The 121,896-nt window shown below is 40.3% G+C and overlaps 9 protein-coding genes across 26 annotated transcripts in view; 5 read left to right on the plus strand and 4 right to left on the minus strand.

Moving 5' to 3' along the window:
• Positions 1-6,150, minus strand: part of LOC5516057 (bromodomain adjacent to zinc finger domain protein 1A) — a 17,974-nt gene extending 11,824 nt beyond the window's left edge. For all 4 annotated transcript variants that reach the window (XM_048729985.1, XM_032385815.2, XM_048729984.1 and 1 more), the window contains exons 1-7: positions 5,584-6,150; positions 5,185-5,460; positions 2,881-3,402; positions 2,157-2,259; positions 1,369-1,722; positions 1,057-1,152; positions 798-936 (exon numbers count right to left, since the gene is read on the minus strand). In XM_048729985.1, the coding sequence (XP_048585942.1) occupies positions 798-936; positions 1,057-1,152; positions 1,369-1,722; positions 2,157-2,259; positions 2,881-3,402; positions 5,185-5,460; positions 5,584-5,696 (1,603 nt within the window). In that variant the 5' untranslated portion in view covers positions 5,697-6,150. The remainder of the gene's footprint in view (positions 1-797; positions 937-1,056; positions 1,153-1,368; positions 1,723-2,156; positions 2,260-2,880; positions 3,403-5,184; positions 5,461-5,583) is intronic.
• A 104-nt stretch (positions 6,151-6,254) lies between these two features.
• LOC5516056 (ribosomal RNA large subunit methyltransferase E) lies at positions 6,255-10,669 on the plus strand. 4 transcript variants are annotated; one of them, XM_032385845.2, is made up of 10 exons: positions 6,255-6,410; positions 7,104-7,194; positions 7,313-7,426; positions 7,541-7,562; positions 7,948-7,992; positions 8,084-8,122; positions 8,521-8,635; positions 8,765-8,819; positions 9,168-9,261; positions 9,561-10,669. In XM_032385845.2, the coding sequence occupies exons 1-10, from the start codon at positions 6,337-6,339 to the stop codon at positions 9,671-9,673; spliced, it is 762 nt and encodes a 253-aa protein (XP_032241736.2). In that variant the 5' UTR covers positions 6,255-6,336; the 3' UTR covers positions 9,674-10,669. The 4 variants fall into 4 exon arrangements, with proteins under 4 accessions (XP_032241736.2, XP_001636165.3, XP_032241737.2 ...); XM_001636115.3 differs by having other exon boundaries at positions 7,313-7,420; XM_032385846.2 differs by lacking the exon at positions 7,948-7,992.
• Positions 10,670-11,528: 859 nt separating this feature from the next.
• On the plus strand, positions 11,529-23,568 carry LOC5516055 (ubiquitin thioesterase OTUB1). The gene is made up of 8 exons (XM_048730307.1): positions 11,529-11,612; positions 13,206-13,255; positions 13,960-14,058; positions 20,164-20,282; positions 21,228-21,312; positions 21,653-21,709; positions 22,231-22,368; positions 22,679-23,568. Exons 1-8 carry the CDS (start codon positions 11,576-11,578, stop codon positions 22,883-22,885), a joined length of 792 nt encoding a protein of 263 aa, XP_048586264.1. The 5' UTR covers positions 11,529-11,575; the 3' UTR covers positions 22,886-23,568.
• Positions 23,569-26,458: 2,890 nt separating this feature from the next.
• LOC116620180 (ubiquitin thioesterase OTUB1-like) lies at positions 26,459-33,043 on the plus strand (the record flags this gene model as incomplete). Its single annotated transcript, XM_048730677.1, has 7 exons — positions 26,459-26,509; positions 26,759-26,797; positions 29,525-29,643; positions 30,589-30,673; positions 31,014-31,070; positions 31,592-31,729; positions 32,040-33,043. Coding segments are annotated over 7 exons (696 nt in total), but the record flags the coding sequence as incomplete, so codon positions are not given.
• A 4,596-nt stretch (positions 33,044-37,639) lies between these two features.
• Positions 37,640-54,681, minus strand: LOC5516018 (DDB1- and CUL4-associated factor 4). 2 transcript variants are annotated; one of them, XM_048730581.1, is made up of 13 exons: positions 54,183-54,681; positions 53,659-53,796; positions 53,265-53,344; positions 52,215-52,323; positions 51,847-51,908; positions 51,371-51,449; positions 50,843-50,895; positions 50,469-50,500; positions 50,132-50,221; positions 39,837-39,937; positions 39,263-39,436; positions 38,704-38,821; positions 37,640-38,124 (listed from the first exon to the last, which is right to left on the minus strand). In XM_048730581.1, the coding sequence occupies exons 1-13, from the start codon at positions 54,408-54,410 to the stop codon at positions 37,928-37,930; spliced, it is 1,461 nt and encodes a 486-aa protein (XP_048586538.1). In that variant the 5' UTR covers positions 54,411-54,681; the 3' UTR covers positions 37,640-37,927. The 2 variants fall into 2 exon arrangements, with proteins under 2 accessions (XP_048586538.1, XP_032241732.1); XM_032385841.2 differs by having other exon boundaries at positions 50,430-50,500.
• Positions 54,682-56,232: 1,551 nt separating this feature from the next.
• LOC5516054 (XK-related protein 8) lies at positions 56,233-58,035 on the plus strand. The gene has a single exon (XM_001636112.3). The coding sequence runs from the start codon at positions 56,495-56,497 to the stop codon at positions 57,794-57,796; it is 1,302 nt and encodes a 433-aa protein (XP_001636162.1). The 5' UTR covers positions 56,233-56,494; the 3' UTR covers positions 57,797-58,035.
• LOC5516017 lies at positions 57,798-112,989 on the minus strand. Of its 11 annotated transcripts, XM_048730574.1 has the most exons (77): positions 112,859-112,989; positions 111,829-111,986; positions 111,428-111,486; positions 110,369-110,456; positions 109,540-109,665; positions 106,888-106,968; positions 106,245-106,363; positions 105,425-105,485; positions 104,817-104,870; positions 104,454-104,534; positions 103,884-103,949; positions 102,948-103,128; positions 102,485-102,582; positions 102,176-102,289; positions 101,865-101,921; positions 101,757-101,790; positions 101,397-101,476; positions 101,185-101,253; positions 100,649-100,750; positions 98,913-98,988; positions 98,269-98,375; positions 97,992-98,115; positions 93,883-93,905; positions 93,541-93,790; positions 93,161-93,261; positions 92,886-92,999; positions 92,400-92,456; positions 92,245-92,278; positions 92,074-92,153; positions 91,761-91,829; positions 91,153-91,254; positions 90,834-90,909; positions 90,505-90,611; positions 89,981-90,095; positions 89,191-89,213; positions 88,947-89,103; positions 88,018-88,118; positions 87,424-87,537; positions 87,272-87,328; positions 87,158-87,191; positions 86,864-86,943; positions 86,696-86,764; positions 86,215-86,316; positions 84,868-85,050; positions 84,214-84,331; positions 74,517-74,560; positions 74,181-74,289; positions 73,818-73,918; positions 73,376-73,489; positions 73,197-73,253; positions 72,827-72,860; positions 72,659-72,738; positions 72,370-72,588; positions 71,432-71,569; positions 71,041-71,158; positions 70,729-70,772; positions 70,404-70,533; positions 70,142-70,242; positions 69,635-69,748; positions 69,231-69,287; positions 69,049-69,082; positions 68,595-68,674; positions 68,002-68,220; positions 66,483-66,617; positions 66,272-66,389; positions 65,699-65,868; positions 65,328-65,415; positions 62,678-62,772; positions 62,083-62,196; positions 61,856-61,912; positions 61,751-61,784; positions 61,516-61,595; positions 60,416-60,487; positions 60,106-60,207; positions 59,533-59,608; positions 59,128-59,240; positions 57,798-58,863 (listed from the first exon to the last, which is right to left on the minus strand). In XM_048730574.1, exons 5-77 carry the CDS (start codon positions 109,642-109,644, stop codon positions 58,741-58,743), a joined length of 6,945 nt encoding a protein of 2,314 aa, XP_048586531.1. In that variant the 5' UTR covers positions 109,645-109,665; positions 110,369-110,456; positions 111,428-111,486; positions 111,829-111,986; positions 112,859-112,989; the 3' UTR covers positions 57,798-58,740. The 11 variants fall into 11 exon arrangements, with proteins under 11 accessions (XP_048586531.1, XP_048586533.1, XP_048586532.1 ...); XM_048730576.1 differs by lacking the exon at positions 111,428-111,486 and having other exon boundaries at positions 110,369-110,440; XM_048730575.1 differs by lacking the exon at positions 111,428-111,486.
• On the minus strand, positions 77,163-80,691 carry LOC125568387. The gene is made up of 2 exons (XM_048730582.1): positions 79,773-80,691; positions 77,163-79,119 (listed from the first exon to the last, which is right to left on the minus strand). The coding sequence occupies exons 1-2, from the start codon at positions 80,689-80,691 to the stop codon at positions 79,085-79,087; spliced, it is 954 nt and encodes a 317-aa protein (XP_048586539.1). The 3' UTR covers positions 77,163-79,084.
• A 108-nt stretch (positions 112,990-113,097) lies between the features above and the next one.
• On the plus strand, positions 113,098-119,346 carry LOC116620179 (uncharacterized protein CFAP97D2). The gene is made up of 4 exons (XM_032385848.2): positions 113,098-113,230; positions 115,685-115,777; positions 117,096-117,224; positions 118,654-119,346. The coding sequence occupies exons 1-4, from the start codon at positions 113,135-113,137 to the stop codon at positions 118,759-118,761; spliced, it is 426 nt and encodes a 141-aa protein (XP_032241739.1). The 5' UTR covers positions 113,098-113,134; the 3' UTR covers positions 118,762-119,346.
• Positions 119,347-121,896: the final 2,550 nt, after the last annotated feature.

Below are 121,896 nucleotides of genomic sequence, written 5' to 3' on the forward strand. Positions count from 1 at the left end.
ATGAATTTGAATTTTTACCCGAAACAACAGAAAATTCTGCGAGTTATCGACAGAAGGCAAAATGTTTTATTTTTAATGGAGAAGTGAAGAAGGGGGATAGAGCAAATCAAATTATTATCTGGTCATCGGATGCCATTTAACTTTTCGGATGAGGAAATGCAACGGTCTGTAGAAACATTTTTAAAAATAAACCCCGATCCTTGCACTTGTCGCATGCCCGGGCGTGTGTCGGCGGGGCGACAAGTTCAAAGAGAAAGTGAGCTGCCACTCATCAATCATGTCTCATACCAACATCACAACATTGGCCGTAACTAGGCAGGTTTTCGAACAATGGAATCGAGTGTTGTTTCACTCCCTTCCTATTTTATATAGAACCTAAATACGAAGTTAGGTTCGGAGAGCATTCAGGCTAGTCACGAACACTCAAGAGGCTATGGTTACTCAGCACTGTTCAAATGTTTCGAGAGTTGAAAACAATGATCGCGTGGGTTTTTAGAAAAGAGAAATAGAAATATAACGAGAAGGGATTTCGCCGAATCGGGAGGCAGGAGATATTTTGCACAAAGGTTAGAGATATTTTATTCACTGAATACAATATTCAATACAAGTTGGGGATGCATTTTCGGTTATTTTATTAGGAAATCGCTGACAAAGTATCCTAATTCCCGTGGTTACCATATATATTACATTGCACACATACAGTACTTTTAATGGTAAAAGGAGGTGAATGAACAGACAGACAATTGTCCAGCCAGACAGACAGATACAGATCCAGACAGAAAGGGTGTGCAACTTACCAAATGTAAGGCCTGAGGGGAAGTCATCTTTTATGTCAAACTGAGACCCAAAGACATTCAGGAACTCCAGAACCATGACAACATCACCAAACAGATGTGAAGGGAACTTCACCCTCACAGGAATAGGGTTGGGTAGGTCCTGAAAGTCAAACAGGTCAGTCAACAGAACTCCATCACATAAACAATAGGCACGAAATTCAAAAATCTGTGACAAAATGCCTAGGTGGGGTAAAGCTACAATATCATTACACATGTGTACCTTTAAGTCATCAAGCTGCAAATCCTCTCTAGGGCGACTCCACTCTCTGTACCAGAGGGCTTCTTTCCTCTTTTGCTCTCTCTGCCGCTCTCTTTCCTGCGGAAGGGTCAACCAAACTTTCCCTTACATTTTCATTCTTATTTCACTTTTTTTCATCTTGATTAAACCAAAGTAGAGAAAAAATAAATGTTGTTGGAAAATTGGGAGTACTGCAACAAAATTGGGATTGGAGGGCACTTTTAACCTTATAGTTACCATATTATATGATTCGTTTATAAAAAAATCCACATTTCCTGTGATAACAACCCTAACCTTGTCTTTTTCAAGCTTCTTCTGGACTCGCTCCTTTTCCCTCTTCTCTCGTTCTACAGCTCGATCTTTCTCTTTCTGCAACTTCTTCTTTTCCTTGTCTTCTTGGATCTGCTGCTTTTTTTTCTCTTTCTCTTCCTCTGCCAATTTTAGCTTCTCTTCATGTGTGAGTTTTTTCTTGGACTTCTTTGGTGCGTCTCCATCATTGTGTTTCTGTTTTTTCTTTGCAGGGGCTTCCTTACCCTCACCTCCAGTTGCTGACTTCTTTCTTTTCTTGGATTTAGATTCCTTGTTCTTTGAAGGGGAATCAGAAAATACTGGCGGATCGCCAAGGTCATACTTGTTTCGGTACTTTTCCTGTAACAACAACAAATGAATTTTGAAGAGGACATGGAAAAACTAAAAAAAATTGCATGTGCCAATGTCCTGGGTTAAAGTTTACCTTTGAATAGAAAGCTACATGATTGGTCAAATCCACTGCAAAACTACATGTTACTGGTTAAAAAGGTGAACACAACACAAATACTACTGTACTTATCATATATGTTATATCATGATAAGCTTTGAATTACTGTACCCTTTATTTATATATAAAATTAAACAGGGGGATAGGCTTGAAAAAGAGACAGCAGGAGTGAAGGGCTCAAAATTGGGAGGGGTGGAGTAGTTAGTACTATAAGCACATCAAAATGCTGACATACAGTATGTCAATATGAAGTTCTGTATTTCCTCATTTTCTTAAATATTTTTTTCATGTACAAAGACAGTAGGGCGACTCAAGTTTGGCTGACCTCAACAATGTAGTAGCCATCATCTGAGGATATTGTGCTGCGCATACAGGAAATTCGCAGAAAATTCTTGAGTTTGTCTCTTGTGAAAGATCCCCTCTTGCGACTAAAATAACAATAAATTTTTTTGTATAATTCATACAAAGATGGTTAAGAACAAACAAATTACAGGCATGCTGTACCCCCATAATACTGAGGATACATACAGCAAATGTTTAAACCGAATACAATTAATGACAAACCTCAATTCCATTTTCCCAAAAATGCCAAACCAGAGCCCATACATTGGTATCAAATTCATCTATAGCTATTTTCACTTATCCTGAGATGAAGAGCGGGCAGATACTGTATTCATGTTGTGATGTCACAGAGAACATCAAAGTTGGTCCACAAGCAATGATACGAGCATTTGAAAACAGTTTTCTGCATAGCCCATAGCTCCCCCCCCCCCAAAAAAAAAAATCCCCTTTCTGTAGCACAAAGTCTACGGTATCTATCAACCTAAATGTAAATATCAAATACTCTTTGAATCATACACACACACATCAAGTTGAAACCAATTTTTGTTTACTTTTAGCTAGCTCATGGATTTGGGATAATCTACCTTATGGAAAATAACGATTGTCAAACTAAAAACTGCTTTTATCTGAAATCCTTCAAGGCCAGCCCTGATGTTGTTATCCTAATAGTACTATCATGAAAAACCTCACCACCACATACACCTTACCTTAGACAGCTTCCACTGACAATTACAATTTCGTCTTTTGCCTTCTTGACATCCTTCTTTTTAGAAACCGTTTCAGGATTAAGTTTCACAGCATATTTATAGTCTTGTGCACTCGGCCAATTATATGCAGCCTTCTTTTTGGGTGAGCCAGCAGTCCCTACTCCTTTACTTTTTTTGCTTCCTTTTCCATCATCGTCATCATCCTCAATTATGATAACATCATCATTTGTGCTACTTTTTAAGGCCCTGGGTGATTTGGGAGTTTTGTTAGGTGTTTTATCACCTGTGCTTCCTTTATGTTTTTTATCACTCTCAGAGCTAGAGCGACCCTTCCCTGGAGATTTTCTGCTTTCTTGACTATCTTTACGTTTCTTGGAAGGAGTACTTTCCTTACACGACTTTGATGGTGTCCCAGAAGATGACTCATTTTCAGTTTTGCTTTGCTTAGGGGAATCGAATGGGTCTGCTGTGCCATTTACCATTTCACCTGGTTCTATGACTCTTTGAATAACTCCAGTCCTCCTATGGGAGAAATGGTAATGGAATCAGTATTTACAGCAACATTTTAACCATGAGTAAATAAGAAAAAACAATGAGATAATGTGATGGTCTTTTGCATTTAAAGTATTTGTATCCCAAAAACAATTGGAGAAGTTCTTTTGACAAACTACCTGACAATGCATGTATGACTACAATATTGTAATGGCTCATATAAGTGCCTCCCTTGCACCTATGCATACAAGTACCTTGCCTAAGAGGGCAAAAAGGAATAAGCGCCTGCCCAGAAAGTCTTGCAATTATAACAGACTTTGATGAAGAGGGAGACTTCAGTACATTAGAAGAGAAGTAACAAAAACAAACAGTACTACTCAGCAAAAAAATTTCATTATTAAAAGCTTATTTTGCAATGGTTCTGAAAATTTTTGTTTCATCATTGAATGTTGTAAAGAAGCATTTTTTATCTTGAAATAAAAACCACCCCTATATTCATAAGTGTCTCACCTAGGACATGAAAAAAATTATTAATATGTCGCTTATTCAAGCAATTATGGTAACTATATGTTATATACAGTTTGTGTACAAAATTGTATAAGTAATTAACAAATACTGCTGGTTTAATATAACAGAAAAAATAGTTGCTCAACTGCCCTTCTTTATGATATAAACACAATACAAGAATAAATGATAAATTGCTATATAATATGAAGTAATGGAAATATTTAATGAAGAATATGAAAAAATAATTTGTTACGTAATAAAATATTCAAATCAAACTTATACAATAAATAAGAATTATGAATATTTTTTATTAAAACTGCTAAAACTATTTTTTATTGCTACTTTTTAATTTCTTGTGGCTTTTGCTTAGTTCAAGGGGTGTAAAAGGAAAATAACAATGCTAGTTTACAGTTAAAAAACATAAAACATATGAAAAATAGAAGTGCATGAAATGGTGAAAAATTGGAATAGTGCAAAAAAATCACTGTGAAAGCGCAACTTAACTCAATTACTGTTTTCATCAGGCAAATTAACTGGCAATAATGACTATTACTAAAACATTTGTTTTTATAATCCATAAAAAATAACGATAACAACGTAAGTTATAAATTCATCATGAAACAAACCTGATGCCTATCAAAACTCAAAATCCTAAAAAAAAGACAGACATTATTTCTCTTGAATTTCATTACACTTTTCAAAATGGTGACTAGTCCTAAAGAATTGAAATCACAAAAAATGAAACAAAAGCAAATTTTGAGTGATGAAACAACATTATATAGTGTATGTTATAGTGTGATAAAACAACATCATCAAATTGTGTAGTATGTAATAATAAGAGTATTGAAAAACTATGAAAATGTTGTTGTTTCCATGGAAACATGATTGACATGATGGTACCACGTGCCATACCAAGACAGACCTGGAAATGCTAATCTACCTTACTTTTGATGCTTCATCCAAAATGGCTGCCTAAATATCCCCAGGGAACCCAATACATCCATCACACCTCAAACTTTGAGATTCAAAAATGAGGGCAAATCTACCCCTAGACCACTCCCAAATGACCCTATACCCTATCCTGGTACATAAGCAACAAAAATAGATTATTTCCAAGGGAAAGAAGATATTTTTAATGACGCAAAAGCGGAGCAAAGATGGTTTGATTTTGGTTCTCCTCGCCATAGCATGTATAGTGGACCCTATCATCCACCCGGTTCTACGAAAGGGGGTAGCGGGTCGAAGAAAACTCTATTTCTCCTCTCACGTCAAAACACTACCAAAACTAGACAGCTAAATGCTTACTTTGTATCATTGTGCTGAAGTTCGACTTCTTCTCCCTCCTGGAATCGGTCTTTTAAGTAGAAGAAAACTTCATCGCATAAATTAGCGAGCTTGCCACGATGTGTGTGATGTACCAAAGTCAAGACCGCTTGACGGAGCGGAGCAGACAAACTTTCGCCAATAGCAATTATATCCTCCTCGGATTCCTCGGCTTCTTCGTATGTTAAGCCAGACTTCCCAGTAAATCGGCAGCTCCATACTAAACTATTACAAAGAATAGTTCTCTTGAAGAATGCCCTAGGAGATTAGACGAGAAAGAAGTGTGTTAATGTAAGAAAACATAGAAAATACGGTCTCATGAAATGAATGAGACTTTTTCCCGGATATCGATGTGTAAGCTCGACTTATTCCCACACTTACTCGTACTCTCTGAAGACTTCATTTGTGTGAGTGCACACGAATACTTCTTCGTTAGGTTTTAGATCCTTTGGAGGTTTTTCCGGGGTAAACGGCTTTCTGTTCAATAGAGGCATGGATGACAATTGAAATACCCGGCATACACCAACTCGAAACTCTGAGAAACTGGCGGTAAAACGGGACAAAGCTACTCTAAGTTCAACTACTGTCTTTCTCGGAAAGACCACCAGACTGTGGAATCAGCCGTTGTTAAAGAAAGAGAAAATTGTTCCAGTATTTGGCTGCAGAACGAAGAGATCTCTCGGTTATTCTGTACACCCGTGCTTCTATAGGGTCACAAAAGCCGTACGATTCAATAGAGGGCCATGCACCACACTAAAGATCCGATGTGCGGGCTTTGGCCGGCGATAATTCCACAGGAAAACCCTCAATTTCCATTAAACTCAATATATACACACTGCATATGTTACAAAATAGGAATTCACGGGTAGATCGAGCACAAGTCCTTTTAAAACGGTACTTTTTCCGGTTCTAACTTTATAAAGTCAGCAAAAGTGGCCATACCACATTTTTGAGTTTTGCGGGTCCGGTGGGAGGGCCTAACATCGCAAATACGCGTTCTGATTGGTCAAAAGGGTTTGATTGACAATAAAGTCTGAAACATGCGCCAGCGGTATTACCCATGAGATTTCGAATGTTGTGAAAACTGTGTGGTGAAGTTTGACGCGAAAATGTAACAAATATTATACAGTCTTAATGCTTTGGTCGGCGTTTTGGCGTTGTTTTAAAGGGACTAATCTCTTGTCAATAGTCCAATTGCAGAAACTCAGGTAAATATAGCTGGAAATTAATGACAGAAAATGACAATCAGCTAGAGAACATTGATCTTACAGAACTTTGACAGCGAAGTTTTCCATGGTTATGATTGTTCTTAAAATAACATTAAAGACTACACTACCATTTTCAAATTTGATATTTTATTATAAAAATGTTTAGATAGATTTTATGTTTGCTTTTACATTGTTGTTGTGTGAGGATATTTACCTGAGGTGCACTGTCACTGGGGGGTGGTCACTGCCAGAGGGTTTATTGCGTCCCCAGTGGTTCTTTTACGTCCCTTCGGTTCAGGTTAATGTCGTGCAGCTTGAAGAAACGGGACCTCCGGTTTAGTGTCCTTATCCGAGAAGACTGGAAACACAAGAGAATTACTTCAACTAACTTGTGACACAAATTCGAATCAAGGCAGGAAACCAGAAAAAATCCCCAGTTTGAGCCAGTATTCGAACCTGGGACACAGTGGCGGTGAGAGGCCGACGCACACAATAGGCCACCCGTGCTTCCACTGAGCGCAATTTTATTCTGCATCAGGACTAAAAAAAAGAGAAAAAAAATCTGCTATCTGAGCCTCTGCAAGTTCTTAGCATGTTCTTAAAATTTGGTGAAATCCCAGGCTAAGACATTCTTATAAAAAGGTGCTATTTCTTTACACTCTATTTCTTATGATGCTGGTTGTTGTGTTGTAGGTTTATAAGCGGCAGCCCAAGGCTGTGCCAACCACAGAAAGTGACTGGTCGAAATGACAGCTCAACTCGCTGGCTGCGAAGACACCTCGCTGTAAGAATTTGAGCTATATTGACCCATAAAAATATATTAAATACATTGCAAAAGGTTCTTATTTTATGTCTTATGTGGAATGCTCATGCAAAAGTCTCATGCATTTCTTCTACTGTAGGATCCTTATGTCAAGAAAGCATCAGAGGACAATTATCGATGCCGTAGTGCCTACAAACTAATCCAATTGGATGACAAGTATCACTTTTTGCTGCCAGGACATGTTGTAGTTAGTGTATATAACCACTGTAATTTATATACTTTATATAGCACACGTCATTCAATTTATTTGTGATTTTACTTGATAATGAAACTTGCTGAAATTGAAATTTGCTTTGTTTCTTTTCAGATCGACTGTGGGGCAAGCCCAGGTTAGTCTATACATAGGGACCCCATTTTAAGCCATCCTTTTTAAAGTGTGGTCTTGATTCCTTGATCTTCAACATCTACAATATTCCATATCACTCTGTTTCAATCCTGCTAGTATTCATTTGTTTGTATTTACATAATATTAAGTTAAATTTGATAGGACTGTCAGGGCATATGCAAATCACTTTAGGTACAATCTCAAACATTCTAGATGCTACTAAATGGCTTTTTCTCTTGTAATACACACAAGGTTCATGCATGAACAACAAGCATTTAGAAAGACTAGAAAGCATTATAGGATAAACAAATTGTCTACATTCATGACACCAAAATAACTCGAACTGACTTCAAGTTTTTTTGAGACATATTTGATTTGATGATTTCAAGGTTCCTGGACACAAGTTGCAGTTGAGAGGGTAATCCCGAACATAGGTATAAATTTGTAGCGGTGTTTTGAATTAATTTGCACCTGGACAAGAGATTAAGAAACATCCTTATTAATACACTTATTAATTTGTGTCAGGAGGAGAGCAGGGGCTTGTTGTCGCTATTGATTTACTTGGTAAGGTCTTTCTCATCAATGGCATAACTGTTTTTAAATCAACCATGGTATTTAGATTGTATTGATCCCACTTTATATACATCATATACTTATAAATAAGGGGCACATGCACCACCCTCAAGCTACATACAAAAGGTTTTCTATTTGAAAAATATTTTTCTGCATCCAGCACTCCCTATGAAATTGTGACCGATGCATAAATTGGTCAATAATAAATATATATATATATATATATATATATACATATATATATATAGTAGTGTGGTTGTTGGCTGACAGGAATTTTCACACAAGTATATATATATTTATATATTTCTTTACTGGCAGAAAGGGTTTTACAGTTTCAGGGAAATATCATTTGATCATCTTAATAAGCTTATTTCTGTCTTCTGTTTCAGACATCAAGGCTATTCCAGGGGCTGTTATTATGGGTAGATGTGACTTTACCCACAAAGCTACTCAAACGAAAATATTATCCTTACTTCCTTCTTTTGGTGTAAATGTGATTCTAAGGTAAACAAACAGTCAGTACATTAAACATTAAGCATTAAACACACATTAAACAGCTTCCAACAAAAACTCATGGATGTTAAGCTCAAAGTGCCCACTTGCTTATAAAATGTTTCTGGTAATTTCTTTCAGTGACATGGCTCCAAATTCAAGTGGTAACCATTCCCTTGATCATGAAGCTATTCTTGTAAGTCTAATTAGCACATATTTTGTCAGTATTCAACTTAACACCTAACATCACATAGTCCAGCAGCTATAAGGGCATTGGATTATTGTGCAGCCGTGCGTCCTCTCTCACAAATACAAGCAGAGATTAGAACAAGGGAGAAGAAGCAAAATGTTGTCAGATACAGGGCAATGGGTGCAAATACTTTTGTTTTGCCAGGCCTAGATTGATCCTTATTGACCAGAAGTCAGAAGAACATAATATTATACAATACATACTGTACATGTCCTGATTTAAAATGCAATGGTCTCCCCTCTCCTTTGTATGAAGCTAGTCACATCCTTTGACTTTGTCTGTTTTTGTGTTTAGGACCTTTGTGATTCAGCATTTGAATTTGGTCAGAAGACCTTAAAGCCTGGCGGAGTGTTCCTGTGCAAGCTCTGGGATGGGCGTGGAACAGTAGGTCAGTCACTGTCACTATTAAACTGGTTAAAACTTAGCAGTGAGTTCAAGGTGTATGTAGGAAACCTCTGTTGATTACATAATAGGAACTGCAACATCAGATTGCAGTGATTGCCTTTACATTGTCTCAAGTGCCCTGATAATTACATATATGTTTCCCCCTTTTCATATTGAAATAAGATATAATTATAAACCTTATCCTTTTCCTTTTGGTTTACAGTTTTTATAACTGTGGAGTAAACTATTTTTAACAGTAAAATTGGCTAATATTATAAAGAAGGCTATTATTTATGTTTTCAGATTTTATGCAGATGCTCAAAAGAAGTTTCAAATTGGTCAAGAAGTGTAAACCACAAGCCAGCAGAAAAGATTCTCCAGAAATATATATTTATGCTGCTGGGTTTATCAAATGACCATCATAGAATCTAAACTAAAAAGTAATTTATAGTTCTAAAAATTAATTTGTAGAAAATCATATCTTGGTTTATTTTGTATTTATATATAAAGATATTTTTAGAACTGTCTTTTGAACAATATGAAGACTCTGTCATCTCTATGTGCCAGCAAACCTTCCTCCATGGAAGACCATGGATCAGCATAATACAGGCTTCTAACAGAGGTATAAAACACTGAATGGAACGGGGGAGAGTGGCTGCTATAGCGGACAACCCCGGGGGACTCTCCAGAAAGGTAGACAGGGGTGATCACATCTTTTACTGTCAAATCCATTGTATTGCGACGCCACATTTTCAAAACATCAATTTGTTTCTGTCTTTTGGGATTTTCTGTTCCGCCAGTCAAATTATTCTAAGCCAATCAGATTCTTGCCATCTCTCCCCTTGTGTAGTTGCCTAGCTTTCTGTCGCGACACTGGTTTTCGTCCAGAGGATAGCCAGAGAAGTGCACAAAGTGAGACTCTGATTTGACCAATTGCTCTTCCTAAGGGGATGTTTAACGTTTATCTGTTTAAGGGTTTAAAATTCCTTCGACCTCACCCAATTTGCAATCTCTTTGGGGTAAGAAGTTCTGTTGACCACGCCTAAAGTTTCCTTAGGGTAAAATCGATTTTGCCAATGATCACCCCCTTTTGTTTGTATTGGAGTTCCCCCTCCCCGGGACAACACTGGAGGGGCTGAAGATTAAAAAGAATTAAATAAAGGCAGCATGAAAGAGATTATTTCCACCCCCCCCCCCCTTTCAAATGAGTGAATACTCATTTGAGCTCCCTGGGGGAGCGAGAGTGATTATTTGAAGTGAAACATCTTAACATTTCTGAGGAGCTGTATGTTTATCCCGGGGGGACTTCAAGAAAAACAGACGGGGATGCTCAACAGCAAAATCAATTTATATTTGGCTGACTGATCCTGTATTGTTAGGTTATCGACAATAAAGCTGGAAGTATCAAAAGATCAGTTGACTTTGTGGTTTATTGTAAAATACGTTTCGAGCGATTGGGCCAACATTTAGCATGAGACACCCTACAAGATAGCCGAATCGAAAAAATCCTACCCCCAGTCAAGAAAACCCCTAAAACATAGCAGAATCGGAAAATTCCTAAAACACCCCTTAAGAGATAGCAGTTGGTAAGAATTTTATACCCTAAAAGAAAGGTCGAGAACCCCCTTTATAGGAGAGTTCCCCGGGGGAACAGGGGTAAATGCTTCTTTAAAGAGGGGGGCTTGTTAAATTGAGGCCGTGTGCTACCTCACTGGCGGCCAAAAGCAGCCTTTTTTGTAGAATAGTGCACCCCCACTCTCTCTCTCTCTCTCCCCCCCCCCCCCCCAAAAGGACTTCACATGCACATAAGCTCCAGATTTTTTTTCACTTTTTTTATTGCAAAGAAATTGCAAGCTTACAGGTAATCACCCAGCCACCCCTCTCAAAAACGTAGGAAGAACACCGGACAGCCTCTATCTGCTAGTGTGCGTCGGACCTTGTGGTCTGCGTCGCCAGTTGATTAATTATTAAAACTTTAAAAGAAAAAGTCGAAAAGAAAGAAGATTTATGTTTTATTTTTTTAAAACAACTCGTTTATAACCTGAAGAAAGCAGGTATTGGCGGCCTGCCGAAATATCGTTTAAAAAATAATTAAATCTGCGTTGTTGTCGACTTTTTCTTTTAAACACCCTTCTCAACCAGATTGAAATTAAAATTTAGGAAATATTAAACATACTTGATGTCCCTGTTATTGCGAAGAAGTAAATGAGAACCTGTGATATTAAAAAAGTGAAATAGAAAAATGAACGCATTATCTCAAAATGGGATATCTTTGTTATTTCTCGTGAAGGACTAGGACTAGCTGCGCCAATTCCAAGATGGCGGCGGCCGGTGGTAGCCATTACAGTTCGGAAGGTGAGAGAAAAATCAAGGATCGTTATACATAACGACAGTATTGTACTTTTTAGCACCATTTAACATAATAGAAACGCTGTAGAAACATGTCTTGGTTAATATCAGCCAGATTTTTTTAGCAGAAATGAGATTTTGTGGCCGTCTGTTCCGAGAAGTGAATAAGAAATGAATGAGTGAACGCATATTTTTACACGGACAAGTACTTAGTTTCTTTCTGCTTTTGAATTCTTCTTCATAATTAAAAGGAATATATTATAATTATATTCTTTAAATTATTTGCTTGAATTGTTTTTGGAGGGCAATGTTAACCTAGACTGAGACATGAGGCGCCACAAAAATATTAATTTCACTTTAAATTAAGGTAGTGGTACCTATTATCGGACAGTGCCCTATTATAGGACACTCGTAGAAAAGGTCGTAAATATCTCGAACAATAGGAAAACACAGCCAAAAATGACCCATCAAGTCTTAGAAACAACATTCAGAAAACATGTATTCTGAAGGTTTTTACGAGTGTTTATTGTTCAACAAAACTAGAAATTATTTACTCTCATGCACTGCAAAATGGCGATTGAAATCCTCTCTTTGACTTGAATACAAGAAGATTTACCGATCGTGATGGAAGTCGCTCAGCAAATCCGCCATTTTGTTGTTGATCTCCCAGGGTGCTGGCCTCTGTTTCTGTAGACGCTCAAATTGTTTGTACCTATCTTCGGTGCCCTATTATCGGACAGCTGTGCAAATGCCAAGAAATTCAATGTAAATTTAAGCGATCGCCAAGCGAAAGCACATTTCACCGTGCAGTTTGTCACGCGTGTGATGCATTTTTTTTAATCGCTTGCTACAGCAGAGAAAGAGTCTCTATCGTGACTTTTGCAAAGTACATTAGTCAACAATTACTGCCTGCTGCATTTTATTGAAAATGAAGCATGATTTTCCCGTGACTTTTTTATGTAAAACCTGCTGTACCATAATAGGTAAGATCATCCGATAATAGGGCTTCACAACACTTCTTGCTAACGATTGTTTTCTAACGAATTCATCCAACCAATTTTCGTTATCTAGATCAAATTATAATGTTTAATAGTCAATTATTTCTAGCTGTAAAACCTATGATTCAATTGTGTTTAGTACGCGAGATATTTTAGTGTCCAATAGTGTCCAATAGGTACCATTACCTTATCAGAGAGAAAAATCGCAAGGCTTCTTTAGAGACTATGGCTACAGACTCATGAAAAATAGATGCTGCCCCTCTTTAGTTTGCGCAATAATGAAGGTTGGACATCACCTATTCTTTAAAATAAAAATAATCGCTTTATTTTTGCCTCATTTAGAGAACACACCTCTACTTTTCCCATCTTCGCCTCTCCCCTGCTAACACTTAATTACCACAGCTGTAAAAAACTGAGAGCTGTAAAAACCTGGAGATGACACACATATTTGATAACATTGCTGTTATAAACAAGAACAACTTTATTTTCATTCAAATAGAAATAAATTGATCTTTAGACATCAAGGCATCCAATGAATCAGGCTAGTAATACAATCACAACTTATCTTATGTTTTGTCTTATTGTATGATTGTATGTATAGTTAATTATGATGAAGCAATCATGGCACAAGTTGATGGAATCCAAAAAGAGGTAGGAGATTGTCAGCAAAATCAATTTTAACCCTAAGCGATAGCACTTTAAATGTGGTCAACAACAATTCATTCTCCTACGAAATAGCATATTTGGCGGGGTCGAAGCAGTTTCTAACCTAAGAGTTACCAACTTAAACAAACATAATTTTCCCTGAAATTTATTGAACCTTTCAATCACATTTCTTTTCTGACAAGGTCCATGTCCAGCTTATGCATACAGGAGGGTGCTCCTCTAGCATGTGCCCCCCTATAGGAATAACAGTAAAAGGAATAATTTTTAAGCACCCCCTAAGGGATAGTAGTTAGTAGAATTTTATACCCTAGAAGATAGGAAAATCACCCTGTCTACTTATATGGAAACTCCTCCTGTCGCAGACTTTGATCTTACGCCTTCACTCCTAAGTTCAACCCACATCTATTCCCTGATGGCTGCATTTGTTAATGCACTTCTTAGATCTCTGCATCCCCCAAGGAAATTGTACTTTTGCCAGCACTTTGTATCAACCTTGTCTTTCTCATTTCAACCCGGTGCCTGTAGTCAGGATTCAATGAATAAAATTGACATCTAGACATAAGCTGGCGGCTCTTTCTGATGTTAATATAATGGAGCACACAGCTAAGATTCCTTTCCATATTTTTCATTTGACACTCAAATAAGATAAATACAAAATTGTTTTAATTTTCTTGTTGGGTTCCTATCAGATTGCAGATGCCCAAACGCTAGTGAGTGAAAGAGAAGACTTGCAAAGCCTGTTAAATGAGTACTCCCAGGATGATCATGTCTACCAAGCCAAGATCCTGGTGAGTACTGGAAGATTGTCCGTCAGCCACTTGCATATTTGCAAGGAGACTTGAAAATAACCATACCCTAATAAACTTGTATATCAAAAGATCCCAGCTATTGCTCTCCGTACATGATGCCTACATACATGATGCCTACATACATGATGCCTACATAGTCTGATGTCTACATACATGATGCTTACATACATAATGCCTACATACATGATGCCTACATACATGATGCCTACATAGTCTGATGTCTACATACATGATGCCTACATACATGATGCCTACATACACGATGCCTACATACATGATGCCTACATACATGATGCCTACATAGTCTGATGCCTACATACAAGATGCCTACATACATGATGCCTACATACATGATGCCTACATAGTCTGATGCCTACATACATGATGCCTACATAGTCTGATGTCTACATACATGATGCCTACATACATGATGCCTACAAACATGATGCCTACATACATGATGCCTACATACATGATGCCTACATACATGATGCCTACATACATGATGCCTACATAATCTGATGTCTACATACATGATGCCTACATACATGATGCCTACATACATGATGCCTACATAGTCTGATGTCTACATACATGATGCCTACATAGTCTGATGTCTACATACATGATGCCTACATACATGATGCCTACATAGTCTGATGCCTACATACATGATGCCTACATACATGATGCCTACATACATGATGCCTACATACGTCATGATGCCTACATACGTCATGATGCCTACATACGTCATGATGCCTACATACGTCATGATGCCTACATACATGATGCCTACATACATGATGCCTACATACATGATGCCTACATACATGATGCCTACATACATGATGTCTACATACATGATGCCTACATACATGATGCCTACATAGTCTGATGTCTACATGCATGATGCCTACATACATGATGCCTACATAGTCTGATGTCTACATACATGATGTCTACATACATGATGCTTACATAGTCTGATGCCTACATACATGATGCCTACATACATGATGCCTACATACATGATGCCTACATAGTCTGATGTCTACATACATGATGCCTACATACATGATGCCTACATACATGATGCCTACATAGTCTGATGCCTACATACATGATGCCTACATACATGATGCCTACATACATGATGCCTACATACATGATGCCTACATACATGATGCCTACATACATGATGCCTACATACATGATGCCTACATACATGATGCCTACATACATGATGCCTACATACATGATGCCTGCATACATGATGCCTACATACATGATGCCTACATACATGATGCCTACATACATGATGCCTACATACATGATGCCTACATACATGATGCCTACAAACGTCATGATGCCTACAAACGTCATGATGCCTACATACATGATGCCTACATACATGATGCCTACATACATGATGCCTACATAGTCTGATGCCTACATACATGATGCCTACATACATGATGCCTACATACATGATGCCTACATACATGATGCCTACATACATGATGCCTACATACATGATGCCTACATAGTCTGATGTCTACATACATGATGCCTACATACATGATGCCTACATACATGATGCCTACATACATGATGCCTACATAGTCTGATGTCTACATACATGATGCCTACATACATGATGCCTACATACATGATGCCTACATAGTCTGATGCCTACATACATGATGCCTACATAGTCTGATGTCTACATGCATGATGCCTACATAGTCTGATGTCTACATACATGATGTCTACATACATGATGCCTACATACATGATGCCTACATACATGATGCCTACATAGTCTGATGTCTACATACATGATGCCTACATACATGATGCCTACATAGTCTGATGCCTACATACATGATGCCTACATACATGATGCCTACATACATGATGCCTACATAGTCTGATGCCTACATACATGATGCCTACATACATGATGCCTACATAGTCTGATGTCTACATACATGATGCCTACATACATGATGCCTGCATACATGATGCCTACATACATGATGCCTACATACATGATGCCTACATAGTCTGATGTCTACATACATGATGCCTACATACATGATGCCTACATACATGATGCCTACATAGTCTGATGTCTACATACATGATGCCTACATACATGATGCCTACATGCATGATGCCTACATACATGATGCCTACATAGTCTGATGTCTACATACATGATGCCTACATACATGATGCCTACATACATGATGCCTACATACATGATGCCTACATACATGATGCCTACATACATGATGCCTACATACATGATGCCTACATACATGATGCCTACATACATGATGCCTACATACATGATGTCTACATACATGATGCCTACATACATGATGCCTACATACATGATGCCTACATACATGATGCCTACATACATGATGCCTACATACATGATGTCTACATACATGATGCCTACATACATGATGCCTACATAGTCTGATGTCTACATACATGATGCCTACATACATGATGCCTACATACATGATACCTACATAGTCTGATGTCTACATACATGATGTCTACATACATGATGCTTACATAGTCTGATGCCTACATACATGATGCCTACATACATGATGCCTACATACATGATGCCTACATACATGATGCCTACATACATGATGCCTACATAGTCTGATGTCTACATACATGATGTCTACATACATGATGCCTACATACATGATGCCTACATACGTCATGATGCCTACATAGTCTGATGCCTACATAGTCTGATGTCTACATACATGATGCCTACATACATGATGCCTACATACATGATGCCTACATACATGATGCCTACATAGTCTGATGTCTACATAGTCCGATGCCTACATACATGATGCCTACATACATGATGCCTACATACGTCATGATGCCTACATAGTCTGATGCCTACATAGTCTGATGTCTACATACATGATGCCTACATACATGATGCCTACATACATGATGCCTACATACATGATGCCTACATAGTCTGATGTCTACATACATGATGCCTACATACATGATGCCTACATACATGATGCCTACATACATGATGCCTACATACATGATGCCTACATACATGATGCCTACATACATGATGCCTACATACATGATGCCTACATACATGATGCCTACATACATGATGCCTACATACATGATGCCTACATACATGATGCCTACATACATGATGCCTGCATACATGATGCCTGCATACATGATGCCTGCATACATGATGCCTGCATACATGATGCCTACATACATGATGCCTACATAGTCTGATGCCTACATACATGATGCCTACATACATGATGCCTACATACATGGTTTCTACATAGTCTGATGTCTACATACATGATGCCTACATACATGATGCCTACATAGTCTGATGCCTACATACATGATGCCTACATAGTCTGATGCCTACATACATGATGCCTACATACATGATGCCTACATACATGATGCCTACATACATGATGCCTACATACGTCATGATGCCTACATACGTCATGATGCCTACATACATGATGCCTACATACGTCATGATGCCTACATACGTCATGATGCCTACATACGTCATGATGCCTACATACATGATGCCTACATACATGATGCCTACATACATGATGCCTACATGCATGATGCCTACATACGTCATGATGCCTACATTCGTCATGATGCCTACATACGTCATGATGCCTACATACGTCATGATGCCTACATACATCATGATGCCTACATACGTCATGATGCCTACATACGTCATGATGCCTACATACGTCATGATGCCTACATACATGATGCCTACATACATGATGCCTACATACGTCATGATGCCTACATACGTCATGATGCCTACATACGTCATGATGCCTACATACGTCATGATGCCTACATACGTCATGATGCCTACATACGTCATGATGCCTACATACGTCATGATGCCTACATACGTCATGATGCCTACATACGTCATGATGCCTACATACGTCATGATGCCTACATACGTCATGATGCCTACATACGTCATGATGCCTACATACGTCATGATGCCTACATACGTCATGATGCCCACATACATGATGCCCACATACATGATGCCCACATACATGATGCCCACATACATGATGCCCACATACATGATGCCCACATACATGATGCCTACATACATGATGCCTACATACATGATGCCTACATACATGATGCCTACATAGTCTGATGTCTACATACATGATGCCTACATACATGATGCCTACATACATGATGCCTACATACATGATGCCTACATACATGATGCCTACATAGTCTGATGTCTACATACATGATGCCTACATAGTCTGATGTCTACATAGTCTGATGTCTACATACATGATGCCTACATACATGATGCCTACATACGTCATGATGCCTACATACGTCATGATGCCTACATACGTCATGATGCCTACATACGTCATGATGCCTACATACGTCATGATGCCTACATACGTCATGATGCCTACATACGTCATGATGCCTACATACGTCATGATGCCTACGTACATGATGCCTACATACGTGATGCCTACATACGTCATGATGCCTACATACATGATGCCTACATAGTCTGATGTCTACATACATGATGCCTACATACATGATGCCTACATACATGATGCCTACATACATGATGCCTACATAGTCTGATGCCTACATAGTCTGATGCCTACATAGTCTGATGCCTACATACATGATGCCTACATACATGATGTCTACATACATGATGCCTACATAGTCTGATGTCTACATAGTCTGATGCCTACATACATGATGCCTAAATACATGATGCCTACATACATGATGCCTACATACATGATGCCTACATACACGATGCCTACATACATGATGCCTACATACATGATGCCTACATAGTCTGATGTCTACATACATGATGCCTACATACATGATGCCTACATAGTCTGATGTCTACATAGTCTGATGCCTACATAGTCTGATGCCTACATAGTCTGATGCCTACATAGTCTGATGTCTACATACATGATGCCTACATACATGATGCCTACATAGTCTGATGCCTACATACATGATGCCTACATAGTCTGATGTCTACATACATGATGCCTACATACACGATGTCTACATACATGGTGCCTACATAGTCTGATGCCTACATACATGATGCCTACATAGTCTGATGCCTACATACATGATGCCTACATAGTCTGATGTCTACATAGTCTGATGCCTACATACATGATGCCTAAATACATGATGCCTACATACATGATGCCTACATACATGATGCCTACATACATGATGCCTACATACATGATGCCTACATAGTCTGATGCCTACAAACTATGACTAAAAATCCTACACACTCTAAATGAAACTTGCAGTAACAGTCTATGTATTCTTAGTGAACAGCAGTATAAGATGATCCTGTTTTTTAGCAGGGTATCCACACTATTGACATGTATGTTTCTCTCTTTTGACTGCCTTAAAAATACTTGAACCTTATCTTGAATAAGCTCTACTCCCGAAACAGGAAAAATCATGAGCTGGATGACATACTCAGTAGTAATAATTCTATAGTAGTAATAATTCAATTGTTATTGAAATGGGCAGCATACTCAGCTTTTTCAAGTATAATACAATACTGAAATGATGATCATCATATACATGTATAACATACACCTATTTCAATTAACGTTGTCGGTGCAAATGGCGAGTGGCAAATGCCAAGTGGCAGTTTTACGACCGAAAGGTGCTATTGGGTATTGATTATTTGTGAAAATTATGTGGTAAATAAACTCTAGAGATGTCAGAACCATAAATTAATTACATTTAATGGGAAGTCATATGTTTTACAGTATCTATATGTTTTTGAATTTAGTAAATAAATTGGGATTCATGGGTCCTTTCAGTCATAGAACTGACATTTTTCAATTGCAATTTGCAATTTGCACTAACAACCTTCTTTGAAAAAGGTTTATATAAGTAATAAGAGGAGTTCAAAGTAAACTTTTAATCTGACAGAGCTTGTCCGCCCAGTATTCCCATGTGAGGAGGACAAGGGGAGATGGGAACTGCTTCTTCCGTGCCTTTGGATTCAGCTATTTTGAAAAACTATTAACAGATGAAAAAGAATATCAAAGGTAGGCCTCCTCTCCCTCCCCTCTCCCGAGAAAAGGTAGGCCTCCTCTCCCTCCCCTCTCCCGAGAAAAGGTAGGCCTCCTCTCCCTCCTCTCTCTCCCCTCTCCCGAGAAAAAAAGCCAAGGGCACCCCTCCTTGTCGAGTAAAAAATAAAACTAATAGCGAACTATCGAGTAAAAAATAAAACTAGTGGCAAACTATGATAAAACTATGATAATATAATTGAAATAGAGCTATGAATAAAATATAAGAAAAAATAAATTAGTTATAAATTAAATGCTTCTTTAAATCAAAATGTCTTAAGTGCCTTTTTAAAACTATATAGAATTTGTGCATCTTACTTCACACGGGAGACTATTCCACAGACGGGGCGCAGCGACTGGAAATGCACGATCTTCCTAAGAATTTGTTGACTTGATGGTGCATCTAAGGGTCATGTTGTTATTTGATCTAAAACTAGAAGTTCTATTGTTTGAAACGTTAATAAAAGCAGCGGCACTAGCCATGTTGAACAACTTTGAGCAATCAGATTAGGCTTGAACACCGTGCACATTTTGAAAAAAAGTTCAGCCAATGAGAAATGCCATACGTTTCTTGTACGTGTAGTCGACCGTGGGAAAGCAGCCTGATTACTCGTAAAAAACAACTGATAAACAACATCCGGCGTTGCTTATTGGTTGAACTTTTCTTTTAAAAATTGTTACGGTGTTTAAGCCGAATCTGATTGGTCAAAGTTGTTCAGCATAGCCCTCTTTCTGTGTCCTTATTGTAATCACCTTATTGTTTTTGCTATCATTCACCTAAAACGTGATCCAGCTTTACTCTAGATGAAACTCTATAATAATATATACAGAAATTGTGGAATGAAGCTTAAAAAAGTCTTTTTAGAACAATCCCCAAGCTTTAGATGGAATCTTACCCAATATCTTCAATAAACTGTTTTACAGATTTAAAGATCTAGCTGCTAGGAGTAAAGATGAGCTTGTGGAGCTTAACTTCCCTGCTTTTACAATCGAAGACTTCCATGAAGTGGTATGTTAGATAACCTAAATTAAAACTCATCAATGAGTGGGTGGGTGGGTGCCCAGTTGGAGATTCCGCACTTGTTAACCATGGCAACCATATCATTGCCCCACCCTTGGAACCACCTGTCACAATGTTGTTCAGTGGAATACTATATACGTAACTTGATACCCATCTGGGGTAGGATGGGAGGAGGGAAACTTAGACTTAGCCATTAGATCCCCCAAGCGCACCATGTTGTTAGTCTAACCTTGCCTAAATAGTAGCATTAAGCCTCATGTAATTCATGTTAGATCTGAATGGCATCACAGGTGGTGCTACCTTTTTATAATGAAACATGTTCTTTCAGTTTATGGAGGTCCTGGATATGATGGGAAACAACGCAACTGAGGACCAGCTTATCCAGGTAAACAAAACGATATGATAGGAAACAATGCAACCGAGGACCAGCTTATCCAGGTAAACATATAACGATGATTAGCCTATCTTATCTAGGTAAACATAACAATATTTAGCCTATTTTATCCAGGTACTGTAAACATAGCGATAATTAGCCTATCTATCTAGGTAAACATAACGATGATTAGCCCATCTTATACAGGTAAACATAACGATAATTAGCCCATCTCATACAGGTGAATATAACAATGATAAGCCTATCTTATACAGGTAAACATAATGATAACAAGCCTATATTTATAGTGCATTCACACTCCTTCATTGTAGGTCTGAATTCTGAATTTCAGTGCTTTGCTTGCCTTGTTTCCTTGCCATTTAATTCTGTTTTTGTAAAATTTTGCGAAAAAAGGGTGGCTTGATGTAGTCATTCGAATAATTTTTTTTTATCAGCTTAGTGTCAACTAAAATATTTTTAGGCAACACTGCCTCATTTTTTTTTTTTGTGATAAGTCACTTTTTTTTCAACAGAAATTTCAAGATGAGGGAATCTCAAACTATCTTGTGGTGTATCTCCGTCTGCTAACCTCAGCTCAGCTACAAAGGAATGCTGTGTTCTTTGAAAACTTTATTGAGGGAGAAAGAACGGTCAAGGAATTCTGCAACCAGGTACTGTAAAACCCTATGATTATGTGATGTTAAGTAATCTTTAATCTTAGATTATGGTTATTGCTTGTATAGTAATAGGATACTAATAGTCCAATGGATGGGTAGCGGTGTCTCCCATAAGTAGTATAGAGTGGGACAGGTCTTTGATAAATTTTAGCTGAACAATCCATTTTGTTGGAAAATAGCAATTATATCTTCACCCTCCCTTTCTACTTACCTAAGTCCATTTGTAAATGAAAGCATGGTAAACATTTGGCCAGAAAGCAGAAAGGGACACTAAGTTCACTTATTGTCTTTCTTTTGTTTCCAGGAAGTAGAACCAATGGGTAAAGAGAGTGACCACATCCACATCATTGGACTCACTGAAGCACTGGGTGTGTGTATTCGGGTGGAGTATGTAGACAGAACAGGTGATGATGTCAATCACCACGACTTCCCTGAGGATGGCAGTACCCCTATTGTACACCTTTTGTACAGACCAGGACATTATGATGTTCTGTACCTGGCTAACCAATGACATTACAGAAACAGCTGTCAATCATCATGATTGCTCTGAAAAAGGCAGTACCCCTATTGGTCTCCTTTTGTACAGACCAGGACATTGCAATGTTTTGTATCTGGCTACCCAATGACATTACAGAACAGCTGTCAATCACCATGACATTCCTGAGGATGGCAGTACCCCTATTGGCCCCCTTTTGTACAGACCAGGACATTATGATGTTCTGTACCTGGCTAACCAATGGCATTACAGAAACAGCTGTCAATCATCATGATTGCTCTAAAAAAGGCAGTACCCCTATTGGCCCCCTTTTGTACAGACCATGACATTACGATGTTCTGTACCAGGCCACCCAATGACATTACAGAAGCAGCTGTCAATCATCATGACTTCTCTGACAGTAGTATTGCTATTGCCCACCTCTTGTACATCTGTCTAAGCCAATAGGATTACAGAAAAGCTGTCAATCACCATTCCTTATATCGTATGCATTCAAGAAAATTGTGATGTTCCTATCATGTTTATAATCTAGCCAGTGAGATTACAAAAGCAGCATGTACAGGAAAGGACATTATGTACATGAGTAGCCAATCAGAACAAGCTGTGTTGCACCATGGCCTCCTAGAGGATGTTAATCACCACTTCTGAACAGAATGGGGATTCATTTGATGGGTTCATTATAAGTATCGTCATTTCTACATTTTTGCGTGTGTTAACCTGGGCGCAGCAGCAATTTTTTATTGAATGTGGGACAGGGGGGGGGGGGGGGGGTGGATGTCTTTGAAACCTTGAAATACCACTGTGTGTGTTGCCTATTGGTTTGCAAAGCTAGCCTCGAGAATTTGCAGTCATTCCTTCAAATGCCATTATTTTGCTTAGTGGGGGGGGGTTATGGGTGTGGCCCCATAATGTAGTATTAACCTGCGTAGCAAGGAGTTCCTCTGGAGTTTCAACGAAAAGAAATAACAAAACCGCGAGGCTAGTTTGGTATTGGTGCGCACACCCTGCTCTAGTGCCTAGTTTAGTATTGGTGCGCACACCCTGCTCCAGTTCCTAGTTTAGTATTGGTGTGCACACCCTGCTCTAGTGTCTAGTTTAGTATTGGTGCGCACACCCTGCTCCAGTGTCTAGTTTAGTATTGGTGCGCACACCCTGCTCCAGTGTCCAGTTTAGTATTGGTGCGCACACCCTGCTCTAAGGTCTAGTTTAGTATTGGTGCGCACACCCTGCTCTAGTGCCTAGTTTAGTATTGGTGCCCACACCCTGCTCTAGTGTCTAGTTTAGTATTGGTGCGCACACCCTGCTCTAGTGCCTAGTTTGGTATTGGTGTGACACCCTATCCAGTGCCTAGTTTAGTATTGGTGCGCACACCCTGCTCCAGTGTCTAGTTTAGTATTGGTGCCCACACCCTGCTCCAGTGTCTAGTTTAGTATTGGTGCGCACACCCTGCTCCAGTGTCTAGTTTAGTATTGGTGCACACACCCTGCTCCAGTGTCTAGTTTAGTATTGGTGTGCACACCCTGCTCTAGTGCCTAGTTTAGTATTGGTGTGCACACACTGCTCTAGTGTCTAGTTTAGTATTGGTGCGCACACCCCGCTCCAGTGCCTAGTTTAGTATTGGTGCGCACACCCTGCTCCAGTTCCTAGTTTAGTATTGGTGCGCACACCCTGCTCTAGTGCCTAGTTTAGTATTGGTGCGCACACCCTGCTCTAGTGCCTAGTTTGGTATTGGTGCGCACACCCTGCTCCAGTTCCTAGTTTAGTATTGGTGCGCACACCCTGCTCCAGTTCCTAGTTTAGTATTGGTGCGCACACCCTGCTCCAGTGTCTAGTTTAGTATTGGTGCGCACACCCTGCTCCAGTGTCTAGTTTAGTATTGGTGCGACACCCTGCTCCAGTTCCTAGTTTAGTATTGGTGCGCACACCCTGCTCCAGTGCCTAGTTTAGTATTGGTGCGCACACCCTGCTCCAGTTCCTAGTTTAGTATTGGTGCGCACACCCTGCTCCAGTTCCTAGTTTAGTATTGGTGCGCACACCCTGCTCGTGTCTAGTTTAGTATTGGTGCGCACACCCTGCTCGTGTCCAGTTTAGTATTGGTGCGCACACCCTGCTCTAGTGCCTAGTTTAGTATTGGTGCGTACACCACACCCTGCTCTAGTGCCTAGTTTAGTATTGGTGTGCACACCCTGCTCCAGTTCCTAGTTTAGTATTGGTGCGCACACCCTGCTCCAGTTCCTAGTTTAGTATTGGTGCGCACACCCTGCTCTAGTGTCTAGTTTAGTATTGGTGCGCACACCCTGCTCCAGTGTCTAGTTTAGTATTGGTGCGCACACCCTGCTCGTGTCTAGTTTAGTATTGGTGCGCACACCCTGCTCGTGTCTAGTTTAGTATTGGTGCGCACACCCTGCTCTAGTGCCTAGTTTAGTATTGGTGCGCACACCCTGCTCCAGTTCCTAGTTTAGTATTGGTGCGCACACCCTGCTCCAGTGTCTAGTTTAGTATTGGTGCGCACACCCTGCTCCAGTGTCTAGTTTAGTATTGGTGCGACACCCTGCTCCAGTTCCTAGTTTAGTATTGGTGTGCACACCCTGCTCTAGTGCCTAGTTTAGTATTGGTGTGCACACCCTGCTCCAGTGCCTAGTTTAGTATTGGTGCGCACACCCTGCTCCAGTGCCTAGTTTAGTATTGGTGCGCACACCCTGCTCCAGTGCCTAGTTTAGTATTGGTGCGCACACCCTGCTCCAGTTCCTAGTTTAGTATTGGTGCGCACACCCTCCTCCAGTGTCTAGTTTAGTATTGGTGCGCACACCCTGCTCCAGTTCCTAGTTTAGTATTGGTGCGCACACCCTGCTCCAGTTCCTAGTTTAGTATTGGTGCGCACACCCTGCTCCAGTTCCTAGTTTAGTATTGGTGCGCACACCCTGCTCGTGTCTAGTTTAGTATTGGTGTGCACACCCTGCTCCAGTGCCTAGTTTAGTATTGGTGCGCACACCCTGCTCCAGTTCCTAGTTTAGTATTGGTGCGCACACCCTGCTCTAAGGTCTAGTTTAGTATTGGTGCGCACACCCTGCTCTAGTGCCTAGTTTAGTATTGGTGCGCACACCCTGCTCCAGTTCCTAGTTTAGTATTGGTGCGCACACCCTGCTCCAGTGTCTAGTTTAGTATTGGTGCGCACACCCTGCTCCAGTGTCTAGTTTAGTATTGGTGCGCACACCCTGCTCTAAGGTCTAGTTTAGTATTGGTGCGCACACCCTGCTCCAGTGCCTAGTTTAGTATTGGTGCGCACACCCTGCTCCAGTGCCTAGTTTAGTATTGGTGCGCACACCCTGCTCTAGTGCCTAGTTTAGTATTGGTGTGCACACCCTGCTCTAGTGTCTAGTTTAGAATTGGTGCGCACACCCTGCTCCAGTGCCTAGTTTAGTATTGGTGCGCACACCCTGCTCGTGTCTAGTTTAGTATTGGTGCGCAACGTAGTTAATAAATACCCGGATGTACAATAACCGGAAACGGAAACAGCAATATCTATTTTCATCTAATACTCGTATAACCACGAGCGCAATCCCCTCATAACCCCTCGCTTCGCTGCATACGGAATACCTACAAGACACGCAATCTAAGCTCCGCCAATACACATCTCAGGTATGTACACCCTCCTTTCCACACATCCTATATACTACCCACCTAATCATGACACCCGTATTCTCTTCCCTTCCTGCTACATGCATAAGTCCCCATACTTATTTATCATTTAGTCCACCACATACAGCCGCTAGCCAGGACCATCACATGGACCATTTTGTCCACTACACACTTCCCCCTCCTATCTCAGCCTCTATCCACTTTTTTCTCTTTACCTCATTCCCCGGCGCGCTATCTTTTACTTTTCAGACCAAGCCATGCACTCAGCTGGAGCCAGTCGCTACACAGGTTTGGACATTTCATGCACCACGCTTCACTACAGGCATTACTAACGAGCGTGTAGGGGCGGGTGATGAGGGCCTTATCATTCGAAACACGCTTCATATACGAATCATCTCCCTAGTTTTTTCCCTTTTTACTCCCACCATCATCGCCGGTTTTCCCCTAGCTTTCCCCTAAGTCCCCCGGCTTTCATCTCCAGGTTCGTATATGACCAACCAATAGACCTCGCCCCCTGATGAGAAGTCTTGGTTGGCGTTATATGCTTTTAGTTCTACATTTCGCAGAGCTCTTTGAAATGACCTACACACTTTTGTCTTATTGGTTTATTTTGTTATGTCCATTTTGCATATACATGCCGGTTGTTTTCTTCGTGCCTTTGCCTTTTCCCCTTATCTCTTACCACCGATTATCGCTTCATCTGGGGAAAACTATCCTTCCTGTCTTGTTAACGTTTCAGCGTCATCCCCACTCTCACCGCGCTCCCTTTGTCGCCTCCCGCGCCCCTACTTCATCTTCTTCTCGCCGTTTTACTAGCATCAATTTCCATTGTCCGCAATACACCTTTTCACCGCTACAGTATTTTTTATCTTTTCTCGGCGTTTTCGCAACACTCATTCGGTCTCTGTTGTTGTTTAATTTCGCCTGTCAGTCATACCATTTACACACTTCATTAGATACATACCTCCACACATACCTCACCCTCCCCATTACCGCTCACCATTTCCTCCCTACAATCCAAACACTTTTCTTTCTCTTATCCTACACATTACTTTCCCACCCTACACACAACACACTTTCCCATAAACACTACACAGTCTTTTCACAATACCCCTGCTTATCATTCTGTTCACACTCACATTATCCCCCTTTATCAGATTTTATTAATGCCGACATCACCTCTTCACATCCGCTACACAACACTAGCAACAAGCTTCCGATTTTAACTGTTTTAATCTCCACATAATACCATATTTACTAACCACCTTCTCCACTAAACAAAAAAAACCCTTTATTCATAACTCTCATGTCGTTTTATTATTAACCCCATCTCTTATAACAACCTTAACCCGTAGTCTCATAACCCATAATCTCAACCACCCGAACATAACCTTACACAATAACTTCTCCGTTTATTACAATCATTTAAGATTTGTTTTACATTCTTTTCTGTAGAGTGATTTTGTTCCGATACACAACTTTAAGCTAGTTTCCGCTTTGTTAATTGCTTCACTAACAATTTATTCATCGAATCAGGCACGAGGCCACTCGAGTTTTAGCAAACAATTATCTCCGTTCCTATAACACATACGACCTCATTATGAATGGGGAAGATCTGTTAGATCTGTTTTACATTCTTTTCTGGACAATGATTTTGTTCTTGTGCACAACTCCAAGCTGGTTTCTGCTTTGTGAATTGCTTTACTAACAGTTCACTCATCGGGTCAGGCACGAGGTCACTCGAGTTTAAACAAGCAATTATCTCCGTACCTATAAGACGTACGACCTCATTTAACACTCTAACCTTTTGCCATCGCTGTTAGAATCCTTTGTCTTTCATGTTACTCCATCAATACACATATTTTCCGAGCAAATTCGCATCATTTACGTGAACTTATCTATTTCATGGTAACGCATCGGCTTGTGTCAAAGCGTTCGTTCGTTCTAAAATTGGTCGCACAATTAAGTTACCGGATATGCATAAGTGCTACGTCACTTCCGTTCTATTCTTAACCCATAAAAGTTAGTTTTCTTTGTTTTCTTTAGTCTTATAATATTATTTCTTATAATATTTCTGCGCTACAATTTATTTTACAATTACTTTCGCTGTAATAGAAACTATTCTATTATTTTTGTTTTTTTTGTACACTTTTTGGACATATTTCCTATTCATTTTTTACATCATTTAGGCATTAGATTCATACTCTATATTGTCATAGTAATGGTCATGATATACTATTTCATACCTAGTAGTTCCCACAAATACATCTACTCCACATCTCCCTCACCACCACTCTTTCCTATACACCGTACCAATTTTCCCCCACCAACACAGCCATTAGCTATCTCCATACCACACCATATTATTATTATTATTTTTTTGCTTTTTAACCTACCCACCACACACTACCACAACCTATTCTAAAGTCCCACTTTATCTTTCAACCACCCTCCACCACCTACTAGTCTAACCTACCCACCTCCCCACCGTAATTACATTACTACCATCTCCACTCCACATTACTTCACTAGCCATCCCTCACCATCCCACATCACCATACCATACGATTACACCCACCTCACTACCACACCACTTTAGGCCCCTACGTCTTGGTACGAATACCCGATCCAAACCAAAAAATGATGATCATCATATACATGTATAACATACACCTATTTCAATTAACGTTGTCGGTGCAAATGGCGAGTGGCAAATGCCAAGTGGCAGTTTTACGACCGAAAGGTGCTATTGGGTATTGATTATTTGTGAAAATTATGTGGTAAATAAACTCTAGAGATGTCAGAACCATAAATTAATTACATTTAATGGGAAGTCATATGTTTTACAGTATCTATATGTTTTTGAATTTAGTAAATAAATTGGGATTCATGGGTCCTTTCAGTCATAGAACTGACATTTTTCAATTGCAATTTGCAATTTGCACTAACAACCTTCTTTGAAAAAGGTTTATATAAGTAATAAGGGGAGTTCAAAGTAAACTTTTAATCTGACAGAGCTTGTCCGCCCAGTATTCCCATGTGAGGAGGACAAGGGGAGATGGGAACTGCTTCTTCCGTGCCTTTGGATTCAGCTATTTTGAAAAACTATTAACAGATGAAAAAGAATATCAAAGGTAGGCCTCCTCTCCCTCCCCTCTCCCGAGAAAAGGTAGGCCTCCTCTCCCTCCCCTCTCCCGAGAAAAGGTAGGCCTCCTCTCCCTCCTCTCTCTCCCCTCTCCCGAGAAAAAAAGCCAAGGGCACCCCTCCTTGTCGAGTAAAAAATAAAACTAATAGCGAACTATCGAGTAAAAAATAAAACTAGTGGCAAACTATGATAAAACTATGATAATATAATTGAAATAGAGCTATGAATAAAATATAAGAAAAAATAAATTAGTTATAAATTAAATGCTTCTTTAAATCAAAATGTCTTAAGTGCCTTTTTAAAACTATATAGAATTTGTGCATCTTACTTCACACGGGAGACTATTCCACAGACGGGGCGCAGCGACTGGAAATGCACGATCTTCCTAAGAATTTGTTGACTTGATGGTGCATCTAAGGGTCATGTTGTTATTTGATCTAAAACTAGAAGTTCTATTGTTTGAAACGTTAATAAAAGCAGCGGCACTAGCCATGTTGAACAACTTTGAGCAATCAGATTAGGCTTGAACACCGTGCACATTTTGAAAAAAAGTTCAGCCAATGAGAAATGCCATACGTTTCTTGTACGTGTAGTCGACCGTGGGAAAGCAGCCTGATTACTCGTAAAAAACAACTGATAAACAACATCCGGCGTTGCTTATTGGTTGAACTTTTCTTTTAAAAATTGTTACGGTGTTTAAGCCGAATCTGATTGGTCAAAGTTGTTCAGCATAGCCCTCTTTCTGTGTCCTTATTGTAATCACCTTATTGTTTTTGCTATCATTCACCTAAAACGTGATCCAGCTTTACTCTAGATGAAACTCTATAATAATATATACAGAAATTGTGGAATGAAGCTTAAAAAAGTCTTTTTAGAACAATCCCCAAGCTTTAGATGGAATCTTACCCAATATCTTCAATAAACTGTTTTACAGATTTAAAGATCTAGCTGCTAGGAGTAAAGATGAGCTTGTGGAGCTTAACTTCCCTGCTTTTACAATCGAAGACTTCCATGAAGTGGTATGTTAGATAACCTAAATTAAAACTCATCAATGAGTGGGTGGGTGGGTGCCCAGTTGGAGATTCCGCACTTGTTAACCATGGCAACCATATCATTGCCCCACCCTTGGAACCACCTGTCACAATGTTGTTCAGTGGAATACTATATACGTAACTTGATACCCATCTGGGGTAGGATGGGAGGAGGGAAACTTAGACTTAGCCATTAGATCCCCCAAGCGCACCATGTTGTTAGTCTAACCTTGCCTAAATAGTAGCATTAAGCCTCATGTAATTCATGTTAGATCTGAATGGCATCACAGGTGGTGCTACCTTTTTATAATGAAACATGTTCTTTCAGTTTATGGAGGTCCTGGATATGATGGGAAACAACGCAACTGAGGACCAGCTTATCCAGGTAAACAAAACGATATGATAGGAAACAATGCAACCGAGGACCAGCTTATCCAGGTAAACATATAACGATGATTAGCCTATCTTATCTAGGTAAACATAACAATATTTAGCCTATTTTATCCAGGTACTGTAAACATAGCGATAATTAGCCTATCTATCTAGGTAAACATAACGATGATTAGCCCATCTTATACAGGTAAACATAACGATAATTAGCCCATCTCATACAGGTGAATATAACAATGATAAGCCTATCTTATACAGGTAAACATAATGATAACAAGCCTATATTTATAGTGCATTCACACTCCTTCATTGTAGGTCTGAATTCTGAATTTCAGTGCTTTGCTTGCCTTGTTTCCTTGCCATTTAATTCTGTTTTTGTAAAATTTTGCGAAAAAAGGGTGGCTTGATGTAGTCATTCGAATAATTTTTTTTTATCAGCTTAGTGTCAACTAAAATATTTTTAGGCAACACTGCCTCATTTTTTTTTTTTGTGATAAGTCACTTTTTTTTCAACAGAAATTTCAAGATGAGGGAATCTCAAACTATCTTGTGGTGTATCTCCGTCTGCTAACCTCAGCTCAGCTACAAAGGAATGCTGTGTTCTTTGAAAACTTTATTGAGGGAGAAAGAACGGTCAAGGAATTCTGCAACCAGGTACTGTAAAACCCTATGATTATGTGATGTTAAGTAATCTTTAATCTTAGATTATGGTTATTGCTTGTATAGTAATAGGATACTAATAGTCCAATGGATGGGTAGCGGTGTCTCCCATAAGTAGTATAGTGTGGGACAGGTCTTTGATAAATTTTAGCTGAACAATCCATTTTGTTGGAAAATAGCAATTATATCTTCACCCTCCCTTTCTACTTCCCTAAGTCCATTTGTAAATGAAAGCATGGTAAACATTTGGCCAGAAAGCAGAAAGGGACACTAAGTTCACTTATTGTCTTTCTTTTGTTTCCAGGAAGTAGAACCAATGGGTAAAGAGAGTGACCACATCCACATCATTGGACTCACTGAAGCACTGGGTGTGTGTATTCGGGTGGAGTATGTAGACAGAACAGGTGATGATGTCAATCACCACGACTTCCCTGAGGATGGCAGTACCCCTATTGTACACCTTTTGTACAGACCAGGACATTATGATGTTCTGTACCTGGCTAACCAATGACATTACAGAAACAGCTGTCAATCATCATGATTGCTCTGAAAAAGGCAGTACCCCTATTGGTCCCCTTTTGTACAGACCAGGACATTGCAATGTTTTGTATCTGGCTACCCAATGACATTACAGAACAGCTGTCAATCACCATGACATTCCTGAGGATGGCAGTACCCCTATTGGCCCCCTTTTGTACAGACCAGGACATTATGATGTTCTGTACCTGGCTAACCAATGGCATTACAGAAACAGCTGTCAATCATCATGATTGCTCTAAAAAAGGCAGTACCCCTATTGGTCCCCTTTTGTACAGACCAGGACATTGCGATGTTTTGTATCTGGCTACCCAATGACATTACAGAACAGCTGTCAATCACCATGACATTCCTGAGGATGGCAGTACCCCTATTGGCCCCCTTTTGTACAGACCATGACATTACGATGTTCTGTACCAGGCTACCCAATGACATTACAGAAGCAGCTGTCAATCATCATGACTTCTCTGACAGTCGTATTGCTATTGCCCACCTCTTGTACATCTGTCTAAGCCAATAGGATTACAGAAAAGCTGTCAATCACCATTCCTTATATCGTATGCATTCAAGAAAATTGTGATGTTCCTATCATGTTTATAATCTAGCCAGTGAGATTACAAAAGCAGCATGTACAGGAAAGGACATTATGTACATGAGTAGCCAATCAGAACAAGCTGTGTTGCACCATGGCCTCCTAGAGGATGTTAATCACCACTTCTGAACAGAATGGGGATTCATTTGATGGGTTCATTATAAGTATCGTCATTTCTACATTTTTGCGTGTGTTAACCTGGGCGCAGCAGCAATTTTTTATTGAATGTGGGACAGGGGGGGGGGGGGGGGGTGGATGTCTTTGAAACCTTGAAATACCACTGTGTGTGTTGCCTATTGGTTTGCAAAGCTAGCCTCGAGAATTTGCAGTCATTCCTTCAAATGCCATTATTTTGCTTAGTGGGGGGGGGGTTATGGGTGTGGCCCCATAATGTAGTATTAACCTGCGTAGCAAGGAGTTCCTCTGGAGTTTCAACGAAAATAAATAACAAAACCGCGAGGCTAGTTTGGTATTGGTGCGCACACCCTGCTCTAGTGTCTAGTTTAGTATTGGTGCGCACACCCTGCTCCAGTGCCTAGTTTAGTATTGGTGCGCACACCCTGCTCTAGTGTCTAGTTTAGTATTGGTGCGCACACCCTGCTCCAGTGTCTAGTTTAGTATTGGTGCGCACACCCTGCTCCAGTGCCTAGTTTAGTATTGGTGCGTACACCACACCCTGCTCTAGTGCCTAGTTTAGTATTGGTGCGCACACCCTGCTCCAGTGCCTAGTTTAGTATTGGTGCGTACACCACACCCTGCTCTAGTGCCTAGTTTAGTATTTGTGTGCACACCCTGCTCCAGTGCCTAGTTTAGTATTGGTGTGCACACCCTGCTCCAGTTCCTAGTTTAGTATTGGTGTGCACACCCTGCTCCAGTGTCTAGTTTAGTATTGGTGCGCACACCCTGCTCCAGTTCCTAGTTTAGTATTGGTGCGCACACCCTGCTCCAGTTCCTAGTTTAGTATTGGTGTGCACACCCTGCTCTAGTGTCTAGTTTAGTATTGGTGTGCACACCCTGCTCCAGTTCCTAGTTTAGTATTGGTGTGCACACCCTGCTCTAGTGTCTAGTTTAGTATTGGTGCGCACACCCTGCTCCAGTTCCTAGTTTAGTATTGGTGTGCACACCCTACTCCAGTGTCTAGTTTAGTATTGGTGCGCACACCCTGCTCCAGTGTCTAGTTTAGTATTGGTGTGCACACCCTGCTCCAGTGTCTAGTTTAGTATTGGTGTGACACCCTGCTCTAGTGCCTAGTTTAGTATTGGTGTGCACACCCTGCTCTAGTGTCTAGTTTAGTATTGGTGTGCACACCCTGCTCCAGTGCCTAGTTTAGTATTGGTGCGTACACCACACCCTGCTCCAGTGCCTAGTTTAGTATTGGTGCGTACACCACACCCTGCTCTAGTGCCTAGTTTAGTATTGGTGTGCACACCCTGCTCCAGTGCCTAGTTTAGTATTGGTGTGCACACCCTGCTCCAGTTCCTAGTTTAGTATTGGTGTGCACACCCTGCTCCAGTGTCTAGTTTAGTATTGGTGCGCACACCCTGCTCCAGTGCCTAGTTTAGTATTGGTGTGACACCCTGCTCCAGTGTCTAGTTTAGTATTGGTGCGCACACCCTGCTCTAAGGTCTAGTTTAGTATTGGTGCGCACACCCTGTCCAGTTCCTAGTTTAGTATTGGTGCGCACACCCTGCTCCAGTGTCTAGTTTAGTATTGGTGTGCACACCCTGCTCCAGTTCCTAGTTTAGTATTGGTGTGCACACCCTGCTCCAGTTCCTAGTTTAGTATTGGTGTGCACACCCTGCTCCAGTGCCTAGTTTAGTATTGGTGTGCACACCCTGCTCCAGTTCCTAGTTTAGTATTGGTGTGCACACCCTGCTCCAGTGCCTAGTTTAGTATTGGTGTGCACACCCTGCTCCAGTTCCTAGTTTAGTATTGGTGTGCACACCCTGCTCCAGTGCCTAGTTTAGTATTGGTGTGCACACCCTGCTCCAGTTCCTAGTTTGGTATTGGTGCGCACACCCTGCTCCAGTGCCTAGTTTAGTATTGGTGTGCACACCCTGCTCCAGTGCCTAGTTTAGTATTGGTGTGCACACCCTGCTCCAGTGTCTAGTTTAGTATTGGTGTGCACACCCTGCTCCAGTTCCTAGTTTAGTATTGGTGTGCACACCCTGCTCCAGTTCCTAGTTTGGTATTGGTGCGCACACCCTGCTCCAGTTCCTAGTTTAGTATTGGTGTGCACACCCTGCTCCAGTGCCTAGTTTAGTATTGGTGTGCACACCCTGCTCCAGTTCCTAGTTTAGTATTGGTGTGCACACCCTGCTCCAGTGCCTAGTTTAGTATTGGTGTGACACGCTATCCAGTACCTAGTTTAGTATTGGTGTGCACACACTGCTCCAGTGCCTAGTTTAGTATTGGTGTGCACACCCTGCTCTAGTGCCTAGTTTAGTATTGGTGTGACACGCTATCCAGTACCTAGTTTAGTATTGGTGTGCACACCCTGCTCTAGTGCCTAGTTTAGTATTGGTGTGCACACACTGCTCCAGTTCCTAGTTTAGTATTGGTGTGCACACCCTGCTCTAGTGTCTAGTTTAGTATTGGTGCGCACACCCTGCTCTAGTGTCTAGTTTAGTATTGGTGCCCACACCCTGCTCTAGTGCCTAGTTTAGTATTGGTGCGCACACCCTGCTCCAGTTCCTAGTTTAGTATTGGTGCGCACACCCTGCTCCAGTTCCTAGTTTAGTATTGGTGTGCACACCCTGCTCCAGTGCCTAGTTTAGTATTGGTGTGCACACCCTGCTCCAGTGCCTAGTTTAGTATTGGTGTGACACGCTATCCAGTACCTAGTTTAGTATTGGTGTGCACACCCTGCTCTAGTGCCTAGTTTAGTATTGGTGTGCACACACTGCTCCAGTGCCTAGTTTAGTATTGGTGTGACACGCTATCCAGTACCTAGTTTAGTATTGGTGTGCACACCCTGCTCTAGTGTCTAGTTTAGTATTGGTGTGCACACCCTGCTCCAGTGCCTAGTTTAGTATTGGTGTGCACACCCTGCTCTAGTGCCTAGTTTAGTATTGGTGTGCACACCCTGCTCTAGTTCCTAGTTTAGTATTGGTGCGGCACCCTGCTCCAGTTCCTAGTTTAGTATTGGTGCGCACACCCTGCTCTAAGGTCTAGTTTAGTATTGGTGCGCACACCCTGCTCTAGTGCCTAGTTTAGTATTGGTGCGCACACCCTGCTCCAGTGTCTAGTTTAGTATTGGTGTGCACACCCTGCTCCAGTGTCTAGTTTAGTATTGGTGTGCACACCCTGCTCCAGTGCCTAGTTTAGTATTGGTGTGCACACCCTGCTCTAGTGCCTAGTTTAGTATTGGTGTGCACACCCTGCTCCAGTGTCTAGTTTAGTATTGGTGCGTACACCACACCCTGCTCTAGTGCCTAGTTTAGTATTGGTGTGCACACCCTGCTCCAGTGCCTAGTTTAGTATTGGTGCGTACACCACACCCTGCTCTAGTGCCTAGTTTAGTATTGGTGTGCACACCCTGCTCCAGTGCCTAGTTTAGTATTGGTGCGCACAGCCTGCTCTAGTGCCTAGTTTAGTATTGGTGCGCACACCCTGCTCCAGTGTCTAGTTTAGTATTGGTGCGCACACCCTGCTCTAGTGTCTAGTTTAGTATTGGTGCGCACACCCTGCTCCAGTGTCTAGTTTAGTATTGGTGTGACACCCTGCTCTAGTGCCTAGTTTAGTATTGGTGCGCACACCCTGCTCTAGTGCCTAGTTTAGTATTGGTGCGCACACCCTGCTCCAGTGTCTAGTTTAGTATTGGTGCGCACACCCTGCTCCAGTGCCTAGTTTAGTATTGGTGCGCACACCCTGCTCTAGTGCCTAGTTTAGTATTGGTGCGCACACCCTGCTCTAGTGCCTAGTTTAAAATTGGTGCGCACACCCTGCTCTAGTGCCTAGTTTAGTATTGGTGCGCACACCCTGCTCTAGTGCCTAGTTTAGTATTGGTGCGCACACCCTGCTCTAGTGCCTAGTTTAGTATTGGTGCGCACACCCTGCTCCAGTGTCTAGTTTAGTATTGGTGCGCACACCCTGCTCTAGTGCCTAGTTTAGAATTGGTGCGCACACCCTGCTCTAGTGTCTAGTTTAGTATTGGTGTGACACCCTGCTCTAGTGCCTAGTTTAGTATTGGTGCGCACACCCTGCTCTAGTGCCTAGTTTAGTATTGGTGCGCACACCCTGCTCTAGTGTCTAGTTTAGAATTGGTGCGCACACCCTGCTCTAGTGCCTAGTTTAGTATTGGTGCGCACACCCTGCTCTAGTGCCTAGTTTAGTATTGGTGCGCACACCCTGCTCTAGTGCCTAGTTTAGTATTGGTGCGCACACCCTGCTCCAGTGTCTAGTTTAGTATTGGTGCGCACACCCTGCTCTAGTGCCTAGTTTAGAATTGGTGCGCACACCCTGCTCTAGTGTCTAGTTTAGTATTGGTGTGACACCCTGCTCCAGTGCCTAGTTTAGTATTGGTGTGACACCCTGCTCCAGTGTCTAGTTTAGTATTGGTGCCTAACACCCTTGTCTTCGCTGTCATTGTTGGTATTGTAAAAAGAGAATTAAAACTCGCGCAAAAAGGCTTTTAGGAAGGGTAACAATAAGGGTTCTGCGCGCAGCATGGTAACGATTGGGTACGAGTCTCACAGAATGGCATACAGAGAGTGGACGCTTATCTTCCATGATGAAAAAATGGGAACAGTGCAAAAAAAATGCAACAAAAAAAATGAGAGAATGGAAATATGTTCTATATCAATTCTATATCACTAATTTCTTCACGCGTATTTACGCGTTGTTACGTCGCTAGTTTCAAATAAGGCCTTTGCTATACCTAAAGATAAACTTTGGTCCTTCGTATACGTATTCTAGGACTGCCATTGACTACAAGCAGCACAAATGGTCATTAAAGTACATCTTGTATTGCATGCTTTAACAAGTAATCAATAATGCTTTTTGGCCTTGTGTGATCTTCAGGGTAGTCCACGTCGTTACAATAGGAGAGCCATTTCTTCTCTTTATAAACTGTAGAATTGAATGGTACGATTGGTTCCATACATGAGCCCTGGTCTTCCTCCCGGACCACCCCATTCATCAGCATAGCACAGGGCTGGGATAGCACTAAGCTCGCGACTGGTGTCTGATGGGAATGGGATGCTTCGGAGCAGTTCTCCACTACGCACGCTCCAAATCCGGGTCACAGAGTCTTGACCGGCTAATTAAAAAGTAAGAGAAATTTCATTAGTACAAACAAGTATATTTCTATATAAAAACGTGAATTTTCTTAGCAATATATCTTTTAAAACGTGTCCGTCGAATTTCCTTTTTGGAAATAATAGACCCTTCGGCCATGTTTGGTTGTTACCGGGGAGTTTTGAATCGCACCACAGGAACTCCGGTACCATTCTCTAAGTCGATACTACTATTGTGATTAGTGAGCACGAGATTCAAAGGGGCAGACTAGACACATCTTAGTTTCAAGCAAGTAGCGCCAGCATTGTAGGTCTAGGAATTTTTATGTAGCAACCTAATGGCCCGGGTTTCCCCGACGTTCTCCCCACGCTCTACGGTCTCCTTAGACTTTTGATCAACCGAGGCAGCCCTGGCACTGCTGAAGCATTCTTGTGCTGTTTGCAAGGGGCTTTAGACGCGTGGCAAGATTCAGGCTTGATGTAATAGTTATGGCAATGACTTTTCTCACATCCAAATGACAGGGATTCAGTGGAAGGGGAGCCCGTGTGTGATCCTGTTAGCATATTAGTACACTAGCAGGTACGGCCATGACTTTACTCACCTCCAAATAGAAGAGAGTCAGTGGGGTCCACGTGGAAGGGAAGCCCGTGTGTGATCTCGTTATTATGTCCAAGGTACGCTAGCACGGGACGAGAGACGCGCAGGTCCCATCGCATGAGCTAGTGGGACATGAGATTCGTTTAGATAGAGAAACGGACTACATGTGGAGGGGGGTTGAACGAATAACGACATAGAGGCCGTCCACAATAGCACGGATTCAAAAGTATCTGGATTCGTCTCACCGAAAACGCATCACTTGATTGGCGTCCACACTATCGTTTTCGCAACGTTTTCGCTTGGATCCAGACGTCCACACTGATTCAACACGGATTACACGCATCGGTGTTAGTGTGGACGGCCCCATAAGTCAAACATAATAAATAACTAGTCTGCTTGATAAATACAGTGGGTGAGGAGGCGACAACCGGCCAGACTAGATAACAAAGTTTTTCTATTACTAATGACGAAGAGACCAAAATAAAAAGTCAGATGTTCTAACTTGTCAGCTTTTCTAACAGGTATACATGTCAGCGCCAAGGGTCACGTGACGGCAGTCTTACCGAGCCATCCATGGCGCTGGAGATGACGTAATTGTCGTCATTCAGCACGCGTATGCACGTGATCGGGGCGCCCTTGCCGTGTGAGAAGCAGAGCACCGGGGTCTTGGGCTCCTTCAGTCTGATGTCACTCGTACGCACGAGGCCGTCACGTGATCCGTTAAACAGTATTGGCGTCTGGCGATAGAGAGAAGGCTGGCATTACACACAGTTAAAGCCGAATTTTCACCAGTTTACTTCCGGTCGATTACGTTACAATTACAATCTCTGATGATTTTTAAAGGAAAACGCGAAAAATGTTTCAAAATTGTTTAAGCAGTCTACTATTGGAAGTTTCTCTGAGGATGTGATTTAGGGACGGATCCCCAGTCTAACCAGAAAAAGAGATATTAAAACACCTTCTTATAGACGAGTTTCATAATAAATTGCTGCTCCGACTCGTTCTGATGTTCTGTTTTGTTATTCAAAACAGCCAAGCATTGTTCTTATCTCATTTATGCTGCGTGCGCAACATTGTGAAACTCGGCTATTCCCCACCCCTGTGATGCCTATGAAGTGTAAAAAATGGTTTGCGTACCCTGGGTGCAAACTGCTGTGCAAATATATCGCTGTCACTTCTAATGCGTATCACACGGACTTTCCTATTGACGTCAATCGTGAGAGCCAATCGGGAACCGCCTGTGGGAATAAGGACACGGCTGTTCTTTAGCAGTTTACCAGTTCTGAAACAATGACTTTAATTTCAATGTTTAAATTGAGTCAAATTGAGTCATATACTTATGATGTTATCGTAGAGAGGGTTCACCTATACTTATGATGTTATCGTAGAGAGGGTTTACCTATACTTATGATGTTATCGTAGAAAGGGTTTAACTATACTTATGATGTTATCGTAGAGAGGGTTTACCTATACTTATGATGTTATCGTAGAGAGGGTTTACTTATACTTACAGTATGATGTTATCGTAGAGAGGGTTTAACTATACTTATGATGTTATCGTAGAGAGGGTTCACCTATACTTATGATGTTATTGTAGAGAGGGTTTACCTATACTTACAGTATGATGTTATCGTAGAGAGGGTTTAACTATACTTATGATGTTATCGTAGAGAGGGTTTACCTATACTTATGATGTTATCGTAGAGAGGGTTTACCTATACTTATGATGTTATCGTAGAGAGGGTTTACCTATACTTATGATGTTATCGTAGAGAGGGTTTACCTATACTTATGATGTTATCGTAGAGAGGGTTTACCTATACTTTATGATGTTATCGTAGAGAGGGTTTACCTATACTTATGATGTTATCGTAGAGAGGGTTTACGTATACTTATGATGTTATTGTAGAGAGGGTTTACCTATACTTATGATGTTATCGTAGAGAGGGTTTACGTATACTTATGATGTTATTGTAGAGAGGGTTCACCTATACTTATGATGTTATCGTAGAGAGGGTTCACCTATACTTATGATGTTATTGTAGAGAGGATTCACCTATACTTATGATGTTATTGTAGAGAGGGTTTACCTATACTTATGATGTTATTGTAGAGAGGGTTTACCTACACTTATGATGTTATCGTAGAGAGGGTTAACCTATACTTTCAGTATGATGTTATCTTAGAGAGGGTTTACCTATACTTATGATGTTATCGTAGGGAGGGTTTACCCATACTTATGATGTTATCGTAGAGAGGGTTCACCTATACTTATGATGTTATCGTAGAGAGCGTTCACCTATACTTATGATGTTATCGTAGAGAGGGTTTACCTATACTTATGATGTTATCGTAGAGAGGGTTCACCTATACTTATGATGTTATCGTAGAGAGGGTTAACCTATACTTATGATGTTATCGTAGAGAGGGTTTACCTATACTTATGATGTTATCGTAGAGAGGGTTCACCTATACTTATGATGTTATCGTAGAGAGGGTTCACCTATACTTTCAGTATGATGTTATCGTAGAGAGGGTTAACCTATACCTTCAGTATGATGTTATCGTAGAGAGGGTTTACCTATACTTATGATGTTATCGTAGAGAGGGTTTACCTATACTTATGATGTTATCGTAGAGAGGGTTTACCTATACTTATGATGTTATTGTAGAGAGGGTTTACCTATACTTATGATGTTATCGTAGAGAGGGTTCACCTATACTTATGATGTTATCGTAGAGAGGGTTCACCTATACTTTCAGTATGATGTTATCGTAGAGAGGGTTAACCTATACCTTCAGTATGATGTTATCGTAGAGAGGGTTTACCTATACTTATGATGTTATCGTAGAGAGGGTTCACCTATACTTATGATGTTATCGTAGAGAGGGTTTACCTATACTTATGATGTTATCGTAGGAGGGTTCACCTATACTTATGATGTTATCGTAAAGAGGGTTTACCTATAGTTATGATGTTATCGTAGAGAGGGTTCACCTATACTTATGATGTTATTGTAGAGAGGGTTTACCTATACTTACAGTATGATGTTATCGTAGAGAGGGTTTAACTATACTTATGATGTTATCGTAGAGAGGGTTTACCTATACTTATGATGTTATCGTAGAGAGGGTTTACCTATACTTATGATGTTATTGTAGAGAGGGTTTAACTATACTTATGATGTTATCGTAGAGAGGGTTCACCTATACTTATGATGTTATCGTAGAGAGGGTTCACCTATACTTATGATGTTATCGTAGAGAGGGTTTACCTATACTTATGATGTTATCGTAGGAGGGTTCACCTAAACTTATGATGTTATCGTAGAGAGGGTTCACCTATACTTATGATGTTATCGTAGAGAGGGTTCACCTATACTTATGATGTTATCGTAGAGAGGGTTCACCTATACTTTCAGTATGATGTTATCGTAGAGAGGGTTAACCTATACTTTCAGTATGATGTTATCGTAGAGAGAGTTTACCTATACTTATGATGTTATCGTAGAGAGGGTTCACCTATACTTATGATGTTATCGTAGAGAGGGTTTACCTATACTTATGATGTTATCGTAGGAGGGTTCACCTATACTTATGATGTTATCGTAAAGAGGGTTTACCTATACTTATGATGTTATCGTAGAGAGGGTTCACCTATACTTATGATGTTATCGTAGAGAGGGTTCACCTATACTTATGATGTTATCGTAGAGAGGGTTTACCTATACTTACAGTATGATGTTATCGTAGAGAGGGTTTAACTATACTTATGATGTTATCGTAGAGAGGGTTTACCTATACTTATGATGTTATCGTAGAGAGGGTTCACCTATACTTATGATGTTATTGTAGAGAGGGTTTACCTATACTTACAGTATGATGTTATCGTAGAGAGGGTTTACCTATAGTTATGATGTTATCGTAGAGAGGGTTCACCTATACTTATGATGTTATTGTAGAGAGGGTTTACCTATACTTACAGTATGATGTTATCGTAGAGAGGGTTTAACTATACTTATGATGTTATCGTAGAGAGGGTTTACCTATACTTATGATGTTATCGTAGAGAGGGTTTAACTATACTTATGATGTTATCGTAGAGAGGGTTTACCTATACTTTATGATGTTATCGTAGAGAGGGTTTACCCATACTTATGATGTTATCGTAGAGAGGGTTTACCCATACTTATGATGTTATCGTAGAGAGGGTTTACCTATACTTATGATGTTATCGTAGAGAGGGTTTACCTATACTTATGATGTTATCGTAGAGAGGGTTTACCTATACTTATGATGTTATCGTAGAGAGGGTTTACCTATACTTATGATGTTATCGTAGAGAGGGTTTACCTATACTTTATGATGTTATCGTAGAGAGGGTTTACCTATACTTATGATGTTATCGTAGAGAGGGTTTACGTATACTTATGATGTTATTGTAGAGAGGGTTTACCTATACTTATGATGTTATCGTAGAGAGGGTTTACGTATACTTATGATGTTATTGTAGAGAGGGTTCACCTATACTTATGATGTTATCGTAGAGAGGGTTCACCTATACTTATGATGTTATTGTAGAGAGGATTCACCTATACTTATGATGTTATTGTAGAGAGGGTTTACCTATACTTATGATGTTATTGTAGAGAGGGTTTACCTACACTTATGATGTTATCGTAGAGAGGGTTAACCTATACTTTCAGTATGATGTTATCTTAGAGAGGGTTTACCTATACTTATGATGTTATCGTAGGGAGGGTTTACCCATACTTATGATGTTATCGTAGAGAGGGTTCACCTATACTTATGATGTTATCGTAGAGAGGGTTCACCTATACTTATGATGTTATCGTAGAGAGGGTTTACCTATACTTATGATGTTATCGTAGAGAGGGTTCACCTATACTTATGATGTTATCGTAGAGAGGGTTAACCTATACTTATGATGTTATCGTAGAGAGGGTTTACCTATACTTATGATGTTATCGTAGAGAGGGTTTACCTATACTTATGATGTTATTGTAGAGAGGGTTTACCTATACTTATGATGTTATCGTAGAGAGGGTTCACCTATACTTATGATGTTATCGTAGAGAGGGTTCACCTATACTTTCAGTATGATGTTATCGTAGAGAGGGTTAACCTATACCTTCAGTATGATGTTATCGTAGAGAGGGTTTACCTATACTTATGATGTTATCGTAGAGAGGGTTCACCTATACTTATGATGTTATCGTAGAGAGGGTTTACCTATACTTATGATGTTATCGTAGGAGGGTTCACCTATACTTATGATGTTATCGTAAAGAGGGTTTACCTATAGTTATGATGTTATCGTAGAGAGGGTTCACCTATACTTATGATGTTATTGTAGAGAGGGTTTACCTATACTTACAGTATGATGTTATCGTAGAGAGGGTTTAACTATACTTATGATGTTATCGTAGAGAGGGTTTACCTATACTTATGATGTTATCGTAGAGAGGGTTTACCTATACTTATGATGTTATTGTAGAGAGGGTTTAACTATACTTATGATGTTATCGTAGAGAGGGTTCACCTATACTTATGATGTTATCGTAGAGAGGGTTCACCTATACTTATGATGTTATCGTAGAGAGGGTTTACCTATACTTATGATGTTATCGTAGGAGGGTTCACCTAAACTTATGATGTTATCGTAGAGAGGGTTCACCTATACTTATGATGTTATCGTAGAGAGGGTTCACCTATACTTATGATGTTATCGTAGAGAGGGTTCACCTATACTTTCAGTATGATGTTATCGTAGAGAGGGTTAACCTATACTTTCAGTATGATGTTATCGTAGAGAGAGTTTACCTATACTTATGATGTTATCGTAGAGAGGGTTCACCTATACTTATGATGTTATCGTAGAGAGGGTTTACCTATACTTATGATGTTATCGTAGGAGGGTTCACCTATACTTATGATGTTATCGTAAAGAGGGTTTACCTATACTTATGATGTTATCGTAGAGAGGGTTCACCTATACTTATGATGTTATCGTAGAGAGGGTTCACCTATACTTATGATGTTATCGTAGAGAGGGTTTACCTATACTTACAGTATGATGTTATCGTAGAGAGGGTTTAACTATACTTATGATGTTATCGTAGAGAGGGTTTACCTATACTTATGATGTTATCGTAGAGAGGGTTTACCTATACTTATGATGTTATCGTAGAGAGGGTTTACCTATACTTATGATGTTATCGTAGAGAGGGTTTACCTATACTTATGATGTTATCGTAGAGAGGGTTCACCTATACTTATGATGTTATCGTAGAGAGGGTTTACCTATACTTATGATGTTATCGTAGAGAGGGTTCACCTATACTTATGATGTTATTGTAGAGAGGGTTTACCTATACTTACAGTATGATGTTATCGTAGAGAGGGTTTAACTATACTTATGATGTTATCGTAGAGAGGGTTTACCTATACTTATGATGTTATCGTAGAGAGGGTTTAACTATACTTATGATGTTATCGTAGAGAGGGTTTACCCATACTTATGATGTTATCGTAGAGAGGGTTTACCTATACTTATGATGTTATCGTAGAGAGGGTTTACCTATACTTATGATGTTATCGTAGAGAGGGTTTACCTATACTTATGATGTTATCGTAGAGAGGGTTTACCTATACTTATGATGTTATCGTAGAGAGGGTTTACCTATACTTTATGATGTTATCGTAGAGAGGGTTTACCCATACTTATGATGTTATCGTAGAGAGGGTTTACCCATACTTATGATGTTATCGTAGAGAGGGTTTACCTATACTTATGATGTTATCGTAGAGAGGGTTTACCTATACTTATGATGTTATCGTAGAGAGGGTTTACCTATACTTATGATGTTATCGTAGAGAGGGTTTACCTATACTTATGATGTTATCGTAGAGAGGGTTTACCTATACTTTATGATGTTATCGTAGAGAGGGTTTACCTATACTTATGATGTTATCGTAGAGAGGGTTTACGTATACTTATGATGTTATTGTAGAGAGGGTTTACCTATACTTATGATGTTATCGTAGAGAGGGTTTACGTATACTTATGATGTTATTGTAGAGAGGGTTCACCTATACTTATGATGTTATCGTAGAGAGGGTTCACCTATACTTATGATGTTATTGTAGAGAGGATTCACCTATACTTATGATGTTATTGTAGAGAGGGTTTACCTATACTTATGATGTTATTGTAGAGAGGGTTTACCTACACTTATGATGTTATCGTAGAGAGGGTTAACCTATACTTTCAGTATGATGTTATCTTAGAGAGGGTTTACCTATACTTATGATGTTATCGTAGGGAGGGTTTACCCATACTTATGATGTTATCGTAGAGAGGGTTCACCTATACTTATGATGTTATCGTAGAGAGGGTTCACCTATACTTATGATGTTATCGTAGAGAGGGTTTACCTATACTTATGATGTTATCGTAGAGAGGGTTCACCTATACTTATGATGTTATCGTAGAGAGGGTTAACCTATACTTATGATGTTATCGTAGAGAGGGTTTACCTATACTTATGATGTTATCGTAGAGAGGGTTTACCTATACTTATGATGTTATTGTAGAGAGGGTTTACCTATACTTATGATGTTATCGTAGAGAGGGTTCACCTATACTTATGATGTTATCGTAGAGAGGGTTCACCTATACTTTCAGTATGATGTTATCGTAGAGAGGGTTAACCTATACCTTCAGTATGATGTTATCGTAGAGAGGGTTTACCTATACTTATGATGTTATCGTAGAGAGGGTTCACCTATACTTATGATGTTATCGTAGAGAGGGTTTACCTATACTTATGATGTTATCGTAGGAGGGTTCACCTATACTTATGATGTTATCGTAAAGAGGGTTTACCTATAGTTATGATGTTATCGTAGAGAGGGTTCACCTATACTTATGATGTTATTGTAGAGAGGGTTTACCTATACTTACAGTATGATGTTATCGTAGAGAGGGTTTAACTATACTTATGATGTTATCGTAGAGAGGGTTTACCTATACTTATGATGTTATCGTAGAGAGGGTTTACCTATACTTATGATGTTATTGTAGAGAGGGTTTAACTATACTTATGATGTTATCGTAGAGAGGGTTCACCTATACTTATGATGTTATCGTAGAGAGGGTTCACCTATACTTATGATGTTATCGTAGAGAGGGTTTACCTATACTTATGATGTTATCGTAGGAGGGTTCACCTAAACTTATGATGTTATCGTAGAGAGGGTTCACCTATACTTATGATGTTATCGTAGAGAGGGTTCACCTATACTTATGATGTTATCGTAGAGAGGGTTCACCTATACTTTCAGTATGATGTTATCGTAGAGAGGGTTAACCTATACTTTCAGTATGATGTTATCGTAGAGAGAGTTTACCTATACTTATGATGTTATCGTAGAGAGGGTTCACCTATACTTATGATGTTATCGTAGAGAGGGTTTACCTATACTTATGATGTTATCGTAGGAGGGTTCACCTATACTTATGATGTTATCGTAAAGAGGGTTTATCTATACTTATGATGTTATCGTAGAGAGGGTTCACCTATACTTATGATGTTATCGTAGAGAGGGTTCACCTATACTTATGATGTTATCGTAGAGAGGGTTTACCTATACTTACAGTATGATGTTATCGTAGAGAGGGTTTAACTATACTTATGATGTTATCGTAGAGAGGGTTTACCTATACTTATGATGTTATCGTAGAGAGGGTTTACCTATACTTATGATGTTATCGTAGAGAGGGTTTACCTATACTTATGATGTTATCGTAGAGAGGGTTTACCTATACTTATGATGTTATCGTAGAGAGGGTTCACCTATACTTATGATGTTATCGTAGAGAGGGTTTACCTATACTTATGATGTTATCGTAGAGAGGGTTTACCTATACTTATGATGTTATTGTAGAGAGGGTTTACCTATACTTACAGTATGATGTTATCGTAGAGAGGGTTTAACTATACTTATGATGTTATCGTAGAGAGGGTTTACCTATACTTATGATGTTATCGTAGAGAGGGTTTACCTATACTTATGATGTTATTGTAGAGAGGGTTTACCTATACTTATGATGTTATCGTAGAGAGGGTTTACCTATACTTATGATGTTAACGTAGAGAGGGTTTACCTATACTTATGATGTTATTGTAGAGAGGGTTTACCTATACTTATGATGTTATCGTAGAGAGGGTTTACCTATACTTATGATGTTATCGTAGAGAGGGTTCACCTATACTTATGATGTTATCGTAGAGAGGGTTTACCTATACTTATGATGTTATCGTAGGAGGGTTCACCTATACTTTATGATGTTATCGTAAAGAGGATTTACCTATACTTATGATGTTATCGTAGAGAGGGTTCACCTACACTTATGATGTTATCGTAGAGAGGGTCTACTTATACTAACAGTATGATGTTATCGTAGAGAGGGTTTAACTATACTTATGATGTTATCGTAGAGAGGGTTTACCTATACTTATGATGTTATCGTAGAGAGGGTTCACCTATACTTATGATGTTATCGTAGAGAGGGTTTACCTATACTTATGATGTTATCGTAGAGAGGGTTCACCTATACTTATGATGTTATCGTAGGAGGGTTCACCTATACTTATGATGTTATCGTAGAGAGGGTTTACCTATACTTATGATGTTATCGTAGAGAGGGTTCACCTATACTTATGATGTTATCGTAGAGAGGGTTCACCTATACTTATGATGTTATCGTAGAGAGGGTTCACCTATACTTATGATGTTATCGTAGAGAGGGTTCACCTATACTTATGATGTTATCGTAGAGAGGGTTCACCTATACTTATGATGTTATCGTAGAGAGGGTTCACCTATACTTATGATGTTATCGTAGAGAGGGTTTACCTATACTTATGATGTTATCGTAGAGAGGGTTTACCTATACTTATGATGTTATCGTAGAGAGGGTTTAACTATACTTATGATGTTATCGTAGAGAGGGTTTAACTATACTTATGATGTTATCGTAGAGAGGGTTTACCTATACTTATGATGTTATCGTAGAGAGGGTTCACCTATACTTATGATGTTATCGTAGAGAGGGTTTACCTATACTTATGATGTTATCGTAGAGAGGGTTTACCTATACTTATGATGTTATCGTAGGAGGGTTCACCTATACTTATGATGTTATCGTAGAGAGGGTTTACCTATACTTATGATGTTATCGTAGAGAGGGTTCACCTATACTTATGATGTTATCGTAGAGAGGGTTCACCTATACTTTCAGTATGATGTTATCGTAGAGAGGGTTAACCTATACTTTCAGTATGATGTTATCTTAGAGAGGGTTCACCTATACTTATGATGTTATCGTAGAGAGGGTTCACCTATACTTATGATGTTATCGTAGAGAGGGTTTACCTATACTTATGATGTTATCGTAGGAGGGTTCACCTATACTTATGATGTTATCGTAAAGAGGGTTTACCTATACTTATGATGTTATCGTAGAGAGGGTTCACCTATACTTATGATGTTATTGTAGAGAGGGTTTACCTATACTTACAGTATGATGTTATCGTAGAGAGGGTTTACCTATAGTTATGATGTTATCGTAGAGAGGGTTCACCTATACTTATGATGTTATTGTAGAGAGGGTTTACCTATACTTACAGTATGATGTTATCGTAGAGAGGGTTTAACTATACTTATGATGTTATCGTAGAGAGGGTTTACCTATACTTATGATGTTATCGTAGAGAGGGTTCACCTATACTTATGATGTTATCGTAGAGAGGGTTCACCTATACTTATGATGTTATCGTAGAGAGGGTTCACCTATACTATGATGTTATCGTAGAGAGGGTTCACTTATACTTATGATGTTATCGTAGAGAGGGTTCACCTATACTTTCAGTGTGATGTTATCGTAGAGAGGGTTAACCTATACTTTCAGTATGATGTTATCGTAGAGAGGGTTTACCTATACTTATGATGTTATCGTAGAGAGGGTTTACCTATACTTATGATGTTATCGTAGAGAGGGTTTACCTATACTTATGATGTTATTGTAGAGAGGGTTCACCTATACTTTATGATGTTATCGTAGAGAGGGTTCACCTATACTTATGATGTTATCGTAGAGAGGGTTTACCTATACTTATGATGTTATCGTAGAGAGGGTTTACCTATACTTATGATGTTATCGTAAAGAGGGTTTACCCATACTTATGATGTTATCGTAGAGAGGGTTTACCTATACTTATGATGTTATCGTAGAGACGATTTACTTATACTTATGATGTTATCGTAGAGAGGGTTCACCTATACTTATGATGTTATCGTAGAGAGGGTTTACCTATACTTATGATGTTATCGTAGAGAGGATTTACCTATACTTATGATGTTATCGTAGAGAGGGTTCCTATTCCAGTCACTTGACCAGACGGAGTGACCATTTACAGGAAACCGACTCACCAGTCCTGAAAAAAAGTTTAGTTGAGTATTGGATATATGTTGTTTGATTTTTAGCTAAGATAAACCACGTCAAGCTTGTGAAACAAATGGACCAATTTTGTCAGCTGTGTTCATTCACATATGCATTACAGTAGTTGGTCAAATGTGGTGATTATATATGTGCTTATAAATATTGCTTAATGTATAACACCCTTTAGGTGTAACAATACTCACGCTGTGAGTGGCCGCTGACTTCAAAGAGCATGGTCTCACCTGACATGTTACCATAGCCAAGTAAAGACAAGCTGACCACATTGTCAAGGAAGCCAAGTATGGAAATTATTAAGATCCTATTTTTAAATGGTCCATTCCTCAACTTAAGAAAAAAAAGATAATGACACCTATGTATTGAATTCTGTCATGGCCAAGAGTGTGCCTCAAAATGTTTTTAATGAACAGTAACTTAACAGTGCCCTTCCATTGACAAAACATTACAAATATCAAAGGATACATTTGGATACGTAAAAAAGACACACAAAATTAGTTTCATTCCCAGTTTGCATGTTTATTTCTACATACCCAAATTTATCCCACTCTACACCTGTGTATTGAGCACTTTTCTATGAACTCGCATTGTCAAAGGATACATATATAAATTTTTTGTTTGTTGATGTGGGCTCCACAGCATAGCAGATATTTTCTGTGAATAGAAAAATAAAAAAATAAATAATTGAATAACATAGAAGAAATAATAGTTTTTGTCTTAATTAACATCTTAAATAGTATGACTCCTGTCTTATCATCATCATCAACATCGATAGCACCACCAATATCATCATCATCATCATCATCATCAATAATCTCCCACCTTGTTCATGGCATAATTTTCAGTGCATTCTTTGTAACACAGTCCCCCCATTCCATAAATAATAAAAAAATATCCTATGCTGCCAATGACCTCCTTTATTCGTCTTTAATTTTTTTCATCCTATTTCATTATGCGTAGCTTACCTTACCAACCTTCCCCCCTTCTTTATTCCTCCCTACCAACCCCTCCTTTTTTTCTCTACCCCCCTCATGCCAGGGTACAAATACCTGCTTTTAACCAACAGCCTATAGCACTGTGATCATTATCTGCAGCATTAGCAGCGTTGTCATGTTAAGGTTATACCCACCTGGTTTTTTGCCATGGACATGTTTTGTTTAAGAGTAAGTTTATCACGGCCTTCCATCTGCAAGTCATGGAACTGTGTACTGATGAAGCAAAACATATTTATCACATGTCATCTAGGCTAAACACTTTCATAAGCGCACACTGTACGACCTATGATCTTAATGAGCATCCAAGCCAACATCATTTAAACATTTGTACTAAATTCATCAATTTGTTAAGAGAATTTAAATTACTCTTAAGTCCCTACATTGAGGAATTCCAAATTGGCATGCAGCTAATGGGAAAGATTTGCTTAAATGAAGAAAATTAGCTAAGCTAATGTATAACAGACGGAATTCTCAAATTCATCATAATAACCAGCTAACAGTCCTTAAATATTCAAGGAAAATTACAGTTATATAAAGTATCCTTGTCTATTGATTATTTTATTTTACAGTGGAAGAGATGTATTATTTTCTTTTTAGTGAAATAACTCACACTTCATAGCCAGTTGGGCTGGCTGCGTACAGGGTTAAAATCCTCTGCCTCTTAACATCAGCCTGAAAGCAAAAAATCCATCACGTTAGTACTAGTTTCAAACATATAAACTACAGGGCATTGGGCAGGCTGATAAAGGGACAGGAAACTACAGCTCAACAATCTAATCCAAGAAAATGAGGGACGTACAATTTAAAATATTGACCAGCCAAATTTCTTCACCTCTCAAAAAAAAACTACCCCAAACTCACCTGATGTGAAATTATTATGATTATGACTATGCGAAACCATAGTCTGGACTAAAGGAGTTCTCTGCTTGTCGTATTATGTAGTATGCAATGTGTGTTGTTTTTAGGTCTGGTGCTCACCTGTATGGAACACACTGCATAGTCATTCACAACATGGTTGAAAGGGACTGGATCTAGAGACAGGGTACACTGTATCTTTGCACAGCAAATGAGACGGTCATATAGATCACTGAGAACAATAATCATGTTAGTGGCCACCAAGTTAGAAACAAATGTCGATAGCATTCTTATACTGCAAATTATTTGTATAATATAATCATTAGAGGTTTTGATAGCACAAATTTCCAAGATGCTTGAGAAAAATTAAATTTTGAGCATATGTACTGGTTGGAGTCCTTATTGCAGGCGCATACCCAGGATTGGCTGAGGGTGGGTGCACAGTCATAGGTATCATATGGAAAAGGCATAGTATTTGAAGATTCCTTAAAAAGAAATGACCTTCTTTTTGGCCGCCAAGGGGGGGAGGGGGGTTCGCGCGTACCCTGTGCACCCCGTGCTTTTATTGTGATTGCAATTCTTTCCCTTCCTGTAATTCTTTAATAAATGCTCACATCAGCTGAAGTATGTTCCGCCTTTGTCCTCTTCAGTTGCTACAATATAGGGCTGTATGCATCCCCGGGAACCCAGGGCATTGCAGAGATCAGGCACACAGGGAGCGCACGAGACAGCACTGAAAGACGCCCTGGGCAACTGCTCTGTAAAAGCTATTTCTGAAAAGGGTTTCTAATACAATCATTCTAGATAACTTCAAGGGTTGAGTCAAGTTTGAGGGATTTTACTTGAACTCTTTATTTAATTAACCTTTGATGTATAAAATAATTCCAATCAAGAAATCAAGCGCGTCTGGAATGAGTATGTGCCTTGTTGCAGACTAGAAGTCATATCGGAATGATGCACAAAATCATTCGTTTGTAACAAGAACCTTGGTCCCGAAAATCATTCGGAAGTCGGTGTTCCACTCTCCCATGATCCTATCAATGTAGAAGGTATATTACCTGCTATTTCATAATGGAGCTGAGCGGGCAAAGACATGATTGGATATTGTGCCTAAATTTCGCGAGGATAGGCTGTATATGTTAAAACAAGTCGTTTCTCATATTTTTCTGTTACCTGTTCATTATATTGGGGGTGGTGGGGGCCTCTGGTCGCGACATGATGTACTTGGCTAGCGAGGATGGCCATTTAATTCTCTACAACAGATACATGTACAAGATGAGCCAGAAGCCTTTTTTTATATAAGTTCAGCCAAAGTATTAAAGAGAAAATTGATACTATAAACTTGCCTCCTTAAACCCAAACTTATGTAAAAAAAATAGCTGTCCAAGGTAATGCTGTATACAAGGTATTTTTCAATATATCTATACAATATTTATAAATATCTTTCTTATTCTCTTGAAGATTGCAACGTTTTTATTTCAGCCAATTGATGAAAACGGGATGCAAAACAGGATTTTGTGTATTTGTTATCCAGCCTCTAGGATCCATCATGTTCTTGTCTACTTGCCTTTTGTTGTGAAGCCTGCTCGCATTTCATACAATGGCTCAATTTACTCTCATTCTTGGACTTTGGGTTAGGTTCTGGATTCTCAGGAGTAATACGGAAATAGCGATTCTTCTCTTGGTCAAAATAAAACCCAGGTATCTAACAGAGAATAGTACAGTTAAATGCACTTTGAGTAGTTATCAGTTGCTCTCTTTCACATCCATTCATCCATCGTGATTATGGCACAGTACCCCCAGGGCAGCCAGCCACACACTCCCTCACCTATCCTACACACACCACTACGACCACTACCATTGCTTTACATTTCCTTTCTACAGATGAAACTCTAATCTAATGACAATCTTGCACCAGGCGTAAATAAACAAAAGAACACAGAAGCCATATGAATAAAGTGACGGACATGAGTTATAGTTAGTGCCCCCTTAAGGGAAGACGAAACACTATGAGCAGGTTGTTTGAAGTATTAATGAAGTAATAGACTTTCCAAAGTTCCGTACACAAATTGACCTCATTGCAAAGAATACCTGAGGAAACTTGTCATTGCTGCTACTAGCCTCGAGCTCATCATTTGACAGCGGGCATCGGCACATCATACAGTATGAGCCATACACTGGGACTGTGTACACGTACTTCGTCCTCTGCGATCCACCTCTTGCGCCGTCTCCTCTGCCGCGACTGGCCCGCTGCCCTCCGCGTCCATGCCTCACGCGGCTGATGGCACCGTCACTTCGGCCTCTATTATTCGTCATCATATCAATGGTTTGAGTAGAGCCATACCAGGCTGATTCTACTCGTTATGCTGTAGTTGAAACCCAATTTTGTCAAACACTTTGAGATATTACCGCGTCTTTTTTTTTTTACGTCCAGTTTCTATCTAGACCTGTCACAGTATGTACTACGCAATCAAAAGACTGAAAACAATCGCAACTCGTGCACGAGACGGAGTGGAACACTTTTCAACAAAAACAAGTTTGAGTCCTCCTGGCCGCCATGTTGGAAACTTTCATGTACACAGGGAGCCCACTTCTACAAATTTATTTTCCGAGAGAGCGATCGCGAGGATGAAAAGATTAAAGTGCATATTTATAGTTTTATTTCATCGGGTAAAAATATGAGCTTGGCAAAACATTTACCTCAGCCTTATACAGTGGTGAGAAGTCTCGAGTGGGCGGTAAGACGTTTGTAGTGGCTTCTGATCTAACTAAAGATATGGGGACACAGCGGAGATAAAGCTCCATAAGGAATCGGTCATTTATTACAGGGGGGTGGCAAATATGTAGGGGGGGGCTTTGTTTTTTTGGCGCCGATTTAGGGGGGGGGCACATTTTTTTGGGCTGTCATTAAAGAGGGGGGTCACATTTTTTTGGCGCCGAATTTAAGTCTGGTTTTAATATAATACTGAGCAAGAGAGTCATTGTTCAAATCTTGTCTTTATACCAATAAATTTAGAGAATCCCTCTCATGGTTGACGGACAAAGCTGCCCGTTCTAGTCAGTTGAACAAAACGAATACTTTAAAATGTTGCGAAACCTATAGAACGTCTTTGTTAATGGTGTCGTCGACGACAAAGTCGTTATTTAGCGACAATGGTATTTGTTGTTTATCTCTGTGCCACTTAACTAGGGAAAGTGAATATGCCATGCTAGCTGATCTATATTTTAGTAAAGGTTATATTCAGTCACACTCAGTATGCATATCAAGTCTCTGTGGTTTTAAAAAATATATAATTATTGCATATAAAAATGTGGTGGTGGCGGGGCGAGGGGTGCAAATTTTGGGGTGCCCGGTCAAGGGGGGGGGTCACGATTTTTTGCGTGGATTTGAGGAGGGGGGGCGCGAGAATTTTTGAGCCCAGGGTTTTGCAAAATCCCCCCCCCCCCCCCCAACAGTAATTAATGACCGCCCCCTAAAAGTTCTGATAATCCCGTTGAGCGTTTAAACAACCTCACCATAAGCGGGCTAACATAAATGACATAAGGGAAAACATTGATGCGTATACAGGTATGTAAAGCTTTGGACTTACGGTGTAGATCAGGCGCGTACCCAGGATTGGCCCAGGGGGCTGCGCAGTCATAGGTATCATATGGAAAAAGCATAGTATTTGAAGAATGACCCACTTTTTGACTGCCAAGTGGTTGGGGAGCGCGCGCACCCAGGGCATCGCCTATGTACGCAATGTGAGCAATTCTATTTTGCTTGTGTAGATTATTAACAAATTTTGCAGATCTCAATGTCGCAACAAATTAATCTCACAATCTGTCTGTTAGAAAAATATTTGGAATTCTGCAGACCCTTGAGACCGGAATAATTGAATTTGTCCGTGTAGATGGTAAAGTAAATCGAATTTGTCACATATATTTATTTGCCATGTGAAATTTGCTCATCGTTTAGATGAGCAGTGCGGACACAATACTACAGTACAGAGAGAAACCCTCAAAATGCACCCAGGGCAGCGGTTAAGCGGTTTCTAAACTGAAAATAAGAAATCACATGCCTCGGATGGATATTATTAAACATGATTACATTATTGCAAGCCATCAAAACATATGCGTAAGTGCTTTTTACTTGCTAAATCAGTGGGTTACCTGTGTGTGCAAACTGTACCTTTGACATGTAATCTGACCCGTGTTTGCATACAGGACAGAGCAAACCAAGGATGTCTACCTCGCGTAGCAACCAGTCGATCTTCAAAAGTAATGACCCAAAAACCATAGCATGAAACGGAGAAAACAGACGACAAATTAAAAATAATATGCCCCAGCTAGAGGATGAAGAAGTATTCGCAGCTTGGAGAGTATGGACTATGCCTTAGTGTGTTTTACTACTTGTCCCGATAATGCCGCTCCCACTGGAGAAATCGGTAGTCCTCTACAAAACAGATCTGTTCTGCTTCCTCGTCAGCGCTATATTCTCCATAGCCGATATAGGGTCCGACATCGCTACATGTGCAGTATATTTTAGCAATGCGCGGTATGTTTGGTTCGGTTTCTGTGTTGGGTTCACCATTGCCCCTTCAATCTGCATGACTGTCTCGTACCTTATAAAACACATGGGAACTCTTGGATTGCGATCTACATTTACAAGCATCGTGTGCCTGATATGTTTCGGCTCAAGTGTTTTGAAGCTCAAATTATTTTGGTTGTGTATTCGGAATTTCTCAGAGGTATGGAGTCGACAGGGATACATGGTAATGATGGAATCCGAGAAGCGGGACATCCGAAGTGGGAATGTGTACAATTTCGTGGAAGCGTTGATCGAGAACGTCCCACAGATGGTACTCCAGGGTTACATACTGATGGTACAAGACGAGAGAGTACATTACGTACAATACGCCTCGCTCACTATATCACTCATTGGGCTCGTCGCTACAATAGCAAAGTTTGAGAATAGCTCTCTCCCCGGTGACCCTTTGAGGGCATATTTCATCATCATCATGTCGTATACTTCGTTTCTTCTGACAGCTCGCATGCTAACTATTGTAACATTCCTAGTTGCCTATGAATGGATTCTCGCTCTAATACTAGGTGCACACTTTATTCTTTGCACTGTCTTATACTGTATCAGGAATAAAGAGCGCGCCCGCGATCGGGATCTATGGTGGGTAGCGGTTTTGCTATTGCCATGTTATCTGTTTGTATTTATCGGGTTCAAACTTAAAGCACTTAGACTTCGTTCGTTTGAGGTGAAGTTAAAGCGCTCTCTTCTCTCTGCCAGCCTGTACTACGCACTTTTCTCAATAGAAAACATCCTAATGGTATCATTTTACTACTCAAACCCTACAGTGCGTGACTGGTACTCATCTGGCGTGACGGCTTGCGTGATTATGCTGACTCTGATTGGTGTATTTGTTAACCTGGTATTCACTAGTATTTACTTCAAGGAATACAGCCGTACGAGACACTTATTACGTCAACAAGGAGCACGACGCTCGTCCAGATATGACCGCAATGCGCATGCGCGATTCTCTCGTCGACTCAAGGTGTCGCCAGAACCGGATAAACCGGAACATCTGGACAACAAGCGTCACTCTCTTGCTGCTTGGCCAGTGCGAGAAAGTGGGGGCCTGGGAAACCCGAGTGACAGACGACACTCGCTCCCACCCCCCTCCCCTAAGCCTTGCTCCTCCACAGATACATAACGACATTCGTAAGCATGTTTATTGGTTTTGATGTGCTGCAAATGAAAAACATCGTGTCTGTATTGCTAACCGCGAAGTGAGGTAGTAGTTAAAGTGGCTTCGTAGGTGACCAAGGAAACGATTATTATATAATACTCACAAGTACAAAACTATTGTATTGCTCTCTTATGGGAAGCCTAGATTTAGATTTAGAGACTTAATTATGAAAAATTATATAAAATAAAATAATTCATCACGAATCTCCCGCCGTCTGTCCCACCATCGGGCATCGCAAACAAGTAGGTAGGAATTACAGAAAAAAAATGCTGTCCCCCCCCTCTCACTTCGTGTCCTGCTGTGACACCCGGCGTCCCTGGAGATGCCCCCACCCCACCCCCCGTCTCTGTCTAGACGTAACCCTACCAAACTCCGAACTAACTATTCCCTGAATCTGACCTTGTAAGGGAATTTCCTTGAATTTGACCTTATAAGGAAATTTCCCTGAACTGACCTAGTAAGGGAATTTCCTTGAATCTGACCTTATAAGGGAATTTCCCAGAATCTGACCTTGTAAGGGAATTCCCTTGAATCTGACCTTATAAGGAAATTTCCCTGAATCTGACCTTATAAGGGAATTTCCCTGAATCTGACCTTGTAAGGGAATTTCCCTGAATCTGACCTTATAAGGGAATTTCCCTGAATCTAGCCGTGTAAGGGAACTTTCCAATTTTACCTGTGCAGATCTCACTAAAATGTTTTTCTTGCTGCTTATCACACTACACGGACTAAATTAAGCAAGAAAGTCAGTTCTAATGTGTGCTCTAATATGTTGTGATTGTGTGAGATAGGTGGTAGAGCGGTTAGTATACACTTAGATAGGCTTGATTTCAAGCTCGATGACGGTTGGAAAAAGAGTTTCAACTTCTTAAGTCCAATCTTGGAGGCTGCCGGCATGGCTAAGACGGTTAATCACGGAGTATCTTAAGAAGAAGTGTCTCATGGTCGCCTTTAAGCAGCTCTTTAACTTCCGTCGCCAAAGTCTTGCCATAAGTGTCTTTATATACGGCCTTGATATCCGCGAGATCAACCTACGAACATGAACAACGAGTATCATGAGGCGCGTTTCCAGAGGGGGATCCAAGGGGTCCCCTCAGGGGTCCGGACCCCGCCCTGCTCATGTGACGAAATCAGCTCGACTTCGGTTGACCCCTTCATTGGTATTTGGATAAAAATCGTTTCTAGATGGATCTAGTGACCTATTAGAGGGTGGTCATTGAATTGTTACTCTGGACCCCACCCTACGTTTTTCTCTAGACACGCCCCTAGAAATGTACCCTCAAAGCGTTATTTACCTCTGACCGCGAGATGATGATTCGTGTTACCAATGAACTGTCCGTCCTTAGTCCATTTAGCGCGGAGTTGAGAGACTCGGCAAAGTACAGTGGCGGGCGACGAGTGCAGCGAACTGAAAGAGAAAAAGTTCAGAACTTGAGTTTAGTGAGGCTCAAATATTTTGCAATGATTTCAGAAATCATGCAGTACGGCTTTGAATTTTTGCTTGTTTGTTAAGCTACTTGTTTTCAGCTTTTCCAATTTATAGAACAATCTCTTTTTTATTTCTTTATTTTTCTGTTTTTTTTTTTTATTTTCCTCAGATTTCCACCTTATTCGCTGATTATCAAGTATTACTCTTGGCGATTTTAAAGTGCCAGCAACACCAAAAGTAATATTTCCATGAAGCACCGATGCCAGCATACCTATTGCCTTGACAGCATCGTGGTAGTCTCCCGTGAGTTCGTCATCGATCGTCTCCAGGATATCACACTTAGCGACCTGAGTGACGCAACATGATATATTACTGTTTTTATACAACATTAGGTACTGTGAATGGTTAGTCTGAGAGTTGTTATAAACGAACACTGTACATCACGAGGCTGCGCGCAATTCGAACACCGCCGGCTAAAAAGCGAGTCTGCGCTCCTCCCGAAATAAACGGCGGGGTGGGGGGTGGGGGGTATTTTCTTTTTAAAAACTTCTAAAGTTCAAAGAATCTGCCATTTCCGAATAATCTCTAATAAACTTGAGAAAACGGGTTTATACTTATTATAATGTCTTTATTATGTGGAGCTATTTTAAAGAGCTAGAATACTACCACACCCCGAAAGTGCAATCTCAGGCAAACAGCTCCAACATTGACTAGCACTGCTACTAAAGCCTTGTTCGCTGGCTACAACCATATAAAAATGCCGATGACTCGTGACATGAGCGGCCCGTTTTGTAAGTCCCTTCATAATGTACACAATAATGATATGGTGTTAAGACATACTCACGTGCTGATAGGCCTGGTAGAGCGCTCTTAACTGCAGGTCGCTGCGGCAAGTCAGGATCTTTGTGAACACGCTCTCGTCTGTACCCCACTTCTTTTCACCAGCCTGGTACAAAAAGACACAACTGATAACGTTTTTCTTAGTTTTTATTGCGGTGGGTTTCTTTCTTATATTTGTTTTTTGAATAGAACAAGTTGTCTGTGTTTCTCCACTTCCGTGGCTTACGTAAGTTGCCTTTTTACACCAAGCTATTAGCCTAGTCAAATCAATAATATTTATATTTAAAATAGAATAAAAGAATGGTGAAACTTACCTCGTAAAGGTTTTTAGCGTCCTCGTAAGCTTGGTCCTCGTTGACGATTTCATCAGCCGACACCCGCTTAGCCTGATAATGAATACTATGTTAGAGAAAAAAATCTTATGAATGGTACAATGTTACTTGGGGACTCCCTCGTTGGCATTAATTAGCTAGTAGGCTGTGTTCATTATACTGTCGATTCTTTATTCGCATTACATTGAACACACTGCTTGGGATGCAATCCCGTGATTTTAAACACATGCTCATAAATGTAAACTGGGTGAAGAAATCTCTCTATATATAAACTGATGCGTTTATGTACAGCGATATATGGTTGTGCCATGGACAATTAAATATACACCTATTTCAAATAAGGTTGCACCCGGAGAATGTGTTTATCGTAACTTGCAGTGATTCATGGATATCAAGTAAATAAGCAAATAATTGCAAATTAAAAATATTCCAGGTTTCAAAAGCTGTAGAGTTCTTTTTATGTTTTTATGATCATTCACATAGCTTTCAGTACAAGGAATCAGCCGTTTTCATGCTGCTACCCATGAACCGCCGCGGGTTACGACACAATGGTTCTCGAGAGCAACCAGATTGGAATAGGTATTCTCTTCAACAGTTGCCCGTAGTCTCGGCTTCTGATTGGTTGTAAGCTGTGTTCAGAGTGTATGTCATTCACACGATGTCTGCAAATTCACTTAAAGCAAAAAGCTCGACCCAAATTCGCGAAATTTTTGTCTCAACCTTCTCTGAAAAAAAATGTCCATCTTTACAATTTTGTCTTATCAGGGCGTACTGCAAAATTTACTTCGAAATAAATCGGCTTTAAGATTGGTTCTCACTAGGACGCAAACCAAGAGTAAGCGCAACACAAGTGAGAATCCGGTTAAACACAAGCGCAATCGGAAGAAAATCAAGCAGTTGCGTTCTCTTGCGATTGCGTTCCAGTGAGAATCGGGAAATGACTTGTGCTTACGTCCAAAGGAGAACCAACCCTCTCACGCCTGACTCCCACATTATTTAATCATGAGAGGAATATTGTGGCGGATATTGTGACGGAAAACTGTGGGAAATTAGTTCGGGTGATTCTATATTTTTGTACGCACATCTAGCAGAGCCACGAGGAGGGCCTGGAAATCACCACTGGTCTCAGACTTGACAGCCGCAACCAAATCCTTGCCATGAGCTGCAATGAAAAACACGTGTTATCCACGTGATAACTACAACATGACCTTGGCAATCATCTCACTGGTCAAAACTACAAAAGACCTACGCTGTAATAGAAAAGGTACTTAGATAGTAGTAAAAGTAGTTTAAGTAGTAAAGATGGAAGACTCAAACCTGTGTTGTAGGCTTTCTTGATGGATTGTAGCTCCTGCAAACGAATAGAAGAAATTAAAAGAACATGATACAAGAATGATTGATTTGCTCATGCTCTTTCCTTACCTCCGCTGACCGTGAGCACAGTATCTCTATCAATACGCTATCGTTCGTGCCCAGGCCCTGCAAGTGAACCAAATAATTTTGAGATACCTCCATAAAACAGCACGCATTAATTTGTTAATTAGTTAATTAATTAGTTAGTTCATGTCAACTTGTAGGAGGCATCCCTGACAAAAAAAAAACATACATTCCAGGTAGATTATGATATAGTGCATGACCCCCCTGGTTACCTGCATGGCGCCGTGAAGGGCATTAGCGTCGAGTTGTTCCGGGGGGAGCAAAAGTGCAACTATCGCGTCCTCGAATTTGCCACTTAGCTCCGACTTGAGCTCGTTTACAAGATCCTGAAAATAAAAATAAAATATATAAAGCACCCGGTTGACTACAGAAACGATATCACTGTCGCTACAAGCTTCAATCCTCGCACAAAATCAGACAAATAAAGTCTCAATCGTGAGGAAAGACAGAAGATTTAGGGGGATGGGCTTTCGAGTATGTCCATTTCTCGCGCGCTCTCTTGTGCATGTTCGATGCTATTCCGCCGCCAGAGTTTATGCCATTTTACTTCTTTTATGATGATAAATACCTTTTCGGAGACAGCCTGGCCACAGGGCAAAGACCACTGGGTCTTTGAGTATGTTTTTGGAGATATAAGCTCACTTTTTCATGCCAGGGTTCAATTTTTGTCATTCTGAGGCAATGGGAAAGTCCTGGCGCTTGAAGCGAAAAAAGACCCCCAATAAATCTATTTCCCGAAACAGGTGGAAGCGTATTTCTTACGCCAGCTGACAATTGTGCCATATTTTTTGTTGTTGTACTAAATACCTTGTCATATTGCTGTTTGAAGCTTTGTGCAATCGCCAGGCGCTGTTCAAGGTTACAGGATTGCAAGACCTCGATGATAGCTTCTTCGTCGCTACCTGTAACGTAACAACGAAACTTTTAACAACTTGTTTATAGCGGAGCCAGCGCGCGAAGCTCCATAGGTATAGAGAAATGGTATAACTATGCGACTCAGTTTTTTTGGACATCGCGCGGGTACCCTGCGGTGTCGCCCGTCTGCCCGTGGAGCCAGCACAATTTGCAATAACTTAGCAAAACGCCACCTAGAGAAATAATTATACAAGAATATATCTTAGCACTACCTGAGAATGCTGCATACTTAATAAAACCCCGAAAGTTGCATCGAAAATTACAATTATTTAGTTTTTAGTGTTTTTGTATTTCACTCACGGGAACCCTGCGTCTAATTTTTCCCGCGTTTTGCTCTTCTAACTCGCGGCCGACACCGTGACTTGATAAAGTTTTTGCATTATTTTCGTTTTGGCTAAAGCCAAGAAAGAAATTCGACACATCTTAACACTTTTAATAAAAAGACGTACAAACGATGGATGGAAGGACAAAGGATGGGTTTGGAAAAAGAAGGTAAGTAAGACGTCAATTTTATAAACTTCGTCGGAGCTATGAAAAACTCTTGTGTATTGATATATTTCTAGCACTCAAACAGTTAAAGCCATGATGGGATGTTGATGTTTAACTAGTAATTCAGCTAGTTTGTTCATGCATTATCCCATAAAAAGGATAGAAATTGTGCGATTGATTGTTCGTAAACAAACGTCGCGTTTGTTTTAGAAAATGTTACTTATTTCTTTGCTTTCATTCATGCTTTTTATGGGATAACTTTTTATCTGTAAATAAAAAACGATTTCTTATCTGGAGATTCTTCATCACATTTAAATTCTGTCAGCTCTTTTATGAAAGATATCGAGTGAGGAACGGTTTTAGTTTATATTTTTTGAGTTCGAAGAACATTTAAAATTTAAAATGAATTCTGGTTCAAATTTTAGGGGAAAAAAAGGTTCATGAGGGGTGATAGGTTCTAAAAAGATCTGCTTTACCTGCACAGTTCCCTTTATGCATATGATTCTTTTTCGCAAAAAAGATATCTTGAATACCCCAGCTCAACGTTTACATACAACATCTCAAAAATCCCATCTCTTCAATTTTCATAGAAAACTAAAGACAGCTTTTTGTTGGGATCATTTAATTTGAAACTTATAGTTTTTCTCTACAGCTTTTCCTAAGAAAAAGGCCAAAAGGCAATTCAACCTCTGGCTCATTAGCCTCTGAAAACAGACTTTATATATTAATTTTCTGTTCAAGGTTCTATTTTAAAGGTTACTTGGAATTATTTTTAATTTTAGGTTAATTAATTAGGTTTTGTGCAGCATAACATTTATATCTTTAGTATTCTTCCGTAGCGTTTTGTCACAGTTCTCCGATTTTTTTCTGGCGAATCCCAACTCAAGCAAGCTGCCAGCTTTAAAGGCATGATGCTAGGGCAGGATGTACTGTTTTCATTAATACAGCTAAGTAACAAAAAGATAGATAATAGTTACAAATGAAAACTTGTTATAAAAAAGAAATTAACTAGGCTAATAAAATAAACTAAAAGAAGTCAGAAACTTTGAAAACAAGTCAGAGTGGTTTATTTCATTCACCCTTTGACAAAGAGGCTGGTACAAAGCACTGACCAACATTGGCTCTTATTGCAAGTGGACTTAATGGGTTTTCTAGTAAAAAAGAATATATTTTCAATTTGAACTAATTATAACTGCACAGGGTTTTGTGAGCAATCTACTTTTCAAATAGCTGATATGAATACAGCTCAATACTTAGGAATCTGAGATGATATTTGCAAAAATTAACACCAATGTACCATTTGATCTTTCATGCAATTATTTCAAAGATAATTTAGCCCTGTACATGGAAGTGATGTGAAATGAAAATATAGCTACCTTTTTTTAACAAACTACATCTTTTTGTAATGCCACACCAAGCCCTATTTTATGTTTTGACACAAAAATACCAGGTGTACATACCCTTGAAACCATGATGCTTCAATATGGGGGTCTAATGGGTCCATGGACCTCCTTTATCGAGGGTCAGTGTTTTGTACAATCCACCCAAGACAAAGTGTCAATTCAGTATTAGCCAAACAAAAAACAGTAAAGAAGGTTGATAAAACTGTTTATCCAATATTTGTAATTTCTACCAAATTACTTTTATTACCCTTCAACTGAGAGAAAATTATAAAAATCAAGAAAACCTAGTAGTAGTGCAATGTGAAAGGAAGAAAGGGAATTTGGACAGTGTAGGCAAGTATGGAGCACATTTACTGGCAAAAACAATATGCTAATGTATAGAAACGCGTTGTGTGCTGATATGGTTTTGAATGTTAGAGAGAATAAAAAAGCACCCATTTTACTGTAAAAAAACTTAAATTCATTTTCAATTCTTCGATGTTCCCTATTGGATGATACCTCCATATACACCCAACAAGTTTTTCCGGGTTAAACAACAATAAAAAAGATCGTAACACTCACCAAAGTCTCAAAAATCATAACGCTTCCAAGAAACGTAAGATCATAACACACACTAAAGACTTAGAGAAACGTAAGACCATAACACTCACCAAAGCCTTTCATTGCTTTTTTCAGTTTCTCGGCGCAGTCACCTGCGTCGAAGTTTTCAGCGGCAACTACGGTTCCGTGATACTCGATCTAGAGAATGATAAAGTCGTAAGAGTTCCCTCGAAGCTACATTACGCATTGTGCTACTACAAAATGCTCGATTTCAAAGTCAATGAGAAGAGAGGGAAGTACACATTTCCATAATACCTGTTGTGCTTATATAACGAAGTTTAAGAATAGTTGGCTTTTTTGTACTCTTTCTTTACAGTAAATGAGTTACTAATAAATTTATAGTAAAGTATTTGAATTGGCAATTCTTGTTTCAAAATTGTCATCGAAATCACCATGACCAAATGACAATTAGGTGCATTACCTTTCTGACATCAAGCTTCGGTCTACTCTTCTTCTCTTTGTCCTTATCGTCCTCTATGTCTTTATTCTCGTCATTCTTCTCTGGTTGTGCCGCAGTAGATGTCTCTTTGATATCTTCAGCTTCCCTCAGCGGCGTTTCATTCTTAGCCGGCTTTTCGTCTTCACTGCGATCTGAAAGACAAGGGTCTGTTAAGCGCGTAGATGACCTTTATAGTCCGTTGTTTGGATCTTTTTTGTCGACTCTCTATTGTCCAATCCGCGCCCCTTACTTGCCGTTTCGCTCAGGGTTCTTAGAGGGCGACTTGAAGAAACTGTGCCAGTTCAAGTTGGTTTAGAAAGGAGTATGTAAAGGTGAGGTCACTTGCAAATAAAAGGCAAGGATCCGATAAAAGAGGCAAAAGAAAGTGTTTGAGGCGATGCAGAGGAAGATGAGCATGGCACGGCAGCCCAACAGGCTGAACAGGCTTAGAAGCTCAATAGTCTTATGCACAGCTTCGCAATAAAAAGAGACTAACTGGCCAACTGAACGCGCAGCTAAATTCACCAAATTGTACATCTCTGTAGCCAATAGTACCTTTAAGTCTGTTGAGTATGATTTTCTTCAGGTCTTCGCTGCATCTCTTCTCTACTTCAAAGTAAGCCTTGGGGTTGTACGTTGCGTTATACGAAGCTTCCAGATCCGCCATGGAATCCTTTTAAAACAAACGCTATTCGGAAAATTTCCTTTTATACCAGTGCAATCCACCTACGGGCCTAATGTATCACACAAGACAAACATGGTATACCTGTGGTGTCCCCGCCACTATCCTTGCGACGGTCACGGTATTCCCATCATGCAGCGCGGTGTGGAGTTTGTCCGCCCGTGCCTGATATACGTTGGGTCCGTAAGCCAGCAACAGCAGCGCATCCCTCAAGTCACCCTAGAACATCACACAATTAGCACCTGTGCATACACAACATTTATAATCGGCACGAAGCACTTGTTTATACACAACTTCCCTTTGCGCAATGTCCTGAAAGACTTTAATCAAGCAGACTAAAAGCGCTTTGCACACTGACAACTGGCACAATGGCGCGCGCTGTTTTATGTCGTTATGTTTAAATCCGCGACATAACATAACATCCACATTCGACATGGACATAATAACATAACATCGACATAAGACATAGACATAACAATATAACATCGACATAAGACATAGACATAACAATATAACATCGACATAAGACATAGACATAACAATATAACATCGACATAAGACATAGACATAACAATATAACATCGACATAAGACATAGACATAACAATATAACATCGACATAAGACATAGACATAAAATATAACATCGACATAAGACATGGACATAACGACATAACATCGACATAAGACATAGACATAACAACATAACATCGACATAAGACATGGACATAACAACATAATATCGACATGAGACATGGACATAACGACATAACATCGACATAAGACATAGACATAACAATATAACATCGACATAAGACATGGACATAACGACATAACATCGACATAAGACATGGACATAACAACATAACATCGACATGAGACATGGACATAATAACATAACATCCACATTCGACATGGACATAATAACATAACATCGACATAAGACATAGACATAACGACATAACATCGACATAAGACATGGACATAACAATATAATATCGACATAAGACATGAAAATAACGAAAAAATAAACATGTCGATATGTCGTTATGCCGCCAGTGTGCACCGTGCTGTAAACAGGTCATACAATCGATCCCATGGACTTGTTCGAGACAAAAGGCGTTCACATGTTTATCAAGGTGAGGTGTCATACTTTATATTATAGAATATTGAAATCTTCAATTTACGCGCACTAATGCCTGGTGCACACTATTGACATAACGACATAGGCGCGTGGACTCTTATCTTCGTATGTGCAAGTGCGAATGGTTCGACATTGGACATTTTGACATAAGCCCGACATAACAACATGGACATAACGACATCAAACAGGTTTTTTTCTTTTATGTCATTATGTCGGGCTAAACAGAGTGCGCTCGCCTATGTCGTTATGTCACTAGTGTGCACCAGGCATACGATTTAGGAATGCCATTGCGCGTACAGCTAATACTTATCCTATTTGTAGATTTTTTCACCACTGTTTTTAATGCATACTTTGCCCTTCGCAAGAGGTGCGCGGACATTATATATATAATTAGTTTGCTAACTAGTAAACAGCATTTTTAATGGACAACGTTAAAATGGGATCGCATCAGACTGCATTACCTTCATCTCATCCCTGATAGTGTCAGCCAGGGTCACACCTCCGGACAGTGTCCGATACTCGGCCAAAACAGCTTGCACATGCGCACTACTACGCTGAGTCAAGATGGTGATGAACTGGTCCTCTTCTGTACCCCAACGAGCGACGCCCGCAGACACCAGGGCAGCGGCATCTTGAGTCACCAGATCTTCGTCGATTTTCGTGGATTCATCACGAGTTGCCTAGCGTAGAGTGTGAAATTTTAATCCCTTTAAGAATGTTCAATCAATCTCGTATTATTGTTTACCATTGAAATTACATTGGTTTTTTTGTAAGAAAACTTCAAAATAACCACCTCCTATCGAAGTTTTATACCTTATTAAGGATATTTTATTGAAAGCAACTCCGTCGCTCGCTTAAATAAGTCGATGGAAATGGGTTCTTTCGGTGAGTAAGTATTGTGCGGGAGCATAATTGGCCTTCTTTAAGGAGTTGTAAAGTGTAATGTGAAGTGCTGCTGCTGGTAAACTAAAAGTGTGTTGCGCGGCCACAGGCTTGAATCGTTGAAATAACTAGATAAGACGAAATGGCATTCTAGATGCAATGGACGGGGTACCTTTAGTAAAGTTTCCAAAAGGTTCTCGAAGTCTCCAGACGTCTCCGACTTCACATCATCCGTCAACGACCGGCCGTACTCTAAGAGGAAATAGAATCAGGAAATAGAATAAAAAATTAGGCGAGGAAGTGAGCGTTACAAGAGAAAAGCTAATGAGTTTCTAAAATAGTTGACTACAGTTCTATAATTTACTCTGGTTAGACCTTCACACTACCACCCTTGATAAGCCGAACGCAAAAGACATATCTGGGACAGTTGGATCCCGGTAACTTTAAAAACCTTGATAACTCGCATTATACCTCCCTTCTTCAAAAATAACTTTTGTGTTCCTCGTTGAATGGTCTCTAGGTTCAGCCCAAGGAGTGAACAATATACTTTGTCCAATTTCCGGACCTATAACTCTTTTTCAAGTTTTCTCTTATAAAGAGTCATCTGGATTTCACTCTCAACTTACTTCTGCTATATTCTTGCTTTATATCATTGATTTCCTGGAAAAGAATAACGAGAAACACCCTTAAAAGATACATGTTCTATAAGGATACATCTCATTTTATTTTCGTATTTAACACAAATATAATCGGCTTTAGGAATACTGCAAATGAATCTAAAGTGAGAACCACATCACATCTGACTCACCGTGTTGGATCGCGTGCAGAGGGTTTCAATCAGTTGAGCCTCTTTGGTGCCCAGTCCCTAAAACAACAAGTGTGGCTATGGTGTTGAAGATATGACAATAAAGTTTTACTTGTGCAAATAGCATCAGCAATATTCTTGGAAAAAGAGCGCAGCATTGTTGCAAGCCTAGCATATTATTTTAGTCGCGTTCTAAGAAATAACGTATATCCCCGCATATCCCCGTGTTCGCGCCTGTATTGTGTTAGTGTACCATGTTATATGATGCTACGAGGTGTTACGCCGTTTGCTGACATTAACATGACATTTGATTAATGTCAGTAACAATGTTTGGCGATATAAGCATTGTTTTGGTCAATTAGCTGGTCGCCTGTGTGAAGGGATGGTTCTTCTCGTGTTATTCGTACCTTCATTGCGTAGTAGAGGCTTCTGACGTCCGCTTGAGTGGCAGGTAGCAGCAGTGACGTCACAGCCTCGTGAACATCGTCGGCTACCTTTCCGTCCAATTGTTCGACTAGATCCTATCAGATCAAAGAAAGGACTGTCAGTTCTGCATGACTGCCAATAGTTGGGTTGAAATGCAGGACACTAGTGACAAGTGAAAACAAACAGCATAAAAATGACCGGGACTGGTGTGCGATCAAAGCGCTAAGAAACATTGAATGATACAGATATTTGAAACTACGTTGCCGGCACGTATGTCAATTATCAAATGGCTGTTCCACATTCGGGAGATAATATTAAGCCTTACGATATTTTTACTCTATAGGGTTATGTGGATAAATCATACGATTCATACATAGAACAGCCATTCGCCGTTTGCGCTTGACTTTAGTTTTAATATGGCTGCATTTTTCTTTTTAAGGTCTTAGAAACGAAGCTAGAATGACTTTACACTTTAAAACAACAGCTACCTTCTCGTATCGTTTGTTGTACTCGTCGCTGAGTTTCTTGAGTTTGCCTTCATCAGAAGCGTTGCACACGATGACCTCAGTCGCCGTCTTCTTGTCGCTCTCTGGGCAGAAGAAATTGGATAATACACCATTAAATCACTGATAACTTTTTACTTTTCCTCCCCTTTCCTTTACATCTCACATCTTATTTGAGAGAGGGTCGAAAGAACTGCCCACAGCTATTATCCTGAACTTATTTAAAACGCCAAACACTACCACTTACTTTCAATGGCTTTCTGTAGCTTCGTAATGTCGTCATCCTTCTCCTCCACTTTCTCTTTTTCTTTGTCCTTTTCTTTATTTTGCGAATCTGATGGTTTTCGCTCGTCAGGCTTTGATGAACTTGATGCCGGCTTGTTTGGTGATACATGAAACACAAGTTTATTGTTTTTAGCTACACTCAGCTGAGTTATTACGAAACACCTCAGGAACTGGAGGAGTTCGTTTACGGACAAAGAAGGTGCTAAGAACAAGGTTTGAAAATGTTTCCGCACAAAGAGCTTGCCTGTTTAGAAAGGTTAGTTACAAATAAGGTTTCTTTTTCTCACCTTAACATCTTTGCTCTTTTTTATTTTCTTGTCTTCGGTTTTATCTGAATTAAAGAGAGTCAGAAAATACACCAAAACCCCCTTTTTTGACAGACATTTTTTTTCTGTTTTTCCTTGTTTGATTCAAAATTCTACTTGAAACATGATCACTATTTGTATGTACAAACTGAGCACACTTAAAATCATAGGAGCGATATGTGTAGAGCCAAAGAAATAAATTACAAGGCTATCTTGTAATCTGATCAAGTGAACTAAGCGTAGATATAATGAATGTGTGAAAAGTGTGTAGTCAATATTTTCAGCTCTTTCTACCTTTAAGTCTGTTGAGTATGATCTTTTTCAGGTCTTCGCTGCATCTCTTCTCTACTTCAAAGTAAGCCTTTGGGTTGTACGTTGCGTTGTACGAAGCTTCCAGATCCGCAAGTGGGCCCTACAAAACATACACCAGATGCAATTTATACAGAGAATTATAACAACCGTTTAAATATAGACATTACTGGAAAAACCTACACAGCTGCTAATCTAGAGTTTAAGTGAGTTTAACCCCTCTCCCCTTTCCGCTGCCCTCTTGTCACTGAGCCAAAACATCTTTGGCGGTAAGCTAGATCCGCACCTTTTACCTATTTTACAGGTAGCACGACACTAGCAATATGTTTTCCATTTCAAAAACAGAGGCGATAGACATCCACGTATAATGGGTTACCTGTTGTGTTCCCGCCACAATTCGCGCGACTGTCACAGTGTCCCCGTCATGCAGTGCGGCGTTGAGTTTATCCGCGGCCGCCTGAGATGGGTCCTGTCCATACGATATCAGCACCAGCAAAGCATCCCTCAAGTCACCCTGTGGAATATCGTAGAATCAGCACTTAGTACTATGTAATAATCAGGGCAAAAGGCGCCCCGTCACAAGGCAGGCCCGTGTCCAGAGGGGGGGGGGGGGGATGAGCTTGCCCCCAATTGGCTTAATTGCACTACCTTCACAAGTAGGAAAGTCCACCTTTTCGGGTTTAGCATCCCCTTTAAGATCCCGGGTACAGGCCCAAAATAAGGTATAGTACTATCTGATTGACGTTAGCTTTAACACATAGCTTTAACACATAGCTAACTTCAGTGCACAAGAGAACTTGGCGAGAAACTCATATTTGAAAGTTCTTGGCATCTCTTAACACATTGCAAACTTCAGTGCACAAGAGAACTTGGCGAGAAACTCATATTTGAAAGTTCGTGGCATCTCTTAACACATAGATAACTTCAGTGCACAAGAAAACTTGGCGAGAAACTCATATTTGAAAGTTCGTGGCATCTCTTAACACATAGATAACTTCAGTGCACAAGAAAACTTGGCGAGAAACTCATATTTGAAAGTTCGTGGCATCTCTTAAGACATAGCTAACTTCAGTGCACAAGAGAACTTGGCGAGAAACTCATATTTGAAAAGTTCGTGGCATCTCTTAACACATTGCAAACTTTCTCAAAATTTTATCCTGGTGGCAAAAAATAAAATAAAAGAACCTTCAAAGAACCAGTATTCCCATTCTTCATTAGTTTTACTTTTATCTCTCATTCACACGTGCGTAGATCACGTAATAATGATCAAAATAGTACATCAAGATAGTATATTAAAAATATTAAAAAAAACACCTTCATCTCATCTCGGACAGTATCGGCCAGGGACACTCCTCCGGACAGAGTCTTATACTCGGCCAAAACAGCTTGCACATGCGCACTGCTGCGCTGCGATAAGATCGTTATAAATTGGTCTTCGTCTGTTCCCCAGCGAGCGACGCCCGCAGATACCAGGGCAGCGGCATCTTTAGTCACCAATTCCTTGTTCACGTCAGTGGATTCGTCACGTGATCCCTATCATGAGAAGTCATAGGGTCACGTGATGAAGAAACATGGCATTCTGGGATATCAATAGGAAGGGTACCTTTAGTAAAGTTTCCAGAAGGTTCTCGAAGTCTCCAGACGTCTCGGACTTCATATCATCCGTCAACGACCGACCGTATTCTAAGAGGAAATAAAGAAATAACGTGTCAATAACTAACCACTGGGCTTTATATATTTTGTCAAACTTTCGCATTCCTAAGGAACTCACTTTTGTTGTATTCTTGTTTTATTTCTTGGATCTCCTGTAAATAATTTCGAAGAAATTATTAAAAGCTTCTTATGAAACCAAGTCACCAGTTGGCATTGGCATTGCCACCAGTTTACTTCCGGACGATTACGTAACAATCTCCGATGATTTTTAACGGGAAACGCGAAAACGTTTTCAAAGTTGTGAAAGCACTGTGTCGGTTGGAAGTTTCTTTGAGGATGTGACTGATAAATAATGAAGCGGATTTCCAGGTAAATGGCGCGGATTCTGACAGATTCTTTTGTCTTTAGGTTGAAGGTTTTCGTCGGCCTTTCGGGTAAATGTAAATTGGTGATAATGCCGCTTTAATAACAGAACATATCTGACTCACCGCGTTGGATCGCGTGCAGAGAATTTCAATCAGTTGAGCTTCTTTGGTGCCCAGTCCCTAGGAAAATGAGCGTGAGTGTGGATAACAAGACAAAATACTCTCAGATCAGACGCATTGATAGAATGTGCCTTAGTGTGGATAAAAGCCATGATTGGCCTATCTCATCATGTGGTATATACCTTCATTGCGTAGTAGAGGCTTCTGACGTCAGCTTTAGTGGCAGGTAGCAGCAGTGACGTCACTGCCTCGTGAACGTCTATCGCTACCTTACCATCCAACTGCTCAACTAAATCCTGTAGGAATGCAAACGGTTTTTATTTTAGCTAAAATTCAATGCTACATCAATAATGTTTATTGAGCCCTCGAAAAGGCACTCCTGAGACGCAGAGTTTATTGGAAGATAAATTAAGAGAATCAAATTTGTATTTCAAGTTTATTCCGTTGATTATCTATTGTATTTTTATTAAATGTGAGATCGTGGATCCGAAATTTTGCTTTTAATCAGAAATCCTTGCTTGCTTTTGCACAATCCTTAATTTGATGAAAACACGCCGCTGCGCAGCTGAACCAAGGAGGAAAGAGAGGGCGCCAGGCCGTGGGAAGTAAATGCTGAAACCTGACCTTCTTGTATCGTTTGTTGTACTCGTCGTTGAGTTTCTTGAGTTTGCCTTCATCAGAAGCGTTGCTAACGATGATCGCAGTTGTCGTCTTCTTGTCGCTTTCTGAAAAAAAATGGAAAACGTTTTCTTAGCTTAGCTTATTTGCAATATTGGAGACAATTTATTGCGATTACATAATCCTTACCATACCCACTCCCCATCCCATTCGATCACTGCACCACCTTTTTCCATTTTTACTTCATCTTTTCTAATACAACCCCGCCCACTATCTCAGACTCGATCATAACATACCTCTTTTCTCACTATTGCCCTTTTTTGCTCAATATGTTTGTAATTGCATCAATTTTAATTAAAAAACACATACTATCAATGGCTTTTTGGAGTTTAGTGATGTCGTCTTCTTTTTCTTTTTCCTTGTCTTTCTTTGCTGCTCCCGAAGCCTTTTTCCCTGGAGGCTTTGCGGTACCTGACGCCTGCAAAAATACGTCGTGTAAGAACAGAGCCCTAGCAGGGGTAAAGTACTGGTGGCACGTGACCCTCCCATATTTTCAAACATTATTAAAATTGACCAGGGGCGTAGCTGTGCCCCCAATACTTTCTTAAATCGTGCCACCAATATTTCGAGGCCTGAAAAATCTCTGAATAAGAGGAATATATTCATTTGATAACCACATACTAAGAAGTTAAAGCTTTATACTACCTTTGCGTCTGTAGCTTTCTTGGTTTCTTTGTCTTGGGTTTTATCTAATATGACGCACAAACAAGTCACAGATTACGTTTCAGTAACAATCCTTTTTCAAAGCTCTCTGCGTCGTGTTGAAAGGTAACTCCGCGCTTGAATAAAGACCATTTCTAACAAAGCAGCAAAGCAACAAAGCAATAACTTGAAGATTTCTTTTGATAACGTTCACTTTACGCTTAGATACCTTTCAAAACGTCACAGGGTATTGTAAGGGACGGATTATTAGAAAAGGGGGGAGGGGGGTAAGGAACGAAAAAAAATCATATACGATAAAATACCTGGGAAAAAATGCATGCAGCCCAAACCAGACAGAAAAAAATTAATACAACGATTAAAACATTTATACACGTCTTGGAGACAAGAACAAAAACATGCAAGACTGAAACCTCCCCACTCCCCACCCTCCCTCCCCCCTTCACTTTTCTAATGGTTCGTCCCTAATATAAATAAAAATAAAACAAAGAGAAAACAAAGAAAAATTAGCAAAGAAAAAAAAGAGTGTTGCTTAAATTGATAAAAAAGAATTCAAGGTTAAACGTTAGACTATTTTAGTTCAGTGGTTTCCTTGAATTGCCAGTGAGCCCGCGATCGATTGGACCAAGAGAACCCACTCGCGGGCTCACACTACCAAAGTGAAGGAATAAAAAATGGCCATGCGGGTAGTTGTTATAAAATATTACTATATGATTGCTAGATAGAAAGATATGTAGCGGAGCAGCTATGTAAGCCACACCCTTGGAATGATGTCCTTAATTTAGGAGTATCCGTTAGGGTTATCATAACCCTTATTGTATTAAGAATTTGTAATCGTAATCATATTGTATGGACATGACGGAAAAACATGACGTGACGCATCAAATAAGCCCATTTCACATCGAATAAGGTGGAGAATTTCTCTGAGTACCAATAGCAAACAAAATATCGAGTGCGCCTTTTTTTAAATTGAGCTTTTCGTCCCTGAGCTGATACACAGGGCAATGATGATCAAGGAAAAATTATCTTAAAAAGCTAAAATTTGGTTATGCGCACTACGGCCTCACGTTATTTGTGTTTTGAAAATCAGTCCGTAATACAAGGAACCTATAGCCATAGTAAAAAATTTTGTCTTCTCTCTCTATCTGGAATTGCGCGGCCCGTTTTTCAGGTTTTTCCGTCATGTCCATTGTATGTTAAAAAAGGGCTTATTGAAGTCTGTTAATTTGAAATTCCAGATAAGAGATTTTAGAGATATAGAAAGAAATATATAAAACTACTACATACTACAATGCGACCAAGTGGATGAGAATGTTTTATAGTATGAATTCTTAATGTCAAAAAGGAATGGCTAGGACAGGGAATGGGGAGGCTTAGGGATGAATGGTAGGAGTCAGGAATGGTAGGGGTCAGGGATGGTAGGGGTCAGGGATGATTGGGGTCAGGAATGGTAGGGTTCAGGGGTGGTAAGGGTCAGGGATCGTTATGGTCAGGGATGTATAGGGTCAGGGATGGCTAGGGTCAGGGATGTATAGGGTCAGGGATGGTAAGAGTCAGGGATGGTTATGGTCAGGGATGGTTATGGTCAGGGATGTATAGGGTCAGGGATGGTTAGGGTCAGGGATGGTTGGTGTCAGGGATGGTTATGGTCAGGGATGGTTAGAATCAGGGATGGTTATGGTCAGGGATTTATAGGGTCAGGGATGGTTATGGTCAGGGATGGTTAGGGTCAGGGATGGTTAGGGTCAGGGATGGTTGGGGCCAGGGGTGGTAAGGGTCAGGGATGGTTATGGTCAGGGATGGTTAGAATCAGGGATGGTTAGGGTCAGGGATGGTTATGGTCAGGGATGGTTAGAATCAGGGATGGTTGGGGTCAGGGATGGTTAGGGTCAGGGATGGTTATGGTCAGGAATGGTTAGAATCAGGGATGGTTAGGGTCAGGGATGATTAGGGTCAGGGATGGTTGGGGTCAGGGATGGTTGGGGCCAGGGGTGGTAAGGGTCAGGGATGGTTATGGTCAGGGATGGTTATGGTCAGGGATGGTTAGGGTCAGGGATGTTTAGGGTCAGGGATGGTTGGGGTCAGGGATGGTTAGGGTCAGGGATGGTTGGGGTCAGGAATGGTTATGGTCAGGGATGGTTAGGGTCAGGGATGGTTAGGGTCAGGGATGTATAGGGTCACGGATGGTTATGGTCAGGGATGGTTAGGGTCAGGGATGTTTAGGGTCAGGGATGGTTGGGGTCAGGGATGGTTAGGGTCAGGGATGGTTGGGGTCAGGAATGGTTATGGTCAGGGATGGTTAGGGTCAGGGATGGTTAGGGTCAGGGATGTATAGGGTCACGGATGGTTGGGGTCACGGATGGTTAGGGTCAGGGGTGGTAATGGTCAGGGATGGTTGGGGTCAGGGATGGTTAGAATCAGGGATGGTAAGGGTCAGGGGTGGTTTGGGTCGGGGATGTTCATGGTCAGGGATGGTTAGAATCAGGGATGGTTGGGGTCAGGGATGGTTAGAATCAGGGATGGTTAGGGTCAGGGATGGGTATGGTCAGGGATGTATAGGGTCAGGGATGGTTATGGTCAGGGATGTATAGGGTCAGGGATGGTAAGGGTCAGGGATGGTACAACAACAACAACAACAATATAACTTTATTTATACCACACACAGAAATTACAGTAAGAAAATAAATAATAATTACAGATTTTGGGTATTGGCTGCCTAGAAGTAACTAAAAAGCTAATCTGGCTAGGCAGCACAAAATAGTTCAATTAAATGGAGCGTATAGCAAGGACGTACAAGGCACGAATACAAAATACATGAAAGCAGCAGCAAAATAAAATGCAATAAAACAAAAAAACTAGATAGAGGCTAATAATTTTCAAGGATTGAGGTCTTTATTGCAGCCTTGAAGCTAGGCAAACGCATGGTTTTGGTAGGTTCTTTGATGTTATTCCAAATTGAGGCACCTTTAAAACGAATATTAAACTTTCCATAATTAGTTCGAGGTAAAGGGAGGCAGTACGATGATTTAGAAGCCAGTCTTGTATTATATTTGTGCCTTGAAGCAACCGTAGTAAAAAAAGAATCAAAAGGAGTTGGAAGTAGATTCAAATTAAATTTGTACATAAATATTGTGTTTAAGTAATAGATTAGATCAGGAGATTTCAAGATATTTAGTTTTCTAAAGATAGGAGAAGTATGTTCAATGTAAGATGAGAAAGTTATGATTCTAACAGCTTTCTTCTGTAAAATAAAAAGAGGCTTGATTGTTGATTCATATGTGTTGCCCCAAATAATAGCACCATAAGTAAGAAATGGATAAATTAGAGAATAATATAGCTGAGTGAGAATTGTTGGTGATACATAGTAACGCAGCTTTGCTATTATTCCGACACCTCTGGAGATTTTCTTACTTAACTGGTTAATGTGCTCCTTCCAGTTAAGAAAGGAGTCAATAACTACACCAAGATATTTGATATTATTTTTTTGTTTAATGGTATTATTATTGATTGATAAAGAAATAGAACTGGCCAGCCTCTTTTGTGCTGGTCGAAAAATGACAAAATTAGTTTTACTGATGTTCAAAGCCAATTTATTTGCACAAAGCCAACGATTTATATTATACAGATCTGTGTTTACTTTGGTCTCTAAGGATGTCAATGAAGAATCGGCACAAAATAAATTGGCATCATCAGCAAATAAATGAAAGTCAAATAAGTTGGAGCAGTTATTAAAATCATTAATGTACAGAAGAAAGAGAAGTGGACCAAGTACTGAACCTTGAGGCACTCCACATGTTATTGGTAGTGGTGCAGATGACACATTACCAATAGAAACAAACTGTTGCCTGTTTGATAAGTAGGAAACAAACCATTCATAAGCTATGCCACGGATGCCGTATGAATAAAGTTTTGCTAATAATATTTTATGATCAACAGTATCAAAAGCTTTGCTAAAATCAAGAAATATGCCACAAGAGTATTGACCACCCTCAATTGATCTTTGGATTTTATCGGTAATAAGCAGAAGAGCATGTTCTGTAGAATGATTGGCTCGAAAGCCAAATTGATTTTTGTACAAAATATCGTATTTGTCTAGAAATTTTATGACTCTGTTATACATTAACCTTTCAAGTAACTGATTAAAAATAGATAATAATGATATTGGTCTAAAATTAGAAGTGTCAAAATGAGAGCCTGATTTGTAAATAGGTATGACACGTGCAATTTTGAAGGCATCAGGTACAATGCCAGAAGAAAAGGACAGATTGTATAATATCTCCAGAGGCCTTGAAATAATAGAGCTTAGTATTTTAAGAACTGTAATTGGAATGCTATAAGAACCACAAGCTTTACCTGATTTAATTCCTAAGATTATACTTCTAATTTCCTCTGTAGATGTGGGAGCTAGAAGAAAGCTGTTAGAATTAGCTGTTGGAAGAAATTCTGAAAATAAAGTGTTTACTTTTGGAATATTGTTGCTGATATTTCTGCCAACATTAGCAAAGAAGTAATTGAACTCATTTGCTATCTCATTTACATTGGTTAAAACCTTATTAGAAGATACAATTTTTGAAGGTGTGAAATGAGCCTTAGGCTTTAGCACGACAATTTCTTTTATCCCTTTCCAGATATTTTTTATGTTAGATTTGTTAAAATTAAAGTACTTTTCATAGTATTTTCTCTTACTTATTGCTATTAAATGGTTCAATTTATTTCTATAGATTTTGTATTTTTCAAAATGATATTGATTTCTAGATTTAATAAACTTCCTATAGAGCCTGTTCTTATAATTAATCGAAGTTCTGATGCCCTTGGATATCCAAGGTTTTGCTTTGAATTTAATTTCTTTTCTAGAAAGTTTTTTCATTGGAACATGGGAATTAATTATTTCATTAGACTTAGCAAGAAAACAGGAAAAAATATCGTTAACATTATCCATACCATAAAACTGTAAAGACCAATCAATTTGGCTAAAATCATTAATTAAAGCTTCCTGATCCAACCTAGAATAGTCCCTTTGGTAGAAGTCATTTTTTGAGACATTGATATTAATTGAATCTATTGTCAGAAAATTGGGAAGATGATCTGTTAAGGGATAAACAATATTGCCACTACAAGTTTTATGTTCGAGCGAGTTAAAAAATATATTGTCTATGAGCGTGGCCGAATGATCAGTTATTCTAGTAGGTTGCAAGATATGTGGCTGAAAAGAATATGAAAATAAAGTATTAAGAAATTCCCCTGTTTGTTGGTGGGAGTCTGAATTTAATAAATTCAAATTTATGTCACCTGAAAAAAGGCAGAGCTTTCCCTCCTTACTGATTTTGTCCATGGTTTTATAGAAATGTTCTAAAAAGGGGTCAAGAGAACTATTTGGATGGCGGTAAATAACTCCACATAATATGTTTTTGCTACCCTTATTATTTTGTATTTCAACCCATAAAGATTCTTGTTGATCATTTGAAATGGATAAGTCCTCCCTCAAAATGAAATTAAAAGAATCAGCTATAAATAAACCTACTCCCCCAACTGAAAATTTAGTCGGTTTCGATATATAAGTAAAACCTGGGAGAGAACAATTAGCAATATGCTCTCTACAGTCAGAATGCCAGGTTTCAGATAGAGCAATTAACTTAAAAGGATGATTTAAAGTAGAAAGCATATCTTGTAATTTATCAAAGTTTTTTGAAATACTTCTTATATTACAATGAAGAAGTGAGAGCGATTTGTCTGATAAATTTGAAAGCTCATAAGACGAGTGAAATTCATGGGGGGAGTAGTATTTTGAATTAATCTGACTAGGAATATTAATATCTAAATCAAAGTCACTTAAATTCGGAAAATTCAAACTAGAAACTATGTCTAGATGAGGAAGATTTTCAAGGCGAACGCGATCAATGAATGGGGAGCAGTGGCACAATGTATTGGAATTAAAGACTAGATCCAATAGATCATTGTTGTTTAAATTGTGAAAGGGAAAGACTTCAGAATAGCAGGGCTGACAGAGCCATAAATCGTTGGTGAGCGATAAATGATTAAACTGTTTAAGCAACAATTTTGAGCATTTAAAGTGACACCACTGTAAACATGAATCGCATTCGACAGCACGACAGTTCTTTCTTATAATTTTAGAACAAATGTGACAGATAACTCTAGTCATTGTAAGTCAACATAAGAACTTATATGTGATCTAGTTAATTGTAAACTTCGATGGAAAGAATACATGTTAGCTATGTGACTTATTCTTAACTTGCTGTATTTGTACTTGCCGCACTGTCGCTCTTGGAGGAGATGTTGGTATCTGTCATCGCCGTCGCCCCTTCGACTTCGTGAACAAAGCTGGAGCTTCTTAGATTTATTAATACCGATTCATCGGTAACATGAATCGATGGACTGCGTTCATTCTTGCGCAAATAGATGTTTCCATTTGCAGTCCAAATGAAGTCATACTTCATTTGTTTTCTATCCTCCAACGCACTTTTGAATAATGCCTTGTTTCTTTGAGTGAGAGACTCACTGAGATAGATCGAGTTACTTTTAAATCTATCCAGGCCAGGCACGTTGTGTGTGGAGAGCTCACGCAACCTCCCCCTGGCTTTGTATGTTTCGTCTCGCTTGTCACGGTTTGTAAATTTGACTATGATGGAGGGCGGGAACTTTGCCGTCGAGTTTTTAGGCTTGATGCGGTGGCTGGTCGAGATATCCTGTCTCGAGAGCTTGACCCCAATTAGGTTGGCGACTTGACACGCTATTTGAGAAGTGTCTTCTCCTTTAACCTCAGGGATCCCACGGATCTCGAGGCATTCCCGGCGGCCATATTGCTCTAGATCGTTTAGCCATTTCCCTTGGTTTGATAATGTAGATCTGAGTAGCCCCACTTCCGAAAGAAGACGAGAATTCTCTTTCGAGAGTTCTTTTACTTTAACCTCTTGATCTGAGACTTTCTTTAAGATGATGTCGTACTTTTCATTTAGAAAGTCAAGAGACGCCTGTAATGGCGCCAGTTTCTTGTCGAGTAGTTCTTCCAAAACCTCTCTTGTTAAAGCCATGGCCACAAAAAAATAAAGAACAAATAGACACATACGACAACACTAAATATTTGAATTACATATATGAACTTAATGCACATGAAAGTGCAAACAACGACTTCAAAACGCGGAGCTAAAGCTAGGCACGTCCAACCACGCCGCTGTCATAACATCAAGCAATCCTCTGATGGTAAGGGTCAGGGATGGTTATGGTAAGGGATGGTTATGGTCAGGGATGTATAGGGTCAGGGATGGTTAGGGTCAGGGATGGTTAGGGTCAGGGATGGTTAGGGTCAGGGATGGTTGGGGTCAGGGATGGTTGGGGCCAGGGGTGGTAAGGGTCAGGGATGGTTATGGTCAGGGATGGTTATGGTCAGGGATGGTTAGAATCAGGGATTGTTAGGGTCAGGGATTGTTAGGGTCAGGGATGGTTATGGTCAGGGATGGTTATGGTCAGGGATGGTTGGGGTAAGGGATGGTTAGGGTCAGGGATGGTTATGGTCAGGGATGGTTAGAATCAGGGATGGTTAGGGTCAGGGATGGTTAGAATCAGGGATGGTTAGGGTCAGGGATGGTTAGAATCAGGGATGGTAAGGGTCAGGGATGGTTAGGGTCAGGGATGGTTAGAATCAGGGATGGTTAGGGTTAGGGATGGTTATGGTCAGGGATGGTTAGGGTCAGGGATGGTTAGAATCAGGGATGGTTATGGTAAGGGATAGTTAGGGTCAGGGATGGTTGGTGTCAGGGATGGTTGGGGTCAGGGATGGTAAGGGTCAGGGATGGTTATGGTCAGGGATGGTTAGAATCAGGGATGGTTAGGGTCAGGGATGGTTAGAATCAGGGATGGTTGGGGCCAGGGGTGGTAAGGGTCAGGGATGGTTGGGGCCAGGGGTGGTAAGGGTCAGGGATGGTTGGGGCCAGGGGTGGTAAGGGTCAGGGATGGTTGGGGTCAGTGATGGTTAGGGTCAGGGATTGTTAGGGTCGGGGGCTGGTTATGGTAAGGTTTGGTTATGGTCATGGGTGGTTATGGTCAAGGATGGTTATGGTCATGGGTGGTTATGGTCAAGGATGATTAAGGTCATGGGTTGTTATGGTCAAGGATGGCTTGGATCAGATGTGGTTAGTGTAAAGAATGGCTAGTGCCAGTTCAGGGGATGGGAGTGAGACAAGGTAAGTTCAGATAAGGTAAGTAAGACCATGCGACATCCATCATATCATCATAGGCTGAGAAGAAACACGCCAAGAGATTCGCGGCTTGTACCACATGACGTTGAGAGAAGCTAGACATACCTTAGTGCATTTGACTTATTTCTTGGTGGCTGGATCTGCATGTTATATATCCTATACCCTCCTCAGCTACAGTTTACATACAGTACTTGCGGGGGGTGCAATTCTTTCCCGTAACGCAGCACAATTTATAAGCTTTTCGATAATTGGCCCAATGCACGGCTCACAATGAAGTTTGCTCTTCTGTCTTTTGTTGATGTTTTGCTGCACTGGATTACCATTTAGAGTGTGCATCGTTCCCGTGATGCATTACACAACTAGCACATAGTGTGATTTCTGTCATTCTAACAGCGAGTGTGCGTTCTATCAGTGCTTTGTGATAAGGGATTATCGATCTTCTGGCGAAATGTATTAGCTATATGGTGCCTTTATTTTGTTTCAAGAGACAATTGCTACAAAGTCCCTATGCGCTCAATATTACAATGAATCGCCCAAGAAATTCGGGTGATGTCACCTCCTAACGTGGAGTGGAACTGATCGCCATGACCACGGGAGGGGGGCAATGGGACATAAACAAATAGAAATGAACCACTAGTATACTATATAATGAAATCTACATATATCATGACTTAGATATCATCTACAATTAGAGGGTTCTTCTTAAGAAAATCATTTCTAATCTTTAGATAATAAAGCGGTATTGCATTTAAATGAAACAGTGATGGGATATTCGCAGCAAAGCACCTCTGTAACAATCTATTGATAAAAACATAATGAAAATAATATATCCCCATGTTTAATACTTCTAAAAGATCTTTGGCCAATTCCCAGTCAATTATCATGTCAAACTATATGGTAATACGACTTTTGACTCCCTTCATTGTACCACTCCATTATTGTTCTTTGGGAGACGGGGGGGCCTTAATTGAGAGGAGGCTATCTAAAATCTTGATAAACATGACTATTATTATTATCATAAATTTCTCTGGAAAACAATCCAAAATAAAGAAAACCCAAAACCCTGTCATCTAGAATAATGAAAATATATTCTCAATATAAATTTATGTACATCGCTAGTCAAAAGCGTAAAAAGCCGGCTTTTTACCGAGGAAGAGGAGACGGAGAACAAAGCAGCGACATAGAGCTTGCACGGATGTTAATCGCGAGAACGCAAGTAAAGTAAGTGGAAAGGGAGAAAAAAGGAAAAGGAACCCTTTAGATTTTTCCATTTCCGACTTTTTTTTTCTCTTGCATCTGTTTCACACTGATTTGCAAAGACACACCCTAAATAACACTTCCCTCTCCGTCTCATGAAAACAGGCCCTAACTATTTGCTACTTTTATAGCATGATTTTTTTTAATTACAAATTATCGTTTGTCTATAGGAGGTAGAATGAGTGCTTTAGAGTCCTTGCGATTTCTAGTACCTTTAAGTTTTGGTAAGAGAATTTTCTTCAAGTCCGGACTGCATTTCTTGTCCACCTCGAAGTATAGCTTTGGCTTGTAGTTTTCGTTGTATGCCTTCTCAATTTTGGAAAGACTTGCCTGAGAACAAAGGCCAAAATATATTGTAAATTTACAAATAAATACTTTTATTGATATGAACCGTTAAATGGCTTATTTCTTATAGAAAGAACGCATTGTGTTGTGTACGCATTGAATCTCAGTTATATAACCATGACATCAAATTACTAAGAACACTAAATGCTGAATTAGCCAGCATGATTTAGCCGTATGCGACCTGTCTACCACATGTCTTAGCCCTGAATTACACACAACGACTTTCGTAGTCGAGCATCGTAGCGGAGTCGTAGGCTGATTTACACTCTACGACTTGAGTGATAGAGGTGTTGCGGCGTAGCGAGTCGTAGGCTGATTTACACTCTACGACTTGAGTGATAGAGGTGTTGCGTCGTAGCGAGTCGTCGGCTGATTTACACTCTACGACTTGAGTGATAGAGGTGTTGCGTCGTAGTGAGTCGTCGGCTGATTCACACTCTACAACTCCAGTTGCAGAGGTGTCGCGGGCAAGTCGCATACGAAAAAATCGTGCTGTCTAAATCAGCCATTAGAGAACTCACCGGATCTGCGCCCGCAATCATGCGCGCAACAGTTAAAGTATCCTTGTTCTGCAAAGCACTATGCAACTTGTCAGCGGTCATCTGTGTGGGGCTCTGGATGGCTTTGACGAGGACTAGAAGAGCATCTTTCAAGTCGCCGTCCATCTCGCTTGAGATAGTGTCCTCAATATCGCACTTTGCCCACTAAAACATGTGATGAGATACGATTATATCTTTTTTTAGAAACTAGTTCTATCAGAAGATATTCACCATGCCACTGCTATTTTCAGAAACATATCAAACAAAGTTTTAAAACAAAATTGCTTTCTTTGTCAAAATTTTATATGGGAAAGTGGGATAAGCACGCGTGAATGCCTACGGCGAGCTTTTCTGGGCCTATTAAAAGAATTGGGGATGAAACAAGAAAACCTCTCCTCGTTTCTAAAATAAGTGACTTGAGTAGGCCGGTGCCCAGGATTGGCCGGGAGAGGGGGTCATTCATAGGTATCATATGGAAAACATAGTCCAGTCGAAGCTCTCTGAGCGACCGCTCTCGTAAGCGACCACAATGATTTTTGGCTTTACAACATCAGTCAACACCTGATAAACATCATATCCAATGCATGCTGAAATCACATATAAAGCGGAAATGTTGTCATGTTTCACAAAAGCTGCCTTTCCAGTAGGCAACCATTAAAGAATTTCATAATTTCAATTTTCTAACTTCAATTTCAACCATGGGATTGACATTTCTTTGTCTCCAGAAAATGTGTAAATGCAAGGAATCTCTAGTCCATTGCCAGCTCCACGATTTATCCTTTTTCCAGTTACAATAGCCATCCACTTGTTTGTTGCACGCTTTAGGAATCGGCTAACGAAAGACGCCATGCGATCGTCGTAGACGCAGAAGATATTCTCATGACGAAGAGCTTAAGTCGTCGATATAAACGAGCATAACGAGCTACTTTTCGTAGAATTAATTGCTATTAAATAAAACAACTCCCTCTCATGATAAGTCAAATACCTAGTTTTAAAATCAAGCAATAAACCAAAATATTACAGCGTTGTTATTATCACGATAACTTTTAGATTCCATTTTAATTACTATAAGCTCCCGTAAGCGACCAACACCTATTGTTCAAGTTTTTGACGCCCAGTGGTCGCTTATGAGAGCAAGCTCTCGTAAAAGACCAGCTCCGTTAACGACCACAATTCTCAGTTCCCAAGGTGGTCGCTTACGAGAGCTTCAACTGTATTTGCAAAATCCTTAATAAGAAATGACCCACTATTTGGCCTCCAAGGGGTGTGTGAGGGCACCGTGCGAATTCCCCTCTGTACACATACCTGTTAAGAAAGAAAGGAGCATACCTTAGAGTACTCAGGAAACATGGCTTGAAGTTGAGGATAGCTACGAGTCGTAAAGATTTCGATGAAGCAATCCTCGTCAGTACCCCATTTCTTGATCCCAGCCTGTAAATGAAGGGCACGGATGTGAAGATGGTAATATAATAGACAGAATCCCAGCCTTTAAATGAAGGGCAAGGTATGTGAAGATGGTCATCTAATAGACAGAATCCCAGCCTGTAAATGAAGGGCACGGATGTGAAGATGGTCATATAATAGACAGAATCCCAGCCTTTAAATGAAGGGCAAGGTATGTGAAGATTGTCATATAATAGACAGAATCCCAGCCTTTAAATGAAGGGCAAGGTATGTGAAGATGGTCATATAATAGACAGAATCTCAGCCTGTAAATGAAGGGCACGGATGTGAAGATGGTCATATAATAGACAGAGGGACAAACAGATGATCATGACGGAGGGAGGACATAAGACGCAGACACATGTACCTCAATTAGAGCCTCTGCATCTTTGTGTGCTAAATCTTCGTTGATCTCGTCGCTCTCGTCTCTCTTTCCCTGGTATACCCACAAAAAGACTGTTAACTTACACTTGATAATGAATATTGGCTTAGAAGGTGTTTTTATCAAATGATAAATTAGGGTGCTAATTCTTACACTCATCAGGGCCACTAGGAGGTCTTCGAAGTCGCCACTTGTCTCCTCTTTAACGTCATCTTCAAGCGAACAGCCGTATTCTGACGAAAAAATTAGAGAAACTAAATAATCCTTCTCAACCACCTATTATGATTATTGATATCTAGATATCTAGTAGATATGTATCATAATTATCATAATATTATAAAAAGCACCCTTATTGATATAGATGTGCATCTTTCATGGAAAGACGTCAGTTGAGGAACCAAAGGAACAATAAAAAATGTTTAAGCGAGCAGGTGTGGCGTAACATACTCTTTTGGTATTCCTCTTTGATTGAGTCGATGTTCTGAAAAAAAGAGAAGAAAATACGTTACACGGATCATAACAATCTTATAGACATTGACATCATTAGGTTAGCTTGGTTACCGTGTTATTCCTCGTGCAGAGGATTTCGATGAGTTGACTTTCTTTGGTGCCAAGCCCCTAATAAAGTAAAAAAGAAATAAGTTCGATATTTGAGGCTTGATATCATGTCATACTCTCTTCTCTTGCATATGATATTATATTAAGCAGTAAACCTTCATGGCGAAGTAAAGTGTTCTGGCGTCAGCCTCGTTTCCAGGAAGTAGCATCGCAGCCACTGCCTCGTGCAAGTCTTCCTCCAACTTGCCGTCCAACGCGTCCGTTAGGTCCTGGAACAATGAAGTTTAAAATCAGAAATATTCCAGCATATATACCATGAAATCATTTTAAGGATAATAAGCGATGATTTGTGTAAGATAGTACTGTTGAAGTAGCTATTAGTCTAGACGACACCCTATGGACGCAGGACTTTTGTTTTAACCTTGAACCTGATCAACCTAATAAGACAACAAATCTTGTGCGCACATATTTGTTTCGTGGTTTACTGGTATTTTATCGCATAGAATATTTTTTGACTTACAAACGGATTAAATTGGTCAAAAGTATCTCTTGAATAAGCCGATGAAAATTTCTTCTGTAAAGGTATTCTGCAGCAGTCAACGAGGGTGGTAAATGAATTAAAACACGCCGCCATCAATTTTAAGGATTGTGAGAAGTTAAAAGTCAATGTTATATGCCACTTAGATGCTAAATGCTAGATGCCACTCAATCTAATGGAATGTTACAACATGTCGTCAGTTGCCACAGACCTGCTTGTATTGCTTCTTGTAATCGTCTCCTAGTTTCTTCAGCTTCTTTTTGTCAACAGCAGCTTTCATAACCAACTCTTTGATCTTCTTCTTGTCATTGGCTAGAACACATGTGTTACAGTCAAGTTTGTTGTATCGAGACATGCGCAAAGAATAAGGTCACACAAGAACAAATTCGCCCAGGACAAGCTTCATATACACTAGTAATGACATATTAAAACATATTAATGACATATTAAAACATAATAATGACATATTAAAACATATTAATGACATATTAAAACATAATAATGACATATTAAAACATATTAATGACATATTAAAACATATTAATGACATATTAAAACATATTAATGACATATTAAAACATATTAATGACATATTAAAACATATTAATGACATATTAAAACATAGTAATGACATATTAAAACATATTAATGGCATATTAAAACATATTAATGACATATTAAAATCGTTAATTCGGAGCGCGCGACACCCAGAGATTTCACGATAAGTGCACTGAGCCTGGGTGACTGCAAACTCAGAAAGAAATAACATTCATAACAGAGCTTGGGTATCATACATTAGTATTAGTAAGAAATCATGGATATTGCATGATCAGACAGCGTTTTTATCTATACAATTTATCTGGTAGTGTAATAAACCTCACGGACTTTAGTAATCTGCTATAGTCACACGGTGTGAGAAAATGCTAGAAAGAAATCTCGGAAATAATTGTTAAGTATTTATTGAAGAGGCTTATTTTTTTACTCCTTCTCCAAAAGTTGTCTAAAAAGGTTACATGATAACTTCAGCCCAAACGCTACCTGGAAGCATCCCCTGGAGCTACTTTATGGTACATCTCGGCACGATGCGATGATACACAACACTATGGTGATAAGATGTAAGGGGGCCTTTTTGAACCCTACCTTTGATCGCTTTGTGGATCTCGGATTCCTCCTGCTCCTTCTTGTTCTTGGCCGCATCGCTCTGCTTCTTGTTCTTCTCTTGGGCAGCTTTTTGCGGAGGCTTTGCCTTTTCAGCCTTTTTGTTGTCTTTTTCTGTGTTCTTAGCATCTTCTTTTTCCTAAAGATGTTTTCAAACAGCATGTCATCTCGGTAATCCACGAGTTACTTGACAAACTACTTTAATGCCAAAAATAAATCAGTTTACCTTTGACTGTTGCTTGAGTCTACCTGTAAACAGAAGAATAGTAATATTATCAACATTAAAGAACAACCACATTACTGATCTTAAACAACAAAAACATCACCATTATCATCGCTATCATTGTGTTGATCGCCATCATCATCATCATCATCATCATCATCATCATCATCATCATCATCATCATCATCAACAACAACAACAACATAAACATTTAAACATAATCTTACAGCCAATGTTCAAATCAGTATCACAATCATCACCATCATCTTTGGAATACTCGAAATCATGTCTTTACCCATTTTCCCTATCACAATTTTCACCATCATCTTTATAATACTCGCAATCATGTCTCTACCCATTTTCCCTATCACAAACATCACCATTAACTTTGCAATACTCGAAATCATGTCTTTACCCATTTTCCCTATCACAATCATCACCATCATCTTTGGAATACTCGAAATCATGTCTTTACTCATTTTCCCAATCACAATCATCACCATCATCTTTGGAATACTCGAAATCATGTCTTTACCCATTTTCCCTATCACAATTTTCACCATCATCTTTCTAATACTCGCAATCATGTCTCTACCCATTTTCCCTATCACAAACATCACCATTAACTTTGCAATACTCGAAATCATGTCTTTACCGATTTTCCCTATCACAATCATCACCATCATCAACATCATCTTTGCAATACTCGAAATCATGTCTTTACCCATTTTCCCTATCACAATCATCACCATCATCACCATCATCTTTGCAATACTCGAAATCATGTCTTTACCCATTTTCCCTAGCAGCAGCTTGTGAAGATGTGGACTGCATGATTCTTTTAGAGCGTCCTCCATGTTCTTTTTGTTCTCATCCTTATAAGTACTCGTCAAGTTGGACAAGGTCGCCTTGAGTCAAAGAAACAATTTAGATTACTACAATTTACATTGTTTCTCGACCGCCTCAGTAGACTGCACACACATGACTCTAAAGAGACTAGGGGCTATTGTGACGGAGTTTTGACAGTTCTCGGCTACGCTTTTCAAACATTTTCCAATTACCAATTCCATAAAACACATAGCTAGTATGAAGAGATGCGCTATCAACTTAAATCAATAACAGACTATTTTTCCACTTAAACATTTTTTTAGAAAAGTTAGAAAAAGAAAAAAGATGAAACCTACGTCATGGGTCAAACAATGGCTTATCAACGTTATGTATACATTAACAGGTACACGACGACACAACCCATTTTTTGTTACCTTCAACAAGAGAAGCATGAAGTATCGATAAGGACAATTTGTCCTCCTACTGTACCTTGTCAGTGGCAAAGATGATTCTGGCAGCGGTAGCTGTGTCGCCATCAGCCATTGATTTCTGCAACTTGGTTTTGTTGAATCCCTTTTCGTCTCGGATGCATTTGACTGAAGATAAGAGTCATCATGCTCAGGGATGCATTGGTATGGATGCTCATGAGCAAGTGAATATGTGAAATGTGTCTTGTTGAGCACTGGTATACAAAACTACATGGAAAACAGCTCTAAAAACGAAACTCTGTGATAAAAACGCCACATCAATTAGACTAACGATATCAGGTCAATATTGTCAATATTGGTATAAAGAGAACAAGTTTCTAAACTCTTTACCTAACGCAAGAAGGCCCTTTGCTAGGTCTCCACTCATCTCATTTTCTATCGAGTCCTCAATCTCAGTCTGCTGCAGCTGTAAGGGTTTTTAATGGAAACACAAAACAATGCGCTGATTTGATATCAAGTTTCGAAATTGGATGTCCACACAACGTAAAGTGAGCCAATAGATTATTATAACATAATCTAGTCAAAATGAAAACAGCTTAAACCTACTTTCAGCAAAATAATATACAAAAATAAAATAGAAGCATAACCTTAACCCATCAAATGTTACCCAGTAAATAATTAATAATACATGTCTATATGAATAAAATACCTTTTTGTATTCAGCGAATATCGCGTTGAGCTGGGCGTGGCTTCTCTGTGTGAGAATATCGACAAATACGTCTTCATCTGTGCCGAAAGACTTCACGCCAGCCTAGATCCCAAAAAGCCATCATTATCAACCATTAACATCACCTCATCACCACCACCACCATCGCCATCGCCATCGCAATAATCATCGCCATCGCCATCGCCATCGCCATCGCCACCACCATCATCATAAAAAAATTGGCAAAGAAATTTTAACTCAAATTACTGTTTGTTGCGTTGTGCGTACGTTTAGACTCAGGATTTCGTAAAGATATTTATCCCCAAACTCGAAGTCATCATCTTAAACGTACGTAATACTGCCACAGTGGAAATCATCATCGTCATCATCATCGTCATCATTATCATCGTCATCATCATCATCGTCATCATCACCGTCATCATCATCATCGTCATCATCATCACCAGCAGCAAAAGCAGCCCTATCATGATGACATTATCATCATCAGAGAAGCGTCAACAATAACAACAACAAAAATACAGTCCTACCACGATACTCCAAGCCTACGAAGCCTGTCCGATGATTTTATGTCCGTATTTTTATGTTTTTACCTTTTGTAGTGACTCTGCATCGGCCTTGACTTGCTTTTTGTCGACTTTGTCTGACTTAACTCTTGTGGCCTTTAATGACAGCGATTGAAATTAATTTATACACACTGTACTGATTTACATGAGCCATTCTCCCTTCGTTTTAGTTGAACTAGGTCCTCATCAATATAGAGTACAGCGAGGTACAATCGAATTTACGGACATTCGCAGATGTTATAACAGAACCGTGCAAATCGCTAAAATGTAAAAATTTAATGAAACCCTGCATGACAAAGCTTTATAAAGAATTATTATCTATTTATTTTTCTTAAAACACCTGCAGTAGCTTGACAAGAAGATCTTCGAAGTCTCCACTTGTATCACCCTTGACGTCATCTTCTAGTGTTGTGTCGTAATCTACAGAGTTTCAGGTAAATGGTATTTATCATGTGGACACAAGCTATTCTTGGAACCTCAAATATTTGATGTTACACCGAATTCTACTCACTTTTCTTGTAGACTTCTTTAATATCATTTATCTCCTGAAATGAGCAAAGTAGACGTCAAAGCAAACCTCAAGATCGGTGCCCTAGCTGCATCAGATAGTTCATAAAGGTAGCGAATATTTAAGGGGGATAAAACGATAGAAATAAGGATACTAACCGTATTTTTTCTTGTACAGATAATTTCTATGAGCAAATCTTCATCGGTACCAAGACCCTGAGAGGCAAATAGTGCACATTAGTATGTTTTATTGTCCCGGCACCGCTCAGACTTTAAGGAGGAACGACTTTACAAAACATACGTAAAAAAAAACACTTTAAAAAAGTCACTATTACGTTATTCTCTATTACGTTAATTTCCTCCGTGACAATTGCATCTCATCTTCATATTGCTTCTCGCCACTTTTGGATCTACTATTGTAGCATAATCATTTAACTAACATTATTGTTACAAAACTTTAAAGAGCTACTCACCATGATCTTACTTCCAATTCAAATAGCTTTTCGCCATCATTATTGTATTTCAACTTCAAATGGCTTTTCACCATTATTAGGTAACAACTTCAAATGGCGTTTTACCATTATAGAACCTCAAATGGCTTCTGATCTTTATGGTATTTCAATCAAAAATAAAATGCCGTCTTACCTTAATGGCGTCGTGTAGACATTTGGCATCGAATGCGCTACTAGAGGAAAAGAACGATTCAACCGGGTCCTTCACGTCATCGCCTAAGTGAGGCTGCAACGCTTCTAAGATATCCTGCAAGACACAAAAAATCAACCGAGGCAGGTTACAGGAAGTCTTGAGTTCTGTATACCGATGTACCGAAGAAGCGGTAGATATGTATTACATTGAAGTCTCGCAGTATAATCCCTGTGCTCAAGCACTATCATAACCCTTTCATCAACGTCATGAGGTACCTGGTCATGTTGGTCTTTGTATTTATCCTTGAGTCTATCCAATTTGCTTCGCTCATCACAGTTCCTTGCCAGAATATCGATAATTGCGTCTTTGTTACCTTCTAGGGATGGTAAACAAGAGAAATACCATTATCCTGCCTAAAAAGGATTTGATTCCCGCAGCACTTGTAATGAATTTTTCTTACCGAACAGGTAGTAGAGAGAGGTCTTGTATGGTTGTTATGATGCGCATGAAAACAAAGGCGCTTGTTAGCTGTACTTCTTTTATGTTACGATTTCCTTCTAGACATTTTCGAAAGAGCTTGTGCGTCTGTGTTGACTAAACATATCGCTAGTCCGAGCACGCGCAGCAACTTTTAATAACATACCGCTGACCATACCTTGTATCGCCTGGTGAAGCTCGTCTGCATCTTCCTTAGCAGCCTTTTCCGCTTTCTTCTCCTCTTCTTTACTTTTCGCATCCTTATCCTTCTCGTTGGCCTTATCTTTCTTTGCCTCCTTGCCACCAGCCTTATTCTTTTCTTTCTCCTCTTTTTTGGACTTTTCTTCCTTCCTGCCTTTCTCCTGTTTCTTGGCTTTCTCAACTTTCTGACCTTGACCTTTGTCCCCAGCTGCTTTCTTATTTTGGTTCTAAAACATATCGTTAAAATAGACTTTCAATTACGTTTTCATATTAAAATGACATATACTAAGAAATATTAAATTTCCCAATTCTAATTTACCTTGTTTTGTTTGTTGTTTTGCTCTGAAATAGAAAAAAATATGTTATCGTCCGGTATTTCATGATCATATATGTACCCAATGTTTATGGTAGTTGCAGCTGCTCTCGAAAGTACCATCGCTTAAATCTTATTGTCCTACTTTGCTGTTTTTGGTATGGATAAACAAATTGGAGAGTTTTTGGTATGGATAAATAAATTGTAGAGTTTTTTGCATGGATAAATTAACTGGAGAGGCTACTGAAGTGCTTAATTACGATAGAGCTGATTGAACGTGTTTCGAGAAAAACGCTGGGTGGGGTCCAGAGTAGTGATTCAATGACCACGGATAAATCAAGCTCAAATCGGCATTCTTAGCTTTGATGTTAAATCACCAGATCAATCAATAACTTTCTTTATCCAAATGCACATATATAGTTAAACTTTTTTAACTACCAACAAAGGGGTAAACCGGAGTCGAGCTAATCTCGTCACATGAGCAGGGTGGAGTCTGGGCCCTTCTCTGGGCACGTGCCTCATAACCCCTCGAGCACCCGCCATTAGACCCATGCCTGATCATCTGGACCCTTCTCTGGGCACGTGCCTCATAACCCCTCGAGCACCCGCCATTAGACCCATGCCTGATCATCTGGGCCCTTCTCTGGGCACGTGACTCATAGCCCCTCGAGCACCCGCCATTAGACCCATGCCTGATCATCTAGACCCTTCTCTGGGCACGTGCCTCATAGCCCCTCGAGCACCCGCCATTAGACCCATGCCTGATCATCTAGACCCTTCTCTGGGCACGTGCCTCATAGCCCCTCGAGCACCCGCCATTAGACCCATGCCTGATCATCTAGACCCTTCTCTGGGCACGTGCCTCATAACCCCTCGAGCACCCGCCATTAGACCCATGCCTGATCATCTGGACCCTTCTCTGGGCACGTGCCTCATAACCCCTCGAGCACCCGCCATTAGACCCATGCCTGATCATCTGGACCCTTCTCTAGGCACGTGCCTCATAGCCCCTCGAGCACCCGCCATTAGACCCATGCCTGATCATCTGGATTCTTCTCTGGGCACGTGCCTCATAGCCCCTCGAGCACCCGCCATTAAACCCATGCCTGATCATCTGGGCCCTTCTCTGGGCACGTGCCTCATAGCCCCTCGAGCACCCGCCATTAGACCCATGCCTGATCATCTGGACCCTTCTCTGGGCACGTGCCTCATAGCCCCTCGAGCACCCGCCATTAGACCCATGCCTGATCATCTGGACCCTTCTCTAGGCACGTGCCTCATAGCCCCTCGAGCACCCGCCATCAGACCCATGCCTGATCATCTGGACCCTTCTCTAGGCACGTGCCTCATAGCCCCTCGAGCACCCGCCATTAGACCCATGCCTGATCATCTGGACCCTTCTCTAGGCACGTGCCTCATAGCCCCTCGAGCACCCGCCATTAGACCCATGCCTGATCATCTGGACCCTTCTCTGGGCACGTGCCTCATAGCCCCTCGAGCACCCGCCATTAGACCCATGCCTGATCATCTGGACTCTTCTCTGGGCACGTGCCTCATAGCCCCTCGAGCACCCGCCATTAAACCCATGCCTGATCATCTGGGCCCTTCTCTGGGCACGTGCCTCATAGCCCCTCGAGCACCCGCCATTAGACCCATGCCTGATCATCTGGACCCTTCTCTGGGCACGTGCCTCATAGCCCCTCGAGCACCCGCCATTAGACCCATGCCTGATCATCTGGACCCTTCTCTAGGCACGTGCCTCATAGCCCCTCGAGCACCCGCCATCAGACCCATGCCTGATCATCTGGACCCTTCTCTAGGCACGTGCCTCATAGCACCTCGAGCACCCGCCATTAGACCCATGCCTGATCATCTGGACCCTTCTCTAGGCACGTTCCTCATAGCCCCTCGAGCACCCGCCATTAGACCCATGCCTGATCATCTGGACCCTTCTCTGGGCACGTGCCTCATAGCCCCTCGAGCACCCGCCATTAGACCCATGCCTGATCATCTGGACTCTTCTCTGGGCACGTGCCTCATAGCCCCTCGAGCACCCGCCATTAAACCCATGCCTGATCATCTGGGCCCTTCTCTGGGCACGTGCCTCATAGCCCCTCGAGCACCCGCCATTAGACCCATGCCTGATCATCTGGACCCTTCTCTAGGCACGTGCCTCATAGCCCCTCGAGCACCCGCCATTAGACCCATGCCTGATTATCTGGACCCTTCTCTAGGCACGTGCCTCATAGCCCCTCGAGCACCCGCCATTAGACCCATGCCTGATCATCTGGACTCTTCTCTGGGCACGTGCCTCATAGCCCCTCGAGCACCCGCCATTAAACCCATGCCTGATCATCTGGGCCCTTCTCTGGGCACGTGCCTCATAGCCCCTCGAGCACCCGCCATTAGACCCATGCCTGATCATCTGGACCCTTCTCTGGGCACGTGCCTCATAGCCCCTCGAGCACCCGCCATTAGACCCATGCCTGATCATCTGGACCCTTCTCTAGGCACGTGCCTCATAGCCCCTCGAGCACCCGCCATCAGACCCATGCCTGATCATCTGGACCCTTCTCTAGGCACGTGCCTCATAGCCCCTCGAGCACCCGCCATTAGACCCATGCCTGATCATCTGGACCCTTCTCTAGGCACGTGCCTCATAGCCCCTCGAGCACCCGCCATTAGACCCATGCCTGATCATCTGGACCCTTCTCTGGGCACGTGCCTCATAACCCCTCGAGCACCCGCCATTAGACCCATGCCTGATCATCTGGACTCTTCTCTGGGCACGTGCCTCATAGCCCCTCGAGCACCCACCATTAAACCCATGCCTGATCATCTGGGCCCTTCTCTGGGCACGTGCCTCATAGCCCCTCGAGCACCCGCCATTAGACCCATGCCTGATCATCTGGACCCTTCTCTGGGCACGTGCCTCATAGCCCCTCGAGCACCCGCCATTAGACCCATGCCTGATCATCTGGACCCTTCTCTAGGCACGTGCCTCATAGCCCCTCGAGCACCCGCCATCAGACCCATGCCTGATCATCTGGACCCTTCTCTAGGCACGTGCCTCATAGCCCCTCGAGCACCCGCCATTAGACCCATGCCTGATCATCTGGACCCTTCTCTAGGCACGTTCCTCATAGCCCCTCGAGCAACCGCCATTAGACCCATGCCTGATCATCTGGACCCTTCTCTGGGCACGTGCCTCATAGCCCCTCGAGCACCCGTCATTAGACCCATGCCTGATCATCTGGACTCTTCTCTGGGCACGTGCCTCATAGCCCCTCGAGCACCCGCCATTAAACCCATGCCTGATCATCTGGGCCCTTCTCTGGGCACGTGCCTCATAGCCCCTCGAGCACCCGCCATTAGACCCATGCCTGATCATCTGGACCCTTCTCTGGGCACGTGCCTCATAGCCCCTCGAGCACCCGCCATTAGACCCATGCCTGATCATCTGGACCCTTCTCTAGGCACGTGCCTCATAGCCCCTCGAGCACCCGCCATCAGACCCATGCCTGATCATCTGGACCCTTCTCTAGGCACGTGCCTCATAGCCCCTCGAGCACCCGCCATTAGACCCATGCCTGTTCATCTGGACCCTTCTCTAGGCACGTGCCTCATAGCCCCTCGAGCACCCGCCATTAGACCCATGCCTGATCATCTGGACCCTTCTCTGGGCACGTGCCTCATAGCCCCTCGAGCACCCGCCATTAGACCCATGCCTGATCATCTGGACTCTTCTCTGGGCACGTGCCTCATAGCCCCTCGAGCACCCGCCATTAAACCCATGCCTGATCATCTGGGCCCTTCTCTGGGCACGTGCCTCATAGCCCCTCGAGCACCCGCCATTAGACCCATGCCTGATCATCTGGACCCTTCTCTAGGCACGTGCCTCATAGCCCCTCGAGCACCCGTCATTAGACCCATGCCTGATCATCTGGACCCTTCTCTAGGCACGTGCCTCATAGCCCCTCGAGCACCCGCCATTAGACCCATGCCTGATCATCTGGCAGCTCATGACATTGCTGGTTTTTGTTTCTGTTGGTTTTTTGTTGTTAATGGTGATGATAAGTTTGTTGCCGTTTTGAGCTTGTAACTGTTGCTTTTACCTTTCCCTAGCTTTGCCAGCAGCAATGCCTTAAGGTCACTCTCGCCTGAGATCTTCTGTATGTCGTCCGCCAACTCGTGCTTTGTATCCTTCTTATATGACGCGCTCACTTCATTCAACTTCGCCTGCATCAAGGAGAATAACGTGTTATTATCGAGATCTATATCTTTAGGCTCAAGGGTCCATCTTTTTTGGGGGAAGTGGCTTATTAGAGCTAATCCAAAATCCATACAGATTGATAGAAAATTTTCAGGTTTATAAGGTATCACAGCAATTACCTTATTCATCGGCAGGAGTATTTTCGCCACCGCCCCTAAGTGGCCATCTTTTACGGCGGCCTTCAGTTTGTCTCCTTGGAACCCGGTCGGATCACGTGATATTTTGACTGCAAGATACCAAATTTAGATTATGCATGACTATGCAATATTTCAGATGCAAAATTGGTAGTTAGCCAAGCGCTGTTTTAGGTGGTGGTCAACTTTTTCAATTGTTCTTTCAGGATTATAAAAATGGTTTTGGAACGATAATGAACATGATGATGGAAATAATAATGACCATGGTAACGATGACGAGATGGCAATGACGATGACAATCATGGTAATGACGATGACAATTATGGTAATGGCAATGGCAATTGCGTTAATGACGATGACAATTATAGCAGACGATGACAATTATGGTAATGACGGTGACAATTATGGTAATGACAATGACAATTATGGTAATGACGATGACAATTATGGTAATGACGATGACAATTATGCTAATGACGATGGCAATAATGGTAATGATGATGGCAATTATGGTAATGACCGCGATGATGATTGTGATGTTGGCGATGACGACCGGGATGACGAAGTGTTAATTATGATACTGATTGCAGAGGTGTAGTGATGACAATAGTGATGATGATGATACTAACCTAAGGTTAAGAAAGCCTTCTGCATGTCTCCATCCATCTCCTTATCAATAGACTCTTCAATCTCTACTTTGGTCAGCTGCAAATCGACAAGCAACGGCTATTAAATCAAGAATTGTCCGTCGTCACTGTTGTTGGATTTGCTATGCGCTTCTTATAGTTATATAATAAAAGCGTTTTCTATAATATACTCCTAGTTATACCAATTTTTTAAATCAATTTTCCATTGATGATGTTGTTCAAATGATAGATGTTTGATTAGCATTGTTATATTTTTGTGTGATTGTCAATCAAACTAAGCTGACAGGCGCGTACACAGTGGTGTCCCCCCTCTTAGCGGTAAAAAAGTGTGCCATTTCATAGTAAGGAACCTTCAAATACTATGCTTTTTTCATTAGTGCCGATGACGGCGCACCCCTCCCCACTCGGCCAATCCTGGGTACGCGCCTAGCTGATATTGTTAGACTTGTCGCCTTACCTTCTTGTACTTGGTACACATGGCCTTACCTTCTTGTACTCGGTGCACATGGCCTTACCTTCTTGTACTCGGTGCACATGGCCTTACCTTCTTGTACTCGACACACATGGCCTTACCTTCTTGTACTCGACACACATGGCCTTACCTTCTTTTACTCGGCACACATGGCCTTACCTTCTTGTACTCGGCACACATGGCCCTACCTTCTTGTACTCAGCACACATGGCCTTACCTTCTTGTACTCGGCACACATGGCCTTACCTTCTTGTACTCGGTACACATGGCCTTACCTTCTTGTACTCGGTGCACATGGCCTTACCTTCTTGTACTCGGCACACATGGCCTTACCTTCTTGTACTCGGCACACATGGCCTTACCTTCTTGTACTTGGCACACATGGCCTTACCTTCTTGTACTTGGTACACATGGCCTTACCTTCTTGTACTCGGTGCACATGGCCTTACCTTCTTGTACTCGGCGCACATGGCCTTACCGTCTTGTACTCGACACACATGGCCTTACCTTCTTGTACTCGGCACACATGGCCTTACCTTCTTGTACCCGGTACACATGGCCTTACCTTCTTGTACTCGGCACACATGGCCTTACCTTCTTGTACTCGGCACACATGGCCTTACCTTCTTTTACTCGGCACACATGGCCTTACCTTCTTGTACTCGGCACACATGGCCTTACCTTCTTGTACTCGGCACACATGGCCTTACCTTCTTGTACCCGGTACACATGGCCTTACCTTCTTTTACTCGGCACACATGGCCTTACCTTCTTGTACTCGGCACACATGGCCTTACCTTCTTTTACTCGGCACACATGGCCTTACCTTCTTGTACTCAGCACACATGGCCTTACCTTCTTGTACTCGGCGCACATGGCCTTACCTTCTTGTACTCGGCACACATGGCCTTACCTTCTTGTACTCGGCACACATGGCCTTACCTTCTTGTACTCGGCACACATGGCCTTACCTTCTTGTACTCGGCGCACATGGCCTTACCTTCTTGTACTCGGTACACATGGCCTTACCTTCTTGTACTCGGTACACATGGCCTTACCTTGTACTCGGCACACATGGCCTTACCTTGTACTCGACACACATGGCCTTACCTTCTTTTACTCGGCACACATGGCCTTACCTTGTACTCGGAACACATGGTCTTACCTTGTACTCGGCACACATGGCCTTACCTTGTACTCGGCACACATGGCCTTACTTTCTTGTACTCGGCACACATGGGCTTACCTTCTTGTACTCTGCACACATGGCGGATATCTGCGTGAAGCTTCTCTGCGTGAATACTCGTATGAATGCTCCCTCATCAGTCCCCCAGCTCGCTACTCCGGCCTGAAGCAGGTCAAAAGGCAGATTAAAATAAAAACAAAAGGATATAAATTGACCTTTGTTTTACTTCACTAAAAGAGGAGCCTTCTAAATTAAAGTTCTAAATTCAAACATTGTCTTTTCAGGAATGGAATGCAATGCTGATGGCGTGATGCTATGCTGTACATCCTAAAAACTTCTGAAACGAAAATTATGTCCAAAATACAGTCTCTCGTCATTCCCTCGATTTTATCCCTTTTTATCTCACAACAAACTTTCTTGGCCCAGTGCCGTAGAAGTAAGCGAGGCACCAAGACACGTCAACTGTAATTTTTTTTAAATACAATAAGGAGCCCCCGCCTCTATGTTTGGAATGTTATAGGGCACTATGGCAACAAAAACGTAACCAGTTATCTTCACTTTTATGCCTATAGCTTCTCTAAAGCATCATTGTTTACCTCCATAAGGTCTTTGGCGTCTTTCTTGGCGAGGTGTATGTCTGCTTCCTTGGACTCGTCACGCTGGCCCTGAGCAAAACAAGAAATATTTTTAAAGGGTGGTAGCATCGTTGTTCACAAACTGTTCGCGGGATGTTATACAATATCATCGACATTAGGAGATCGCCCGAGGCGTACATGCTATGTGATAAGTATCACGCATGCGCACGTACCTTGCTGAGTTCGACCAATAATGTTTCTAGATCACCGCTTGTATCTCCTCGGAGGTCCTCCTCTAGGGTGTGGTCGTACTCTGATCGATACAAACGCGTTTAGAAAATAAGCAATTATGGTCAATAAACGTTGTTATTATGCTCTATCATACAAAGTCATTTTCACGTTAACACATTTGAATAAACATTAACACATGTATAAAAGCAAACTGTAGTAGTTTGCAGCAATAGTTCAAAATGGCCACCCAAAAAAGGGAAGTATATCTGCAGAGTCTGATCTAGGGGTGAGGGGAAGAAGGTGTTGCTATATAGCTAGAAATTGAAAGGTTGGTGGGTAAAGGAGTGAAGTGCTCTACTTACTCTCTTTGTATGCTTCCCGTATTGCAGCCAGCTCCTTAAAACCAAACATACGTATCATAGTGAGCGTTTAAAAGTCGGCAAGTTTAGACTAAGTCATTTAAAGATTACCTTGTTTGGCCTTGTACAGAGAATGCTGATAAGTGCGTCTTCGTCAGTACCAAAGCCCTGTAGCATAAAACAGAAATAAACCAGGTGCTCTGAGCAAATAAATGTTCCATCCATAGACACAGATTTTTGCTTGATGCAGCCATTTCCAAATTCCACATCAAAAAAGCGCATAAATGATCAGGAAATGGGGTAATTTTGACTAATTTTATCAAAACTTATAAGGAAAAGACAAGTAGGGGCCATATATCTCCTTTTGATATTTCTGTATTGTGCCCCCCAATATTTCGAGACCTGCTTTGCAATACATGTACCTTGGTGGCCTCGTAAAGAGTCTTGGCGTCTTTCATGGCTGCTTCTTCCGCAAGTGACTCGAGTGCCTTCATGATCTCCTCATCCAGCACACTCTTCAGCTCCTCATTCAAATCCTGCATATTATCATGTTAGCCGATTAAGCCATCGCTACCATCACAGACACCATAACAGTGATCATAAGCAGTATGTTTGCCATCGTACCGACCCGCTACTACCACTATTACCACCATGACTCATCATCATCATCATCATTACAACCTAACCCTATACAATAAGCCGAAATTTCCTTGTGACGATGTTTCACCCACCTTTTTGTATAAGTCTTTGTACTTGTCTTCCAGCTTATTCATTTTGTCTTTTTCTGATGTTCGACCAAGGATTCCCATTATTCGCTCTTTGTCATTTTCTAAAACATACACCACAATTCCATGTAGTTTACACGCACCTCGTTCCACATTCCCTGTTACGGCCAGGGGCGGCGGAGTGGTCCCATTAGTGGGCGGGGGGGGGGGGGGGGGGGTTGGGGGAGAGGTGGGTAGTGGTTTCAGGGGGAGGGGTGGCTGGTGGTTTCAAATTCTTGGGCGCTATTTATAAGAACGCAGGGATAACCTAGGTTTTAATGCACTGTTCAACAAATTTGTTGTCGGTTCCATATGTACCGCTTGGTTTTAAAAAACGTTCATATAGAAACATCCGCTCAGAAAAGTGGGTTCCGCCGCCCCTGACAAAACAAACGGATGAGTTTGCTTCCGTAATAGAAGTATCAATTACCTTCTATGGCCGTTTTGAGTTCCTCGGCGTCCATTATCGCCTCATGCTCTGAGTAGCCAGTTTTCTTCTTCTTGCTCTTCTCAGCGCTTGAAGGTTTGTTGTCTATGGGAGGAAGGCTAATGTTGTCATCGCTGTCACTGTCCTTTTTATTTCTTCTACCCTCTGATGGACTGGGAGTAGCCTACGATGAACAAATATATACATGCAGTTGACTTCCGATAAACCCTTTGCAGCTATATCCTCGCGCTAACTCTAATCAAGTATATTCACCTTTGAATAGCAGGCGCGTACACAGGGGGGTGCGCGCGCAACCCCCCCTTGGCGCCCAAACACTGGGTCATTTCTTATTAAGGAATCTTCATATTCTAGGCTTTTTCTATATGATACCTATGACTGCGAACCCCCCCCCCCCCCCTCAGCCAATCGTGGGCCTGAAAAAGATTTAGATATCTCACCCTGACTGAATCTTATCTTTGGTAGCTTTAGGCCCTGCCAACTCAAAGTAATCCCCGTAACAAGAATCTTCTATTTTCTTATTGTAATGTCTTGTAGAGTTGATTTGTAACGCTAAAACCTCTTCTCCCTCCCATCAATCACATTTGGTACCGTCTGTACTGTGACGCATTTCAGGCCAATAAAATAACAGTCCAGCGCTTTTGACTGACGGAAGCCAAAATGTATTTTGATTTGGTTCGCAGATTAACCAAAATCGCAGTGACATTTTCAATATTTTTAGTATCATCAGTAATGAATGCCTGCTCTCAAAAAAGATTGATTGATTTCCCTTGCTGGTTTGAGTAATCGGGAGTCAATGTCATATTATCTTGTAACTTTATAATATCTTATACTTAATTTTGCCCTTGTGAGCTGCAGCGAGAATACATGAATTTAGCGATGCAAAAATCTTATTGAAAATTTAGCACTCATTTTTTTTACCGGCGGCACAGGAGGTAACGAATTCTTATCATCGTCATCGCTCTCGAAATCGTCATCACTTGCATCCTGGAAAGGATAAAGTAGAACTCTTTTTATCATGAGAATGTTTATTAGTGCTGCACATACAGCATAATAGTGCAAGATGTATACCTTGTTACGCTATTTCACATTGAGATATTGTCTGAATCCCCCAAGTTAATGTCCACGTGATCTGGCGTCCAGGACGTGACGCTTTATTGTGACACCCCCCTCTCATATGACTCGCCCTAGTGGTCAACCCAAACCGTCCTACTCCCATCTTTTCACTTATATAAACCTCCATCTTTCCTTTTTACTCTTTATACTGTCCGCCTGACACTTGGAATTCCACACAAATGTGTTTTGAATTTAAGACTCGATATTTAATACTATTGTCTGCCCTTTATACCATGTACACATCTATCTTTCCTTCACTGCCGAAGTCTTTAGTAGATGCCTACATCATGAACCAATGTTTCGCAAAGCCATTAGCCCTGACACTTCTATTGCAAGTTATCAATAATATATTATGGTATGAAATACCCGTCTCACCTCGTCTTCAACATTGTCGTAGTCCTTAGTTGACGCCTCAATCATAGACATGTAGTACAAGTGCTTCTCATAGTCCTTTTCCTGGACAGAAAAAGATTTAACCAACGGCAAATTCAGACGATAACTCCAGCAATAACGAGATCGCAAACTTAACTGGCCTTTCTTTCCCTTTTAGGGATATAATGTCTTATAGTCTTGTAATGCTGCTTACATAAAGCTCAGTAACACCCACACCAATTCCTTTGGTCTGCTGCTGTGTAAGTTATAATTCTACCAGGGACTGGTCCCAGGATTCCCCAAACGGATGCCTCACGGAGTTACTCCCCTTTTAACGTATGTAAGTTAGAAGAAACTGAGACTTACCCATTCCTCGCTTCTGTAATAAGACTCAACCTTTTTCAATCTCTCAGCCATCAACTTTAAATTAATAAAATTAGGCCTTCAATAAATACGCTGGTACAGAATATGAGATGTGTGTGCAAGACGTGGGCACTGGACACATCTGACACACCTGACAGCGGTGCGACCATTACATAACTTACACTTTTTAACGCCTGAAGATCTTAACATCCCTACATGGTATAAGAATTGTACTATAAACTATATAGCTGCCAGAAAGCAATCGCGTATATTTTGTCATACATTTATGTCTTTCCCGAATGCATACATATTTTTCGAATCGTTAGTACTTCAGTAAATTCAAGTGCTTATATGCACCAAGTCTGCTTTTACAAAATCCGCCCGTCCAGAATTATTTAAAAATTTTCATCATTTTCAACAGGGTTAAGAAGTGGGTCTCTCGACCAAAACCCCATTCGTATTGGCCATACATGGATTGTGTTACTTATATGTAATCCAGGACGTCTGTATTCCTAAAACAAGGTGTCAGAGAGTGGGACCAAGCAGTGGATTGCGTTACTGGATTGCGTTACTAAGTTGTATGTATGTCGCCTGATTAGCATAGTATTTACCCGATTCTCTTCGTCTATTCTGCGCTGCCTTCGGTCTCTGAATCTCTTCAGTCGGTCATTACTTAAAAAGACAATAAATATCTATCAAATGATCCATTTAATGCATTTCTTACCACAATGCAAATTCCATAAATGCTCATTTAGTGACCAGCTTTAAATCAGCACTTCTTTTCAAATTAGCGTCCCTCTAAGGTAGCGCGTAGCTGGTGCGCGCAGGATGTTTGGCTAACTCTTCTTCCACTCGCTAAAATGTGTATTTTCATATTTAGTAAATAACTAGTCTGCTTGCAGCTGTTTTTATTGTCAGTCACATATTTTCACAAAATATACAGAGTATACCTGCACACCCCAGCCCGCCGTCCCTCCCCTCTAATACTTAAAAGCACCATCTATATCGCCACCAGATATGTAGGAATGGCCTAGTAGCCAGCTAATTTTCAGCTTTAAAAAGCAAATTGTACCCCCTTACGCTGCATATGCCCTAGTGATCTGAGCTTCTGAGCAAAAGCATGCACTCTTACTCCGAAATCAGGAAGAGCCATAATCCTAAATTTATTCTCTAATTAGCGCTTCCTAGCAAGGCGAGTAAAAAATGAAAGGCATTACGGTGTTGGTCAACTAGATGAACATGTATAGGGTTATGCAAAATGCAGTGAGTGAGTCATCAGCCTCATAAATAGATATGAAAGTAGAAACGTTTCGAAGAATCGCCGTATGTTATGTCTATATTTTGCATATTAATGTCTACGAACCTCGAAACACATAAAAACCCAGGTGACTCCAGTCCCTGTCACTCTGTTGCTATAGTAACCTGGCTTACCTTGGCTTCCAATCCTTGTTCCACGCGTCGACTCGCGCAGGCGATGTCTTGATCTCCGATAGTTTATCGATTATGACGAGGTTCTGACGATCAATTTCCGCTTGTTTTTCTTGTTCCACCTATTTAAATGCGAAACAGAACCATGGTTAAAGGTGTAGGGAAAATTAAATAATTAACGGTAGTGTTCAAAGCAGAGGAAATTTCCAGATGGGAAAAAATAATAGAGTTTTCTTTCTGATAATGAAAAAGAATAAGATTATTCGGAATTTAGAAGGTAGAATTTATGAGGAAAAATTTGGAATAATTCGGAATTTAGAAGATGTAGAATTTATAAGAAAAAATTATTAATCTGAAATGAAAGGAAAATTTGCGCAAAATTGAAAGAAGTAAATTTTGAATAGGGAGGAGGCAATTGTTTCGGAGATTATTGCTCAGAATTTTTTTAAGGAAAAAAACAAATTAACACTTAGCCTCTGGACAAAAGACAACAGCTGTTTTTGTTGTGAAGGTAAACACAAACAAAAACATACATGCAAAACATGAATAATGATGGCAATTTTAATAACAAATCAAAATCCATATATTGGCCCCTTATCTAGTGGTCTAAAGCCATGTTTTCATATTACATACATAATATTACTACCTGCAATCGTTTTACTTCTAGTTGTAGATGCATAAACTCGCGCGGAGGGGATAAGTCCAGGGTGCTTTTTACATTTTTCAGCTGCGGACAAAATGGCAGGCAGTTAGTAATAAATTATTGTTTTCAGCAGAGAATGGTCAAGAAAAGAGAAAATAATATTTTCTATTTTACTTAATTTAATTTTTCTTTACAAATAAATGAGCACAAGTAAATATCATATATTGTTAGTAAGCACAAAGTAAATAAATGTAGACGAAGTTGGAAACAGTTGTGTGCCCAAAAGTACTGCAAAAATGCAGCAGAATTTTATTTTAAAAATTTTTTTTGAGTTTGAGAATTTATTTTTGTTTAGATTAATAATTGCATTTATTCCAGAGTTTGTAAGACATTTAAAAATGAGCAGAATAGGGGTATTTTTTTCTAAGGTTTAAGTAATTTTATAATGGAATAATACCATGAATTTTCTCAAACTTCAGCTAGTAAGTACTGGTTCAAAAAGTACATACAGACAGATTGAAATAGGGAAAAGTTATTTTCAGATGGTAATGAATGCTTTCGACATTTTCAGCTGCAGCAAAATGATTATAAACCGTTGCTACCAAAATAAATAAAATACTGTTATTCTAAGATAAGACAAGGCTTGATTCAAATGGATTATGTTTAAAAAAGTCAAGTAGTAGCGTATAGTGAGGAATACAAGAACAGTGTATAATTATTTAGTTTGAAATTGTCTGTCTCGGGGTATTGATATAAGTAATTGTCACATTGAGAATTGTGAGTTAACATTTTAACGCATATCATACACAAAACTCCAAACCTTTTTACTATGGTCATGTGCCAACCGAATAATTACCAAAATTTATAATTTCTCCGTCGACGTTTTCAAGTTTAATTCACCGTTTTTACGCACCCTCCTTTTGTACTCATCTTCGTGTTTTTTCTTCATTTTGCGATCAACTACACTTGTTCTTGCCGCCATTTCGAGAGACCACGTTCTACTCCGGAGTGTTTTCCCAGCTAATCATCAGCTCCTCGCTCTCCTTGATATTCCAAATAAACAAGTCCGTCTAGCAGTTTAGTGCAAAACTCTAATATCCGGCATCTCGTATCTGCTCCGCTCTCTTGTCAAATATGATTTCGATTTCCTCGATATAGCCCCTTGAGTAACACGACTCTTTGGTAAAAAATAATCCAAAGGGAAATGTTTGAATTTCCGTAATTTTGATGTCAAATATTAGTCCTTGTATTTGTCTATATAATTTCTCTGTTTATATAGCGATAAGAGACCTCGGCTCGCTTGATACATTCAAAACGTCACTAAAATGTGAAATAAGGCATAGAAATGGTGACGATCTCTGACACGTTTGACATAAAAGAGTTAAGCTTAACGTGTGTCTCGACAAAAACTCGTCGCTTTCGTGATGGACCTAGGGGACTTGTTAGCGTAACCAGGGCCGACAGATTTGTTATGGAGATGGTAATTTTCATTTCTAATACAATAAAAGGTAGAATGCGTGACGGCACCCCCGCCACAGGACACAAACAATCGCTTAATTCATATCGAGAAAGTTTCGGTAATGAATACATTTGACTCCCGATATCGTGAGCCTTTTCAAGAGAACCCGAAATAGTAACTTAACGATAGTTCGAGTTCGAGTTAACAGGAGTTGTCTAGTGGTGCGTAACTGATGGTGCTTGCTGTCTTGACAAACGTCAAGTGTCTACCACCAAACAATGATAACGTGACAATCACAAGCAAAAAGGCCAATACCTGGATACAAGTAGCTGTAGAAGATGTAAAAAACAGTAGTATTGTGTTCGATTATCGGGGCAAATGTGTTTCTTAAGTATGACTATCGAAGGTTGCGTTATTCAGGGTAAAAATACAGTTCATCCAATTCCAATGGAAATTGCTTTTGGTTCAAATAGCAAGTAGCCAGTCGTTCGAGTCGAGTTCCCCTTAAATCCCCATCACCACCCCCTTGGCTTAGTTGCGCACCCCGCCCTCCTTTCTCACTAAATCCTCGCCTGTTTGCTATGATGAAGTATTGATGGGTGTACATTATCGGATAGTTTTCTACTTATATTATTGCAAGTTTTTTTTAATATTTTATTTTATTTCAGTTATGCGTCTGTTCTTGTTTATTTATTGATGACTTTCCAGCAAGGCTCTTCCTTCCTTTAACATATTTTTGTTATAAAAGTTGAACAAGGATTCTTAGTCATTGATTGAAATAAATAGCCATACGAAAAAACACTATTGTTTACAGCGGGCCTCTAGGAAACTGAATATGAGGCTTACACTCATTTAGCCCATGCGCAGGGTACGCCCCCCCCCCCCCCCCTTGGCCGCCAAAACGTGGGTCATTTCTTATAAAGAAAGCTTTAATTACTCTGCTTTTTCCATATGATACCTATGACTGCGCACCCCCCCCCCCCCCCCCTCTCAGCTAATCCTTGGTACGCGCCAGTCGTTGCCTTTTAAAGTTAGTGCTTCAGAGATCATCAAGAGAATCTTGTTACCGACTCGGCCCCAGACCTTTGCGAAATTACTTTACCTATTTTAAGTATCATAATATTCATAATATGCAAATTTTCATACCTTTGTTGAGTCTTAGATATGGAAAATGTTGATCACATCAGTCTATTCACCTTCTTCTTGTGTACTTTGTATCGCCTGCTCTGCCATAACTTGTCGAGGAGCTTGCTGGAGGGCGGGAAGCCACCATGTCGATACGCGTACAGACTATACACCATGTTTGATACGGCAAGATGTACCTGTCAACAAAGGTCGATCACTCAACAACTCCTTTGTTATTATACATCTTAAAATACAACGGTCTACACAGGGGCGTTTCAAGAGCAAAGTGGAGCGTGGGGTACAAACATATTCATGGTTTTCTCACATTCTAAAGCCATTCCTTAGCTCCGGAAAATAGGTTACTAGACCTAACTAGATCCAATTTAAATTCACACAATAGTCATAACTTGATCACTTTCTTAACTCTTCGATTAGTTAGATTTGCCTAGTTGTTGGTTCCCGACGTATTTCCACGTCTCACCAGAAGTGTTGGTCCGGACCACTTGGACCCCCTCCCTCCCTCCCTCCCTCTGGTCACGCGTCTCCTACTTGCAAGAAAACTTTAAAATAGCCATTTGCGAATGAAGTCTGATTAATCAACTGTATTTGATTAAAAGAATGTTAGTTTCTTTTTTTGACTGGCGAAAAATTGCAGCATGATTGCAATATTTTTTTAAGAAAAACTTGCTTTTATTGTTGGATGATTTTACGAGCCAGCCGAAAGTATATCGGGAAGACGTTTTGTTATACAATCATATAATGTATAAGGTCTGCAACGCGGCTTCAAAATTAGGGGATGTTTAGGATAGTATAATGATCTGTGAATACTCATTAAACCTATCGACTCGTTCACCCCTAGCTACATACATACAAAAAAAAAAACAGAGTAAAATCAGATACCTTCGCTCCTTTTGAGTTTTATGTAGCCAGATACAAATGCATGTAGTCAATCTTCACGTCTGCTCTGGTACTCTGGTGATAAGCAAAACTGCAAAACAGCTTCGTATATGATTTTGATGATGGGATTACAGTTGCATTTAGCACACTGGAAGACTTCCCTAGGACGTTATTAAGTCTACTGGGGCATAATGAATGCTATGCTTTCGAATGTTTGCAAGTAAAGGTTGCTAAGGAATTGTATTGCTAAGTTCCGTTTTTCTGTTTTTACGTTTTTACCCCTACCTTGACAAATGACTCTAATTTTAGACACCAGCATTACACATTTTTTCTCCCATATCTGTCTGTGAAGTCATTCCTCAACCAAAGAGAGATTACAGTGCTAGCATAAGTCAACATTTTTGCCTTCTTAAGACGACTAAACTTGTTTGTGAAAGATAACTATAAAAGCACAACGCCTTACTTTGTATGTAGACTAATTTGAATAATAATTTGAATTCACCAGAAGTTTTTTTGTTCCATGAAATTAAGTCTTAATTCTATAATTTCCTCTTACAAAACTGCATCTATTTTTAGACAAAATAAAAACGCAAGCTTTGTCTAGTCATGTTATCCTGCTTGGTTCTACTGCAGTTTGTATGATCTTTTCGCTGGCTGAGACTCAAAGTTGTCTCAATTTTCCACAGTTTTTTGTTACAACTCAGGTAGCGCAAAGTGTGTGATCACGCTACGTTGCGACTCTTTAGAGTTTGTAGCTAACATTCCGTCCGCAGATAGATACCCTCGCTCTCTCTACGATCGTAAATGTCTTATTACCCTGATATTAAATAAAGCAAAATAGAACATACATATTTATTTCTTGGAAAGCGAGTATCCAAAACCTTGACTTTCTGTTCAACAGCTTACGGCTTTATTAAAACTATTTACATGAGTTGGCATTAAACCTCTTACAAAATACTATTCATTTGCAAAAAGTTGTTGATGTGTTTTATAGAAATAGCCCAAGAGCGAAAACGGGAACAAAACGAATTTAAAACTATAAAGGATATATTGTATATTTACCTTGAATTTACTTTTTTGTGGGATGAAATTTGTTTTTTACCTCTTGATTTCACCCGTGCCTGGTTTACAAACAATTATACTTTGAACAATACAACTACAAACAACAATAACACCAGAGAGGTGCGAATCTAAAAGATCTTTTTTATATATATCTGCATCCACTATGTACTGTAATGCTTCTTCGTTAGCTTTTTAATTTATTACAACCTTAGAATTAATAAAATGGAAACAAAACGTGCATCTCACAAATTATCTGCAAAAGTGCACAAGTGCGTTTGTAAGTAATGAACTGTGTATATTGCTGTAAACAGGTTGAATTAAACAAGACCTTTGTCTTTTGAATAATCAATCGATTGCTCTATAAACGAATTCGCATTCAAGACGACACCTCATGTTTATACCTGGTAGGACGCCACGAGCGTCTAGGAAGATATCATCACCTGAAGGCGGCTTTGTCCCACTTCATCTTGCACTTAGATCCCTCAAACTTTGTCGCAATTTTAACCTTAAAAGGTCTTCCTTGTCCTCTCAGCGAACCTCGAAAGACGCAGGCTGTATTCTAAAACACAGCATTGTCATGGTTATGTGACGTGTTAACAGTTTTAGTCTTAAGTCAATAATATCTGTGCGAGTTTGTTTAACTTTTCGTCTCCCGCATATTAAACACCTCGTGGAGAAGGCCCTTGTCAAGTAAACTATCAATGTATTGTACAGGACTCAAATTGCGTACGAATAACAGTTAATTTAGGTCGTTTATTAATAGTGAGTGTAGAGAGAGGAAGAAAAGAAACGGAATCGTGCGCGACTATTTGAAAGTATTAGAATAGTAGCACTTTGCAGCTCTACAATATCGCTAATACAAAAAAAAACATTACCAATTATTCAGTTTTATCTAGCTCATTTCCATTCAAAAATTAAAAAAAATAGTTGAGAAAAATGAGCGCACAATTCAAAAGCAATTAATTTTTTATATCAATTCAACTACCTCATCTGCATATTGGAGTTAGTAATAGCATGAAAAACTTTTGACGTCCAAGACACTTGAATAAAAAAGCTCTTTTCCATTTCACTTTTCATTAGTGGGCTTAGAAGCAAAACAGAAAATCTAAATCTATTAAGGTTCATTACAGAGTAATTATTAAGTGTACAGACTGATTAAGTGATGCTCTAAGTAATACCCAGCCTCATATGCATAGCCGCCCTTAGCCGCCCAGTCATAGATAAACACCGGGTGATCTTAGTATTAATTTTTTTGTGCTTCTATAATGCCTCTAGCGGCTCATTATACAAGATGTTTACATTATACGTAAAAGTGACACGACATTTTAGAATACTACATTTCATTGACCAATCACAGTGCACTTATGCACCTAGTAGATTCCATTCGCAAGCACCCGCACTAATCCACTTCAGCTCAATTCAAATACGCACCTATACATCCAGACCGCGTCTCTATGGTGACCACCCAATACTATTCTGCACCTTAGCAGATTAGTATATCTTGTAGAATCTCGTATATAATCTCCCTGGATGAAAACTCGGTTGAAATCGCTACATTCTTTGTTGTTCGTTAACTTATTAACAAAGGCACCCACCACGCTTGAATAGAAGGCATCAGCAGTCGTATCCTTTTCGTGTGGGTTTCGTGCTGCAAAAGATGTCATATGAAATACTCGTCTAATTTGTATCAAGTGGGAAATACTGCAAATGCATCGAAGTAAGATGACGACAACATCTACAGCAGCGAATGATCTATTAGACAAACGATGGCAGCGAATGACTTACGAGAAACATCAAAAACGGGTAAGGATCTAAAACGACATTCACTTCGCACTACTGAGTGTATATATTATGCGAAATGGGAATAACATTATTGTACTTGGCTTATCGGCTATGAGATACAAACAAAAGACGGAAAAGTAATCCAGTATGTTGTAGGATAAAACTAAATAAACCAGGCTTTATATTTGAAAAGGGTTATTCTATTTAAGAGAAATGTTTCATTGAGAGCATCAAATCTAAATTATATATTATATCTTTTTTGGGTGTTTATCACTTCATTCGATAAATGCAGGGAGGCTCTGATAAACCACAAAGGGGAATGCATAAAGAGGATGTTTCTTTGTGCTGTTGCTTTGTTTGATTTTGTTTTAATGATCAAAAGTTGCCTTTGTTTATATAAGCTAACTGCTTAATACACGCTAAACATTATTTCCATTTTATAACCACAGACGTTATGGGCATAGTACAAATCTCCTATACCTGTACCGTTAAAACGGGAGAAACACACAAAACCGAATCCACACTCTTGAGTTGTCTGCTCTCTAATAATATAAGTTGTTATTGCCGCCGTCGTTTCAATTATTCGGAATAATTGCCCCGAGGCCTGTATCCATGTATCTCAAAACAAAAAGAAGAAAATTAATGTGTAATAATACGAAAAATCGCAAGAGAATACTAAAACGGTACATGGATTTTGACACCTGCAGTGCTAGCTGTTGTTAAATGTCGGAATATTATTAGTGTATGGTGATTGTTGTGTTTTACAATTATTTATACCCGGAATAAGTCCTATTTATACTCAGTCCAATACGAGCGTATAAAATAAAATTTTAAAAATGGAATTTTGGCTTAAAGAAAACATTATTTTTTGTATAGTTATTATAAAATGTCTAAGGGTGTATCGATTATTTATCACGTTTCTTCGTCCGCGCAGTGCATCATGTTTGCTAAAAAACGCTTTAAAAATTATAGTTATTTCTGTTTTTATAGCCACAAGAGGGCGGTAACTCGCACCGGGTACAAAAGTCAGACTTAACTTTTATGTCTTTTTATTTCAAGTATTTTGAAATAAATATTTCTTAATATATTTTTAAAAAGGTATTTGATATTTTGATTAAAAAAACATAAACGCTAAAACGAATATTTACGAACTTTACGGGAATGATGACAAATGCACGTGATATTCTAGTCTCGGGTTTTATGTTTGCCTGGTAGATGGAGGTGCAAAGGCCGTATTAAGGGAGTCTTAGGGGGTTAAATGGCCTCGAAACACTGAAAGCGCATATAAACCATATGCCATAAGCTTTTTTTAATTCCTTATTTCCAACAGAACATGGCAAGTTCCGGGCGAAATGAAGCTTTTCTGAGTCTGTGCGGTGTATCATTTCTTATGCGTAATCTCGCATCCTCAAGTTTCAAATGAATCTTAGATATTGTTTGCTACGGCCTCGTGCGACCTTGAAGTTGATGGGTTGCCTGTGTGCTACATGCGCACAGTTTACAGTAGAGACACGCATGAGACAACATATTTGTAGTACGTTGAAGTAACTACCTGAGCTATTCAACATTTGAGCAAAACACGTCATCTAGGGAAAATACGGTATTTGGTATTTAGCTTCGTCCCTCCCCTCGAAAGTGAACTCTTTGGTTAAGTGGGGGAAGGGCGTTGGGGTGCGAACACATCCTGTGGAACCTCCCACGGTTCAGGTCAGCGATCAAGAAAAAAATGTTTTGTCATGGTACTTACTCGGTTTTTAGCGAAGAGATACCAACCTCTGAGTCTTTTTTCTAATCATGCTGCCAAGATGGCTAAGTGAGGCACAGGTGCCGTTCTTTTCATTACCTTTCCTAAAGCAAATTCTTGACGATCTTCGGAAAAGAACTGCGTCTTAACAAGGCCTAAGGGTCGTATGGACGTCAGGCTATTTCACATTGGCCATTCTTTCGTTGCGCGGGAGATTGGGTCGAATTTATTAGCGACAGCATGCTGGGACGACTTAAGGGACAGACCATTAGAAAAGTGAACGGGGGTAAGGAACAAAAGAATTTCATTCACGATGAAAAGCCTGGAAAAAAATGCATGCAGATCAAACCAGACAGAAAACAATGCATACATTGATGAAAACAATTTTTGCACGTCTTGGAGACAAGGAAAAAAACATGCATGACTGAAACCTCCCCTCCTGAAACCTCCCGTCCCTTAGAGAACGCAATTCAACATGGCGTCGTAAACACTGAATGGCTGTTCTTCTCCCGGATTATCTTTGTTAGTTAGATTCATAACATTAACATTGGGATCATTCGCCGCCGTGTTGAATTGCATCCCCTAAAATTGTCCGAGCATGCTGTTCGCTTATCTACTCTACCCAATCCCCCGCTCACTCCTCTAACACAGTTGTAGACCACCAGCGCAGAAACCAAGCGTGTATTTCTATTTCTATTTCTAAAAAAAAGCATCGTTTAATTCTGTTTCAGCTTAAAGACATCAAAAGCACTATAGACCATCAAAATCGGCTCAGTTTCAACCACGAGGAGGTTCAGCTGCAGATGAGACTCAGACGGGCTGTGGTGAGTCGATATGACATGATGATGATAACGATATGATGATAATGATGGTGAGTTGATATGACATGATGATGATAACGATATGATGATGGTGGTGGTGGTGGTGAGACGATATAACATGATGATGATGACGGTATGATGATGATGATGATGATGGTAAGTCGATATAATGATAATGATAACGATATGATGATGATGATGATGGTAGTGGTGAGTCGATATGATAATGATGATGGTGGTGGTGAGTCGATATGATGATGATGATGGTGGTGGTGAGTCGATATGATGATGATGTTGGTGGTGGTGAGTCGATATGATGATGATGATGGTGGTGAGTCTATATGATGATGATGATGATGATGGTGGTGGTGAGTCGATAAGATGATGATGATAGTGGTGAGAAGATATGAAATGATGATGAAGAAGATGGTGTCCATGTAATTTTTAATATTAGTATAATCACTGGCCATTTAATGATAACAATTCTCATTTTGGAGGCCACCATTTGGATTATTTAGAAGGAGAGGAGGGAATAATGGAGGAATCTTATACTATGGGTCGGATCGTCTAAAAAAGTATTACACGACTCGGACAGCCACTCATGATGATATATTTTATGTTAGTTGTATTTGATAGATATTTGCTTGGCTTGATTGTGTGTCTAACAGGCTTGATTGTGTGTCTGACAGGCTTGATTGTGTGTGTGTCTGACAGGCTTGATTGTGTGTCTGACCGGCTTGATTGTGTGTCTGACCGGCTTGATTGTGTGTCTGACCGGCTTGATTGTGTGTCTTACAGGCTTGTTTGTGTGTCTGACAGGCTTGATTGTGTGTCTGACAGGCTTGATTGTGTGTCTGACGGGCTTGATTGTGTGTCTGACGGGCTTGATTGTGTGTCTGACCGGCTTGATTGTGTGTCTGACAGGCTTGATTGTGTGTCTGACAGGCTTGATTGTGTGTCTGACAGGCTTGATTGTGTGTCTGACAGGCTTGATTGTGTGTCTGACAGGCTTGATTGTGTGTCTGACAGGCTTGATTGTGTGTCTGACAGGCTTGATTGTGTGTTTTACAGGCTTGATTGTGTGTCTGACAGGCTTGATTGTGTGTTTGACAGGCTTGATTGTGTGTCTGACAGGCTTGATTGTGTGTTTGACAGGCTTGACTGTGTCTGACGGGCTTGATTGTGTGTCTGACAGGCTTGATTGTGTGTCTAACAGGCTTGATTGTGTGTCTGATAGGCTTGATTGTGTGTCTGATAGGCTTGATTGTATGTCTGACAGGCTTGATTGTGTGTCTGACCGGCTTGATTTTGTGTCTGACAGGCGGAGGAGCGAAGACAGGCCATCATTGATCGAGAAAACCGTAAAATCCTTGAAAGATTAATGTACATCGCGACACATCAGCGGACGCCTCTCCCGGGCGTAGGAGAAGCACATCGTAAACAAAAAAAGGTAAGTATCTGGCGCCTTCGCACAGGGTTTGCGCGCAACCAGCCTCCCTCCCCCCTGGCGTCCAAAAAGTGGGTCATTTCTTATTATAGTACTATAACTTTTGCTTATGATACCTATGACTGCGCAACCCGACCCCCCCCTCCCCCTCAGCCAAACCTGGGAATGCGCCTGTAAAGTCGACGTATGCTGGTGATTTTACTTTCTCGGTATACCTTTATATAATACATATAACGTCACTTAATATGTGGGTTAGTGGTGGAATATCAAGAAATTCAAAGTTTCCATTCCTTTTTAAGGATTTCATCTGGCGGGAACCTTTCTATATCAGACGAGTTTGCCATTAATAACTGCGCGACTCCGGAAAAATCCATACCTTCCTCGTAAAGAGGAATTGAAGATTTCGGATATTGGCGTGTCAAGGTGGTGTTTTATCATCAGTTGCGCGTCAAGTTTGCCTTAGGCCGTGATAAAATGATAACTTTTTCCATACATTAAGGGCCTTTGGTACTATCTCGTTGCTACGAAACTCCGTTGCTACGAAAGGGAAAAGCGCTTTATTCTGTTAAATAGACTAAGATCGCCGCGCGCTTTCCAACTTGATTCCGTGGCCCAGTGGTTAGCACCTTTGACTCGTAAGCAAGCGTTCCGAGTTTAATCCAGGGCGAGTCTTTTGTAAACTTTTATTTTCTTCGAAACTCCAGTTCTAATTTTCTTTTTTCTTTTTTTCCAAGATATTGAAAAAAACTTTCGACATTTTGTAGAAGAAAATGCAATTTTTATATGTTTTTCAAGAATAAACATAGATGGCGAAAAAACAAGATGGCGGCCATATCCGCGCGAGAAAAACACGTTAATTTGGAACATTTTACAACAATTGTGATTTTTTTTCATTCAAACCATTGATATCACCATTCCTAACAACTTAGCGCATGGGATTTTTGATTTTGAAGAAATAAAAAAGTTATCACCAAATATGTGGTTTTCGAAGAACATAAAAATTCACCATTTCTCGCGGTATCAAAATTTCGCAAATCCGATAAAGTTTTAGAAAATATTGCTGTTTAAATATTTCTGCAAAAAAAATTTGAACAGTTGCTTCTCTTACACGTTTTTCTGTTCTGAGTCACGTGACCATGGGAGGGGTCAGATGACGTCATCACTTGTGTCATTTATGTCTAAAACACTTATGTTGAAAGTTCCAAGAGATTTGACAAAAAGCAGAAGCTTTTATAATTTCCCTAGCAACGGACTCAAAAGATTGTACCATAGGCCCTTAAACGGAAGGACAAAGGACGAGAATCGGGTTTTTTTCCTGGGACAACCCCTTTCAGAGATAAATCGCTTACTAATGGACAACAAATCATAACCAAAGTTGAATAGAATCCTTATTAAAAAAATACATCCATTGATGGGCTTATTTATCTTTTAGAGAAAACAAAAGGATGGGAAGAGAAAAAATGACGCACCAAAAGGATCGATATCCACCGTGAAGTTACCTCCAATAGTGAAAAACGAAAAACAAGAAGAAAAGTCATAAGCCTGTGGATAGAGAAACCAGAACTCAGGAAATAAAACACACGCTAAGCCTGTGGATAGAGAAACCAGAACTCAGGAAATAAAACACACGCTAGGATGCCCGGAGTATGTGGTCGCCGCCTACAAAACGTGTTTTTGCGTCCAAGGAAATGATACGCATTCCTTCATTTCGTGAACCAATCTTGATTTATTAGATTGTGTAGTTCCAGAAAATATCCATACCTACTGAGGGGGTCGGAGGTATGACCCCCCACCCCTCTGGAATTTCCAACCCCCTGGAAATAAAAAAATACAGTAACTGTTAAGGAAAAAGGGCATTTTATCCCCCCCTCCCCTCTGGAAATTCCTGGGCGTTTTAACCCCCACCTTCCTGGAATTTTTAATCCCCTCAATGGGGGGGGGGTATGGATATTTTCTGGAACTTCACATTTAGTTGAAAGAAGTTTAATTATTTAAAAGAGAAATAAAGGGAGGGGACTATCTAGTTTTAACCTCAAGTTACTAACGTCTTGATAAATTGTATGGTTACTGATCCAACTTAAAGTATCTTTATTTTTTAGAAGAAATAAAGTGATAAACCCTTGAATAATTCTGCATCCGCTTCTGCTAACGCGACTCAACCCCATATTTTAAGTCCAGGGAATCTACGTTTCAACATAAAACCAATTGCAACAAAACTTCTCAAACCAAAGATTGATAGAGGTCGATTTCCTTGATTACATCTACTGAAAATACTAAAGAATTCCTTCGATTAAATGTAGTGGATGAGTATTTATTTTGTCGGCCATTTTTAATTGTATTGTTACTATCCACTCGTCAGCTTCAACATTTCAGTGGATGCTCAGGCCCGTACCTAGGATTTTTCTTGGGGGTGCAAAATCCGAAAATGTGGACCTAGTGCCCAATTTAAAAAAAAAGAACTTAGAAATACTCTTTCCCAACAACTAAATAGGTATTTCCCAAGCTTAACAGATTTAATAGCCCCCCAAAACACCACAGCATTGTAGCTAAATACATTTATGACTGCTTTTTAATTAGACAATCTACTTATAAATGTGAGAGAATAATGGCCTATGTACATCTGTTCACGGCGCTCTAACAAATCTGTCTGTCTGACTGTCTGTGTAATTTTTCCGGGGCACTATCGGATTTGAGGTCCCTGACAAGAAGGCCTCTGGCTGGGTGGAAACAGACATTGTGAAGAAACGCCTCTTGGCATCCGCTGGCCAAAGAAGTCAGTTTACGCACTCGGCATCCACTTACCTTATGATAAAATTACTTTAAAAAAAAGAAATAAAAGTGTTTAACTTGAAAACATGACATCTGGGAATTGAGAAACCTCACATAGAAGGAAAAATTAATATCGTTAAAACGTTGGCGCTATCAAAAATTACATACGTCGCTTCCCTGATATCAATTGACAAAGGCTTTACGACTGAAGGAAACAAAATAATTTGGTCTTCCATTTGGGACGGAAAACCTCCCAATCATCGAAAACGATGATTGGAAAAAAAAATCGAAGGCGGTCTCAACATGCCAGATTTTTCGATTATAAATAAGGCTATCAATGAAAGCAAGCTGGATCAAGCGACTTCGCACTCAAGACGAGCGAGAAGAGGAGAGTTGGAAGCGCATCCCTATTTTCCTCCTACAATCCGTTGGAGAAACTATCCTTTTCGATTGTGATTTTGATGTAAAAACATTACCTCTTAATCCTAAACTCCCAAGCTTTTACAGAGATGTGTTAAGGATTTGGCAAGAATTAGAGCTTTATGAGAAGGCATCGGTGTTTGAAGAAAATATTTGGAACAATAAGCACTGTAAAAATTGCAGGAAAATCCACGAACTGGCAAGAAAACACGGAATTTTTCAAATCAAACAATTAATAAATGAACAACGAATTTGGATTTCAGAAAAGGAGTTAATGCGCTTATATACGTCTAACTTGTTTATGTCTAAGTAACTAACACTTTTCGCATTGAGAAAGTGGAAGTTCCTAATGAAAACAGAACCGCTGCCTCAGAACACAACTGCACCAACTCCAAAAATGCCCACTTGTATGTGATAAGCAGTTCTAAATACCAACAGCCCAGAAAAGAATTATTAAATTTGGTTTCACTCAGGAAAACTTCGCCCATATCTACGTGCTCCCGTTTCTCATTACCGGGGACGTTCAGCTGCACAGTTAAAACTTACATCCTCCAACGCCTCTCTCTTCAGAGATACAATTGCAGACTCAAACAAGTGCTACCTTTGCAAAGAAATCCAGATTTACAGCATCTGTTTGTTGAATGCAAACAGGTTAAGAGTGCTTTTAAAAATTGTTGGACTGACAAAAATAGTGAAGGAATTGCATTAGAATATAAGTATATTGTTTATGGCTTCCACCCAGAAAAAAAACAGCGAATCAACCACTAAGTCTATGCATACAAGAAAAACGAAAATGTTTATTAAAACATATTCAATATACCTTAATACACAATTAGATATTAAAACAGCTGACATTTGCCAGAAAAATAAGGGTATCTAGTCTGCTTGCTTACCTACAGAAAGGAAAAAAAAGAAAAGAAAAAAGGAAAAAAATATATATTCAACGAGAGAAATATAAGACAAAAAAATTGAGTATTTAAAATGTAGTCTTTTTGTTTGTTTGTTTTTCTCGCCTTGTTTTTATCATTTTTTACACCATTTCATGTAACGTAACGTAGTGTAACATAAATGCTTTGTAAAAATATTGATATTGATAATCATAAAAAAATGCATTATTATGAAAAGAATTTTGTAAAGATAAAGATTCACATTTTAGGAACCTGGGCATATGGAGATGGGCTATTATTTGATAGTAGGTCCTAACCTGGCTTGCTGTGTATTTCAGATTTAGATTTCTGGAGCACAGCCATGGGTTGTCAACGGGGTGTGCCCTGACATAGATATCATGCAAAAAGCAGAAAATTTCTATGTCTAAAAATAAAGATGATGTACACACACCTGGCTAAAGACATGTATATGCAAAGCTACTGTACGAAATGTTATAATATTAATTGTTTTTGGATCCATGTGGCCCTTTAGCATCCCATGCCCTTCCCCCTCCCCCCCCCCCCCCCCCCACGGGCGGCTCTCGCTGTTAACGTTTTGA

The sequence above is a fragment of the Nematostella vectensis genome, chromosome 7 (genome assembly GCF_932526225.1).
Source record: "Nematostella vectensis chromosome 7, jaNemVect1.1, whole genome shotgun sequence".
NCBI lineage: Eukaryota > Metazoa > Cnidaria > Anthozoa > Actiniaria > Edwardsiidae > Nematostella > Nematostella vectensis.

Excerpts from the sequence above, each read along its gene's own strand:
- LOC5516055 (XM_048730307.1), top strand. The coding sequence starts at position 11,576 with ATGGCGGCGGCCGGTGGTAGCCATTACAGTTCGGAAG. Across the intron at positions 11,613-13,205 it reads TAGCCATTACAGTTCGGAAG|TTAATTATGATGAAGCAATC; the intron begins GTGAGAGAAAAA and ends TTGTATGTATAG. Across the intron at positions 13,256-13,959 it reads TTGATGGAATCCAAAAAGAG|ATTGCAGATGCCCAAACGCT; the intron begins GTAGGAGATTGT and ends GGTTCCTATCAG.
- LOC5516018 (XM_032385841.2), bottom strand. The coding sequence starts at position 54,410 with ATGATGACGAATAATAGAGGCCGAAGTGACGGTGCCATCAGCCGCGTG. Across the intron at positions 52,324-53,264 it reads ACCCCCAATATAATGAACAG|TGATCTATATGACCGTCTCA; the intron begins GTAACAGAAAAA and ends TATTGTTCTCAG. Across the intron at positions 51,909-52,214 it reads ATGCAGTGTGTTCCATACAG|GCTGATGTTAAGAGGCAGAG; the intron begins GTGAGCACCAGA and ends TTTTGCTTTCAG.
- LOC5516017 (XM_048730577.1), bottom strand. The coding sequence starts at position 109,644 with ATGGTGTATAGTCTGTACGCGTATCGACATGGTGGCTTCCCGCCCTCC. Across the intron at positions 106,969-109,539 it reads ACAAAGTACACAAGAAGAAG|CTGAAAAATGTAAAAAGCAC; the intron begins GTGAATAGACTG and ends TTTTGTCCGCAG. Across the intron at positions 93,000-93,160 it reads ACAAAGACCAACATGACCAG|GATATCTTAGAAGCGTTGCA; the intron begins GTACCTCATGAC and ends TGTGTCTTGCAG.
- LOC125568387 (XM_048730582.1), bottom strand. The coding sequence starts at position 80,691 with ATGACTAGAGTTATCTGTCACATTTGTTCTAAAATTATAAGAAAGAAC. Across the intron at positions 79,120-79,772 it reads AGACTCCCACCAACAAACAG|GCTCATTTCACACCTTCAAA; the intron begins GGGAATTTCTTA and ends CTAAAGCCTAAG.
- LOC5516054 (XM_001636112.3), top strand. The coding sequence starts at position 56,495 with ATGCCGCTCCCACTGGAGAAATCGGTAGTCCTCTACAAAACAGATCTG.
- LOC5516056 (XM_032385845.2), top strand. The coding sequence starts at position 6,337 with ATGCTTTGGTCGGCGTTTTGGCGTTGTTTTAAAGGGACTAATCTCTTG. Across the intron at positions 8,636-8,764 it reads GGTGTAAATGTGATTCTAAG|TGACATGGCTCCAAATTCAA; the intron begins GTAAACAAACAG and ends AATTTCTTTCAG. Across the intron at positions 9,262-9,560 it reads GGATGGGCGTGGAACAGTAG|ATTTTATGCAGATGCTCAAA; the intron begins GTCAGTCACTGT and ends TTATGTTTTCAG.
- LOC116620179 (XM_032385848.2), top strand. The coding sequence starts at position 113,135 with ATGCATCGAAGTAAGATGACGACAACATCTACAGCAGCGAATGATCTA. Across the intron at positions 113,231-115,684 it reads ACGAGAAACATCAAAAACGG|CTTAAAGACATCAAAAGCAC; the intron begins GTAAGGATCTAA and ends ATTCTGTTTCAG. Across the intron at positions 117,225-118,653 it reads CACATCGTAAACAAAAAAAG|AGAAAACAAAAGGATGGGAA; the intron begins GTAAGTATCTGG and ends TTTATCTTTTAG.